Here is a 144,179-nt window from a genome sequence, read left to right as displayed (position 1 = left end):
AAAATAATTGTTTCTTTTCTTAATAGAAACAGCAGAGAAAAACCCTCCTCACAAGGAACAAGGAACACAGCTCTTGTTCAAAAGCCAGGTTTGAAGATAAACACAGTTAAGAGTTGGTCTTGTTAATGCTTCCTCCCCCACAAGACAGTCTATGTTCTTTTTTCAGTACTTGTCCCAACTCTAGTTGCTTTATCTTTCTGCAGGTACCTAATGGTGCTTTAGGGCTATTAGCATACATGCACGCAATGCTTCTTTAATGATAAGGAGCTATTTTACATGCTTAGGCCATATCTTCCTCATACTACACGACTACACCTCTCAAAATGTTTTGAGTTTTCTTTGTCTAGTCAAAAATAAACAATCCAAGCTACCTGCTCAAGACATAGTGTTGACGAATGACGTACCCCTGTGGTTCATCTTAGACATGAGCAACACAATGGAAGGACTTCTGCATGCCTGTGCTTTATGGTCTGTGGTGGATGTAGGGAAATTATTGTGACACAGTAAGTGATACAATATGAAGGTGCCATTGAAACATTCTGTTACAAAGTATCTCTGTCTTGCCCGATCATGAATTCTTGAAACTCAAATATTAGTAATTTATTCCTTTTCTGTTGATATTATCCTGAATTTTTTAGATATAATTAGCATAAAATGGAGGTTTTAAGATGTGAATTACTTGATCTCTTGACTCTTTAAAATAGATGATGCAAGAAGGAAAACTGAGATGCTTACAAATGGAGAAGGGATGAGGAATGATATAGAAACTAAAGGAAAATCAGCTATGAGTTTGGAGAGCAAAGACCAATTATTCATTGCTAAAATATACCCTTTGGTGACCCTAAGTAAAAGTATCTCCATGTGCCTTGTCCCATTAGTCTGTTTATTAATACTGACAGTAAATACTACCAAAATGCCTTCTTTCTATGACAGAGGAATGGAAATAAAAAATTAGTTTTGAGATTCCCAGTACAACTCATTTCCCATGGCCTAACAACAAATTAAAAAGTTCAACTTTATTCACTTGTGATTCACTTAAGAATTGTGTTTATTTAAGCTTAAAGCTTGGAGAAGGCAATGGCACCCCACTCCAGTACTCTTGCCTGGAAAATCCCACGGACAGAGGAGCCTGGTAGGCTGCAGTCCATGCTAAGGGTCGGACACGACTGAGCGACTTCACTTTCACTTTTCACTTTTCACTTTCATGCATTGGAGAAGGAAATGGCAGCCCACTCCAGTGTTCTTGCCTGGAGAATCCCACGGATGGGGAAGCCTGGTGGGCTGCCATCTCTGGGGTCGCACAGAGTTGGACACGACTGAAGTGACTTAGCAGCAAGCTTAAAGCTATTTGATCTTCAGTGTTGGCATTCTTGACAACCTTGGCTGGGACAAGTAAGAATCCTGAATACAAAAACACATTAAGGTAGCTCTCATAACCTGCAGATGTGTTTCTTTCATGTTGATCAAAATGACTCAGCGCCCATATCTCTATAAAGCTGAAGATTCCATGGATGCTTTCATAGACACTGTCCATACTTTCATTTAGAGAAATTTTCTCTGACTCATGACTGAAGAGTTGCTTGATGTAGACAGCAAGCATATCATACCTGAGAAGGAATATTTGCATCATCTTACTCTGTAGAAACAGAGAACCCATGGTCTTCAGGGTGGCTGATATCTCAAAGATGGGTTTAACACACTGAAAGAACAATTAATTTATTCTCATTCAGGTCCTGTGATCTCCTTCCAACCTGATTTGGTGACCTGACTTCACACAATCTTAGACCAATTATGAGACCCCATTTCTCAAACATGTGCAATCCTGACATTCACCTTTGGTGATATATTTCATTACAGCCTCAGTGGATAAATCCTCACCTTATTTGTATCTCTTGTCTTTCTCCCTGTTGCTAACACCAAGATTTTCTTTGGCAGGGTAATTCCAGCTGTCTCCAAATCTCCACAGTGCAGTCTCTACAGACAATTCTTGAGGAACCAAGCCTGGGATGAGCTGGGAGACCTAGATCCTAAGTCCAGTTCACTGTCTTGAGTTCCTAAGGTCTCTGCATAAGCCATTAATTGTCTTATATCTTAATTTATCTGTTATTAAAAAGGAAAACTATATCTTGGGTACAAAAGCCTTCAGAAAAATTGAAATATGAGGCTTTAAGCAATTGACAGTTATCTTTTCTGGAAATATAATATTCCTACTATCTGCTAGTTAATATCAATACCTAACTAAAAATTTTATACTTTGGGGCTTCCCTGACTTCATCTTTATGTCAGTACTAAACCTTAGAGTTGAAAAGTTTGCAGAAAAAAAATTGTACATAAGCCTAAAACTTAAGCACAGCAGTTATTTTAATACATTTGCAGCAATACTTAGGGTGAACAATTTCACCAGTCATGTTACATATCCTTGACCCAAAGTCTCTAACAAGTCGCATCACTTCTGTTTCTATATCTTCTAAACCCACACTCCCACATGCCGCTGGTGACTCTCAAACATTAATCAGTGTCTGACAAAATATACATTTATGCTACCATCTGTGTCTAAGCTGATGTGAAGAGTTTTCTCTTCTAACAGAGGGAAGGACCATATAGAATAGATACTCCCAAATTCTTTGGGCTCCAGTAAGTCACATGGGACTAATTGTGACTGTGAGGGACACTACTGGGAGGAAGTTGACAAGAGCTCCAAAAACAGCTCCAACACAGACCTAATGAGCTTTGGCAGCCGCTTCACTGGCAACACAGGGCCGACGGATTCCCCTCAGGGGCCCCGTGCATTAGAGTGGTAATTGCTGCCCCCACTCCCAATTCACAAGGGCAGGGCCTCCATGCTGCCCTTCTCCCTGTGGAAGGCTGTTCTCCATCCTTCTCCCACCAACATCTTCATTATAGCCCTGCTGCTGCTGCTGCTAAGTCGCTTCAGTCGTGTCCGACTCTGTGCAACCCCAGAGACGGCAGCCCACCAGGCTCCCTCATCCCTGGGATTCTCCAAGCAAGAACACTGGAGTGGGTTGCCATTTCCTTCTCCAATGCATGAAAGTAAAAAGTGAAAGTAAGTCCCTCAGTCGTGTCCGACTCTTCGAGACCCCATGGACTGTAGCCCACCAGGCTCCTCTGTCCATGGGATTTTCCAGGCAAGAGTAGTGGAGTGGGGTGCCATTGCCTTCTCCACATTATAGCCCTAGGTCATTCTAAAAAGTCAAAGAAACCAGCTTACTGAGGTTTTAGGATGTTCTCCTATAACCCAAAACAAACTTTAGCCTTCAGTGTCCCAATCTAGGAAGAACTGACTGGGGCTGCATCTAGATCTAGTGTAAATACCAATTCTCCCCCTTTGGGCTCCAGATGCCCTTATTTCTTCTTCTAGAAATGGGAGAGATGTGCTTCAGTCCCCTGACGTATGTGCCATCTAATTGGTTCTGTGAGCATGGCCAGGATGATAGACATTCTAGTACATGTCTCATGATGCTACTTAAGCTCCAAAAGTGATAGCATCACATAGGCAGATTTAAAAATCCAAGATACGGAAGCAATCTAAGTGTCCATCCACAGACGAATGGATGAAGAAGATGTGGTGTGTATGTATATATACACAATGGAATACTACTAATACATAAGAAAACAAAATTTTGCCATTGCAGCAACATGGATGGTCTTGAAGAGAATTATGCTAAGTCGTCAGACAGTAAAAGACAATATTGCATCATGTAACTTATAGACATTTCTCCAAAGAAGACATACAGATGGCTAACAAACACATGAAAAGATGCTCAACATCACTCATTATCAGAGAAATGCAAATCAAGACCACTATGAGGTACCATTTCACACCAGTCAGAATGGCTGCGATCCAAAAGTCTACAAATAATAAATGTTGGAGAGGGTGTGGAAAAAAGGGAACCCTCTTACACTGTTGGTGGGAATGCAAACTAGTACAGCCACTATGGAGAACAGTGTGGAGATTCCTTAAAAAACTGGAAATAGAACTGCCTTATGATCCAGCAATCCCACTGCTGGGCATACACACTGAGGAAACCAGAAGGGAAAGAGACATGTGTACCCCAGTGTTCATCGCAGCACTGTTTATAATAGCCAGGACATGGAAGCAACCTAGATGTCCATCAGCAGATGAATGGATAAGAAAGCTATGGTACATATACACAATGGAGTATTACTCAGCCATTAAAAAGAATTCATTTGAATCAGTTCTAATGAGGTGGATGAAACTGGAGCCTATTACACAGAGTGAAGTAAGCCAGAAGGAAAAACACCAATACAGTATACTAATGCATATATATGGAATTTAGAAAGATGATAACAATAACCCTGTGTACGAGACAGCAAAAGAGACACTGATGTATGGAACAGTCTTATGGACTCTGTGAGAGAGGGAGAGGGTGGGAAGATTTGGGAGAATGGCATTGAAACATGTAAAATATCATGTATGAAACGAGATGCCAGTCCAGGTTCGATGCACGATACTGGATGCTTGGGGCTGGTGCACTGGGACGACCGAGAGGGATGGTATGGGGAGGGAGGAGGGAGGAGGGTTCAGGATGGGGAGCACATGTATACCTGTGATGGATTCATTTTGATATTTGGCAAAACTAATACAATTATGTAAAGTTTAAAAATAAAATAAAATTTAAAAAAAATCTAAAAAATACAACAAACTAGTGAATGTATCAAAAAATAAGTAGATTCATGGATATAGAGAATAGCCCAGTGATTACCAATGGGGAGGGGCAATATAAGGGTGGAAGAAAAGGAGGTACAAATTATTGGGTGTAAGATAGGCTTAAGGATATACTGCACAACATGAGGAATAGAGCCAATATTTTGTAACAACTGTAAATAGAAAGTAACCTTTAAATTGTATAAAAATTAAGATAATCACGTATAAACCATTAAATTATATTTATATTAAATAAAATCTAAATCTACAATAAATTGACAAAGGGAGTTTTAGCAATTAATAAAAAAAAAGGAAAAGCAATAAGGTTGTCCAAAATTCTTGACAAAGAAGGATTAAACTTCTACACTTCTTCAAATTTTATTTTAATTAAAGTTTATATTTATAGAGATTGTAGATTAACATTTCATAAGAAATAATACAGAAGTACCTCTTATACTGATTTACCAGTTTCTCGCAATGGAAGCATCTTGCAAAGCTACAGTACAATATCATAAGATAGTATGATAAACAATGTAATTATGTAATTATAGTCATGTGGTTGGAGAAGGCAATGGCACCCCACTCCAGTACTCTTGCCTGGAAAATCCCATGGACAGAGGAGCCTGGTAGGCTGCAGTCCATGGGGTCGCTGAGTCGGACACGACTGAGCGGCTTCACTTTCACTTTTCACTTTCATGCATTGGAGAAGGAAATGGCAACCCACTCCAGTGTTCTTGCCTGGAGAATCCCAGGGGCGGGGGAGCCTGGTGGGCTGCCGTCTATGGGGTCGCACAGAGTCGGACACGACTGAAGCAACTTAGCAGCAGCAGCAGTCATGTGGTATGAATAATATAATATGATAATGTAGTAATACAATATCACAACATACTGGCATTGATACAGTCAAGATACAGAACATTTCCTTTACCACAAGAATCCTTCATGTTGTCCTCTTATAGCCACATCTGTTTCTGTCCAGCCTTTACCCTCTCCTTTTAACCTCTAGTTATTACCATCTGTTCTCTCTAATTTTAGCATTTCAAAAATTATATATAAGTAAAATCATACAGTATATTCCTTGAGGACTGTCTTCTTCATCAGTAACTTGGAATCACACACTGCCACATAGTGATCATAGGCCATCACTGCCAGAGGGAAAATCCCAAACTTACCCAAACCTCTTGCTGCTAAGTCACTTCAGTCGTGTCCGACTCTGTGCGACTCCATAGACGGCAGCCCCTCGTCCCTGGGATTCTCCAGGCAAGAACACTGGAGTGGGTTGCCATTTCCCCCTCCAATGCATGAAAATGAAAAGTGAAAGTGAAGTCTCTCAGTCATGTCTGACTCCTAGCGACCCCATGGACTGGAGCCTACCAGGCTCCTCCATCCATGGGAGTTTCCAGGCAAGAGTACTGGAGTGGGGTGCCATTGCCTTCTCCTTACCCAAACCTAGGGGAAAAAATAACTGGGCTGCAAAGCTCCTATGTAGAATTACTTGATGTTCTGCAAGAAAATGTACCAGCATCTGAGGAACAATGCTTGTGGTATAGAGATATCAGCAACAGAGAGGTTGCTGAGAAAGAAATACATGAGTATATTAAAAAGAGTCATGCACCATGATCATCTCAGGAACGCAAGGATAGTTTGATACCCATAACTCAATCAATAAAAAATTTTAGTAACTACCTGGTTATGATTATGATGATGGATGGTAACTGCACTTTTGTGGTGATCATTTTGCAATATATACAAACACTGAATCACTACATGGTACAATTGAAACTAATATAATGTTGTATGTCCATTATGCCTCAGTTTTAAAGATAATTTAATCACCAAAATTTTTTAAGTAATAAAGTAAATAAAAATATACCATTTGGATGCAAATTGGTTATGCTAGAAAGGTTGTGTGTGTGTTGAGGGGTGGAGGGAGCAGTAGGACATACATGGGAATTTTCCGTACTTTCTGCTTAACTTTGCTGTGAATTTAAAACAGCTCTAAAAAAACCAAGTTAATTAGTTGAGACTGTTCTAGCTTCCACTTAGGTTCCAGAAAGCTAGAAAGAGCATTCAGATCAGATCAGTCACTCAGTCTTGTCCGACTCTTTGCGACCCCATGAATCGAAGCACACCAGGCTTCCCTGTCCATCACCAACTCCTGGAGTTCACTCAGACTCACATCCATAGAGTCAGTGATGCCATCCAGCCATCTCATCCTCTGTCGTCCCCTTCTCCTCTTGCCCCCAATCCCTCCCAGTATCAGACTCTTTTCCAATGAGTCAACTCTTCACATGAGGTGGCCAAAGTACTGGAATTTCAGCTTTAGCATCACTCCTTCCAAAGAAATCCCAAGGCTGATCTTCAGAATGGACTGGTTGGATCTCCTTGCAGTCCAAGGGACTCTCAAGAGTCTTCCCCAACACCACAGTTCAAAAGCATCAATTCTTCAGCACTCAGCCTTCTTCACAGTCCAACTCTCACATCCATACATGACCACAGGAAAAACCATAGCCTTGACTAGACGAACCTTTGTTGGCAAAGTAATGTCTCTGCTTTTGAATATGCTATCTAGGTTGGTCATAACTTTCCTTCCAAGGAGTAAGCATCTTTTAATTTCATGGCTGCAGTCACCATCTGTAGTGATTTTGGAGCCCAGAAAAATAAAGTCTGACACTGTTTCCACTGTTTCCCCATCTATTTCCCATGAAGTGGTGGGACCAGATGCCATGATCTTCGTTTTCTGAATGTTGAGCTTTAAGCCAACTTTTTCACTCTCCACTTTCACTTTCATCAAGAGGCTTTTGAGTTCCTCTTCACTTTCTGCCATAAGGGTGGTGTCATCTGCATATCTGAGGTTATTGATATTTCTCCCGGCAATCTTGATTCCAGTTTGTGTTTCTTCCAGTCCAGAGTTTCTCATGATGTACTCTGCATAAAAGTTAAATAAGCAGGGTGACAATATACAGCCTTGACGAACTCCTTTTCCTATTTGGAACCAGTCTGTTGTTCCATGTCCACTTCTAACTGTTGCTTCCTGACCTGCATACAAATTTCTCAAGAGGCAGATCAGGTGGTCTGGTATTCCCATCTCTTTCAGAATTTTCCACAGTTTATTGTGATCCACACAGTCAAAGGCTTTGGCATAGTCAATAAAGCAGAAATAGATGTTTTTCTGGAACTCTCTTGCTTTTTCCATGATCCAGCGGATGTTGGCAATTTGATCTCTGGTTCCTCTGCCTTTTCTAAAACCAGCTTGAACATCAGGAAGTTCATGGTTCACATATTGCTGAACTGGTTCCATCTTGACAGAATGTGGTCCACTGGAGAAGAGAATGGCAAACCACTTCAGTATTCTTGCCTTGAGAACCCCATGACCAGTATGAAAAGGCAAAATGATAGGATACTTAAAGAGGAACTCCCCAGGTCAGTAGGTGCCCAATATGCTACTGGAGATCAGTGGAGAAATAACTCCAGAAAGAATGAAGGGATGGAGCCAAAGCAAAAACAATACCCAGCTGTGGATGTGACTGGTGATAGAAGCAAGGTCCGATGCTGTAAAGAGCAATATTGCATAGGAACCTGGAATGTCAGGTCCATGAATCAGGGCAAATTGGAAGTGGTCAAACAAGAGATGGCAAGAGTGAATGTCGACATTCTAGGAATCAGCGAACTGAAATGGACTGGAATGGGTGAATTTAACTCAGATGACCATTATATCTACTACTGTGGGCAGGAATCCCTCAGAAGAAATGGAGTGGCCATCATGGTCAACAAAAGAGTCCGAAATGCAGTACTTGGATGCAATCTCAAAAACGACAGAATGATCTCTGTTCGTTTCCAAGGCAAACCATTCAATATCACAGTAATCCAAGTCCATGCCCCAATCAGTAATGCTGAAGAAGCTGAAGTTGAATGGTTCTATGAAGACCTACAAGACCTTTTAGAACTAACACCCAAAAAAGATGTCCTTTTCATTATAGGGGACTGGAATGCAAAAGTAGGAAGTCAAGAAACACCTGGAGTAACAGGCAAATTTGGCCTTGGAATATGGAATGAAGCAGGGCAAAGACTAATAGAGTTTTGCCAAGAAAATGCACTGGTCAAAGCAAACACCCTCTTCCAACAACACTAGAGAAGACTCTATACATGGACATCACCAGATGGTCAACACCAAAATCAGATTGATTATATTCTTTGCAGCCAAAGATAGAGAAGCTCTATACAGTCAGCAAAAACAAGACCGGGAGCTGACTGCGGCTCAGACCATGAACTCCTTATTGCCAAATTCAAACTTAAACTGAAGAAAGTAGGGAAAACCACTAGACCATTCAGGTATGACCTAAATCAAATCCCTTATGATTATACAGTGGAAGTGAGAAATAGATTTAAGGGCCTAGATCTGATACATAAAGTGCCTGATGAACTATGGAATGAGACAGGGATCAAGACCATTTCCATAGAAAAGAAATGCAAAAAAGCAAAATGGCTGTCTGGGGAGGCCTTACAAATAGCTGTGGAAAGAAGAGAAGTGAAAAGCAAAGGAGAAAAGGAAAGATATAAACATCTGAATGCAGAGTTCCAAAGAATAGCAAGAAGAGATAAGAAAGCCTTCTTCAGCGATCAATGCAAAGAAATAGAAGAAAACAACAGAATGGGAAAGACTAGAGATCTCTTCAAGAAAATCAGAGATACCAAAGGAACATTTCATGCAAAGATGAGCTCGATAAAGGACAGAAATGGTATGGACCTAACAGAAGCAGAAGATAGTAAGCAGAGGTGGCAAGAATACACAGAAGAACTGTACAAAAAAGAGCTTCATGACACAGATAATCACGATGGTGTGATCACTGACCTAGAGCCAGACATCCTGGAATGTGAAGTCAAGTGGGCCTTAGAAAGCATCACTACGAACAAAACTAGTGGAGGTGATGGAATTCCAGTTGAGCTATTTCAAATCCTGAAAGATGATGCTGTGAAAGTGCTGCACTCAACATGCCAGCAAATTTGGAAAACTCAGCAGTGGCCACAGGACTGGAAAAGGTCCGTTTTCATTCCAATCCCAAAAAAAGGCAATGCCAAAGAATGCTCAAACTACCGCACAATTGCACTCATCTCACACGCTAGTAAAGTAATGCTCAAAATTCTCCAAGCCAGGCTTCAGCAATATGTGAACCATGAACTTCCTGATGTTCAAGCTGGCTTTAGAAAAGGCAGAGGAACCAGAGATCAAATTGCCAACATCCGCTGGATCATGGAAAAAGCAAGAGAGTTCCAGAAAAACATCTATTTCTGCTTTATTGACTATGCCAAAGCCTTTGACTGTGTGGATCACAATAAACTGTGGAAAATTCTGAAAGAGATGGGAATACCAGACCACCTGATCTGCCTCTTGAGAAATTTGTATGCAGGTCAGGAAGCAACAGTTAGAAGTGGACATGGAACAACAGACTGGTTCCAAATAGGAAAAGGAGTTCGTCAAGGCTGTATATTGTCACCCTGCTTATTTAACTTTTATGCAGAGTACATCATGAGAAACTCTGGACTGGAAGAAACACAAACTGGAATCAAGATTGCCGGGAGAAATATCAATAACCTCAGATATGCAGATGACACCACCCTTATGGCAGAAAGTGAAGAGGAACTCAAAAGCCTCTTGATGAAAGTGAAAGTGGAGAGTGAAAAAGTTGGCTTAAAGCTCAACATTCAGAAAACGAAGATCATGGCATCTGGTCCCACCACTTCATGGGAAATAGATGGGGAAACAGTGGAAACAGTGTCAGACTTTATTTTTCTGGGCTCCAAAATCACTACAGATGGTGACTGCAGCCATGAAATTAAAAGATGCTTACTCCTTGGAAGGAAAGTTATGACCAACCTAGATAGCATATTCAAAAGCAGAGACATTACTTTGCCAACAAAGGTTCATCTAGTCAAGGCTATGGTTTTTCCAGTAGTCATGTATAGACGTGAGAGTTGGACTGTGAAGAAGGCTGAGTGCTGAAGAATTGATGCTTTTGAACTGTGGTGTTGGGGAAGACTCTTGAGAGTCCCTTGGACTGCAAGGAGATCCAACCAGTCCATTCTGAAGATCAGCCTTGGGATTTCTTTGGAAGGAGTGATGCTAAAGCTGAAATTCCAGTACTTTGGCCACCTCTGTGAAGAGTTGACTCATTGGAAAAGACTCTGATGCTCGGAGGGATTGGGGGCAGAAGGAGAAGGGGGCGACAGAAGACGAGATGGCTGGATGGCATCACTGACTCTATGGACGTGAGTCTGAGTGAACTCCAGGAGTTGGTGATGGACAGGGAAGCCTGGTGTGCTTCGATTCATGGGGTCGCAAAGAGTCGGACACGACTGAGCGACTGATATGATCTGATCTAAAACAAGAAACGTTCCAGTGAACTACAAAATCATAACTACCCATGAAATCATTGGTTAACTGAGATTGCAGGGCAGCCAAATAGCATAAATCTCAAGAAGGAGAAATCCATCCAAGAAAAGATAGGATGTGAGCTCTGACTTACATGGGTCACAGTACGGAAGGAAAATAGGCCCCCAAACTAGTGAGTGAAAATTGATTCAACAAATTGCTAAAGTTCAAGCGTGGGGTGTGGTGAGTATAGAACGGCTGAGAGCCATGGCAAAAAGAGGAGTTCCACCAGTTCTCAATGTTTTCTCTACAGATTTAGGACAGTCCTTGCAAGAATGTTTGCAGGAAAGTGAAAAACCAGAGAAAGCAGAAAGCCTTCTACCTGGTGCAGGTCTAAGAGAAGGCAGCCACAGCCATAGCAGTGAGCAGAAGGAACTCTCCAACCACCAATGACCATAGAAACACAAAACTCAAACCCAGCTCATCCGATGACTGTGTTGATTCTCATACTATCTATAAAACACGTGTCAAACTGAAGAAATGTGTCCATTTCAAAGCATTATACTATTTATGTTAGAGTCTATTATACTATGTGAAAAACATAAGCTGTAAATCTAAATTAAAGGTCAGAGGAAAAGGCAAAAAAAATTTGTAAATGTCACTGAATAAAAGGTTAACAAAAGAAAATATTCTGAAATGAAAGAAAATAATTCAAAAAGATATTTTTGGATTACAGGAACTATCACACAGGGGTTTAAAATAAGACTCATAAATAAATTAAAAGGTCTAGAAGAAAGGATAAACATTGTCATAAATTCTTGAGAAATTTCAACATCGAACTGAAAACTACACAGAGAAATTAAGTTGAAATGCTAGGTGTGAAGGACATAGTCAAAGAACTAACGACTGCTTATGAGTAGACTTAATAGAATCAAAAAATGATCAGTAAGAAAAAAGATGAACTGATAGAAATTAGCAAAACTGAAGCACAAAGAGGAAAAAATTATAATGATAAAAAGAGAAAAGACTCTTCCAGGCCTGTGGGACAATAGCAAACAAGCTAACATATGTGAAATTGGAAAATCCCAACAGAAAAACAGAGATAGAAGGAATACAAGAAATATTTGAAGATATAGTGACTGAAAAAAAATAATGAAAGAAATTGAAAGCACAAAACCAAGAAATTCAGCAAAATAGGGAAAAACAAAAACGTGGACATATGATATTCTATCTAAAAGGTAAATGAAGATCGAGAAGGGAGCCTGAAATAAAGTTACATCACATACAGAAGTAAAACTGAAAGTAGAATGCTTCTCAGAAACTATGCAAAACAGAAGACAAGGAGGGATAAAGTTAAAGTCTGAGGTAGTGGTGGTGAGTTGGGGGGGCTGTCATCAGAGAATTCTTTGTGTAGAAAAAGTATCTTTTGAGAATAAAGGAGAAATAAAGACCTTTTCAAATAAACAAACCTGAATGAATATTTTCTAGCAGACCTAGATTTCAAGAAATGATAATGGAATTCTTCAGGGCTTCTTGAAGAAATAATCCCCATTATAAGGCAGGAAATCTAAAAGATAGGATTGTATATTGTATCACATCAAAAAGTAAGAGAGCTATTGAAGATTACTGGGGTCATGGGGAAAAACTAAGTGTCCAAGCTGAATAGGTTCTGTGATAAGCTAAATAATGACCGACCTCCTGAAGACGTCTTTGCCCTGATTATCAGAATGTGTGAATATCCTGCCTTTTATGTTAAAAGTTACTTGCACATGTTTTAAATTAAGGATCTTAACATGGAGGCTATTCTGGATAATCTTAGGGGTCCCACATAGAAGATGGATCTTTAAGTGAGCACAATGATGGGAACAGAGACAATAGAAAGAGATGTGAAATGGAGGCAGAACCTAGAAGGGTGGGATGGGGTGGGAGGGGGGTCCATGGGGAGGGGACATATGTATATCTATAGTTGATTCATGCTGATGTATGGTAGAAACCAAAACAATATTGTAAAGCAATTATCCTCCAATTGAAAATAAATAATTAAAAAATAAAGTTTCTAAAATAAATACATACAAATAAGAATATGGTAAAATGTGCTAAAAAATCAAAATATGGTAAACTGTGTTTGAGCCCTGGGTTGGGAAGATCCCCTGGAAGAGGGCATGGCAACCCACTCCAGTATTCTTGCCTGGAGAATCCCCATGGACAGAGGAGCCTGGCGGGCTATAGCCCTTGTGGTTGCAAAGAGTTGGACACGACTAAGCGACTAAGCATAGCACACAAACTGTGCTTAAGGCGTATGGGGGGGAAAAGAAAGTGGAGGCAGAGGATCAGACTCAGAGAAAGGTTTACTGTGCTGCTGACCTTGAAGCTGGGGGCAGGGGTGACGAGCAAAGTGGAGGCTGGTGCAGGCAAAGGGGTCGTGAGATGAAGACTGCAGAAGAGTCACAGATATCTCAACCAGGCATAGAAATTCCCCTTCTTAAAGCACCGTGTATATAATTGACATGCGTATACTTGTATTTTCCACTAATTTTCTTCTACTAGCTCCCCACTGGTCTCAGATGAAGTCAGAAGATAATCTTGCATCAGTGCCCTCTGTACCCTGACACTTCCTACCTGCCTGCTTCACCCTCACTACTGCCTGCATCTTCTATCTTCTCTGCGCTGCAAGTGAGGCTGTGGGCTGTTTCTGAACTTCCATGCTCTCCCAGCTCTGCACCTTTCCCAGGCTGTCTGCACCTTGGTCTGGACTGTTGTCATCTGGATAACTTTCCCTTACTTTTCTGGTCTCCACTTGAACCCTTTTTAAGGTACAGTTAAATATCAACTCTGTTTGAACACTGAGATTGTGTGTTCACAAGTAGAACTGCACATCAACTGACTCAAAGAAGAGACAATGGAAGAAAGAACTTTGAGAAGTCTTCAAGGGAGTATGAAGATGAGCTGCTATCGTATTCTTTCTCCCCCTTTCCCTTTATTTCTTGTACAATTACTACTTTCCCCTCTTTTATTTAGGCTTTCTCTCAGAGGTGAGGTCTACTCTAAACTAATTCAGCTCGGTAGATTTACAAAGATGAGCTAGGGCCCTGTTGTGTGGAGGAGGAAGGATGGAAGAACGTGTTTCTATGGAGACAGGAAGCTGACATCCTCACAGCTGACTCGACCATCTTGGTTCACCAAATTAAGTCTGTCTTATTTTACATCAGTATTGGATGAGGAATCTTTCTTTTAGATTAAATACACCTTAAAAATTTTATACATTATTTCAAATTTTATGTGCCTATTTTGTGTCCAAAGTCTAGGAAAAGAGCTAAGATATTTTTCAGAGGTTGAAGAGTTTTAACATTTAAATGGTACCCTGTCAAATTCTTCATAAACTGTGAGGTTAAATTACTCTCAGTTTATATTACTATCAGAAAGAGTTTGAAATGTAGCTGTTCCTGGGCCAATCCTAGCCATGTGTATATTCACCTTTAGTCATATTCTATTCAGGTAAAACAAGACCTTTACTTGACTATTCTGAGTCACCTCTGGGACCCAAAGGTTGAGTTTTATCTCCAGATCTCAAAGGTCAAGCTCAAAAACATTTTTAATCAGCCTTGATAGCAACACTCTCCTCAGAACAGTAATTCATATAATTACTGGATAGGGATATATATCCCACACATTATTTTTGGTGAGTCTAAAAGGTAAAAATGCTTTTGTTCCCAATGAAAACACAATAAAGCTGTAAAAAATTTTTGGATTAATAAGGACCAGTGATATTATGAGCAAAAATACTATGAACATTTATACACAAGTCATTTTGTAGACAATTTTCATTTCTCCTGGGAAGATTCCTAAGAGGAAAATTGCTGGGTCATGTGGTAAGCATATGGTTAATTTTATAAAAAATTGCCACTTTATACCCTTGACAGAAACTGCCACTTTATACCCTTAACAACAATGAGTTCATGTTGCTCCATATCTGTACCAGAACTCAGCACTACCAATATTCTTAATTTTAGTCATTTGAGTGGGTCACCTGGTTTTTAAAAAAGAGTTATGCATTTGGAAGTCAAAGTACATATTTCTAAATTTTAAAAAAAGAACAAGTAGTCCAAAGTAAGATCCACCAATAGGCCTATGATTACAAACAAAATTATAAAGCAAAACATGGTATTTTTTTCATTATTCTAGGGTCGTATGAATGGAGACTGATCAGTTCTATTACCGTAGTGCTTTATTTCTCTAAACATGCTGCCATGACATAGAGATATGCCCATGTCCCACACTCTAACCCAGAATCACCAATTGCTGGTTGCCAGGGCAATGAATTTGAAGCTTCATATCAGAGTTAAGTGGGGGAACACACAGGCAAAGCTCTTTTGTCTAAGTGATGCTCATGATTTATCAAGTCGCCACTTTTGACGTTAATCCAGATAATTGTCCTAGAAGCTTCTGCCAGGCCCCCTTCACCTCCTTGTTCCTTAGACTGTAAATCATGGGGTTCAGTACAGGCATCAAAATGGCATAGAAGACAGAGATCAGCTTCTCCTGAAGCACAGAAGGGCTGGAATTGGGCTGGATGTAAGTGAAAATGGTCATGCTATAGCACAGGACAACCACTGTGAGGTGAGAGGCACAAGTGTGGAAGGCTTTCTTTCTCCCCTCTGTGGACTGGATCTTCAGGATGGTGGAGATGATCCTGATGTAGGACAGGAGGACCAGGCAGAAAGGCGTCATCAGCAACACAATACTAGAAACCATGATGGCCACCTCATTGGAGGAGGTGTCCACACAGGCCAGCCTGACCACAGCTAAGAGTTCACAGGATATGTGATCAATATACTTGTTCGTGCACATAGGCAACTGAAAGGTGATGGTGGTCTGCACGAGAGAGTTGACAGAGCCACTGACCCAGGATGTGATGGCCAGCCTAGCACAGAGCCCTCCATGCATGATGACCGAGTATCTCAGGGGGTCGCACACAGCCGCATAGCGGTCATAGGCCATCACGGCCAGGAGAACAAACTCAATCCCACCCAGGCCCAGGGAGAAGAATAACTGGGCTGCACAGCTCACATAGGGGATCCCTTTATGTTCCGCAAGAAAATGCACCAGCATCTGAGGAACGATGCTTGTGGCATAGGAGACATCAACAAGGGAGAGGTTGGTGAGAAAGAAATACATGGGAGTGTGGAGTCGGCTGTCCAGTCTGATCAGAAGAACAATGAGGACGTTCCCCAGCAGGGTCAGCAGGTAAGTGACTGAGAACAGGACGAAGAGAGCGACCTGAGTGGCCCAGTCACTGGACAGGCCAAGGAGAATGAATTCTCTCACCCAAGTCTGGTTATCTGCTCCCATATAAAAAACAGGATTATTAATCTGCAGAGAGAGTCAGAAATAACAGATGCTATTGAATTAAAGAATCATAAGAATAACTTCTTAGAAGAATGCTTAACATAATGATTGGCCAACCTTGACCAGATATTCTAGACCATTTATGGACCAAGAAGACAGGCCTGATTGTACTATGTATTATATCTACTCTACATAAGAGAGAGGCTAGCACTTTCCTCTGGACATGATGTGATCTCATAGAGTCAGTCAAAGCCTTGGAAATAATGCTGAGCAATTTTTGGAAGCTCTAAGTTACTGCAATTTCCAGAGAGGGGAGAAGTGCAGATGACAATGGGAAGTAAAATGATTAACAAGGAAGATAAACATGGTCTGAAGTTCGCAGACTTCCTTCTATGTACCTACTACATAAAATATGGTAAAATGTAGAAATAAAATATTGTTAAAGGATTTGTAAGAGGCAGATATATAACAAGTAAGACTGGCAAATGCTAGAAAAATCTGGAATTTGGGAACCTGAATGTAAATCTTTATTTATGACTTACTAGATGCTTGATTGGGTTAGAAATTTAAACTTTTGCATACCAAATTTGATAATGCTGCATAATTTAAAAGTGCATGTATGCTCGAGTGTAGATAACATGGGGAAAGTATTTTATAAACTTACTTGTCATCATACTTCAGTAGTAGCATACTACCAGGTATAGCATGAGCTGTGCCCTGTGAAAGACAGAGTAACAAATGTTGTGCTTTCCTCATAGTCCCTCCACAGTTAAAATAAACGAAGCAAAACCTTGAATAGATCTGAAATCTAAGATGTTGGTTTGAATGCTTTGAAACTCCAGGAAATTATGAGTCTCTGAGATTTCGTGTCTTCCATCTTTGGAAGGGGAAGAGGGCTATTTTATCTTGTTCTTTTTATTTTTCTACCCTATTTTTTTACTCATTCTGACTTGCTCTTTTTATTTTCCTATACATATGTATAGGAATATACATAGACTCTATATATGATCTAGCGTGTATATACAATCTCAGTAAAACTGATAGTATGAAAATAATCTCTTAAGCTTCCTAGTATTAAAAGAGGAAAACAAATCTTAACTTTTGTTGAGTATTTAGCAGATATGCATAATAAGTAGACACTTTGTTTTTGAATGATTTTGCAAACATGGATGAAGTGCCATCTTCCCTGGATGTTGGAATTTCAGTTGTGAATATTACCCTTCCCCTCTGCTCAAACTGTAGTGCTGGAGAAGACTCTTGAACAAGGAAATCAAACCAGTCAATTCTAAAGGAAATCAACCCTGAATATTCATTGGAAGAACTGATGTCGAAGCTGAAGCTCCAACACTTTGGTCACCTGATGTGAAGCGCTGATTCACTGAAAAAGACCCTGATGCTGGGAAGGATTTAAGGAAATAGGGGAAGGGGCTGGCAGAGGATGAGACAGTTAGATAGCATCACCGACTCAATGACATGAGTTTGGACAAACTCTGGAGGTAGCAGACAACAGAGGAGTACGTTATCTGTTCCCCTTTGTGCTGTACAAGCTGCCTGGAGAGCATGCAGCCCAAGTCTCCCTGTGCTCCTCTTTCTCACCCGCACATCTCTCTACTACAGCCCTCACATGACTACAAATGAAGGTCAGCATCACATCTGAGGGAAAGGGTGACTTCTAAAAGCAGTACTGCTTTTGAAGCAGGACTTCTAAAAACAGTTCCTGCTTTGAAGCTACAATTGACCCTTGAAGAATGAGGAGGTTAGGGGTGACCGGCCTCGGTGCAGTTGAATATCCAAGTGTAATTTACAGACAGCCCTCTGCACTCCCATTTCCTCCACTTCAGCAGACTCAACCATACTTTCATGATGCAATGCTGTACCTTTTCTGAACTGTAATATTTACAGTGAAAAAATCTGCATAAAAGGAGACCCACACAATGCAAAGCTGTGTTGCTCAAGGGTCAACAAATTCCTTTTCAACCTCTCTGATTCAGCCTGTGCCTACTGGAAAGCAGCCGATACTCTTTTACCAGACTGATCATTCCAAATTGCAAATTTAATTATAGCCTTAAATAGCTAACAGATCTTCGGATATATAATTGCTTACAGAATTAAAACATCCTGAGTAGGAGAATCATTATATTTTACATTAATTGTAGCATTCAATGTCCTGTGCATGTTTCAGAGCAAAGCATTCTATTATTAAAACTCTACTAATACTTAAACACTCATCATGGATAAATTGGCGAATTACATTTAACCCATCAAAGAGTGTGTTTATTTTTAAAATAAAGAGTGCGTTTATTTTTTAAATTGTTTTGGTTTTAAGATTACTTAAATTTTAATACATTGGTATTCAAATATTCCTGGTTCCTATAGTCATAAAGTCCTACCTTAGACACCTAGTAGATTAAGAAAATAGATACCGCATCTGTATTTATTCCTTTTATATTGAATTTCTTCTTTGTGAACTGTTTAGACATAATTATTCTAAATAGGATTTTAAAATATGAATTAATTGAATTTATTGTGCTCCTTTAAAATATGTCATGAAAGAGTAGAAAACTGAGACCCTTAGACATGGGCGGGGAGGGGGGGTTGTTGATGAGGAACACAGAAATTATAGGAAAAATCACATATGACCTTTGGAAAGCAAAGACCAATTATTCATTGTTACAATATAACCTTTGGTGACCCTAATTAAAAGTATCTCTGTGTGCCTTCTCCCATTAGTCCAGTTATTAATATAACAAATAGAACCAAAATGCCTTCGCTCTATGACAAAAAAATGGAAACAGAAAATGAGTTTTAAGATTCCTAATACAACATATTTTATGTACCTTAATACAACTAACTAGTTCAATTTAGCCAGTTACGATTTTTTGTTTAAATTTTTAAAAAGTGTCCATTTAAGCTTAAACCTATTTGATTCGAAACAGAATCTAAGGGATTCTAAACGGTCTTGGACAGGACAAGTGAAAGTCCTGAGGACAGAAGCAGAATTCTCAACTGTGGATCCCACATGCTTATATACCTGAAGATATGTTCCTTTCATGCTGATCAAAAGAAATGAGTCATACCTTTATAAAGCTGAGCTGTCCAGAGAAATGGCACTTTCATTTAAAGAAAGAGTTTTCCGACTTGTGATTCAAGAAGTGATTGATGTAGACATTGAGTGTACCCATCTTGAGAAGTAATATCTGTGTCATCTCCATGCAGGGAAACAGAGAGCCCAGGGCCCTTTGGGTGGTTGATATCTCAAGAATGGGTTTGACATGCTAAAAGATCACTTAATTGTTTTTTCTCTTTGGGTTAACCTCTTAAGCCTGATATGGTTACCTGAGTTTTCACTTAATCAAGTCCAATGTCTTAAATTCAGCTTCTCAAACATGTGCAACCTAGCATTCACTTTTGGTGAAATATCTTTATGGTTTCATCATGAGAATTCTCACCTTCTTTATATGTCTTGTCCCATTTCTAAGACTAGAGTTCTCTTGAAGTCAAGTTCCCTCTCTCGGGCAAGTCACTACAGTGCAGTCTCTGCAGCTAATTCTAGAGAAATCAACCCCAGGATGACAGTTAGGAGACCGACCTAGACCTAACTCCAATTCAATCCCTACATGCTAAAGGTCTTTGCATAAACCATTAATTGCTTTACATTTTAATTTGCCTGTTATCAAAAGGAAAAGCATAGTATCATGAATATCAAACCCTTCACAAATAATAATAATAGCTTTAAAGCAATTTATGTTTTCTTGTCTAAACATGTAATGTGCTAATATTCCTACCATCTGTTTGTCAATACTAATATCTAACTAAGGGTTTCATAATTCTAGGTTTCCTCATTAAGTGTCTTCATCTCTTTATATGAGTTCCAACCTTGGAGAAGTCTGTTGAAAAATATCATATCCCAGCCTCTTGCCTTTGCAAAACAGGATTATTTTACTATATACTTTTGTTATGATACTTAGAATAAGAAGCGTTCGCTGGCCATGTTTCATATCCCTCGCATCCCTAATCCAAAATCTTTAACAAATCACATCAATTCTGTTTCTATATCTTCTAAACCCACACTTCCACATGACATTGACGTCTATCAAACATTAATCAGTGTCTGACAAAACAAACATCTCTGCTACTGTTTATGTCTACATTGATCTAAAGAGTTTTCTTTTCCAATAAAAGCATGGACCATATAGAATAGATACTCCCAAATTCCTTGGGCTCCAGTAAGTCACCTGAGACTAACTGTGACTGTGAGGGACACTACTGGGAGGAAATTGACAAGAGCTCCAAAAACAGCTCCAACACAGACCTAATGAGCTTTGGCAGCCGCTTCACTGGCAATGCAGGACCAATGGATTCCCCTCAGGGGCCCCGTGCATCAGAATGGTAATTGCTATTCCTGCTCCCAATTTAAAAGGGCGGGGCCTCCACGCTGCCATTCTCCCTGTGGAAGGCTGTTCTCCATCCTTCTCCCACCAACATCTACGTTGTAGCCCTAGGTCATTCTAAAAAGTCAAAGAAGCCAGCTCACCGAGATTTTAGGATGTTCTCCTGTTACCCAAACCCAACTTTAACCTTCAGTGTCCCAATCTAGGAAGAACTGACAGGGCCTGCCTCTAAATCTAGGGTAAATACCAATTCTCCCCCGTTGAGCTCCAGATGCCCTTATTTCTTCCCCTAGAGACAGGAGAGATGTGCTTCAGTCCCCAGTATGCACACATGGTCTCATGGGTTCCGTGAGCATGGCCAGTATGACAGACATTCTAGTACATGTCTCATGACACTACTTAAGCTCCAAAAGCAATAGCATCACATAGATTTAAAAATCCAAGATACGGAACCAATCTAAGTGTCCATCCACAGACAAACGGATAAAGAAGATGTGGTATATATGTATATGTATATATACACAATAGAATACTACTCAGCACAAATAAAACCAAAATTTTGCCATTTGCAGCAACATGGATGGTCTAGAAGAGCATTATACTTAGTCAAGTCAGACAGCAAAGGACAAATATTGCATCATGTTACTTACACGTGAAATCTAAAAAAAAATACAACAAACTAGTTAATATACCAAAAAGTAAGCAGACCCACAGATATACAGAACAAACCAGTTGTTACCAGTGGGGAGAAGTGGAGAGGGGCAGTATATGGGTGTAGGAAAAGGAGGTACAAATTATTGGGTGTAAGATAGGCTTTTCCAATGAGTCAGTTCTTCGCATCAGGTGGCGAAAGTTTTGGAGCTTTAGCTTCAGCATCAGTCCTTCCAATGAAGATTCAGGACTGATTTCCTTTAGGATTGACTGGTTGGATCTCCTTGCAGTCCAAGGGACTCTCAAGAGTCTTCTCCAACACCACAGTTCAAAAGCATCAATTCTCCAGTGCTCAGCTTTCTTTATAGTCCAGCTCTGACATCCATACATGACTACTGGAAAAACATAGCTTTGACTACATGGATCTTTGTTGGTAAAGTAATGTCTCTGCTTTTTAATATGCTGTCTAGGTTGTTTATAGCTTTTCTTCCCAGGAGCAAGTGTCTTTTAATTTCACGGCTGCACTCACCATCTGCATTGATTTTGGAGCCCCAAAAAATAAAGCCGGTCACTGTTTCCATTGTTTCCCCATCTATTTGCCATGAAGTGATGGGACGGATGCCATGATCTTAGTTTTCTGAATGTTGAGTTTTAAGCCGGGTTTTTCACTCTCCTCTTTCACTTTCATCAAGAGGCTCTTTAGTACTTCTTTGCTTTCTGCCGTAAGGGTGGTGTCATTTACATATCTGAGGTTATTGATATTTCTCCTGGCAATCTTGATTCCAGCTTATGCTTCATCCAGCCCAGCATTTCGCATGATTTACTCTATATATAAGTTTAATAAGCAGAGTGACAATATACAGCCTTGACATACTCCTTTCCCGATTTGGAACCAGTCTATTGTTCCATGTCTAGTTCTAACTGTTGCTTCTTGACCTGCATACAGCAGGCAGGTCAGGTGGTCTGGTATTCCCATCTCTTGAAGAATTTTCCATAGTTTGTGATCCACACAGTCAAAGGCTTTGGTGTAGTCAATTAAGCAATCAGTTCAGTTCAGTTCAGTCACTCAGTCGTGTCCGACTCTTTGCGACCCCATGAATCACAGCACACCAGGCCTCCCTGTCCATCAACAACTACCAGAGTTCACTCAGACTCATGTCCATCGAGCCAGTGATGCCATCCAGCCATCTCATCCTCTGTCGTCCCCTTCTCCTCCTGCCCCCAATCCCTCCCAGCATCAGAGTCCTTTCCAATGAGTCAACTCTTCCCATGAGGTGGCCAAAGTACTGGAGTTTCAGCTTTGGCATCACTCCTTCCAAAGAAATCCCAGGGCTGATCTCCTTCAGAATGGACTGGTTGGATCTCCTTGCAGTCCAAGGGACTCTCAAGAGTCTTCTCCAACACCACAGTCCAAAAGCATCAATTCTTCGGTGCTCAGCCTTCTTCACAATCCAACTCTCACATCCATACATGACCACAGGAAAAACCATAGCCTTGACTAGACGGACCTTCGTTGGCAAAGTAATGTCTCTGCTTTTCAATATGCTATCTAGTTGGTCATAACTTTCCTTCCAAGGAGTAAGCGTCTTTTAATTTCATGGCTGCAGTCACCATCTGCAGTGATTTTGGAGCCCAAAAATATAAAGTCTGACACTGTTTCCACTGTTTCTCCATCTATTTCCCATGAAGTGATGGGACCGGATGCCATGATCTTCGTTTTCTGAATGTTGAGCTTTAAGCCAACTTTTTCACTCTCCACTTTTACTTTCATAAAGAGGCTTTTTAGTTCCTCTTCACTTTCTTCCAAGGAGTAAGTATCTTTTAATTTCATGGCTGCAGTCACCATCTGCAGTGAATTTGGAGCCCAAAAAAATACAGTCTGACACTGTTTCCACTGTTTCCCCATCAATTTAGTAGATGTTTTTTTGGAACTTTCTTGCTTTTTCAATGATCCAACGGATGTTGACAATTTTATCTCTGGTTCCTCTACCTTTTCTAAATTCAGCTTGAACATCTAGAAGTTCATGGTTCATGTACTGTTTAAGCCTGGCTTGGAGAATTTTGAGCATTGTTTTGCTAACGTGTGAGATGAGTGCAATTGTGTGGTTATTTGAACCTTCTTTGGCATTGCCTTTCTTTGGGATTGGAATGAAAACTGACCTTTTCCAGTCCTGTGGCCACTGCTGAGTTTTCCAGATTTGCTGGCATTTCACTGATGCTGAAGCCAAAACTCCAATACTTTGGCCACCTGATGCAAAGAACTGACTCATTGGAAAAGACCCTAATGCTGGAAAAGGTTGAAGGCGGGAGGAGAAGGGGACAACAGAGGATGAGATGGTTGGATGGCATCACTGATGCTATGGCCATGAGTTTGAGTAGGCTCCAGGAGTTGGTGATGGACAGGAAAGCCTGGCATGCTGCAGTCCATGAGATCACAAAGAATTGGACACAACTGAGTGACTGAATTGAACTGAAGATAGGCTTAATGACGCAGCAGCAGCAGCAGCAGCACAACATGAGGGATATAGCCAATATTTTATAACAACTGTAAATGGAAAGTAACCTTTAAATTGTATAAAAATTAAGATAATCACCTATTTAAGCCACTAAATTATATTTATATTAAATAAAATCTAAATCTACAAAAAGTTGACAAAGAGAATATCAGGAATTAATAAAAAAATGGAAAAACAATAAGGTCATCCAACATTATCGACGGAGAAGGATGAAACTTCTATGCCTCTTCAAACTTTATTTTAATTAAAGTTTGTACTTAGATTGTAAATCAATGTGTCATATGAAATAATACAGAAGTATCTCTTATACCCTTTGACCAGTTTACCCCAATGGTAACATCTTGGAAAGCTACAGTACAATATCATAAAATAGTATGATACATAATGTAATTATGTAGTTATAGTCATGTGGCATGATTAATATGATAATGTAATAATACAGTATCACAACATGTTGGCATTTATATAGTCAAGATACAGAACATTTCCATCACCACAGAATCCTTCATGTTTTCCTTTTATAGCCACATCTATTTCTGTCCAGCCTCTACCCTCTCCTTCAGTTCAGTTCAGTTCAGTCGCTCAGTCTTGTCCAACTCTTTGCAACCACATGGACTGCAGCATGCCAGGCCTCCCTCTCCATCAAGAACTCCTGGAGTTTACCCAAACTCATGTCCACTGAGTCAGTGATGCCATCCAGCCATCTCATCCTCTGTCATCCCCTTCTCCTCCCACCTTGAATCTTTCTCAGCATCAGGGTCTTTTCAAATGAGTCAGCTCTTTGATTCAGGTGGCCAAAGTATTGGAGCTTCAGCTTCAACATCAATCCTTCCAATGAACATTAAAGACTTATCTCCTTTAAGATGGACTGGTTGGATCTCCTTGCAGTCCAAGGGACTCTCAAGAGGCTTCTCTAACACCACAGTTCAAAAGCATCAATTCTTCGGCGCTCAGCTTTCTTTTTAGTCCAACACTCACATCCATACATGACTACTGGAAAAACCATAGCCTATACTAGACAAACCTTTGTTGGCAAAGTAATGTCTTTGCTTTTTAATATGCTGTCTAGATTGGTCATAACTTTCCTTCCTTAACCGCTGGTTATTACCATCTGTTCTATCTATAGTTTTAGCATTTTAAGAATTATATACAAATAAAATCTTACAGTACATTCAATGAACAAAGCTAGTGGAGGTGATGGAATTCCAGCTGAGCTATTTCAAATCCTAAAAGATGATGTAAAAGTGTTGCACTCAATATGTCAGCAAATTTGGAAAACTCAGCAATGGCCACAGGACTGGAAAAAGTCCGTTTTCGTTCCAATCCCAAGGAAAATCAGTGCTAAAGAATATTCAAACTACCATACAATTGCACTCATTTCAAATGTTAGCAAGATAATGTTCAAAATCCTTCAGGCTAAGCTTCAACAATACGTGAACCATGAACTTCCAGATGTGCAAACTGGATTTAGAAAAGTCAGAGGAACTAGAGATCCAATTGGCAACATCCATTGGACAATAGAAAAAGCAAGAGAATTCCAGAAAAATACCTACTTCTGCTTCATTGACTAGGTTAAAGCCTTTGATTGTGGTGGATCATCACAAACTGTGGAAAATTCTTAAAGAGATTGGAATACCAGACCACCTTAGCTGCCTCCTGAGAAATATGTATGCAGGTCAAGAAGCAACAGAACCAGATATGGAACAATGGACTGGTTTCAAATTGGAAAAGGACTATATCAAGGCTGTATGTTGCCACCCTGCTTGTTTAAATTATATACAAGATACATCATGCAAAATGTCAGGCTGGATGAATCACAAGCTGGAATCAAGATTGCCAGGAGAAATATCAACAACCTTAGATACGCAGATGGTACCACCCTAATGACAGAAAGCAAAGAGGAACTAAAGAGCCTCTTGATGAAGGTGTAAGAGGAGCGTGAAAAACCTGGCTTAAAACTCACCTTTCAAAAAACTAAGATCATAGCATCTGGTCCCATCACTTCATGGCAAATAGATGGGGGAAAAAATGGAAACGACAGACATTATTTTCTCAGGCTTCAAAATCACTGCAGATGGTGACTGCAGCCATGGAATTAAAAGATCCTCACTCTTTGGAAGAAAAGCTACGACAAACCTAGACAGCATGTTAAAAAAGAAGAGACATCATTTGCTGGTAAAGATCCATCTAGTCAAGGCTATGGTCCAAATCTTCTTTATGGACCATAAAGAAGGTGGAGTGCTGAAGAATTGATGCTTTTGCACTGTGATGCTGGAAAAGACTCTTGAGAGTTCCTTGGACAGCAAGGAGATCAAACCAATTGATCTTAAAGGACATCAACCCTCAATACTCATCGGAAGGACAAATGCTGAAGCTGAAGCTCCAATACTTTTGGCCACCTGGTAGGAAGAGTTGACTTATTGGAAAAGACTCTGATGCTGAAATATTGAGGGCAGGAGGAGCAGGGGGTGACAGAGAATGAGATGGTCGGATGGCATCACTGACTCAGTGGAAATGAATTTGAGCAAGCTCCAAGAGACAGTGAAGGACAAGGAAACCTGGAGTGCTGCAGTCCACGGGGGTCACAAAGAGTTGGACACACCTTAGGGACTGAACAACAACAACAAAGGCTGGCACTAGAAGCAGTAGCAAGTCCAGTTTCTAGAATCAGTAGTGATGACACTGCCCTAGGGGTATCTGCAACACACAATACACCGTCCAGGCTCAGGGAAGACTTTGGCGTGTTGTCCTCACCAGACCAGTTCTGCAGAATGAGTTTTGACCCTTCTGCATGACACGGGTCAACTCCAAGACTGATTCTCAGAGACTCTATGAGTTATTTTGTACCCCTTAATAGATGCATTTTCAGCTTTAATTAGCTGAAGTTTCCATCTGTTGCTTGGCCTCCCCTATGGCTCAGCAGAAAACCATCTGCCTGCAATGCAGGAGGCATGGGAGACACAGATCAGATCCCTGGGTCAAGAAGATTTCCCTGGAGGAGGAAATGGCACTCCACTCCAGTATTCTTGCCTGAAAAATCTCATGAACAGAAGAGCCTGGTGGGCTACAGTCCATGGGGTTGCAAAGAGCCAGACACGATTGAGTGACTAATCACGCACGCACGCAATTTCAGCTATCAACACTGGATGAGTATGACACGTGGAAACTTGGTAAACAACAGGAGTGCGATAATGACTGGTTTTTTTCTTCTTTCCAGTTTTCTGTTAACATGCTATAAGAGAAGAAAGAAAAAAATAAACAATGTATTTCCTTTTTTGTCTATTTGATTTTTCTTTAAAAACCTTGTGCCCAGGCTATAACCACAGGGAGGAGACCCTCAAAGAACGTCAAAAAGATTAACCCATGGAACTTCAAGGCTTCAGTCTCAGGTCACTGTCCTGCCCTGACCTGAATGCACCAACATGAGCATAACTTTGACCTATAAAAGGATGACTCACACAGATAATCAGGAAAAGTACTTCAAACTATCTGTCAGCAGTTGCCTCTCTGATATTTTTCAACACCTGCCTTCTGTCCCTGCCAGAGTCAATATCCTAGCTTAAGCACCAAGAGCTAAGTGGAATTGGTTTTGGTTTGTTATTTGGTTTGCTTTTCTATCTGCCTTCATTATCTGAAAAAATCTTTAGTATTTCCCATTCTCAATCTCCTCAGTCTTTTTGTCCCATCTGCCTGAAACCCAGAAGATAGCTTCTTAGATTTGTAGAGACGTGCCTTTCCTAAACGGAGAAGGCAATGGCACCCCACTCCAGTACTCTTGCCTGGAAAATCTCATGGATGGAGGAGCCTGGTGGGCTGCAGTCCATGGGGTCTCGAAGAGTCAGACACGACTGAGCGACTTCACTTTCACTTTTCACTTTCATGCATTGAAGAAGGAAATGGCAACCCACTCCACTATTCTTGCCTGGAGAATCCCAGGGACGGCAGAGCCTGGGCTGCCGTCTATGGGGTCGCACAGAGTTGGACGCGACTGAAGTAACTTAGCAGCAGCCTTTCCTAAAATCATGAAAACATCCATGAGTAGTTCTTTCCAGTTGTTGTTCAGTCACTCAGTCATGTCTGACTCTTTGCAACTCCCATGAACTGCAGCACACCAGGCTTCCCTGTCCTTTTAATTTTTTTTCTACAGGCATATTTCATTTTACTGAGCTTCCCAGATACGCGTTTTTTTAATAAATTTAAGTTTTGTGGCAACCTTGCATCAAGCAAATCTATTGGCACCATTTTTCCAACACCAATTGCTCATGTTGTGTCTCTGTGTCACATTTCACTAATCTTTGTAATATTTTAAATTTTTCATTATTATTATATTTATTATGGGAATCTGTGATCAGTGATCTTTGATGTTATTACTGCAAAAAGATTATGATTCCCTGAAGACTCAGATGGTGGTTAACATCTTTTAAGCAATAAAATTTTTGAATCAAGGGCGGGAAAGCCTTTCTTCTTTGGCTTCCCAAGTGATTCAGTGGTAAAGAATCCTCCTGCCAGTACAGGAGACACAGGTTCAGTCCTGGAGTTGGGAAGATCCCCTGAAGTAGGAAATGAAAACCCACTCTAGTATTCCTGCCTGAAAAATTCCATGGACAGAGGAGCTTGGTGGGCTACAGTCTATGATGTCTCAAAGAGTTGGACAAAACTGAGCACGTGTGCACACACACACACTTTTTTAAGACATAATGCTATTGCATACTTAATAGACCACAGTATAAGGTAAACATAACTTTTGTGTGTACTGGGAAACCAAAAAATTCATGTTTTGTTTATTTTTTATTTGAATATTCACGTCATTGTGATGGTCTGAAACTGAACATGCAATATCCCCAAGATACACCTGTATTCATTTTGAAAATTTTTGTATTTTCTGTATTTTCTCAATAGAGCAGGGATTTTTGCTTGTTCAGTAATATTTCCCTAGGGCCATAACAGTGAAAGAGTGCAAAAATTAAAACTGTATGTTGTTAGGGTGTATGTGACTGTAAAGGGTTGGAATGTGGAAGCTTTGTACTGATGGAGCAGTTCTGTATCTTGACTGTGGTGATTACACGAATATACACATGTGATAAAAAACAGCACAGAATTATATATACACACACACACAAATGAGTGAATACAGAACTGATGAAGTTGGAACAAGCTCTGTGGATTGTACCAGTGTCTGTTTCCTGGCTGTGATACTGTACTATAACTACTTAAGATATTACCAGTAGGGAAAACTAGGTGAAGAATACACAGAAACTCTCTGTAAATTTTTTTACAACTTCCTGTGAATGTACAGTTACTTCCAAAAACTTACTTTTAATAACTGATTAACTAAGTGCAATTTGCAAATATGTTTTTAAAAAGAGGAGAAGGCAGAAAAATTTTAATGTTAAGAGTAGCTTTCTTTGGATCTCATAATGAGGGAAGATTTCTTTTTATCTTTCTACCCTTAAATTTTTAATGGAAATATTTCACTTTGGGCTTTAATTTGGGGTTCATACCATATTTTTCCTTTAGACATTCTTTGAGTTTCCTTCCACAGAAGGAAGCCTTTAATAATCTTTGAAATTTAAAAATATAAACCCTCTCTCACCCCCAGCCCTAAGCTGAGCCCCAAATTGCACTAACCTGAGAGCCCATGCATAGAACATGGTGAACCATGTGGATAATTAGGGAAACTGCTAATTATAGTCTCTTTAGACAGCCTTTTTCCAACTGCTTTCCTGCCTTCTGCCACTGCAGTCATCACATTCTCTTACTGGCATTTGAAGCTCATTGCAAGAACAGGTTTGATTTTGTGTTAGTATGCCTAAAGGAAATATTTTCTTCTTGCCCCACCCACTGAAACAGTTCTGTGAGCAGGTAGGTGTATGGTGTTCCGAATGCCATTGGGGAGCCCAAGCCCATGACTAAGTCTTTCCATTCCTAGAAGGCAGCTCAATTTTTAAATTGTACTTATTTATGTATTTTAGTGCAAAACCACCTCTTCCTTCTCCTGTGTGCTCCTTTACCTGAAAGCCTGTTGTGATAATTTTCAAAAGCCTGTTGAAACTCACCACCTCCAACTGTGCCGATGACTCTCGTGGTACTTCAATGAGAAAGCCATGTTGGCCTTGATCCTTTAAAAGAAAAAAAAAAAAAAAAAACACACATTTTAACAACACTAAAATATTTTTTCATAGTTCTGTAATTTCTTTTCACTCAGCTCTATGAGTTTTTAAAGCATAAGGGCCTCATGAGGTGCATCTATAAATCTTCTTGAACCAGAAGTGTCTCCACAGCAAAGCGCCAGCTCCTCAGGCCTCAATGAAGCCCGGCAGGAATGAAAGAGGTTTCTATGGGCAATAATTCTCCTTTTAACTCTCTTTTCCAGACACTGACGTATAGAACAGTCTTTTGGACTCTGTGGGAGAGGGAGAGGGTGGGATGATTTGGGAGAATGGCATTGAAACATGTATAATATCATATATGAAATGAGTCACCAGTCCAGGATCGATGCATGATACTGGATGCTTGGGGCTGGTGCACTGGGACGACCGGAGGGATGGTACGGGGAGGGAGGAGGGAGGAGGGTTCAGGATGGGGAACACATGTATACCTGTGGCGGATTCATGTTGATATATGGCAAAACCAATACAATATTGTAAAGTTAAAAAATAAAAATAAATAACTCTCTTTTCCTACTTTTTAAACCCTGCACTCTTGATCTGTCTCCTCATTGCTTCTCTGACAATGAATCTCCTTCTAAGTACATTCTGAACAGGAACAGAAGCACAGACTGAAACATTTACCTCTAAGAGTTTCAGGAACACAGCAAGTTGTCTAACAGGTGTCAGGAATGAGAGGACAGATGGACAGTTCCTTGGGTGGGGGTGGGGAGGAAGGCAGACAGAACACTTCTGTGGTTGGAATCTCAGATTTTTCTGAATGTGTGGGACGCAGGAAGGTGTGTCCATGGGTTAAAGACTCTGTGAGCCCAAAGCAGGCAAAAGTTTCTTGATCATCTGTTTCTGTTTTACTCTCTTTGTGTTACTCTTGTGCCTTATTTCTCATCTCAGCATCTTGCAGTCCTGAAATATTCCCTTTTTGCTCCACAGCATGAAAACTGAAGTCCAGAGAAGAAAAAGGACAGCATCACATAGGTATTAAGGACAGGGCACGGGCAGAGTTTCCAAGTTCACTCCCTTCCACCTGCTCTCTCTACTTCACAACCTCTGGAGCTGAGTACTCTCACCCACTGGTTATACCTGTTGGAGGACTGGAGATGGTGATCACCACCCAGCACTCATGCATGTGGCATCCAGACCCAGGCACAGTCTCCACTCATGGTGGCAGATGTTGGCACAGCTTTCCCCTCTTGTCTATTCTGGCCATCCCACTTTCTTCCTACTCTCCCATCAACTTTTTCATCTCTTTTGAGAATTAAAATTGCATTTCATATATGATTTCCCAACAACCTATTTTAGACAAATAGTTCTAATACATAAATTCTATTTTGTTTTTATAACAACTAAAAGGATTTTTCTAATTAGTCTTCCTTATAATGGGTTGTGTAAACTTGAAGAAATATACTTTCTGTACATTAATGTGTATGTTCAAAGTGAGATATTGGAAACCAACGTACAGTGTTCCTAGATAGAAGTTAGAGAGAAGTGATACTGTGTATCAAGAAAAAAAGGAAAGGGAAGTGTTCTGAGTAATCAAATAAAGAAAGCTAACAGGACCTCAAAACTGTGTAAATACAAATAGAACTAGCTCAGAGACCTTAGATATGTCATTGCCACCATATTTGGAAACAATGTTTGTGGGGTTATAAGGTGGAATGAACTAAATTAAAACAGCATTGGAGGATGGTATTGTAAGAGAACCAAATGGATTTCTGCTAAAGAAACAACTTCTCAACTGCTTAGCAGACATCACCTTAATCAAGTAATGAACATAAACATTAGTAAAAGGAAAAATCAAAATCATGGAACATCCAGTAGAATGAAGAGCAGTATCACTTCTGTGATCAGATCAGATCAGATTATATCAGTCGCTCAGTCGTGTCCGACTCTTTGTGACCCCATGAATCACAGCACACCAGGCCTCCCTGTCCATCACCAACTCCCGGAGTTCACTGAGACTTACGTCCATCGAGTCATTGATGCCATCCAGCCATCTCATCCTCTGTCATCCCCTTCTCCTCCTGCCCCCAATCCCTCCCAGAATCAGAGTCTTTTCCAATGAGTCAACTCTTTGCATGAGGTGGCCAAAGTACTGGAGTTTCAGCTTTAGCATCATTCCTTCCAAAGAAATCCCAGGCTGATCTCCTTCAGAATGGACTGGGTGGATCTCCTTGCAGTCCAAGGGACTCTCAAGAGTCTTCTCCAACACCACAGTTCAAAGGCATCAATTCTTCGGCACTCAGCCTTCTTCACAGTCCAACTCTCACATCCATACATGACCACAGGAAAAACCATAGCCTTGACTAGATGAACCTTTGTTGGCAAAGTAATGTCTCTGCTTTTGAATATGCTATTTAGTTGGTCATAACTTTTCTTCCAAGGAGTAAGCGTCTTTTAATTTCATGGCTGCAGTCTGTGATACTCTTGCCAAAATGCAGCACCTGAAACTATCACAAAGAAATAGCAGAGAAAAGCAAATTGAAAATATATAAAATTCCTGGTATAGTCTTCAAAGGTTTCAAGGTCATAATGGGAGAGACTGAAGAACTCTTCTAGACTGAAGAAGACTAAAGGGATAATGACAATTAAAAGCAATGCCTTGTACCATTTTACATATTCCTTTATATTTCTAATAAAATGATAATTGGTGTTTTTTCCCATTTTAAAGGATCCAATATCAAAAGAAACTACCATCTTCTAAGCAGAGGTGTGTAAACTTACCCATCTGAAATATGGGCCTTAATCACCTTGCCATCTTTGTTGAATTTTTCACATATATAGTAACATGAGAAGTTGAATTTTAAATTTAATTTAGAAGTCTAATTGTAGTTACATTTTTCTTCAGATATTGCCCCGAAATTTAACTTTCAATAGAAATTTTAATTGAAATGAAGTTTCTGTTTATATAGAATAAAATTTAAGTCAAGGTATGGAGAATAAATTGATCATAAATGAAGCAAGTGTTCATAACAAGAAAAACTCAGAAACTCCCAAATTTGCTTGTAAAGCAACAACCAAGTACTTTATAGGACCTAATTCAGGTAGATTTACACAGAGAGACAGAGATGCATTTCATTTTATCATCAAGATGCATGCAAAACCATTTCTAGCCCTATATTCCAGGTAATGATCTCACTTTAAAAAGCAGGTACTGCCAAATCCTTCAGAGGAGATAATGGAATCCCCAAGGGTCAAGGAAGGTTGGCTGATCAATAATGAATTGGGCAGGACTTTCATTCAAATGCCCAACCTCTATTTGGGCTTCCCTGGTGGCTCAGACAGTAAAGAATCTGCCTGCAATGCAGGAGACCCAGGTTCAATCCCTGAGTTGGGAAGATCCCCTGGAGAAGAGAATGGCTCTTGAGAGTCCCTTGAACTGCAAGGAGATCAAACTAGTCAATCCTAAAGGAAATTAACCCTGAATATTCATTGGAAGGACTGATGCTGAAGCTGAAGCTCCAACACTCTGGTTAACTGAGGTGAAGAGCCAACTCATTGGAAAAGAGCCCGATGCTGGAAAGACTAAGGGCAGGAGGAAAAGGGAGCAACAGAGGATGAGGTGGTTGGATGGCATCACTGACTCAAAAGACATGAGTTTGAGCAAACTCTGGGACATAGTGAAGGACAGGTACACCTGGTGTGCTACAGTCCAAGCGGTCGTAAAGAGCCGGACACAACTTAGCAACTGAACAACGACAAACTTTATTTAGCAAAATCATCCAATGGACTATTAAGATTTTGCTTATCTTCCTGTGAATTCTGCCCAGGAGAGTAAAGTCAGTGATCTCATGCCCATCAGTCTTCATGAAGAATAAATGTTGAGATGGCCTCTCTACCTGCATCCTCTCCTGGCCCAAATGGTGTGTCTTGCCGTCTCAGTCCTCTCTGCCTTTAGAAGCAAAGAGCCACCATCAGTTTAATCTGTCAGTCTGTCAGCTTCAGACAGACTGACATCAAACTCTGGAACTGCACCTTGGGTCCAAGATGCGGCCTCAGCCATTCTATCCTGAGTCTCATATTTCTCCCTGGCTTTGGCTTCCTTCTCTTCCACTTCAATTATACATTAGCAAAAAGAACCCCAAATGGCTTCCAGGCTGGTTATGCCAGCAAGTCATTCAGTTGTGTTTGACTCTAAATGCCTCCTGTCTGTGCCTTGGCTGAATCAGGCCACATTTTTAGGGCGTTTATGATTGGCTACAGAAAATTCGGTATAATTTCATTTCATAATTAGAATTTTTTGCCCATTCACTGATAGTCAGAAATCTGCATATACATTTTCTCAGTCCTTCCTATTTTAGAGATCTGTATTCTGATTTAAGGAGAAGGCAATGGCACCCCACTCCAGTACTCTTGCCTGGCAAATCCCATGGATGGAGGAGCCTGGTAGGCTGCAGTCCATGGAGTCGCTAAGCGTCGGACATGACTGGGCGACTTCCCTTTCACTTTTCACTTTCATGCATTGGAGAAGGAGATGGCAACCCACTCCAGTGTTCTTGCCTGGAGAATCCCAGGGACGGGGGAGCCTGGTGGGCTGCCGTCTATGGGGTCGCACAGAGTCGGACACGACTGAAGCGACTTAGCAGCAGCAGCAGCATTCTGATTTATATACCATCTCATTTCTTTAGCATTTCTTATCTCAGAACACTTCGGTAGAGAGTGGGAATACTGAAATTCTGTTGGATTGTGACTTTGTTTCTGGGAATTTAGAGAGTATTCATAGAATTGTAGATCTTAGTACTGAGGGGCCTTCAGAGACCATGGTCCTGCCCCTGACTTCAGGTAAGATCTCATTATCCCCACTAGAAGCCAAGAGAGCTCAAGAGACCTGCCTAGAGTCTCAGAATAAAGTTTCGGGGCAGTTAGAATTAATCCAATAAAATTAGGCCATTTGATCACTTCCATTGCATGCAAGTATCCATGGTTCTTGTTAAACCCTCAGCTTCCTGAGAACCAAGGGCATTTCTGTACAGGTTAATGCCATTTTCTGATTCTCCTAATGGTTTTCTTTCTAGTTCTGAGAATTGCAAAATGACGGTGAGGGAGGGGATATATCCTAATTAGAAAGGTGACAATGGAAGAGGGAGCCAAAAAAACTCTCACCAGGAAGGAAAAGATAAGTAAAGGACTGAGTGTGCTCCCCAGGTGGTGCTAGCGGTCGAGAATCGCCCCCCCGCCCCGAAATACAGGAGACATGGTGGGTTCTATCCCTGGGTAGGGAAGATCCCCTGGAGGAGGAAATGACACCCTACTCCAGTATTATTGCCTGAAAAATCCCATGGACTGAGGAGCCTAGAGGGCTACAGTCCATGGTGTGGCAAAGAGTCTGACAGGACTGAGTGACTAAATACACACACACACACACACACACACACACACACACACACACAAAGGACTGAGTAAACTTTGATGCCTCTCTGGACAAATCCCTTCTTTAGTTAGACCAGGCCCATGGGGAGACTGTGGAGAACCTGTCCCAAGGGTGCAAGCTGGAAGGCAGGGGAACGGGGAAGAGTGACCATCATTTTCAACCCAGCTGGAGGGCTGGGGGACACAAAGCCAAGATCTCATGGCAGAACAGAGCAGAAGCAGGAACAGGACACATTAGACACAGAAAATATTAATACCAGTGTGTGGCTGCAATCTCCACTCACTTCATTCTCCTACCAGGATCCTGGCAGCAGAGCAAACAAAAGGCAGCTCTGCTCCTGGGCACCTGCCCTCAGCACCCTCTTCTCTGAGAAAACCGAGTCTGAATCCAAAGCCCCATAAGCCAACTTTGCTTCCACAGAGCCTCTCTGGGGAGACAGAGGCCATAGCTGCAGGCCCCACCACAGCCTCACAAACGCCCCCTTGAAGTATCTGGGCCATTTTTAACCAGTGTTCTGCCCCAGAAGGGTCACTGGTGCAGCCCATTAACAATTTTCAGGCAAAAAATAGAATCTGGTTAATAAGATAAAGCCTAACCTTTTTTCCCCTTTGCGCTGAGTCCAGTTTCACATGCTCACAGGGGGCCACATGTAGAGGTCTTATACTTGGTTCTTCAGACCAGAGTTCCTAGTGTGGAACAGCTACCACCATCAGCTCAGCTCTGTGGCAGTGTGCAGAAGCACTTCACACGACACTGCAATCCAAGATGGCAGCTGGGGACCGTGTGCAAAGAGGCTGTTCACAACACTGCAGTCCAAGATGGCGCCAGGGGCTGTGTGCAGAGACTGCCTTGCCTGGCACTGCCATCTGGAGCCTTGTGTAGCAAGTATGGGGTTGGCCAAAAAGTTCGTTCAGTGAAGGAATACGTTGTTCAACAATGGTCTTGGTTAAAATGAAAAATGTGTCTTTTATTTTTACTTAAAACCCAGCGAACTTTTTGGCTAACCCAATATATGAACTGCAAATCTGATTTTAAGCTAGTAAATCTTCATAACCTCCCCATGCTGCTGCTGCTGCTGCTAAAGTCGCTTCAGTCGTGTCTGACTCTTAGCGACCCCATGGACTTCAGCCTACCAGGCTCCTCCGTCCATGGGATTCTCCAGGCAAGAGTACTGGAGTGGGGTGCCATTGCCTTCTCTGAACCTCTCCATACCCTGGTTTATATTAGAAAATATACCTTTCTCTCATTTTAGGCTCTATATGTGTTGGACTCAGAAGAAAAGAAAGGAAAGGAAAGCCTATTAGGCCACACCTGTTTCTATCTGTACCAAAAGGGATCTCAGGTAATATGTAGAAAGCTTATATAAGGTTTAGAAAAGAAGACAGTCCACTGGAAGTCCAGAAGAATACATTTATATTGGGTTGTTGAGAGTATAAATATATAAAATATTTCTAGAGGATAAATTGGTACTAGGTATCAAAAATCTTCTAAATGCCATGTCTTTTGGTTCCTTACTTCTACTGCAAGGAATCCATCCTATAATCAGAAATGCAGATCAAGATGTAAGTAAAACAGATGCTTTTAACAAGATTATTTTGACTAGCAAATTTCTGGAATCACCTAATTTCAAAATGGAAAATAACTAAGTGTAATTTCAATAAGCGGAACTGTTATACAGTTATCGAAAATATATTTAAAGAACATTTAATGTCATGGGGAAATGTCATGGGGAAATTGTGGTGAAAAGAATACAACATAGAACTTCATGCCACACACACAATAATTTGTTTCATAAGTATCTGAACATATATAAATTCAAGAAAGATACCTATATAGATATAGATAAATTAAAAGTGATTAGAATGTTAACCACAGTTATCTTTAGTACTGGGAATATATTTAGGTGACTTAAATATTTTTGTTCCCTGATTTTTTTATATTTTCCCAATTTTCTGTAATGAACAGGATAGTTTTATAATCATGAAACATGTTATTTCAATATGATAAACCAAAATATCAACAAAGTTTTATTCGTGTCCAGATTCTAGAAAGTTAACACAGCTCTAGTACTAAGCCTGGCAGACTTAAAACAAGAAAAGCAATCCATAGACCAGTTTGTCCTCGATTGCTATTCCACAGAACTCTGTCCCACACATTTTAATAGGTACACCAGAAATAAAAGTTCCATTTTTAAATAAATATAAACAGCTTATTGAAAATAGAACTTAATACAACAAAGGACATACATTCCACAAACGTAAGAAATTAAAATATGGAAATCTACTGGATCAATTAGAAAAAACAGAACAAATTGAATAAGATGCCTCACTCATTCCGGATTTTATATATTTTAGTATTTGTTGTTTCTGTTCAGTCACTAAGTCATATCTGACTCTTTGCAACCCCATGAGCTGCAGCACACTAGGCTCCTCTGTCCTTCACTATCTCCCGGAGTTTGCTCAAACTCATGTCCCTTGAATCAGTGACGGTATCTAACCATCTCATCCTCTGTTGTCCCCTTCTCCTCCTGCCTTCAATCCTTCCCAGCAGCAGGGTCTTTTCCAATAAGTCGGCCCTTCGCATCTGTGGCCAAAGTACTGGAGTTTCAGCATTAGCATTAGTCCTTGCCCAGGGTTACATGCCTGAAATCTAGGCCTTGAATCTGAGGGAATGAGTACCTGGCTGAAAACTAGTTAGAAGAAACTGAGTGGATCTGGAGTTTCCCACACTCCCAGCCCCTGGTAGTACCATCATCAATAACTTCTATAAGCCAGGACATGTCCAAGAGTGGCTCCCAGGAGAACCCTAGCCTGAACACTGACCAAGAGTGTCAACCTTTTTTTTGGATCCTTCTTTAAAATAGGTAGCTTTTCTTCCCTTAGAAGGATGCTAGGTCATTTTCTCTTTCTCCAAACCACTTTACTTGAATTTCCAAATGGGATTTAGAGAGAGAGAGAGAAGCAAGAGAAAAGAGACTGCAGACTATATATTTGAGTGACTAGGAGAAAAATGACTCATAAGACTTTTTACAGTTAAAGTAAAAAGTGTGATCACTTGAGAATTTTATAAAAGAAAACAGATGTTTTCCAGAAATGTGCTGGTTCACATAAATGCTCACTTCTGTTAGATGGTAACTGGAGGAATTTCCAAGTAAAAATGGTAGAAGCAGGCCAGATCCCAAAATTCCCTTCCATCAATATTTAATGAAATTAACCTAAAGAAAGGTGTAACAGCACAAAAGAAATATTTCTTAACATACAGCAAAGAAGGAATGGGACACAACCTCATTTCACAAACTTCTGAAAGTGAACATAATTTAATAACAAATGCATTGCCCTTGCTGTATACCAGGCTCTCTTCAAGTCACGTCTTACATAAAAATGGGTATTTAAAGCCAGGTTCTAGATCCTGCCTCTACAAAAAATTAGATTCTGATTCATCCTGGAATGATGCTTAAATGCTACTCTCACTCACGTTTCCAACAACCCCATCACTGAGAAATTGTACTAAGGAAAGAAGGTGAGTGTACCAAATGCTAAGTATTCTCACTGATATTACCTAGTTCTGAGTCTGTGGAATGACATGGGAGTAGCCTGGGAAAAAGTCAGAGTACAATCTGAGAGGTAGAAACTTCTCTCTACCTCCACCATGGTCTTGGCAAAGAACAAGGAAACTTGTAGCACTCAAGGCCTTCCAAGGTTCAAACATAACATGCTCTGAAGAGAGGACATGCTGAGCCCAGGGAAGGAAATCCTGGTGCAGAACACTTAGCAATATTCAGATGTTCTTGTTGTGGTGAAACATTTACCTGAGTAGTTCTTCAGCTTCTTTGTTGAATTCAGTTTAGGCTAAAAATAATACTGTTAGAGAATGAATGTTTGTGTCCCCCAGAATTCATATGTTGAAATCTTAAACACTAATGTGAAGGTATTAGGAGGTAGGGGCTTTGGGAGGTCATTAGGTCATGAGGCTGGAGCCCTCAAGAATGGGATTACTGCCCTAGGAAGGGGATGAAGAAATCTGAGCTTTCTTTGCCATGTGAGGACATCAAGAAGACACTATGAACCAGGATGAGGATTATCACCAGACACCAAATCTACTGGCAACTTGATCTCAGATTGCCCAGCCTCCAGGACTATGAGAAATTTTTGTCATTCAGTAGGTAAATCGCGTCCGACTCTTTGCAACCTGGTGGACTGCAGCGCTTCAGGCTTCCCTGTCCTTCACTGTCTCCCTGAGTTTTCTCAGATTCATGTCCATTGAGTTGGTGATGCTATCTAACCATCTCATCCTCTGCCACCCTTTTCTCCTTTTGCCTTCAGTCTTTCCCAGAAATAAATATCTTGCTTAATTCACCCAGTTGATCTTTGTAATAGCAGCCTAAACTACCTAAGACCGATACCTTTTATATTAAAAATACTATGTACAATATGATCCTCTTTATTATTTTTCCTTTATGCCCATCTCTTTATGCAATGCATTGCTTTCATAAAAATAAGGAAGTCATTATCCTAAAAAAGAGATGGCACTTAATATTTCTTAAAAAAAAAAATTCTACAGTTTAATCAGTCTTCCTCCAGTTTTCTCCCATCCTCCCACTGTTCCTAATTTAATTATATTTATTTCTCAGTGAAGTTCTTACTTAAGACTGAGAAAACTTGATTTCAACCCACAAAATATCCCAAGCATAAGCTTTAAATTTTTTCTTCAGTGGTGTTTGTAATAATTCAATTTTAAACATCTATTTCAGTTCCTATAAGATTTCATATGGAAGATCATATGAGGAGATGAGGAAGACAATGGGGAGAGAAGGAAGCAACCATAAAGACTCTCCAGGAGTAGATTTATTTATGAGTTTTATCCCAGACTAGAGTGAAGAGTTACAATCAGTGTACTGAAATCTCCCTTTCTGCTGTACAACATAGATCTCTAAGGGGTGGTGAAGGGGAAAACAGCACAAGGAAACACAGGGAGTAAGACCTGTCTTGAGTTCATTCTTTACTTCCATAAAGAAAAGCCCCTGAGAGGGGCTTGTATTCAGGAGTTCCAGCAACAGAGCCATGTGGAGGCTGGAAGCAGTTGAGGCGGGTACATAGTACTGGACAGCAAGTTCCAGATGAGTAACTCAGGGGAGGGTGGGGCTGTATTAGAGCTCTCCAGAGAAACAGAACCAATAGGACAGACAGGTGAATGGATGGATAGATAGACACATAGATGGATACATAGCTGAAGATTTATTTAATGTTAGGAATTGCTCCCAAAATTATGGAGGCTGGCAAGCCTAAAACTCTGTAGGGTGAGTCTGGAAGCTGGAGGCCAAGAGAGTTAATGGTTAATTCCAGTTTGAAAGTCAACAGGCACAACACTCAGGAAGAGCCCACATTTCAGCTGGAGTTTACAGGCAGGGCAAAAAGCCACACGTCCCAGTTTGAAGGCAGGAAGAATTCCCCTGACTCAGGGCAGGGTCAACCTTTGTGTTTGCATTCACAACCTCTGCTCCCTTCTCCTTTGCCTCCTTTACTGAAAACAGGCAAGACTTTGGCACTTCCCTGCCAAAGTCTGCTCTGGCGTTGAAGGGCAGACAAGGGGGCATGACTTCTCAGAGGTTTCCAGATGTGAGCAACCTCCCTCCCAGGCCCAAAGAGGTAGTTTCTGACTACAGAGTCCTTTGAGGGTAGAAGGAAAAGCCAATGTCTGGGCAGGTATGTGCAGTTGAGAGGTGGGGCTGCTGGGGGACCTGGTGGACGCAGATAGGTGTTGAGAGATTGCAGACTTACCCTTGAGCTTTCTCTCTCATTCTCTCCGCCAAGACAGCTGCATTTCTCTCTTGCCATATCCCTGCTCCTCTCAAAAATGGACAGCACACAGGCAACATGTCTGCTCACCCATACTCTCCCCAGACACACCTGCAGAGTCCACCATTTCCGGTTGGGGTTGTTTTTTCTGTGCAATTGGTCACAGAGTTTCAGAGTTAAAATATATCATCCAATTTCTACCTGTATTAAAAAAAAAAAAAAAGGAATACTGAGACACAGGCAACAGAAAGGGTGAGCACGGGTTGGGATAGAGTATGATCACAGGGTTTCAGTACAAAATTCCTGAGGCCAAGATCACTGGCCCTCCAGGCTTTAGGGGGTGTGCGCGCGGGCGCATGTGTGTGTGTGTGTGTGTGTGTGTGTTGGGGGCTGGCAGGAAACAGCCAGGGAAGCCTGTGAACCTCCTCCAGCTTGCAAAAACACAAGCAGACTACACAGACTTCAGCCAGCAAATTCCTGGCCAACGGGGACCCGGCTGTTCTGCTCAGCTCCTCTCCTCCCCCTGCTGCTGCCCCTCACCCCTCTTCCTCTGACATCACCAGCATACCCTTTGCTGACTGGCTCTGGGCCTGGGGAGGAAAGGAGGGCGAGGGGAGCTCTGGCGGACTGAGATCTTGTACTGACCGCCCCTAGGAGTTTAGGAAGTCCTTTCTCACATATGTCACGTGTATGTCAACAACTCTGAGCTCCGAGTAGCAGCAGACTTTTGAGTGGAAGAGAACAAGGCAAGTGTTTTGATAACATGTTCTACCTACATAAAAAAAAATTATCTGGGGGACAAAGATGAACAATGCAAAAAGGAGGAGATGAACAGAAAGACCGATGGGAAATGAGCATAAAAAAGGCAGTAGAATTTAGAATTGAGGGAGACCTTTTGGATCCAGGGCGCAAAGGAACTAACAGGTCAAACTTGCTCAGAAATAAATAGAAGAGGAGAAGCAGAGAACAGGATGTGACGACAGAAACAGAGGTCCAAGGGATAAGATTGTTGCCTGATGGAGCAAGGGCCCCAAGCCAAAGAATTTGGGCAGCCTCTCAAAACTGGAAAAGGCAAGGAAATGCATAGTCCGCTAGAGGCTACGGAAGGAACAATGAGCCCTGCCTACACCTTGATGTACCTCGCGAGACGCTCGCTCTCTCTCTGGACTTCTGACCTACAGAGCTACAAGATAACAAACGTGTTGTTTCAAGGCACTGAGTTTGTGGTCACTTGTTAGGGCAGCCATAGGAATGGAATGCACACCAGGCTAGTAAGTAGAAGATGAGGCAGGCACTTCAGAGTCCAAGTTTTCAACAGCCATGTCTTTCTTTCTCTGCCTCATGCCCAGTATCTGTCACCTATCCGTTGGTTAGCAAAAATTTTTCATACCTTCCCTTTTATTTGCTTTATAAGACAACTCGTGACATTTTAAAACTATTCAGTGGTTATGAAGATAAGTATCAATAGTCAACTTCCTCATTCTTATCCCTTCTCTCCAAAAAAGCAAAGTGAGATTGATTTCTTCTTATGGAAGAATGTAACTATACCCTCCATTTTAAGGCAACTTTATTCTTTTAATTAAAAATATGCCTAGGACTCATAGACTTAACTTGCCCTTGGAAATAATTGTGCATTATACTTTATGATAATGCATTATCATTTTCAACCTCTCACTAGTTCATAGTCTGACGGCTTTACAGCAAATTGCCCTGCTGCACTCCCAGGGCGGGGGCGGGGGTCTCTATCCTGGATGTGAGGCTGCATCTTCCTGCAGAAACTGACACAAAGCGGGACCTCTGCGATTCGGGGCGGTGGGCCAGGCTCCGCCCCCACGGCCGCGGCCGCCAATCAGCTCCCGGGACAGCCTCCTTTGCGTCCCGCCCTGTCCTTTCCACGTCCCTGGACTCGGTCAGCCGCCCAGTCCCTTTTCGCCTGAGGCGCTCTTGCCCCCTGGGAACTGCGGCCGCCCCCTCCTAGCCGGTGCCCTCTGCCCCCAACCCGCGCTGCAGGGAATAACGGGGCTAAGGGTGAGTGTGGGCCCACGATGGGTTCTGGACAAGAGAGGCCTGGCGGTGACACAGGCCACAGCGCGGGTGGCCGCGCGGGGAGACGGGCGTCGTTGGGGGGATGCCCGGGACGTGCGTTTGTGTGGGGTCCGGGAGGCGTGGGGACTGCCACGGGGCTTCTGCAGTCTTCGAGGGGAGGGCAGCGGACGAGTCCACCGGGAGTTGCTTGCTGTTTACCTCTCGGCCCCTTCCATGGTGAATCCCAACGGCTCCATCTCAGTCCCCTTCTTGGTGCATTGTTATTCACCTTTGCTTGTCTGGGGATAAGGGACCCCCTGATTTTCTTGTGCTTTTTTTGCGCTCCCGCAAGGAGCCATGGAGATCTGAACCGAAAGGAACCTTGGAGGCGATGCATTTCGCCTCCTGGGGACTTGCTCTTGAATTCTTTGGGGGTAGCTGGCTTCTGCAGAAACCCAAGGTGAAAGTCCTCTCCTCCCTCAAGTGCTCCAGGCGCCATCCGGAGCTGAGTGTGTCTGCGGCAAAGGAGGAAAGGGCGAGGGGCGAGAGAGTGGGTGCGGGGAACCGGGTGGACAGCTTCGCCTGCAATGCGTTGGGCCTGAGGCAGTCAGTGCTGAATTCAGCAGTTCCCAGGTAAACATCCCCCAGCTGGCCACTGAGTTGGCTCATCCTGCAATGGCGAGGCCTTTTGTATAGGAAAAAAAGATTTACGAATCAGATAATCTTGGAAACTTCTTGGAAGAAGTGCCAGTCCCAACTAGACTTAAAAGGGCAGAATGAATCTGTCTAGCTGACCAACCACCCATCCATCCTTCCATTCCTCAAAATATTTATTTGTGAATTATGACTTCACTTCAATACTTTGCTTTCTTTTTTTCTTTGGTTTGATTTTTGTAAACATTAATAAAAGATGTGCTTACATGCTAAGTCGCTTCAGTCATGCCCAGCTCTTTGCGACCCCATGGACTATAGCCCTTCAAGTTCTTCTTTCCATGGGATTCTCCAGGCAAGAATACTGGAGTGGGTTGCCATTTCCTTCTCCAAATAAAAGATATATAAAACATACAAAGTGAATGCCTGACCTTCTCCTAGGTCAAGAAATAGAACATAGCTTAGAAGCTCCTCTGTATCCTCAGTCATGCCCATCCTTCTCTCTTCTCTGAGATATAATATCTATCCTGACTTTTGTATTAATCATGTCCTTGCTTTCCTTGATTGTTTTTTAGTCGCTTAAGTTGTATCCGACTCTTTTTTGCATGGCCTGTACCCCACCAGGCTCTTCTGTTCATGGGATTTCCCAGGCAAGAAGACTGGAGTGGGTTGCCATTTCCTTCTCCATGGGATCTTCCCAACTCAAGGATCAAACCCACTTCTCCTGCATTGACAGGCAGATCTTTACTGCTGAGCCACAAGGGAAGTGTCTAATATATTCCAAAATCATATATATGTGTTGGCTTTCCCTATTTTTTACTTTCATATTAATGGCATTATACTATGTGTATTCTTGGGTTTTTGAGGTTCACCCCTGGTGATGATTTCTTCATTTTCACTGCTTATAGTTTGAGTAGCATCACCAGCTCAATGGACATGAATTTGAGCAAAGTCTGGGAGATAGCAAAGGACAGGGAAGCCTGGCATGCTACAGTCCATGGGGTTGCAAAGAGTTGGACACAACTTGGCATTGAACAGCAACATACTTTATCCATTCTACATTTATTGGCTATTGCTCATTTGGGATTTGTATTATTAATAACTATCTATTGCTATATAACAAATTACACCAACACTTAGCAGCTTAAAACAGCAAAACAAACAGAAATGCTATATCTCACAGTTTCAATGGGTCAAGAATTCAGGAGGAGCTATGCTGGGAGTATGACTCACTGTCTCACTGGCTATAAGCAAGATGTTGGCTGGGGCTATAGTCATCTCAAAGCTGGCTGAAGGAAATCCCCTTCAAGCTCACCTAATATGAGTGTTGGCAGACCTCTTGGCCTCACTGGCTTTGGTTGGACACATCAGTCCTTTGCCACATGGGCCTCTGCATAAGACCTGGTCATACCATGGCAGTTTGCTTCCACCAGTGTGAAGCTTCCAGACACAAAGACAAGACAGAGTCTATTTGTAATCTAAATTCAAAAGTGACATACCATCATTTTTGCCATCTTCTTTTTATTGGAAGTGAGTCACTAGTTCCAGCCCAAACTCAAAGTGAGAAGGTTACACAAGACCTCATGAATATCTGGAGGCAGGGATTGTTAGGTCTCATTTTCCATAGTGGCTCAGAGAGTAAAGCATCTACCTTCAATGCAGGAGATTGGGGCTCAATCCCTGGGTCGAGAAGATCCCTAGAGAAAGAAATGGCAACCCACTCTAGTATTCTTACCTGGGAAACCCTATGGACAGAAGAGCCTGGTGGGCTACTGTCCATGGGGTCACAAAGAGTGGGACACAATTGAGAGACTAACATATACACACACACATACACTACAAGGGATATTAATAAATAATGCCCTCTAACTATCTTGTACGTGCCTTCTGGTTCACTCTTGTTCCCTAGAGTGTACACTTAGGTTATACTACTAGGTTATAAGATTTCTTTATATTCAACTTTATTAGGTGATTGATAAACTGTTTCCAAAGTGTTAGGCCAGCTTGCACTCTCCAGCAACAGATGAGAGTTCCTCTATTTACACATATTTGTCACAATTTGGCATTATCAAATTTCATTTTTAGCCAGTTTAATAGGCATGAAATAGCATTCTATTTTTATTTTAATTAGCATTTCTCTGATAACTAATGAAACTGACCATATTTTTATATAATGATGAGCTATTGTGCTTTCTCTCTGGGAAATTCTGCTTCCTGCCTTTTATTCATTTTCATATAGGGTTGTTTTTCTTATTGTCTTATTGGAATGCTTTCTTTATACAATCTGGATGTTAATCAATACCTAGTTAACTGTACATGCTGCAAATATCTGCTTTTAGTTGGTGCTTAGCTTTTCTTTCTTTGTATGTCTTTCTATCTCTGCCAGTGAATTAAGTTTGAATTTTAATTTCAATTTTACTTTACTTTTCTCCAAAAACTTTTAAAGTTTTGAATTTGGTAATGTCGTAATCCACCTGAAAGTTTCTTGTTATACTATTTACTCCATATGAACAATCAACTGTCCCAGCACCAGTGATCTATATGAATCACGTTTTTCATATATGCATGAGTTTCTTTTAAACTGCCTACTCTCGTTCTTTATCTATTTGTCTAACTACCAATACAAAATTGCTTTTAACTACAGTAGTCTTATAATAAATCTTTAAATCTGGTAGGAAATATTTTCCTACATCCTTCTTCTGGTTCAAGGGATTTTTTAAAAATCAATTATTGGAGCTTTGACCTTCCATATAAATATTTAAACAAACTTGTCATGTTCTTCAAAACAGGAAACAAGCAAGGAGTTTGAATTTTTATTGATATTGCATTAATTCTATGTATCAATTTGGGGAGAAATGGCCTCTTCAAGGTGAAGTTTTCCATCTATGAACTTGGTATATAATACCATTTATTTAGCTTATCACTATTTTTTTTTAGTGTTTTGTATGTTTTTTAATATTTTTCATTGTTCCCTTTTGCTCACTTCTGTTAACTTTATTTCTAAGTACATTATATTCTCACTGCTATTATAAATATTTTGCTTTATAAAGATTATATTTTGTAGCCCATTGTTTGTTTCTGGTGTATAGAAATCCAATTGCCTTTTATATGTTGTTTATGTATCAAACATGATAACCTGCATTAATAATTCTGAATTTACCTATAGCATCACATTTGCTACAGAAGCAGTCATATGTTCTGAAAATAATAACAGTTTTGTTTTTTCTTTTCTAATCCTTACACTTTCAGTTCCTTTTTCCTGTCCTATTACATTGGCTAAGACTTCCAGTGTAATGTTAAATAAAAGTAGGGAGGGGCATCTTGTTTTATCCTTAAGATAATAAAGTAAAAGATGTCACTGTATCAGCCTTAAATATTGCATTCAGGATGGTTATTTTGTAAATGCTTTGTCCAATGATAAGAAAGTTCAGTTCTTCTTTTGGTAAGCATTTTTATTGTGAGTAAAATGTTTTGTTGAATGCTTCTACTATGGGTATTGATTTTCTCATATTAATTTTTTCTCTAAGTATGTTATTTTGGTGAGGTTCAGTATTCAATTTTTAATATTAAATCAACTTTACATTCCTGGAATAAACTATGCTAAATATGTGATAACTTTTATATGTAGATATAATGATAAACATTAGATATTTGCATCTATATGTGGAAACTGAGATTAGCCTGTAAATATTCTTTATGGTACTAACCTTACCTGTTGTCAATATCTTTTCATAAAATAAGATGAGTAGTATTCTCACTGTTGCTGTTTTCTGGGAGAATTTGTGCAAGATTGGAATTATCTGGTCAAATATTGCTTCAAATCACCAGCAAAACACTCAAGGTTTGGAATTTAGTTTGTCAGAGGTCATTAAACTTGTTCATCCAATTACTTGAAGGATTATAGGACTATTTAGGTTTTCTTATGGAGTCAGTTTTCATGAATTGTATTTTCCAAAATATTTAACCAAAATTAATGCAACAGATTTTATATATTTCCTTTCTCTTTTTGGTTTGATTAATTTTGCCAGAACTTGGAATACTTTGTTCACATACACATACATCTGTTCACATACACATACAAAAAAAAACCCTGTCTGTTCTCTTAATTATTATCTATTTTATTACTTCTTCCTGCTTTCTTTGAATTTCTCTGTTATGTCTTTTCTGAGCTTTTAAGGTGTATGCTTAGCTCGTTAATTTTGAGCTGTTGTTCTTACATAAGCTCTTCAGGCTATAAATTTGTGTCACTGCTGTTTAGCTATATCTCACAAGATTTGATATGAATATTTTGCTATCATGCTTTAAATATTTATCATTTCCATTATGGCTTCTTGTTTGAGCCATGAATTTTTTAAAATGTGTATTTTAGTTTACAATCTCTTCAGAAAGAATATTTTATCATCTTCTAGTAAATGTTGTCTAGCTAATTTATAATTAATTCAGAGAATTATGATACCAATTCCTTTGGACTATTGAAGTTAGCTTTATAACCTAGCAAATTGTCAGTTTTATTTGCTTGAAAATAATGTGTGGCTTCTAATTATATAATGTCTTATATATTCCTTTAAAACAAGTGTTTTAATTATGCAATCCATATGTGCCATACCTTCACCAATTTTTTATCTGCCTGAATTATCAATTACAAAAACAGATACATTAAAATCTTTCACTGCTATGGTGAATTTTAAAATTTCTCATTGTAGATCTGTTTATCAAAAGTTCTTGCACAACATAGGAAACCATAAATAGAATGAAAAACAAACCCACAGAATGGGAGAAAATATTTGCAAAACATGCTACCGACAAGGGATTACTTTCCAAAACACAAACAGCTCATTCAGCTTAATATAAAAAAAACAATCTATTCAAAAAATGGACAGAATATCTAAATAGATGTTTCTCCAAAGAAGACATACAGATGACCAACAGGCACATGAAAAGAAGCTCAACATCACTAATTATTAGAGAAATGCAAATCAAAGATACTATGAGATAGCACCTAACACCATTCAGAATGGCCATAATCAAAAAGTCCACAAACAATAAATGGTGGAGAAAGTGTGGAGAAAATGGAACCCTTGATTGTAAAAAGCACTGCAATGAACACAGGGGTGCCTGTATCCTGTCAAACCATGGTTTTCTCTGGATATATGCCCAGGAGTGTGATTGCTGGATCATATGTTAGCTCTATTTTAGCTTTTTTAAGGAACCACCATACTGCTCTCAGTAGTGGCTATACCAATTTACATTCCCAGCAACAGTGCTAATATAGTTTACCATTTTCTTTTGGTGAGAACAATTAAGATCTACTGTCTTAGCAAATTTCAACTATGTTATACAATATTGTTAATTAATAGTCATTGTGCTATACATTTGATCTCCAGAACTTACTCAACCGGAATATCTGAAATTTTGCAATCTTTAATCAATATTTCCTCATTTCCAACCTCTCCCCAGCTCCTAGTAATCACCATGCTACTCTCTGCTTTTCTGTAAGTTCAACTGTTTTATATTCCACATGTAAATGAAGTTGGTACAGTATTTGTCATTCTGTGCCTGCATTATTTCAAAATTTAACAAAATGCCTTCAAGGTTCATCCATTTGTCACAGATAGCAAGATTTCCTTTTTTAAAATAGCTAAATTAATTCCATTGTGTATATATACCACAGTTTCTCTATCCATTAATCCATGTGATAGACACTTATCAGATGGATTAATGAATAAAGTTGTTTCCATATCTTGGCTACTGTGAATAAAGCTGCAATGAATGTGGCAGTGTGGATATTATTTCCAGATACTGGTTTTATTTTCCTTTGAATATACACCCAGAACTAGGCTTGTTAATAAGATGGTAGTTCTATTTTTAATTTTTTGACAAGTCTCTATGCTGTTTTCCACAATTACTGAACCAATTACACTCACACCAGCAGTGCACAAGCTGTCCCCTTCCTCCTTACCCACACCAACCCTTGTCATCTCTTGTCTTTCTGATAGTAACGCTTCTTACAGGTGTGAAGTGGTATCTTGTGGTTTAGCGTTATACCTCCACGATGATTAGTGGATTTGAGTACTTTTCCATATATCTGTTGGCCATTTGTATATCTTCTTTTGAGAAATGTCTATTCAGGTCCTTCGTTTATTTTTCATTGAACTACTTATCTTCCTGGCACTGAACTGTTTGAATTGCGTATGTATTCTGGATATCATTAACTCCTTATTGGATATATGGTTTGCAAATATTGTCTCCTGTTCTGTTGGTTGTCCCTCTACTCTGTTGCTTCCCACCCTGTACAGACACTTTTTAGTTTGACATAGTCCCACTTGTTTACTTTTGCTTTTATTTCCTGTGCTTTTGGGGTCATATCCAAAAATTTATTGTGCAGCCCAGTGTTAAGCTTTTTCCTATGTTTTCTTCTAGTAACTTTACAGTTTGGGATCTCATGTTTGAGTTTGTAATGCATTTCGAGTTGCTTTTTGTATTTGGTATGAGGGAAGCATTCAACTTTGTTTTTCTGCATGTGAATATCCAATTATTCCAACACCGTTTATTGAAGAGACTATCTTTTCTACACCGTGTGTGCTTTGCACATTTGTTGAAGGTCAGTTGACTATATGGTTACAGGATACAAAATCAACTTAGAAAAATCGGTTGTGTTTCTCTGCATTAACAGCAATTTAGCAATTTCCTGAAAGGGAAATTTTAAAAAGAATCCCATTTATAATAGCATCAAATCAGTAAATATTTGGGAACCACTTTAACCAAAGGCAAGTAGGTGGCCCCGTGGTAAAGAATCTGCCTGCCAATGCAGGAGATGCAGGAGATACAAGTTCGATCCCTGGGTAGGGAAGATCCCTTGGAGTAGGAAATGACAACCCAGTTCAATATTCTTGCTTGGAAAATTCCATGGATAGAGGAGCTTGGTGGGCTACAGTCCATGGGGTCTCACAGAGTCAGACATGATTGAGCACACACCCAACAACAACAGTTTAACCAAGAAGGTAAAAGATCTCTACAATGAAAACTATAAAATGCTGATGAAAGTAATTGAAGACACAGATAAAAAGATATTCTGTTTATGGATTGGAAGAATTAATAATGCTGGATTGTCTCTGATTGCAAATTTATATATAGAAAAGCTTAATAAATGAATTTAGTCATCTGCAAACAGACATATCTATAGATAAAAATAATTTAGCTTCTTTCCATTTTGGATGGCATATGTTTTTCTTACCTTGTTTCTCTGGCTAGAACTTCGAGTACTATATTGGGAAAAAAAATGAGGGACCCCTTATCTTGTCCCTGATCCTGGAGGAGAAACTTTCAATCTTTTACTCTTGAGTATGATAACTATAGGCTTGTTATATATGGCTTTTATTATGTCGATGTATATTCCTTCTATATCCAGTTGGTTCACAATTTTTGTCAAGGAGGGTTGTCACCCTCCGCCTGGGTGACAAAGTCAAATGCTCTTTCTGCATCTGCTGAGATGATTTTATATTTCATTTTGTTAGTTGAAATGATTTCCAGATATTGAAAAATCCTTGCATACCTCTAGTAAATCCTGACTGATGATGGTGTATGATTTTTTTAATGTACTGTTGGATTCACTATGGTAATGTTTTATCGAGGATTTTTACATCTATATTCATCAAGGATGTTGGCCTGTAATATTCCTTTCTTGTAGTCTTGTCTGACTTTGGTATCAGGGTATGTATAAGGCTCAATGCACAAATTCCAGTGTATCTTGCAGCTGTGCTACTGTTATTGTATATTTTTATGCTTTTATATCCCATAAAATGCTTTTGTTTATTTAAATAGTCAATATTGACTTACATTTGCCTATGTATTTACTCTTTCCAGGATTCTTGATTCCTTTCTATTGTTATGTACTTCCATCTGGGGTCATTTTTCTTAATCTTGAAGAACTGCTTTTTATATTGTATTGCTAGCAAATTCTCTCAGCTTTTGTTTATCTAAAATTGTCTTTATTTTGCCTTCACTTTTTGAGGGATATCTTTGCTATGCATGGAGTTTTAGGTTGGCAGATTACCTTTTTTCGTTTTTTAAAGCAATACCACTGTGTTCTGGGTTTCTATCATTTCATTTGAAAAGCCATATGCATTATTGTTCCTCTAAATGGAAATCATCCTTTATTTCTCACTAACTTACAGATTTCCTCTCTAAGATTGGTTTTTAGCATTTGATTATAATCTGCCTAGGTGTCGTTTTCTCTTTATTTATTCTGCTTATGGAATGAGGAGAGTTTTCTCAATCTGAGTTTTGATGTTTTTCAGCCCTTTGGGGAACTTTCCGTCATTAATCATCAGTATATTGCTTCTGTTTCATTCTTTCTCCTTTTCTTCGGGGAGCCTAATTACACGTCATCACCTTTTACTTTGTCTCATAATTCTTATTATATTCTTTCTATATCTTTTCATCTCCTTATGCATCATCCTTTCTTTCCTCTGTGTGTTATTTTTGAATAGTTTCTACTGATTCCTGTTGCAGTTCACCAATTCTTTGGTCATGTGTATTTGAATTCCTGATTTCAATGATTATTTTTATTTCTAAAATTTCTATTTTAACATTTTATCAGTTTTAATTCTATACTGGAATTCTCCAGCCTGTTTCTCTTATTTTTGAACACATTCCATTAATCACAGTTATTTTAAATTCAGTTCCTGTCTAAGAACTCAAATGCCTAAACCACTTGTAAGTCTGTTTCTATGTTTTGTTGTTTCTCTTGAGTTCTTTACAATTCATCCTTATTTTTAGCCTCCTTCTAAATTTTTGATTAGACACAGACATCACGAATGAAAAATCAGGAAGTTCTAGTTGATGTTATTTTTTTCCAAAGAGGATTTTATTTTATTTTTTTGAGGTGGGAGACAGATAAAGTAACAGAAGATTACTTTGATAGTATCAAAGGTTAGTTTATGCTTTCTTAGAACTGATCCATTTCAGATTTTTCTTCTACCCAAGAGCATAGACCTTACGTCTTATGCATTGTTCTTAATCATATGCCTTGCTTTTTCTCACCTCTTAACTGAAAGCAGAGTGTTGGTAAGAATCACTTTGATGGGGCTTGATCTCCATATTTCCATAAGACTAGAACTACTGAAATGACTGCTCAGTTGATTGGCATTTTAGCCACTATTTTCTGCAAATTTTTTGGGTCTCTCCCTGTGCATGCATAGCTTAGAAATCAGTCAGTGACTTAGGGAAATTTGTACATAGATTTTTAGATTTACATCTCTGAGATTTCTTCTTGTCTGAAATTTTACCTTTTGAGTTCCAGTTCATTTGGTAATCTTGAACCAGTAAGACTGACACTTCCTGCTTGGCCTCAATTATCCTGCATTGTGAACTGGAAAATGCTCTAAAAAAAAAAAGCCATAGCAAGTATACAGTTCATATCCTGTGTTTTCCTTGCTTCAGGATTGTAGCGTCTCAAGTTCTATTTATATTGTTTGCTCTTCAAAGTCTTCCCTTGTTTCCTATATTTTACCCAACTTTTATTGCTGTTTTTAATGGAAGAGTTGTTCCAAAACAAGGAATTTTCTCAATGATAGAACAGAAAGTCTCTCATCATTTTGTCTTAACATCTCAGATTATTTAGCTAAGATTATTTTATCACTTCTTGAGATATATCCTTTAGGATTTCTTTTAAAGCAGACGTTTTGATGATAAATTCTCATTATTTGTTGGTCTGAAAACATATTTAAGACTCTTATAATAGAAGATAGTGACAGGCTGGTGGTAGGCGTGAGAAAGCAGGGAAGGGTAGGTTTGGGGTAGCTTCCAGGATGGTATGGTGCTACTTTGAACATTCTAGTACATGTCTTTTGGTGGCATATGTATGCATTTCTGCTGGATATATACGTTGAGTGGTTTTACTAAACAGTCTTATTTTTTTACTTCAAAGTATTTTTTTAACGTTTAAAAAATACAAAATTTCTAGAGGAAAAAATGGCACCCCACTCCAGTACTCTTGCCTGGAAAATCCCATGGATGGAGGAGCCTGGTGGGCTGCAGTCCATGGGGTCGCTGAGGGTTGGACACGACTGAGCGACTTCACTTTCACTTTTCACTTTCATTCATTGGAGAAGGAAATGGCAACCCACTCCGGTGTTCTTGCCTGAAGAATCCCACGGACGGGGTAGCCTGGTGGGCTGCCGTCTCTGGGGTCGCACAGAGTCGGACACGACTGAAGAGACTTAGCAGCAGCAGCAGAGGAAAAAAAACTACCTGTCAACCCTTCCCACTTTCTAAGGTAGCCAAATATATCCTTATTTTTCCTGTTAGAAAAACAGAAACATACTAAAGTAGGATCATTAATGTTTCACTGAAACAGCTTTATTATTTTATATAAAGATCTATCATTATTTATTAACCAACTCGCTGGCTGGTAAACAGTCTCATGGATTTCTTTTTTGACAAATTGCCCTGCCTCCCTGCCAGGACTGGGGCAAGGGTCTCCATCCTGGATCAGCGGCGGCATCTTCGCGCAGAAACACACAAAGCGGGGCCTCTGCGGTTTGAGGGGCGGGGGGATGTCGGCCAGGCTCCGCCCCAACCGTTGCGTCCGCCAATCAGCTACCGGGACGGCCTCCTTCTCCCTCCCCCATTCCCACTGCGGCCCACCTTCACCCGCAGGTTCCACCGCTGTCTCCCCCAGTTATCAAATCCTGGACTGTGTGCCCTCTCTTCGTGTCACACCTCTGCAGAGGAGCCCCTTCCCCCTCTGAAGTAGCGGGTGTGGATATTGCTGGACAACGGGTGAGTCTTGTACAGATAAAGTTTCTGGCCACGGAGCACAGACGGAGGTCCCTGCGGCTGGGCTGGGCTGGGAAAGGGAAGCGGCCGGGGGCGTGGGGACAGGGAGTCCAGCGGGGCTAAGAAAGCGATCGGGTGTTCGGCCTGAGACCACTTGGGCCTAATAAGCCAGACATCTTTCAAAGAGGATTCCCTGAGGTTTCTCCATGTCTGTTTCTGGCTTTTGTTTTTTTCCTCCTACTATTCTGGCCCTTATTTCTTTAGTGCTGTATTTCTCGTCCAGGAAGGTAACCATCGAGAGTCTAATGCATCCTTGCCCTTTCCAAACATTTTTCATAATAGACTCTCAAAACAACAGATAAGCACAGAAAACAACACAGCAGATTTATCAGATCACCTTTCCTTCAGCTCCCTCTTTCCCTCTCAACGTCAATCCCTCGTTCCCTCTGTGTATCTCTTTTTAAGAAACAATATGAGGTTTAAAGCCTTTTCCCCACCAACTCTCACACCGCCATCCTCAGAGGTAAGTTAGGTTGTATCCCTCCCATGTATAGTTTTGTCCTTCTATTATTTATTTGTATGTAAGTAATATATGCATTCTTGTTTTGAATTTTACATTTTTTATGAAACTCGGTGTTTTGGGGTTTTATATTGGTGCTACTAATCTTGGTATTTCAGACCCAAAACGGTCTTAGCAAACAAGTCAGCCACCCTCCCTGTTTAGCTGAGAACCCTGGCCCCTGGAGAAGGTAAAAGACTTCCTTGCCATCACCCCTCCACTGAGCAGGATCCTGAATTTGGGATCCCTTGATTTCTGGTGTTACCTCTATGTAAATCCTGCCAGTGAGCTCACCTAACATACATGATCCTATTGAATATTGTTCATACAATTCAATTTAGGAAAAGGGGGTTGAAGGGAGATGGGGAGAGAAAAAATGACTTGGATTTGGACCAAAATCTTACTCAAGGTTAAAAGGTATGCATTTTCCTGAAACATTGTATGCTATCAAATGTTAGGATGACCAGAGTATTTATTTTATTTAACAAGCATTCATAGTCTTACTGTTTGCCAGACATTGATCTAAGAACTTTCTGGTATTCACTCACAGATTTAAGCCTTGGACTGTAACATAGGTACCAATTTTATCATCCCCATTTTATAGGTCATGACACTGAGGCACAGAGAATTAAGTAACTTGTGCAAAGTCACCTAGCCCGTAAACTATAGCACTAAGATGGATTCCGGATCATCTGGTGACAGTCTGAATTCCTAACCATTGTATAGTACCACCTGAGCTCGGCGAAGTCACCACACAAAGTAGGAACTTGCAGTTCTGAGAAGGGACAAGCAACTGTCAGCTGGTCATCAGAAAGGACTTCAAGAAAGAGAGAGGATTTGAAAGGTACACAGAATAAATTTCAGCCAATTTTGGTAGCTTGACATATAATATATTCTTATTTTTAATTAACAAAAGTAACACATAACCGTGCATATGATGCAGAAGTATGTAAAAATTGCCCTTCGATATTCCTCAGATTAAACAATATTAGCAGGGAGAGATGAATCTGTCCTTTCACGCACCATAATACAAATATACGCAAGACTGCTTTTTATTATAAAGACGAGAGCCTATTGAACAATTTCTACCACTTTTATTTTTCCCTAGGCAATACGTCCAGTACTTTCCTCCTACGAATTGGAGATCTAAGCTTTTCATAAGCATTGAATAATATTCTGTAGGCTGTATCCTATGGTTTGTTCAGCCTTTTCCTCTACTAATGAATAGTCAGAGAAGTATATGTCTTTATTAAAACGGCCACCCCCACTGTCCGGATGGGAGCCACCGCAATGCCAAGCCCACTGGGCCGGCGACACAAAGAAGTGCTGTCCCCTGCCAAGCGTCGCCCCTAGGGCTCGCGGCCCCGCCCAGGAGGAAGCGGGTTGGGGGGGTGGGCGGCGGGGAGGAGACTGGTCGGGAGCCCCTCCCCTCCTCCCCCTCGGGCTCCGCCCAGCTCGCTCGCCCAGAGCTGTTTGCGAGGACGTGCCTTCCCCGCAGAACCAAGGGCCCCTCTGTGCACGCATCCTTGCTTGCTCCAGCTGCCTCCGTGGAAGCTGCAGGGGCGACCTGGTGAGTGGCCCTCTCCTAACACCCCGCAGGCCGGACCAGGGGCGGGTGGCCGTGCGCTGAGATCGGTAGGGGGAGGCAGGCGCCGGAGGCCGAGAGGCGCGGGCCCGGCGGGGGACAAGGTTGCGGGTACCTAAAAAGAGGGGCGGACCCCCTCGCTGTTGCGTCCCCCTTCCTGTGATTGTTTTCGGCTCTCGGGCTCTGCGTCCCTCCTGCCGCATTGCTTCTCTCCGGGTTCTGACATCTGATGTTTGTTTAATTGCTTTGTGTGGTCGAGTTACGCGCAGGCCTGGCCTAAGAGAAACAAACAGCCTCTCATCCGCAGCTTTATCGGCTGAGCCTGCCGTAGCCCCTGGGTGGTGGCAGGGCTTGCTCGGGAACACACCGGGAGCTGGGGATGGAACATCACTTCTGTCCTCCTGCCCTTTGATCTTTGCAAACACCGTCTCTGGGTCTGAGATCCCTCGCCCACTCTCATTGCCCCTTCCCCTCCCTCCCCCGAGACTGGTTGGGGTGTGTGTGTGTGTGTGTGTGTGTGTGTGTCTAACAGGGGCGGATGATCTGTGTCCCTCCAGCCCACCCTAAGCTCCCTGCCCTCAGGCCTGAGAATTCCATGCCAATGCACGCGAGCTTTCCGTGGTCTCCCCTCCCCTCACCCCTCCGCCCCCTGCTTCCCCCATCTCAACCCCCTCTCCACTCCTCTGACGTCACCGACATGCTCTTTGCTGACTGGCTCCGGGCCTAGGGAAGAAAATCTGGCCGACCTAGAGCCTGGAAGGGGAAAGTGGGAGAGGGATCCCACACCAGAACTTTAGTGCTGACAGCCGCCGCAGAGCTGACTGACCTCTCCCACACTGTCCATGTGATAGACACCTTGGAAAGCAGGCTGATCAATAGTAAGAAGCGGCAGGTAGATTTAAAAACAAAAAACTCAGGTCTCATTCCTGGGCCCATACTCTTTCATTACTCGATTTTCCTGGGAATTAGCGAGTGAGAAAAGTGGGCAAATATGAGTGAGAGAAAGACAGAGAGCCCCCGGAGGGAACTTGGGGATTAAGAAAAGATTGCATTAAGGTTGAACTGGAAGAATAGAAAAAGCAAAGTCTTGAATGCCTACATTTATGGAGATGGGGAAGGAATTGATTCTGGAAGGCCACAAGAGTGCCTTGAAAGATATTAATAATGGTCTGTCTTTTAGGCTAGGTGATTGGTATATGGAAGTTTAATTTTGTGTATTGTTCTATGATTATTTTAACATCGTATTCTAACATGTGCATTAGTGTGTGTGTGTTCAGTGGTGTCAGACTCTTTGTGACCCTTCTAACGATAGCTCGCCAGGCTTCTCTGTCCATGGGGCTTTCAGGCAAGAATACTGGAGTGGATTGCCATTCCCTTCTCCAGGGGATCTTCTTGACCCGAGGATCAAACCCAAGTCTCCTGCATCTCCTACACTGGCAGGCAGATTCTTTACTACTAATACCATCTGGGAAGCCCTCTATGTGCATTACATATTCTTTTAAATGTATGGATTAAACCATTTTAAGTGAAAATCAAATCAATAGATTGAACTGGTAATATCTAAAAGAGAATGTGAAAGGTGTTGAACCCACCCTGATTATGGCTACTATTAGCAGAAGATGGTGGACACTGGAAAAGATATTAGACATGTAAAGAAAAAGAAACAAGAGGTTGCTGGTAAAAATGGACCAGGACCTGTAGAGTTGGTGTCTGTGATATGAATCATTTTTCAAGGCCAGAGTAGCTATATGCTGTAGAAGTGATCCCAAGTTTGCCCTTCATACTCACATCCATCATTCAGTCATTCATCTATGGAGTACCTGTTCATTCCTGGGGGTGGAATCCAACTATATAAAACATGTCCCCTGACCTCAGATACTTATTCTACTTTGGGGACTTAAAATCAAGCTATAATGTAGGTGTGATACAGTATCCAAAGCTAGCCCTCTACCTTCTCTCTCTTACAGATACAGCTCTTAAAAGGAGACCCTGTGCATGTACCATGGGGCCTCTTTGTAGTAGAGGCAAGGGACTTATAAAGCTCTATCCCCTAAGTTACAAATTGTGCCCGAGATACCTTCTGCTTTAGAAGTACCTTGGGTTTCATTAGCTAGTGGGCCTGGAGAAAGCAGGGAAAGCAGGATCCATAAGGAGAACCAAAGATGAACTTAACAGGAGAAATAAGGATTCCCCCAGGCTGTGTCCGTCTGTGCTCATAAAGCTAGGAGGGCAGACAGGAATTCAAACACAAGAAGGAAGTGTTTGGCTTAAAAATCAAGTGTTGGGGTCACTGTTATCTGGTTAAAGCGGGGATAGAATTAGCTGCAAAGTTCAAGGAACCTCCACAGAGGAGGAAATTAGATTTATTGGTGGACAAATGCATAACTTATCGGGAGATGAAGAAAGATGTTTTAGGATGAGTGAAATAGAATCAGTTGATGAATCTAATCATTTATATATTCAATTGTTTAATGGGTTTACTTGACTGAATTTGTATTATCTGTGCTATTCTGGGGCTTTGCAGGTGGCACTCGTGGTAAAGAACCCGCCTGCCAATGCAGGAAACATAATGAGACTTGGGTTTGATCCCTGGGTTTGAAGATCCCCTGGAGGAGGACACGGAAACCCACTCCAGTATTCTTGCCTGAGAATCCCATGGACAGAGGAGCCTGGTGGGCTGTGGTCCATAGGGTTGCAAAGAGTTGGACACAACTGAAGTGACTTAGTGTGTATGCAAATGCTATTTTTAATTATTATAGTAATACATACAACAATTCAAAGGAAGTAGATGCTTACTCCTCAGAAGAAAAGCTATGACAAACCTAGAAAGCATATTAAAAAGGCAGAGACATCACTTTGTTGACAAAGATCCATATAGTCAAAGCTATTGTTTTGCCAGTAATCACGTATGGATGTGAGAGTTGGACCATAAAAAAGGCTGAGTGGTAAAGAACTGATGCTTTCAAATTGAGGTGCTGGAGAAGACTCTTGAGAATCCCTTGGACAACAGGGAGATTAAACCACTCAGTTCTAAAGGAAATCAATATTCATTGGAAGGACTGATGCTGAAGCTCCAATACTTTGGCCACCTGATGCAAAGAACTGACTCACTGGAAAAGACCCTGAAGCTGGGAAAGACTGAAGGCAAAAGAAGGGGGCAGCAGAGGAAGAAATGGTTGGATGGCATCACTGATTCAATGGACAAGAGTCTGACCAAATTCCAGGAGATACAAAGCCAGTGCTCTAGGACAACCCAGAGGGATGGGGCAGGGAGTGGGGTTCAGGATGGGGAGACACCTGTGCACCCATGGGTGATTCATTTTGATGTATAGCAAAACCCACCACAGTATTATAAAGTAATTATCCTCCAATTAAAATAGATAAATTAATTTTTTAAAAAAACCTCCAGGAAATAGTGGAGGACAGACGAGCCTGGTGTGCTACAGTCCATGGGGTCGCAAAGAGTCAGGCATGACTTAGTGACTGAACAACAACAGACTTACATAAGGAGAACAAATACTGTTCACCTCTTCCTTTCCTATGCAGTCAGTGTTAGCTTGTTGAAATGTGGCCTCCATAGATTTTCAGGATGAGAAACCCAAGTAAGACTGTAGGTGTTGCAAGAGGGCATCAGAGGGCAGACACACTGAAACCATAATCACAGAAAACTAGCCAATCTGATCACACAGAACACAGCCTTGTCTAACTCAGTGAAACTAAGCCATGCGTGTGGGGCCACCCAAGACAGATGGGCCATGGTGGAGAGCTCTGACAGAATGTGGTCCACTGGAGAAGAGAATGGCAAACCACTTCAGTATTCTTGCCTTGAGAACCCCATGAACAGTATGAAAAGGCAAAATGATAGGATACTTAAAGAGGAACTCCCCAGGTCGGTAGGTGCCCAATATGCTACTGGAGATCAGTGGAGATATAACTCCACAAAGATGAAGGGATGGAGCCAAAGCAAAAACAATACCCAGTTGTGGATGTGACTGGTGATAGAAGCAAGGTCCAATGCTATAAAGAGCGATATTGCATAGGAACCTGGAATGTCAGGTCCATGAATCAGGGCAAATTGGAAGTGGTCAAACAGGAGATGGCAAGAGTGAACGTCGACATTCTAGGAATCAGCGAACTAAAATGGACTGGAATGGGTGAGTTTAATTCAGATGACCATTATATCTACTACTGAGGGCAGGAATCCCTTAGAAGAAATGGAGTAGCCATCATGGTCAACAAAAGAGTCTGAAATGCAGTACTTGAATGCAATTTCAAAAACAACAAAATGATCTCTGTTCATTTCCAAGGCAAACCATTCAATATCACAGTAATCCAAACCTATGTCCCAACCAGTAACGTTGAAGAAGCTGAAGTTGAACGGTTCTATGAAGACCTACAAGACCTTTTAGAACTAACACCCAAAAAAGATGTCCTTTTCATTATAGGGGACTGGAATGCAAAAGTAGGAAGTCAAAAAACACCTGGAGTAACAGGCAAATTTGGCCTTGGAGTACGGAATAAAGCAGGGCAAAGACTAATAGAGTTTTGCCAAGAGAACACACTGGTCATAGCAAACACCCTCTTCCAACAACACAAGAGAAGTTTCTACACATGGACATCACCAGATGGTCAACACTGAAATCAGATTGATTATATTCTTTGCAGCCAAAGATGGAGAAGTTCTATACAGTCAACAAAAACAAGACCGGGAGCTGACTGTGGCTCAGATCATGAACTCCTTATTGTCAAATTCAGACTTAAATTGATGAAAGTAGAGAAAACCACTAGACCATTCAGGTATGACCTAAATCAAATCCCTTATGATTATACAGTGGAAGTGAGAAATAGATTTAAAGGACTAGATCTGATAGACAGGGTGCCTGATGAACTATGGAATAAGTTTCGTGACATTGTACAGGAGGCAGGGATCAAGACCATCCCCGAGAAAAAGAAATGAAAAAAAGCAAAATGGCTGTCTGGGGAGGCCTTACAAATAGCTGTGAAAAGAAGAGAAGTGAAAAGCACAGGAGAAAAGGAAAGATATAAGCATCTGAATGCAGAATTCCAAAGAATAGCAAGGAGAGATAAAAAAAGCTTTCCTCAGTGATCAGTGCAAAGAATTAGAGGAAAACAACAGAATGGAAAAGACTAGAGATCTCTTCAAGAAAATTAGAGCTACCAAGGGAATATTTCATGCAAAGATGAGCTCGATAAAGGACAGAAATGGTATGGACCTAACAGAAGCAGAAGATAGTAAGCAGAGGTGGCAAGAATACACAGAAGAACTGTACAAAAAAGAGCTTCATGACACAGATAATCACGATGGTGTGATCACTGACCTAGAGCCAGACATCCTGGAATGTGAAGTCAAGTGGGCCTTAGAAAGCATCACTACGAACAAAGCTAGTGGAGGTGATGGAATTCCAGTTGAGCTCTTTCAAATCCTGAAAGATGATGCTGTGAAAGTGCTGCACTCAATATGCCAGCAAATTTGGAAAACTCAGCAGTGGCCACAGGACTGGAAAAGGTCAGTTTTCATTCCAATCCCAAGGAAAGGCAATGCCAAAGAATGCTCAAACTACCGCAAAATTGCACTCATCTCACATGGTAGTAAAGTAATGCTCAAAATTCTCCAAGCCAGGCTTCAGCAATACGTGAACCGTGAACTTCCAGATGTTCAAGCTGGTTTTAGAAAAGGCAGAGGAACCAGAGATCAAATTGCCAGCATCCACTGGATCATCGAAAAAGCAAGAGATTTCCAGAAAAACATCTATTTCTGCTTTATTGATTATGCCAAAGCCTTTGACTGTGTAGCTCACAACAAACTGGAAAATTCTGAAAGAGATGGGAATACCAGACCACCTAACCTGCCTCTTGAAAAACCTATATGCAGGTCAGGAAGCAACAGTTAGAACTGGACATGGTACAACAGACTGGTTCCAAACAGGAAAAGGAGTACGTCAAGGCTGTATATTGTCACCCTGCTTGTTTAACTTATATGCAGAGTACATCATGAGAAATGTGGGGTGGAAAGAAGCACAAGCTGGAATCAAGATTGCCGGGAGAAATATCAATAACCTCAGATATGCAGATGACACCACCCTTATGGCAGAAAATGAAGAGGAACTAAAGAGCTTCTTGATGAAAGTGAAAGAGGAGAGTGAAAAAGTTGGCTTAAAGCTCAAGATTCAGAAAATGAAGATCATGGCATCTGGTCCCATCACTTCATGGGAAATAGATGGGGAAACAGTGGAAACAGTGTCAGACTTTGTTTTGGCGGGCTCCAAAATCACTGCAGATGGTGATTGCAGCCATGAAATTAAAAGACGCTTACTCCTTGGAAGGAAAGTTATGACCAACCTAGATAGCATATTCAAAAGCAGAGACATTACTTTGCCAACAAATGTACATCTAGTCAAAGCTATGGTTTTTCCAGTGGTCATGTATGGATGTGAGAGTTGGACAGTGAAGAAAGCTGAGCACTGAAGAATTGATGTTTTTGAACTGTGGTGTTGGAGAAGACTCTTGAGAGTCCCTTGGACTGCAAGGAGATCCAACCAGTCCATTCTAAAGTAGATCAGTCCTGGGTGTTCATTGGAAGGACTGATGCTAAAGCTGAAACTCCAATACTTTGGCCACCTCATGCGAAGAGTTGACTCATTGGAAAAGACTCTGATGCTGGGAGGGATTGGGGCCAGGAGGAGAAGGGGACGACAGAGGATGAGGTGGCTGGATGGCATGACCGACTCGATGGACATGAGTCTGAGTGAACTCCGGGAGTTGGTGATGGACAGTGAGGCCTGGCGTGCTGCGATTCATGGGTCGCAAAGAGTCAGACACGACTGAGCGACTGAACTGAACTGATAGTCAAAGCTATGGTTTTTCCAGTTGTCATGTATGGCTGTGAGAGTTGGACCATAAAGTACGCTGAGCACCGAAGAATTGATGCTTTCGAACTACGGTGCTGGAGAAGACTCTTGACAGTCCCTTGGTCAGCAAAGAGATCAAACCAGTCAATCCCAAAGAAAATCAATCCTGAATATTCACTGGAAGGACTGATGCTGAGGCTTAAGCTCCAATACTTTGGCCAGCTGATGTAAAGATCCAAGTCATTGGAAAAGACACCAATGCTGGGAGAGATTGAGGGCAGGAGAAGAAGGGGACAACAGAGGGTGAGATGATTGGATGGCATCACCGACTTGATGGACATGAGTTTGAGCAACTTAGAATACAGTGAAGGACAGGGAGGCCTGGTGGGCTGCAGTCTGTGGGGTCTCAAAGAGTCGGACATGACTGAGCAACTGTGCAACAACAGTAAAATTCCGAGTAACAGACTTATGTGTTTCTGGTACTTAAGAACATGGACTGCAATACTAGACTTCCTGGGTTTGAATGGTTAATCGATCTCTTACCACTTATGTGACTTAACCAAGTAGCAAATCCTCTGGCCATCAAGTTTTCTGTTTTTTTTTTTTGTTGTTTGGTTTCGGCTATTTTTAAAATTGGAATAGTGACAGCACATACCTCAGTGGTTTATTGTCAGAATTAAATAATGTATATAAAGCATTTATAATGATGCTTGGAGCCTGGTCAGCACTATATCGTTACTACTCCTAAAATTACTATTATTAGTTTCTCTATCCATATAAAAGTGGGTTTGTGTCCTACATATTGCAGTGATTTGAAATTTTTACTTCAGATGTATCTGGGACATTCTTCTAGGTATGAAAACTGGATTTAACTCTATTCTTTGTAATAGCTTTGTAATACCAATTATCATACTTTACTCGAACATTTCTCCCTCTCAAAACTTGTCTTGCCACATTCACAGCATTGCTATCAGATCAGGGCTGACACAGTAGCCTCACTCACAGTGCAGGAAAGGGGAAAACTGACGTAGAGGGCGTGCTCCGGTGTTTCTTCCCAAACCCCACTGCCCTCAGGCCACCACCCCTCTAGCCCAGGAACCAACTCAGCAGGAAATCACCCCTCTTCTCCCTTGTTCCCTACTTTTCAAACCTCCAGGCCACCTGTCCATGCCTTTGGTCACTTCTCCACAGATATTTCTTCTCCCATGAGCCAGCTTAGAGTACAGCTAGAAGAGAAAATTACGAGTCCCCTGCTCTAGGCGACTTCAGAGTATCAACACTACCGACAGTATGGCAGCTGTTGCAGAGTGTGTATGGGTGGTGGGTAGGGGCTGCACCCCAGGGTCTCACGGTGGACACCATGGCCTGTCTGGGGGGTATGGGGAAGTTGGATCAGCGATCCTGCACCCTCGGGAGTCAAAAACTGGTTCTGGGGAGCCTTCCTTGTCATCTGTCCATCTCCACGTCTCGGTTTGTCGTGTATCTATCTATATTTGTAGTTTTGTGTAGTGGTGAGCAACGTTGTATGTGTGTCTTTCATACTGCTGCTCTGATTTTTGTAAGAAAGGTTATTAGGTTTGCTGGTCTGAGGATGGGCACACCTTTGAAACTGAGTTGCCCCTGTCAGATTGCTTTCAGATTCTCAGGCCTTTCACAGACCATGCTAGTGTTTCCAAAGCCTCTGGGACATTGGGATGTCAATTATCTTCATCTTCTCCTCCTCCTCTTCCTCTTTCTTCTTTGCCCCCTTCCCCACTTCTTTTCATATAAGCTTATGGAAAAACATATATGTTATTTCAATTTCCTGTGAGATTGAGCATATTTCCATTGATTAATTGGCTATTTAAGTTTCCTCTTCTGGACGGCAAAGCGTTTGTCTACAATGCAGGAGACCCGGGTTCCATCCCTGGGTCGGGAAGATCCCCTGGAGAAGGAAATGGCAATCCACTCCAGTACTATTGCCTGGAAAGTCCCATGGACAGAGGAGCCTGGTAGGCTACAGTCCATGGGGTCGCAAAGAGCCGGACACGACTGAGCGACTTCACTTCTGACTTCACTTTCTGTGACCAGCTTCTCTTAGAAGGGGAGGATTTCGGTGGCTTGAAAGATGTGGGAGTGGGAACCGGAAGAAAGAGAATGGAAAGAGAATCTCAAGTTAAAGCAGAGCAGGCCCAGGAAGGCCAAGTATCCTGGAAGCTGCTGGAGACACGCTGGAAAGTGAGGAGCAACCAGACCTGGAGGCCTTAAACCCCAGAAGGAAGCTCAGATTTTCCCCTGTGGGCAAAGATGAAGCTCTGGGTCTTCTTTTCTGGGAAATAATACAATCTGTGACTGTAGAAGAATAAAGGTGAGAACAGATACTGATGACGTAGAAGCCAGATGCTTTTGTCCAGGCATGAATTACTGAGGACCTAAACTAGGTTAGCGGAAGCGTGTGTTGGAAACCATGATGGACAACGCTATGGCCAGCTGGATGTGGAGCAGGAGGGAGAGGAGACACAACTGTGACTCCTTGTGCTTGCTGTCCCGGCTGTTTGTGGACCCCAGGAGGAGCAGGGGCAGGACAAGCCCTCATTAACCAACTGTCTGCTGATTGTATCTTCTCTGTGGGGTGCAGATTACTCTTTAACAACTAGGGACCTCGAGCTTATGGAATTTACCCAAGAGGAGCTAATTTGGAGGGGGAAAAGTTAAGACTTTGTAGTTTTGAGACAGTTACAAATGGCAGAATGTACTTTCAGTAGGGCTCTTGCGTTTATTAGTTATGTCAGGACCAGGGCCTTTGCATCCGTGGCTTGGGGAAGGCACAGACAAGGGCTATGCCAAGGATTTTTTCAAGAACCCATCAAAATATTTAACTAAAGATAATCAGTAGTGTTAGTATTGGCTCTAAAATATGAACTCTATAAAAATCAAAGTCAATAAATACTTAATCCAGTGTTGGTAAAAATCTAACATTAGATTTTTTTCACTTTATAAGAGTTTCCTATTATCAGATCAGATCAGATCAGATCAGTCACTCAGTCGTGTCCGACTCTTTGAGACCCCATGAATCGCAGCACGCCAGGCCTCCCTGTCCATCACCAACTCCCAGAGTTCACTCAGACTCACGTCCATCGAGTCAGTGATGCCATCCAGCCATCTCATCCTCTGTTGTCCCTTTCTCCTCTTGCCCCCAATCCCTCCCAGCATCAGAGTCTTTTCCAATGAGTCAACTCTTTGCATGAGGTGGCCCAAGTACTGGAGTTTCAATACACATACTTAAATAGTTACTCTTAATCAAGTAATTTTAAGCGAAGATTTATATACACACACACACACATACACACATATATATATATGTATAATAAGTAATTGATACTCATATACATATAAATATATATATATTTATATATATATGGGCTTCCCTGGTGGCTCAGACTGTAAAGAATCCACCTGCAATGCACGAGAAGAGGGTTCTATCCCTGGGCCGGGAAGATCCCCTGGAGAAGGGAATGGCAACCCATTCCAGTATTTTTGCCTGGAGAATCTCATGGACAGAGAAGCCAAGGGAGCTACAGTCCATGGGGTCGCAAAGAGTCTGGGTGACTAAGCACACACGCATGCATTTATATGCATTTTATATATATAGTAGTTTGTTGTTTAGTCGCTAAGTTACATCTGACTGTTTTGCAACCCCATGGACTATAGCCCACACAGTGTGTGTGTGTGTGTGTGTGTGTGTGTGTGTGTATAAAATTACTCTTAATCTAGTAATTTTAAGCAAAGATATATATACACATATATCTGTGTGTGTGTGTGTATATATATATATATATAAAATATACTTTAGATCAAGTAATTTTAGGCAATAAAATAAATAATGGAAGGGCACTTAACCAATGCTATTCCTTTCATCTTCAAAACAGTCCTGTGTGGTAGATGCCATTTTTCCTACTTAATGAATGAGGAAACCAAGTCTGAGAAGTGTTGCCTGATCTCAGTTAGTAAACAGCAGAGCTGAGATTCAAACCCAGACAGCCTAACTCCAGAGCCTAAGCGTGTATTAATAATTGCTTTGCCATCATACCTTGAGTGAGACAAGGAAAAAGAGGTAAGGGCCAAAGATAAACACCTAAGGAATCTCTGCATTTTCAGAAGAGGGAAGGAGAGGCCAGGAAGGAAGCGGTTCAAGAGGTTGCAGACCATGAGCCTGGCCATAAGTTTAGAGGTAGTAAGAGCCTCGGGGACCAGGGAGCAGCATTGTCCAGAGCCACTGAGTTGTCAGGGAGGATGGTGAGGACTGGTTGTCCTGACTGTTAAACAGTCTGTCCATGAGGGAAGTGCTTCAGTAAAGGGCACATAGAGGAGGTCAGAGTGCAGAGTGACCTTAAGCAGGGAGCTCAAGGTGAAGAAGCAGAGGGTTTTTGTGACTGCACATCCATCGACATATACACCTTTTGCTGCTATGTCTGGGTGCAAGTAATAATCTGCTATCAATTCATAATGTATTACTTTCTGCTTTTGGTTTTCTGGGCCTACGCTGAGATTAATATGATCAGTGTGAGCGCCGAGTGGGATGGAGCGGGGGTGGGGAGACAGCGCGCTGCACCTCTGTGTTGCTTTCCTGTGGTTGCTGCAGTAAAGTGCCACAAACTGAGTAGCTTAAAACAACAGAAATGTATTCTGTAGCAGTTCTAGAGGCTTAGATGTTTGAAATCCAAGTGTTGACAGGTTTGGTTCTTTCTGGAAGTTCTGAAGGAGAGTCTGTTTCATGTGTCTCGCCTACCTCTGGTGTTCACCGGCAGTCTTTGGCATTCCTTGGCTCATTGAGACATCACAGAGACCCTGATACCTGCCTACATGTTCTCATAGCCTGTGTATCTCTCCCTGGGTACCTGTGTCCCAATTTCCTCTTCTTTTAAAGGCTCCAGTCATTAAATTGTGTGCTTAGCCACTCAGGCATGTCTGACACTTTGCGACCCTTTGGACTGTAGCCCACCAGGCTTCTCGGTCCATGGGATTTTTCAGGCAAGAATCTGCAAAGACTCTATTTCCAAATAAGGTCATACAGGTACTGGGAGTTAGTACTTGAACGTATGTCTTTGGAGACACAGTTCTGCCTTTGTTCTTAACTCCTGTTTGTTTCCTTCTGTGACGGAAATGCGTGGAGCTCACTTAGTTTGACAGTAAGAGTGTTAATGGACAGGGCACAACAGGGTCTCCTGGGTTGGAGACACCGACAGCCTTGAGTGCTTGAGTGCTTGAGTGCTTGAGTCTGTTCACAGCATCGGTCTCATCTGCTCAGTGGGAAGAGCTGCCCCAGCTAGGGAAGAGTGAACTGCTTGGCTCGTTTGTTTGTTTACCGATTCTTCACCAGGCTGAGTCTTTGCTTTCCTCTCTGCAGAAGCCGGTCCAGCCATGGCGACTCCATCTGCTGCCTTCGAGGCCCTTATGAATGGAGTGACAAGCTGGAACGTCCCCGAAGACGCCGTCCCGTGTGAACTGCTTCTTATCGGAGAAGCCTCCTTCCCGGTGATGGTGAATGACATGGGCCAGGTCCTCATCGCGGCCTCCTCCTATGGCCGAGGCCGCCTGGTGGTGGTGTCCCACGAGGACTACTTGGTGGAGGCCCAGCTCACTCCCTTTCTCCTCAACGCAGTGGGTTGGCTTTGCTCTTCCCCCGGGGCTCCCGTGGGTGTGCACCCCTCCCTGGCACCTCTGGCCAAAATCCTGGAGGGCTCTGGAGTGGAGGCAAAGGTTGAGCCCGAAGTGAAAGACTCCCTGGGCGTTTACTGCATTGATGCCTACAATGAAACCATGACTGAGAAGTTAGTCAAGTTCATGAAACGTGGAGGAGGCTTGCTTATTGGAGGCCAAGCCTGGGACTGGGCCAACCAGGGCGATGATGAAAGGGTTCTGTTCACGTTCCCAGGGAACCTCGTGACCAGCGTGGCCGGTGTGTACTTCACCGACAACAAAGGCGACACGAGCTTCTTTAAAGTGTCTAAGAAGATGCCCAAGATCCCAGTCTTGGTGAGGTGAGTGCATTAGCCCACGGGACGTTGGTCCCAGATTAAAAAGCAGACGCATGGCTTCTGTCTTCAGGCTACTCCAAGGCTAACAGAAGAGAATTTGGCATTCAAACATAGATTCATCATAAGTCAACCAGAGTGTTAAAATACCCTGAGACACAGGAAGGGCAGGGTCCCTTGTTGCTGCTACATTTTCAGACCAGATTACTTAGCTCTTGGATGGGAGAAACTCCTTAGTAACCATTGTGTCCCGCAGCATCTAGCTTATAAAATGTATAGTGTAGTGTAGTAGTGTTACTTGCTCAGTCATGTCCCACGCTCTGCAATCCCACAGACTGTAGCCCGCCAGGCTCCTCTGTCCATTGGATTCTCCAGGCAAGAGTACTGGAGTGGATTGCCATTCCCTTCTCCACAGGATCTTCCTGACCCAGGGATCGAACCCGGGCCTTCTGTGTTGCAGGCAGATTCTTTACCATTTAGCTACAGGGAAGACCTAGTAAAATGTATATATTGCTGAATCTCAGGGTTGGCATGACTGATCCAGGAAGGTCATAGGTCAAGGTTGCTTGCAAATGAAATATAAGGAAAAGGAAAACAAATAAAGTCTAGAGAGCTTTCAGAAAAGTTTTGAAATATCCAACCAGATGGGATTAGGATGGAAGTAAGAGCTAGAGAGTGTTGGAGAAGACTCTTGAGAGTCCCTTGGACTGCAAGGAGATCCAACCAGTCCATTCTGAAGGAGATCAGCCCTGGGATTTCTTTGGAGGGAATGATGCTGAAGCTGAAACTCCAGTACTTTGGCCATCTCATGCGAAGGGTTGACTCATTGGAAAAGACTCTGATTCTGGGAGGGACTGGGGGCAGGAAGAGAAGGGGAAGACAGAGAATGAGATGGCTGGATGGCATCACTGACTCGATGGACGTGAGTCTGAGTGAATTCCGGGAGTTGGTGATGGACAGGGAGGCCTGGCATGCTGCGATTCATGGGGTCACAAAGAGTCGGGCACGACTGAGCGACTGAACTGACTGAACTGAAGAGCTAGAGAATTCAAAAGCTGAGATACAGAAAGGTGGCACATCTTTAACCTTAGAGATGACTTTATCTCTGGGAGCAAAAGACATGATGATGGAGAATGAAGGAGGCAGGTGATAGATTCAGGGACAGGCTTCATGGAAAGTTCTTTGAGGACATCACCCAACCTGTTCCATTCACATTGTCCTCCAGCACCTCATACACTATTGAACATGGTTAGTAGGTGCTCAGTAAACACGTATTAGATGGATGATTGGATGGATGAAGAAAGAGATGAGAAGCTGGAGTAGTCCTAGCAGTAGAAAAATCACACCAGGCCATGCCTTATATTGTACATGAAAACTCTCAGCATCCTTGGAGCAAAAAGCATAGGTATTTCTGATGGGTGCAGAGTGAGGTGAGGGTGGACTGGGTGAGGAGGGCACACCAGGTTTAGTATAGAGACTTTGGGGAAGATCTGTGGCCTCTCCTTGGCATGGCACTCCTGGAACACCCCACAGCTCCATACTCACATGTGCAGTGAGAAAAGAGTTATTCAGAGACACAGAGATTGATCAGGTTGATCAAACTTCTGCTTACAAAGATCTCCATTCTAAGGAACAGCAAGGTAAAACCTGAGCCTCATTCCATTAACAGCATAATCCCCTTTAGTTAAGTTAGTTTCCTTAAAAGATGTTTTTCTCTATCAAAATCATACCTGTTTTTTCTTTGGTTATGCCTGTATCTCTCTGAATCTGAAATTTTTTCCTTTGTGGTTAAATCATGTGTGTGTGTGCAAAGAAGTGGACCCACACATTTCAAACCTGTGTTGTTCAAAGGCCAGCTGTATTTTTGAATTATGATTATTCTTCATGGCATACTATTTTAAACTACTTTTTCAATATTGCTGGATCCCTTACTTTCTAATTTTTATTTTAAAATTATTAAATCACAAACCCACAATGTAACTGTTTTCATCTCTTTCCTATTCATTCATAATTTTATACCCTTGTCATCTTAATATACATGCTGTTTTGAATTCTGCTCATACACATTTTTCATTCTGTGTAATTATTAAAATTATAAAATAGATTACATTTTATGTAATCTTTAAAAATATAAAAACAATTATATATAATTACATTCTGTGTAATCTTTAAAATTGGCATTTATGTGAATGCCAATATATACCTCATTTATTTAATCATTTGGTTTCTATTGAAGCTTTGGATCTTTCATCAGTCATCTTGTAACTATGTAATACTGTATTACATATCGTCAGTTCATTTTAGAAGTATCAGACAACACTAGACACCAACATGCTTCTATTAGAATTCAGTAACAGAGGTTCTTTCCATCACTGGCCATCAAGTTCACATTGAAAGTCCCTGTGGATTTAGTTACTCTGCCCAAATGTCTTGCTATTTATTTTTAAACCCACATTTGAACATGCAAGTGTGAATTAAGATAGCTTTGACTTTGTTACTTGTACATTTCTTATTAAAATACATTCTAAATAAGATCTTAGGGTAAACTTTCTAAGAGTAAACTGTCCACAGGCCTTATCAAAATGAATCAAATTTTCAACAGAAGAAATTACTACTTTTATGATCATAAAAATAAAACCCTAAGTGATAAAGCCTTATGATCCACTTTTAGCCTGGTAAGAACACCCACAGATGTCAGGACACAAGCCTCAGAGTCACTGCCCTTACTTCCTGCCTAGAAAGCACCATGGTCTCCTTGTAGGGTACTAGCCACCACGTGGCAGGAGGAGAAAGGGACAACAGAAGATGAGATGGTTGGATTGCATCACCATCTCAATGGACATGAGTTTGAGTAAGTTCTAGGAGCTGGTGATAGACAGGGAAGCCTGGTGTGCTGCAGTCCATGGGGTTGCAAAGAGTCGGATACGACTGAGCAACTGAACTGGACTGAAGCCACCGTGTTGCTGGTATGACCACACCCCCAGACTCTGTTCGATGAGCAATGTCTACTCTTCCTTCTACTTATCCTCACTGGCCTCCACTCTGCCTCCAGCTCTGAAGGCAGTGGCTGTTGTACTTTGTGTGCAGAGCCACCTTTCTATTACGCATTCATTCAAACAAATACTGGGTCCACTGTCATAAACACAGCCTCATTTCAAGACTCAGGATTCTAGTAAGAGATTTCATATCTACTTGGAAAAGCACCGTTTTAGTGGAGGCCAGCTTTTGGTTCAGTTCAATTTAGTCACTCAGTCATGTGTGACTCTTTGCGACCCCATGAATTGCAGCACGCCAGGCCTCCCTGTCCATCACCAACTCCCGGAGTTCACCCAAACCCACGTCCATTGAGTCGGTGATGCCATCCACCATCTCATCCTCTGTCGTCCCCTTCTCCTCCTGCCCCCCATCCCTCCCAGCATCAGGGTTTTTTCCAGTGAGTCAGCTCTTCACATCAGGTGGCCAAAGGATTGGAGTTTCAGCTTCAACATCAGTCCTTCCAATGAACACCCAGGACTGATCTCCTTTAGGATGGACTGGTTGGATCTCCTTGCAGTCCAAGGGACTCTCAAGAGTCTTCTCCAACACCACAGTTCAAAAGCATCAATTCATTGGTGCCCAGCTTTCTTTATAGTCCAACTCTCACATTTGGTGGCTCAGATGGTAAAGTGTCTGCCTACAATGTGGGAGACCCAGGTTCGATCCCTGGGTCGGGAAGATCCCCTGGAGAAGGAAATGGCAATCCACTCCAGTACTCTTGCCTGGAAAATTCCATGGACAGAGGAGCCTGGTAAGCTACAGTCCATGGGGTTGCAAAGAGTCGGACATGACTGAGTGACTTCAATTTCTTTCTTTCTTTCACTTTCACTCACATCCATACACGACTACTGGAAAAACCATAGCCTTGACTAGACGGACCTTTGTTGGCAAAGTAATATCTCTGCTTTTTAATATGCTACCTAGGTTGGTCATAACTTTCCTTCCAAGGAGTAAGCATCTTTTAATTTCATGGCTACAATCACCATCTGCAGTGATTTTGGAGCCCCCCAAAATAAAGTCAGCCACTGTTTCCCCATCTATTTGCCATGAAGTAATGGGACGGGATGCCAGGATCTTACTTTTCTGAATGTTGAGCTTTAAGCCAACTTTTTCAATCTCCTCTTTCAGTTTCATCAAGAGGCTCTTTAGTTCTTCTTCACTTTCTGCCATAAGGGTGGTGTCATCTGCATATCTGAGGTTAATAAGTTCCTAGATAATGTCTGTTGCTTGCTCTAAAACCTTGAGCAACAGGTAAGTCTCATCTTTAAAGCAGGATTAATAATGACTACCTTTAAGAGTGGTTGTAAGAATTCAGTGAATTAAGAAACATGTTCAAAGTACCTGCTGCTGCTACTGCTAAGTCACTTCAGTCGTGTCCGACTCTGTGCGACCCCAGAGATGGCAGCCCACCAGGCTCCCCCGTCCCTGGGATTCTCCAAGCAAGAACACTGGAGTGGGTTGCCATTTCCTTCTCCAATGCATGAAAGTGAAAAAGCGAAAGTGAAGTTGCTCAGTCGTGTCCGACTCTTAGCAACCCCATGGACTGCAGCCTACCAGGCTCGTCCACCCCTGGGATTTTCCAGGCAAGAGTACTGGAGTGGGTTGCCATTGCCTTCTCCTCAAAGTATCTAAAATGCTTTGTTTTGACATTAGCCTTCATGTTATGGTATATAAGCATATGAGGTCATGAATATCGTTTCCAACCATTGAGATATACCTGGCATCCATCGTTATGCTGCTTTGCCCCAAGTCATGTGTTCTACTCCAGTTGTATAAGCTATTGATATTTTAACTGATACTTTTCCTATTTCCTCCATCAAACTGAGGCAGCAGCAGCAGGACCAGCTGCCATGTTTTATCCTCTTTATGCATTTAACCAAGCAAGGGCTAGACATGGAATTGGCATTACCAATAAAGAGACTTATGCTGATTAAACATATCATTAGATAATCAGTCTAAGGGAGGTTCTGGGAGACTCAACCACAATAGTTTGCTCTATTTTTGGATAAGAAGGCCCTTGTCCCATTTTAACACAAATCTCAGGCTTCTGTTAAGAGTTCTTGTTCTGTATTTGTTCATTCATCCATTCATTTAGGCCAGCATTTTTGTTGAGTATATGCTGTAATCTCAGGCATTATTTCTTATTTCAAGAAAATTATTTCCAGAGATCTGAGAATCAGAAGTGCAGAAACATCTCCAATAACCAGCTTGGAGGAAATACAAAAAACAAGTACCTGTTGTAGGAAGAAGTCTGTGATATCTAGGTTCAGTAGAACTCAGAAACCTGAGGTTGCAGCTAGCAATTTACGCACCGTGACTTAGCGTGTGCTTTCCACTCTCTTTCTCTCTTTAAATGGAAAGTACTTGAGTATAATAGAAGGTCCTTGACCTCATTTCAGCTATTACTCCATTGAGAATGGTTTTCAGTCTTCAGTGATCTGTGTATATTCACAATCATTAGAGATACAGAGAAAAGAATGTAGAACAACAGTCATGCTTTGAAATGTCCACATGCTCCAAATTCCTTGGCTTGAAAACACTCCTATGAAACCTGAACTGGCAGACATTAGAAACTGATGCCCAGAGAAGGCAATGGCACCCCACTCCAGTACTGTTGCCTGAAAAATCCCATGGACGGAGGAGCCTGGTGGGCTGCAGTCCATGGGGTCGATAAGAGTCGGACACGACTGAGCGACTTCACTTTCACTTTTCACTTTCATGCACTGGAGAAGGAAATGGGAACCCACTCCAGTGTTCTTGCCTGGAGAATCCCGGGGACGGGGGAGCCTGGTGGGCTGCCGTCTATAGGGTCACACAGAGTTGGACACAACTGAGGCGATTCAGCAGCAGCAGCAGCAGAAGTTGATACCATATATAGATAGATAGATAATCTCCACTTCATTTTGAAAGATAGTCAAGGGATATTGTATATAAAACAGTCTTTTGAATTCCAGATTAAGAAGATTTCAGAATTTTGAAACTTGACTATCTACGTGAAATAAGTAACCTGCCAAATTACTGAAGATAATCAACATGAATATGAGTCCCCAGGTAGTTCTGAAAATAATTGAACTCAGGTCTCCTGCATTGCAGGCAGATAAAATATCTGAACAGATATTAATAAACTTATTTGTAACAAGGATCCACAAGTCCTTGGAAGTCATTGCTAGGATAGATAGAATGCTAACTGCCAACGTTAAGTCAGGTCATGACCCAGCAAGGTGGGGTGAACATACATACCTACCAAACCTTGTGCTTCTTACTACATTCCTAGCCATTTATAATAAAATTGTATTAACTGGTTCTCACAAAACTAGAAGTTTTTAGAGAGTGAATTCAAGTGGGAAGATGTGCCACTTTAGAAAAGAAATTGCTAAATCACAATTGAGTTTTCTTTTCCTTTTTGTAAACATTTTCCCTTCTGCAATTTCAAAATAAATGCTTACTGGGAAAAAAAGAAATAGTCCCAAAGGATGAAAAGTAAAAAGTGAAAGACCTTCGTCCCCCACCTCTGCCTCCTACTAATTCTTCTGTCCAGAGGTAATCACTGCTTATAGTTTGCACTGTGTCTTTTTTGATACTAACTCTATATGAACTCTTTCAGAAATAAGAGGAGAGGAAAGTTTTTGTAGTTTGATTTATTAAACCAGTATTTCTCTGATATTAAAGCCAAAGAAAGACATTGTAAGACAAGAAAACTCAGAGCAATGTCCCTCATGAACATAGATGCAAAAATTCTTAATAAAATATTGTAAATAGATGATGATATGTAAAAAGGATAATCAGTTCAGTTCAGTTCAGTTGCTCAGTCATGTCCGACTCTTTGCGACCCCATGAATTGCAGCACGCCAGGCCTCCCTGTCCATCACCATCTCCCGGAGTTCACTCAGACTCACGTCCATCGAGTCAGTGATGCCATCCAGCCATCTCATCCTCTGTCGTCCCCTTCTCCTGCCCCCAATCCCTCCCAGCATCAGAGTCTTTTCCAATGAGTCAACTCTTCACATGAGGTGGCCAAAGTACTGGAGTTTCAGCTTCAGCATCAGTCCTTCCAAAGAACACCCAGGGCTGATCTCCTTCAGAATGCACTGGTTGGATCTCCTTCCAGTCCAAGGGACTCTCAAGAGTCTTCTCCAACACCACAGTTCAAAAGCATCAATTCTTCGGCGCTCAGCCTTCTTCACAGTCCAACTCTCACATCCATACATGACCACAGGAAAAACCAAAGCCTTGACTAGATGGACCTTTGTTGGCAAAGTAATGTCTCTGCTTTTGAATATGCTCTCTAGGTTGCTCATAACTTTCCTTCCAAAAAGGATAAGACATCATGACAAATAAGGCTTGTTCTAGGACTGCTTGGCTGGTTTAACATTCAGATATCAAATTAATTCACAGTTTATTTTCTTAATGCAAAATAAATGAGAAACATCATATAATTCAATAGTTGCACACAGACAGAAAAAAAGAACTGACAAAATTCAATATCAAATCATGATAAAATTTCCACAAAGCAGAAATAAAAGGAAACTGCTCAGTGTGATGAGTCCTCTTTGAAAAGCGGATAGCCAAGAGCATACTTTCTGGTGAAATACCCTCAGATTGAGAACAAAGCCAGGAAGGATATTTTTATATAACATTGTACTTAAGTTTCTAGCCAGTGCAGTAAGGCAAGTAAAAAAGCATAGAGATTAAATTTAAGAAGCACACCTATGTTTGTTTGCAGAAAACATGATTTTCTATGTAAAATATTCTTAAAACTGCAAAAAAAAAAAAAAGCCACTGTAATAATTGAGTTTAGCAAGGTTTCAGGATACAAAGTCAATATACAAAAATAAATTGTATTTTTATATAGTAGTAATTGATCATTGAAATTAAAAATACAATATCTGTTAAGACAGGGTCCCACATCATGAAATACTAGCAAATAAATTTAACAAAATGTGTCACACAACATGTATGCTGAAAATCACAAAACATCACTGGGAGAAATTAAATAAAACCTAAAGAAATAGTGAAATACACCATGTTGATGGATCAGGACACTCAGTATTTTTAAGATGTCAATTTTTCCCCAAATTAGCTATAGATTCAGTCCAATCCCAACCAAAGTTCAAACTGGTTCTAAAATTAAATGCAAGTGAAAATAACTAACATAATTTCCAAATTTACTGGGAAGCTAAAGTGATCAAAACACTGTATAATAATTGTCAATCTTCTGTTATCACCTCTGATTGGAGGTCATAATTAGAATGCTTTCGTCACCCCTAGAGAGTAAAAGAACAGGGAAACCCGGCATGCTGCAGTCCACGGGGTCGCTAAGAGCTGGGCACGACTGAACAATGGACAACAGAGATAATGAAAGATTCCACTCTTGGTTTCTTTCAGTGCATGTGTGGTTTCATTTGTAAAATTTATATCTCTGATACATTTGAAAATTTTACTATGTATTTGGGTGACGTATAGGTCCAGTTCCTCTTTTCCCAGTAATATAAAATGCCACCTTTTATTATACATTAATACCCATGTTTACCATGTTGCCTTTAATTTTTTAACAAATGTACATTTTTCTGTCTGAGTTGACAATTAACTTGTTTTTATAATCTACCTTTTCACTCAAAACAAGAATTCCATTTCTCCCATCCTTACACTTTTCTGTGCTCACTCCTTACTACCCAAGTTTTGAAATCATCTGGTTTTCTGGTTGTAATTTGGTTTTGCCTTAGCTTTGTTTCTTTGTTCGCTTTGTTTTTAATATTGTGTCTCCTATTAATTCAGAGTGATTTCTTGCCAATCACATAAAATATCACAAGAACTTTATCAGCAGTTTTTCAGCATTAGTTATACAGTACATGGGCACTTTTGCCCATCACTGCTTCGTGTAGACAATCTGTTCCTATATTGTATTCATTTTTGTTTTTCTAGACCTACAGCGTAACCTCAAGTCACTTCTCTGAAAACCTTTAGTGAGTGGTGAGTTTCAGTAATCCTTTTGACACTTTCAGTATTCCCTATGCAGTGAAGAGTCTTGCTGCAGAATATTTTCATTGCACTGAAATACTATTTTTAGGGCACTGATTTCACTTTTTTCTTTGTAGGTAGTTTGGTTTTTGCTTTCCCTTGTCCTTTGAAGCTCATAAACTTGCTATGAATTGACCAGACCTTCTCTATTTCATTTATACGGATTTGCATTCATATAATCAGTTCAATTCAGTTGCTCAGTCGTGTCCAACTCTTGGTGACCCTATGGACTGCAGCACACCAGGCTTCCCTGTCCATCACCAACTCCCAAAGCCTTCTCAAACTCATGTCCATAGAGTCGGTAATGTCATTTCATTCTAAAAACTCAGATCTTTTTTTCAGCACAAAGAAATTTTCATCAAATTAAATGTTTATTTCTTCTTTGTTCTTTGCTTTTAGAACTTCTTGCTAGCCATTAGTCTTCTTATCTATCCTTCATTTTCTCTTAATGAATCACTTCACTCAACCTGCCTATTGGTTTATTCATAGTCTTCAGTTATATCAATACTTATTTTTCTGCCCTTGTATTAAATAGGATTGTCTGTTTGGCAGTTATATTTTTATTCTGATTATTAACTTTTTATAGCAGCCTGTCTCCTTTTTTTTCCTGCAGAGAGATAAGGTATCTCAAAACTTTCCAATGATATACAATATTTATTTAGGACCTTCTCCAGTTATCACTTATTTTGGAGGGAGTTGGTTTTCCCTTTGTTTAGATTGGTGCTTATATTTCATGCTATTAATTTTCATCAAATATTTTTGATTTCTGTTTAAGTGTTAAATGGCATTGAATTTCTAGATTGGTCATTATTGGTTACTGAAGTACATTTTCTCAGGACAAATGATAACCCCTGTTGTTTTTGTTTTCTTGATCTTCTCTTTCACTTATGTGCAGTTCCAGATTCTTCTTTTCTCTTAGGTTTCTGATCAATCTGATTTTGTTTGGTTTATCTTTCCTATTAATACCTCCTGTCCCAGTTTGCTGACTGCACCCTTCTTGAAATCTAGTACTATCATGGTTTTATTCTTTTTTATGTAACTTTTGTTTCATTTCAAAACAGAGAGGAACAGGAAAAGTCAAAATCCACTTCAGGTTTTTTAATGAAACAATCATTTGTCTTCCCCTGCACATAAGTCGTGGCTGTTGGAAATAACAGACGAAATGACAATGTCCCAGCCTCATCGGTGAGCAGGACCTCACCTAGGGTCCTGCTGATGAAGCCTACTATTGACACAGTGTCTGGGTCTCAACTTGGCACATTCAGTGTTTCTCATTTTGCTGTAACAAGCTAGTGTATAAACCTTAATGCCAGTGTAGATCACCTTTTCACTGACTACACTTGTAAGACAGTTAATTGCTTGAAATTTATGAGCAGAACTCATTATAAGAACTAAAACACTTTGTACTTAATTTTGTATGTATAATCTTTGTATATATTTAATTTGCTGATTTTATTATATATGTATTATTAATATATATTAATATTAATTGGGTTTCCCTGGTATCTTAGATGGTAAAGAATCCTCCTGCAATGTGGAAGACCTGGGCTCAATCCCTGGGTTGGGAAGATCCCCTGGAGGAAGGCATGACAACCCACTCCAGTATTCTTGCATGGAGAATCCCCATGGACAGAAGAGCCTGGTGGGCTACAGTCCATGGAGTCACAAAGAGTCAGACACAACTGAGTGACTAAGCACAAATTATTATTAATTATATACAATAATAATTTTATTTATTAATAGACAATATTATATACAATATAATACAATTATACATTGTATTATATATTGTATTGTATTTTATATATTGTAGATTATATATGCAAATATATTCTATACAATGCAAGTATCTATATACAATAATTATATTATTATTAATATATATAATAAAATCAGCAAATTAAAGATATACTAAGATGTTGCTGGAGAAATATAAATGCCACAAAAAATAGACCACCCTGGCTGCTCTATAAAGAAAGAATGACTTCTTTCTTTAGGCAAATGATCACTAGAAGCAATATTGTAATCACAAGGTTGTCTGGTGATTTTGGAATCAGAGCAAAAACAGCTGGATGAGTGGTTTTAATGTTAGTGCTTCAAGGAGCTGGAGAGCCATCTTGTAGGGTGATGCCTTTATCTTCAGGAAAGGTTTGGGCCTGCTAAGAGGACTGTAGTTTCCCCATCAGTTAATTACAGCTCTGCCAACCACAGAGAGTACAACACAAATACTACAGACATGCCACTACCTGACTCCCCTTTTTCAGTGTTTCCTTACAGCTGCCTCTGACCATACAGTCACACAATCAGTGAGAGGGGCTTAACCAGCTCTGGGATCTCAAGCTTATAGAGAGAGATCACTCTACCTCGTCACCTTCATAATCCCACTATCTGGGGCTGAATCCCCATTTTGAGGTTATAGGCGTCCTGAAGCCTTATAGGAGTTTGTTACCCTTAGATTAGAAACAGTTGAGGTTTCCCCAGTGGCTCAGCAGGTAAAGAATCTGCCTGCAATGCAGGAGATGCAGGTTCAATCCCTGGGTCAGAAACATCCCCTGGAGGAGGAAACGGCAACCCACTCCAATATTCGTGCCTGGAGAATCCCATGGACAGAGGAGCCTAGTGGGCTCCATCCAAAGGGTTGCAAAGAGTCAAACACAGCTGAGCATGCACACACACAGAGACAGAAGCAGTTGGTGATGAGAAGAGCCTTATAGCATGGATATGTGTCACTCCTGTTGGGCCAGAATGAATGTATGGAATTCTGGGTGTAGACAGTCAGTCCTCTTGTGTTCAAGTAACAAGAGGGTCCTACAAGAGTTGAGGCCAGTCAGCTCCTTGCCCAGCCTTTTGGGATACTAGTGGTTCTTCACTCGAGCCACTAACGAGAACTCAGCTGTTTGCTTTATTTGCAGAAAGCTGGTGGCATGAAATTATAAATAAGCCCCCTTAGCAGAATGAAACCATGATTTCTCCTTCAGTTCTTCATATAGTGCTTAAAAGACTGAACAGACACTTAAATCCAGACTATTTAAGATACAATATTGAGTAAACCCAGCAGGACTTCTTTCAAGATTTTCTTTGGCAGGTTAATACACAGAGAAGGATAGAGCAGGATCAATCTGTGGAGGCCCTCTGTCTTCCCTCCAACAAGTCTCCGCACCCAGGGAGCTCAGGTCTGTCCTAGCTCTCTCGCAAGAGCTAAAGATGATATTAGTAAGTCTGCCGCTTGCTACATGCTGGGTGCTGTGCTGAGCCCTTTGTAACAGAGAACACGTGTGTCTTTTGCAGTTGTGAGGATGATCTCTCCGAGGACAGAGATGAGCTCCTGCACGGGATTTCTGAGCTGGACATCACCAATTCGGACTGTTTCCCATCCCAGCTGCTAGTGCACGGGGCCTTAGCCTTTCCCCTGGGGCTAGATTCCTACCACGGCTGTGTCATAGCGGCTGCCCGCTACGGCCGGGGCAGGGTGGTCGTGACCGGCCACAAGGTCCTATTCACCGTGGGTAAACTGGGCCCCTTCTTGCTCAACGCCGTCCGCTGGCTGGACGCGGGCCGCAGAGGCAAGATCGTGGTGCAGACGGAGCTGAGGACTCTGAGTGGGCTGCTCGCCGTGGGGGGCATAGACACCAGCATTGAGCCCAATCTGACCAGCGATGCCAGTGTCTACTGCTTTGAGCCCGTGAGTGATGTAGGAGTCAAGGAGCTGCAGGAGTTTGTAGCCGAAGGCGGGGGCCTGTTTGTCGGAGCCCAGGCCTGGTGGTGGGCCTTCAAGAACCCAGGCGTATCCCCTTTGGCGCGGTTCCCAGGAAACCTCCTCCTCAACCCCTTTGGCATTAGCATCACCAGCCAAAGCCTCAACCCGGGGCCCTTTCGTACTCCCAAGGCGGGGATAAGGACCTACCATTTCCGCTCCACCCTGGCTGAGTTCCAGGTTATCATGGGCAGGAAGAGAGGGAACGTGGAGAAGGGCTGGTTGGCCAAGCTGGGTCCGGACGGCGCGGCTTTTCTGCAAATCCCCGCGGAGGAGATCCCCGCCTACATGTCGGTGCACCGGCTTCTAAGGAAGCTGCTGAGTCGCTATCGGCTCCCGGTGGCGACCCGTGAGAATCCCGTCATCAACGACTGCTGCCGGGGTGCCATGCTCTCCCTGGCCACTGGGCTGGCTCACTCGGGAAGCGACCTGTCTCTATTAGTCCCCGAAATTGAAGACATGTACAGCAGCCCCTATCTGCGCCCCTCGGAATCTCCCATCACCGTGGAGGTCAACTGCAACAACCCTGGTGAGGAAGGAGGGGTAGATGGGAGCGGGGCAGGTGGGAACGTGGGGGGATGACTTCCGCAGCTCAGCTGAGGTCTCGTCACCTCCGGGGCCATCTCCAGCCTCTGCCGTGCAAATCTCAATGAGGACGAGGTTGGGGTTTTAGGGAATGCTTGGAAAATGAGAGCCAGGGAGGCAGAGCTGCTGGAGGGACTCTGGGAGCAGGCTTCAGATGGAATTGTGTCGGGTAGGATAACGCCTGCTCTTCCCTGACTCTTGGCAGGCACCAGGTACTGCTGGATGAGCACCGGGCTCTACATACCCGGAAGGCAAATTATTGAGGTCTCCCTGCCTGAAGCTGCCGCCTCTGCTGACCTGAAGGTAAGGCATGCCCCATCCCTCCACATAACACAGAAGCCAGATGCTCCTGCTTTCATAGTCGGCATCTTATTCAATCCTCCTACACACCCTACTGGCAATGTTGTCGTTTAGTCTCTCAGTCGTGTCCGACTCTTTGCGACCCCATGGACTGTAGCCCACCAGGCGCCTCTGTCTATGGAATTTTCCAGGAAAGATGACTGGAGTGGGTTGCATTTTCCTCCCCAGTTGGCAATAGAGGGCATGTACTTCTGCCCCTTTAGTTGCTTAGGATGAAACAGCTAAGGGGCAGAACATCTAACTGATTGGTTTAAATGTATGGATTTGATACATTTCAGAGCCCCAGGGCTCAGCCCTGACCAACTTCTGGCTCAAGTCTTGTGCTTTTAGCTTAAATGTCACAGGTGGGAAGAAGAAAGATACCAGATGGATGGTGCCCTAAAATACAGTGGCATCTAGTAAATCTCAGTTCACATTTCATCCCGTGTACATCTCACACGGAAGCATGAGGTGCTACACACTCAGGCTTCTTCCCTGGGACGTCACACACTTGCCCCGTCCGCTCCGGCTCTGTCACTTTCACACACACACACACACACACATCCTATTTGCAAAATTCAGATACCGTCCTGCTCTGTCCCCCTTGAGGGTCATTGTGATGGTTAGCATCTATTTTGTGCCTGTATGTATCCTGGAACTTGTTTAGCATAAACCCTGGAAAACAGTCCCAGGAAACCTCTGAGGACAGGGGTCACTCCACTGGCCCAGGAACAGGGGCCTTGGAGAATAGGAAGAATGGAATCAATCCTTCACTGCATCAGCCCGTCACACTGCTTCCTCCTGGGCCTTCTCTCTGGTCAGAAGGCAGGATGCCCTCTTCCCATTCCCAAAGCCAGATTCACTCCCAGGGAACAGCCAGCCTAGGATTCTCTGTTACAGAGACACCAAGGGACTCTGTATGGGAGTGGCTCTCCCCACAATTAGCATCTGCGTCATACCTGGTGCCCCTCTGGTCTGCGTCTCAGCAGGACCCTTAATAGAGCTGTTTGACCCCTTGCAGTAGATTAACAGAGTCTGTTCCATACAACCTTGAGGGTGGTACAATTTCATGGGTTTCGAACACAGGGCTTACAAATGGTGGGATGCTTGGACTTAGCTGGGGTTCCTGGACCCATGACCCTTCCTGTCCCCCTGTCCTGGGCACTTTCCCCTTCCGCCCACACGTGCCCCAGGGTCACACTCCTCGGGGATCTCTCTGCTCCAGATACAGATTGGCTGCCACACCGATGACCTGACCAGGGCCAGCAAGCTGTTCCGAGGCCCCCTGGTGATTAACCGCTGCTGCCTGGACAAACCCACCAAGTCCATCACCTGCCTCTGGGGGGGCCTCCTGTACATCATCGTGCCTCAGAGCAGCAAGCTGGGCACCGTGCCTGTCACCATTAAGGGAGCTGTGCGTGCTCCCTACTACAAGCTAGGTGAGTGGATGCCTTGGAGCGAACCCCAAAGCACAGGGAGAGCTGGGGGTGAGGAGGCCCTCTGGGGCTGCCTGGTGTAGGAAGAGAGAGAGGTTTGGACTGGCAGAGGGAAGGGAGGTCTGCTTCCTTAGATTTGAGGCCAAGGAGATAAAGACCAAACCACATCACATCCCTGGGGCCTTTGTAGAAGAAGGTTAGAGGGGTATGTGGTTATTGATGGCCTTGGTGTTCTCCTCCTGGAGGGGTTCAGGCGGTATGCATTCATGGGAGGGACTTGGGAAAGTGAGTTTCAAGCCCTGTGGCCTGTCTTCCAGGGGAGACAACCCAGGAGGAGTGGAAGCGGCAGATCCAGGAGAACCCAGGTCCCTGGGGAGAGCTGGCCACAGACAACATCATCCTGACGGTGCCGACCGCGAACCTCCGCACCCTGGAGAACCCCGAGCCGCTGCTTCGCCTCTGGGATGAGGTGATGCAGGCCGTGGCCCGATTGGGGGCCGAGCCCTTCCCACTGCGTCTGCCTCAGAGGATCGTTGCAGATGTGCAGATCTCAGTTGGTGAGTGCCTGGGGCAAACCTCTGTGCATGCTGCCCCTCGGGGCCTTGCTTTATCAGGTGGCGCTGGTGGGACAGAACCAGCCTGCCAGTGCAGGAGACGCAAGAGACACGGGTTTGATCCCTGGGTTGGGAAGATTCCCCTAGAGGAGGAAAAGGCAATCTGCTCCAATATTCTTGCCTGGAAAATTTCATGGACAGAAGAGCCTGGTGGGCTACAGTCCATGGGGTCGCAAAGAGTTGGACATGACGGAGGTGACTTAGCACATGCGATGTAATCCTTGCTATTTAAATAGAAAGGGAAAAAATACATTAAAAAGGAGACTTGGCTGTCTCCCCCAGCAAAACATCAGAAACCCCCTAAGTGTCCAACAGTTACAGGATGGTTAAGTAATGTACTTTCGATGGACGCTAGGAAGACATTTAAAGAGATATTTTGATGGCATAGGAAAATATGATGAGATTAGTTAGTGAAAGTCGCTCAGTTGTATTCAACTCTTTGTGACCCCATGGACTGTAGTCTAGCAGGCTCCTCTGTCCGTGGGATTCTCCAGGCAAGAATACTGGAGTGGGTAACCTATCCCTTCTCCAGGGGATCTTCTCAACCCAGGGATCGAACCCAGGTGTCTAGCATTGCAGGCGGATTCTTTACTGTCTGAGCCACCAGGGAAGCGTTATGTGGCACATAAAAAGCAGGCCCTAGAACCATATGTACATGAGTCTGAGCAAACTCCGGGAGATGGTGAAGGACAGGGAAGCCTGGCATGCTGCAGCCCATGGGGTCACAAAGAGTCGGACACGACTGAGTGACTGAACAACACACAACTGTATGTACACAGTATGTTAAAATGTGTAACAGTTTTAGTCAGCATGTCAAGAGATCTTATCCAACAGTGGAAATGGTGCAGACCATAAGGGCTGGGCTTTCACAGGCATTCGTCAGGGGACTTTAGGGAGTGGAGAAAGATAGCAGAGGGCCTCTTCCTGGGTCACAGGGGTTGGGAGAAAGCATTGAATAAAGGGCTATTTGCCAGTGGGTCAGGAGGCCTGAAAAATGAAGAGCGTGTGAAAATTAAAGAACCACGGAAATCGCCTCTGGACTCTAGTGCCCTTGGCGTACTCAGATGATCACTGTAAAGAGGTTCCAGCCTGGACAGCTCCACATGTAAATATTGAAAAGGGGAACCACTAGTTCTTAATTTTGAGGAGAAGAGTATAATGACGGGTCCACGTGGACAGGGCACTCTCAGAGAAGCAGAAAAAAATTGAATAGTAACGTGAACAGTGATCCCAAACCTGCCTCCATATCTATAGCCAGTCAGAGTGAGGACGAAAGCACTCTTACAGAATGAGGAGATAAGGAGAAAAGCCTGGAAGGGTCTGGGTTTGCCTTTCTGAGCATTCTGGGTATTTGGGGAGACACAGTACAGAGGAGAATTAGGTGGGTGGGGAGCGCCCTGACCCTCTCCTCCCCCTCCTGCCTTTCCCAGGTTGGATGCACGCAGGCTACCCCATCATGTGCCACCTGGAGTCGGTGCAGGAGCTCATCAATGAGAAACTCATCAGAACCAAGGGGCTCTGGGGCCCCGTGCACGAGCTGGGCCGCAACCAGCAGCGGCAGGAGTGGGAGTTCCCCCCGCACACCACCGAGGCCACCTGCAACCTGTGGTGTGTCTACGTGCACGAGACGGTCCTGGGCATCCCTCGAGGACGAGCCAACATTGCTCTGTGGCCCCCGGTTCGGGAGAAAAGAGTCCGAATTTACCTGGGCAAGGGTCCCAATGTGAAAAACTGGAATGCGTGGACGGCCCTGGAGACGTACTTACAGGTACTGGGCCAGCATCGGGGGAGTGCGGTGGGAGCCCCACTGGTGGGGGGACCCTGGGCAGACAGTATCATGGTGCCCGGGGGTCACCTCTCACTAATCTGCCCCTCACCCGCAGGCTGCGGGAGGCTCTGACAAAGTCCAGGGTTGAAGGTCCTGGTGGGTGATACCCCCAGAGCATCCCTTTGCACCACCCGAAAGCGGACGTAATTGGATCAGTCGCACCATTCACCCTGGGATTGTGAAGAGATTTATGAGAGTAGGTAGCAAGCTCTGGGAGATAGTGAAGGACAGGGAAGCCTGGCATGCTGCACTCCATGGGGTCGCAAAGAGTCGGACACAAGTGAGCGACTGAACAGTAACAGAAAGTGGTAAGAAAAGTTAAAAACGGTAGAGGCAAAGGTAATACTACAAATATAGCTACTGTCACGGCTCTAAACCCAGGCATACCTGAGACTGCAACCAAACTGCTGTCTGAATAGCTCCGTGAAGCCAGCCACACTTCCGTGGGCATACATACGCATGCACAATGTGTGGGATAGGAGCTGTTTTTTTTTTTCCCTAGGTGGGTAAACTGTCTTCTCATTATGACTCGTCTGTGCCTCAGTTTCCATGTTATAAGCAAGCCATGATTCCTCACTGGACTGGACATGGGGGTGGCCCCTGCCTTTCAGTTATCACCCAGCACCCAGTTCCAGCCCCTCAGTCCCTGGATCCGGTCCCAGCTCACTAAGGAGGGTTTTATCACCTTGGATCCTGGAACTCAGCCTCAGGCCAACGCACCCTCTTCTGGTCCCTGCACCTGCTCGAGTTCTCACTGTTGACCCCCTCCACCACGAAAATGACAGGGAGGCTGCCAAGAGACTGCTGTAACCCTGTGTTTGGAGAGAACTTCCTCCTCGGTGAAGTTGAATTGAGGCTGGAACTGCTAATGTCCCTCTGAACTCTAATGGCGGTTCCAATGGCACCGAGATGGCAGTCTTTACCTAAAATTCTGCCTTACTCTTAACTCTAGAGACCCAGACTATAGATGGTTCAGCAGGTTAAGAATCCGCCTGCAGTGCAGGAGACACAGGAGATGTGGGTTTACTCCTTGAATTGGGAAGATCCCCTGCAGAAGGAAATGGAAACTCCCTCCAAGTATTCTTGCCTGGGAAATCCCATGGACAGAGGAGCCTGGCAGGCTACAGTCCACGGGGTCACAAAGAGTCGGACACAACTGAACACAGGACACACACAGACTATATATTGTCCTCTGCTTCTCCTGGACTCACTGTTTTTCCTAAAGACCATTTGGTCACCTTGCAAATTGAAAGAGACCTCCTGTTAGTGCAGATTATGTCAGGGTTGCGGTGGCAGTCCCCAGGTTGTGGGGGTTTAACTTTACAACTGTGAGAGACAATGGATTTTTGCACTTCAGCCAATTTCAAATCTTCATGTAATAGCCTATTACTACTTTCATAGTCTAGTGAGACAGATGAATAATGATGTTGGTGGTAAATCCTGATATTAGTCAGTGCAGTTTTGACCACTGGACTGTCATTCATTGAGGATCTGCTTTGTGTTGAGCCCTGTGCTGGCTCAGACACCCTTCTCATCATCAGAATACGAAAGTAGCCCACGAGGCGAGCAGGTGAAAGAGGAGAGGGTCAGTGATGGGTGTGAAGCTGAGGTTTAAGGGGTTAAAGGCATTCATTCACTCAGAGTGTTCGGTGGGTCTTTTGCCGATCAGATGTCTCAACCTGCTTGCTCCTTGTCTTTCCAGCTCCAGGAGGCCTTTGGGTGGGAGCCGTTCATCCGTCTCTTCACCGAGTACAGGAACCAGACCAACTTGCCCACAGACAACGTCGACAAGATGAATCTGTGGGTGAAAATGTTCTCCCACCAAGTGCAGAAGAATCTGGCTCCGTTCTTTGAGGCCTGGGCCTGGCCGATCCAGAAGGAAGTGGCAACCAGCCTGGCCTATCTGCCTGAATGGAAGGAAAATATAATGAAATTGTACCTCCTCACACAGATGTAAGGAGTGCCCAGCGAGGTGGCAGGTAGAGAGGTTTGGGGAGGTAGGCAGAGATGGGGATTCACTCCTCGACCTCTGTCTCTTAGTTCTAGCCTTGCCCTCTCAGCTCATTGCCCCTGGATCCTAGTAGCATCTCCGGGGTTGGGTTAAGGACATAAAGTGGAATCAGAAATCCTCAGGAGCGTGGCCTTCCGTTTATGAGCTCGTTCCTCTGCTCTCGGCTATCAGAGTCCCTCCTGACCCTGTGCTGGGCCAGTGCTGAGAGCTTTGGCCTCTGTTTCTGTGGGTCACTATCACCCTGAGGACTCCCTGGGACTTGATTTGTTTTTATCGTTTTCCCCCACACCTGACCATAGAACTCAATGGAAACACTAATTGACCATGATATTCAGACAGCTCCCTGAGAACTCATATATTTTGTATCTTGAGTAGTGTTCCAAAAGCTGTGAAAAGCCATCTAGTGCCATTTGAAGAGCCCATATAACCAGGGTTAGCTCTTGGGAAAGTCGTTTTATCTCTGAACTCCCATTTCGTTGCGTGTGGGGTGAGGGTAAAGATCCCTGCCTCACGGGGTTGCAAGGAAGACCTAGGCGGGTGACTCTGAGGAGTGTGGACACTGGGCATGCACTCGAAGGGGTGGTTTTCTTTCGTGCTGGTCCACATTCGCTGCCCGCAGCCCAGGAGTTAGGATTGTCTCTCACAGCTGGCCCCCTGCACCCAAGTCCTGGGTCTTTCACCAGTTAGTTATAAGACTTTGGGCAAGCTCCTCAACTTCTCTGTGACTCAATTTCCCCTTCTACAAAGTGGGATCTATTTCATAGGACTATTGTGAGGATTAAATTTTAGTACCTCTAAAAGTGACTGTACCTGGCAGTTAGTAGGCGCTGAGAAAATGCCAGCAGCCACTGTTCGTATCAGTTAACTCCCATCAGTTTAGACCAGGGCTTCACTTTGCGATGGCATTTTTACAAATGCAATGAATTAATCCTGCTCCACCCTACCCTCTATGCAGACTCAGAGGATTCTGGTACACTGCCCTATGCTCTAAAGGCAGGTCTCTGTATTCACGATGGGGTTTTTCAAAGCTGCCTGGGGTTCGGTCTCCTTCAATTCCATCTCTCCAGTACAATCCCTTCTTTGATTAAGCATGGAAATCACTTGAAAAGCCAGAACGAGACCGTGAGGATGTTTGTGCTTAGCAAACAAGGAGCAGTGATGGTGTTTGTGTTTCCGTAGTGACACAGGTTCTTCCTGTTGCTGTTTGGCAGACAAAGTCTGTGTGCAAATAGAAATCTTTACTCTGGAATAAGATAACTGGATGTGGCTGACCCAGATTTTATTTAATTATAATGCATTCAGAGATTTTCTTAACTTTTCTTCCAATCTTTCTGAGAACCTCAAAATTCTTTGTAGTTTCAGCTAGAGCTGGGGCTTCAGGATAAAAGCTGTGTGCATCCAGCCAGTTTTCCTTCCTTCGTCTTTTGATTTAGTTGCTTTAAGACACTGTTTTATTTGCTTTATTAGGAATTGGGTGGAAGCACAGACAACAGGATTTGACATAGATGGTATTTTTCTTTGGATTCTTTTATTGTGTCATTTCTCAATACTAGAATTATTTTCCCTTCTCAAATATCTATCATATGGATTCTTTAAACATAGATGCTGAATATTCATTCAGCACTTAAAGTAACTGCTGTCAATTAGTGGGCTGTTGTGTATGTGCCAAGGATAGGTTGTTTCATTTAATCCTCACAATAATCTTATGGAATGGAAATTTACAGCCCCCATTTTACAAATGCATGAACTAGACTTTATGGAGATTGAGTACATTGCCTAAGTCTTTATTGCGAGTCAGTGATAGATTTGGGATTTGAACCCAGGCATTCTGATTACAGAATGAGTGTTAGTAACTACAGTGCTTTGAACAAGCAAATAGATGAGTAAATGAAGAAATGAAGCAGCAAATAGAAGGACCTTTATGTCCTTACTTGCCAGCACTTTGGCTGCATGTACTTGCTTCCCAATGGACAGTGCTGGGACGATCCTTTTAATATCAGCCCAGTCATCTGGGTTCTGGGATCGTCAGGTTTCAGTCCTCCCTAGGGCACCATGAAAGTGCTCTACTAGCTTATTGGATTTTCAGTGACTGGCTATTGTTGGGTAAAGCATCTTGACTCCCAAGTGTCCCAGACCTGCTGTGTTCTCAGAAAGAAAATTAGATCCTCAGTCATTCAGAATTATTTTTATATTGATTCTTACCCTCTTTAATCCATTCTCAGCAGTGTAGCCCCGGGGACCTTTTTACAAATGGCAAGTTGTCCATGTCACTGCCCAGTCTAAAAGCTTCCGGCGGGACTTTGAATTTAAGATGATGAACTGAACATGTAAGTTTACTTCCCTCCCTCCCCAGGCCCCACTGAAACTGAAGTCAAGAAACATAAAAGAGAATTGACTCATCTCAGCAAAGAAAACTGAAGGAATTTGGTTGTAAGTGAAGAAGATCTCAGCACATTCCTGGAAGAGAGAAAGTGGAAGGCACAATAATGAAAGAGCACAGCTCCTTGCAGGCAGAATACAAGCTGATCTGGACACATAACCCCAAAGAGACTTGGGTACCTGAAAAGTCTATTTACTAAAGAATTATGTCAGTTGTGAAATTGACTCCCCTCCCATTCTACCCCAACCTGTGTGCACAGAACACAGGCAACCCACCATTGGTTTCAAGTCTGTTGTTATTGTGGTTGTTCTGTTGGTGTTGTTTGTGTAAAGGAATCAAAGAAACTGCTTGAGGAGAGGTAGGAGTTGGTGCTCCAAAGTAAATTTCTCTTTTATGGAAATAAATGAGCCCCTACCCTATTAGCTAATTCTCTGCTGACAGCCAAGATCCCTACTCAAGTAACCAAGTGCTTTCAGTCACAGAAAGACATCCTGCAGAAGCAGACAGACCACACAACTGCAGAGGGAGCCCAAGCAACTCTATAAAAAACTGTCATATTGATTCTTCAGTGAAAATAGTCGGCTAGGAATTCCCAGACATTGAGCCTTAGAGGGAGTGGTTGGGGAAGGGACCAGGAAAGCAGCATGGATTCAAGAGATTTGAAAAATATAACAAATTCTGGGGGAAACAGAGTTAACTTGGGAAAAACGATTTAAAATATCTGTATCTTTGGAGAGATGTGAGGTGCATCTGTAAGGTTAAAAACAGGATGCTACAAAGGGAAAACCTTGAAAAGAAGAAGAAACCCTTAAACTGAAATAAGGCTGCCAAAAATATTTAGTAGACAGACTCTAAGATAAAATTGAGGGAATCTTCCCAGATGTGGAGCAAAAGGAAATAGGAAATATAAAGAGAGGGGGGAAAAAAGACATAGACAATCAGTATCTAACTGTTAGGAGTGTCTAGAAGAGAGAACATAGAAAATGTTGTGAAGATAAAAACAATTGAACAGAAATAACTAAGTCTCCAAATTGAGAAGACTCCCATACAACCTACATCTAGACACAATCTTGTGAAATTTTGGAATGTTAAGGATGGAGCAAAGATATTGGAAGTGCCAAGAGAAAAGATAAAGTTAGGTCATCATGATTAGCTCAACTAAAAAGGGATGAGAAATACATTGGGAGATTTTTCACCAGCAACACAATGATATAGGCCAATAGAGGAACGTCTTCACATACAGAAGATCTCTGTACCCAAAATTCCATAGCAAGCCAAATGAAGGAAATTTTCTGACATGCAAGTTTTCAGAACATCTGCCTTCTTTGCACTTGGAAAGGAAGTTCTCTCTCACCTGCTAAGGAAGATCTGCAGCAAAATGAAGATGAAAATCAGGAAAGAGGAAGAAATGGAAACCAGAAGACAGTGAATCTCACCCATGTCTCACTCCAGAGTGACCATTATTCAACAGGAAGACTCACTGTAGAGTGACCATTAGCCAACAGGAAGACTCACTCTAGAGTGACCATTAGCCAACGGGAAGACTCACTCTAGAGTGACCATTAGCCAAGAGACCCATTTCAGATGAGAGTACATGGTCTCAGACTCTCTGATTCTGTGCCATAGACATTATCCTTGAGAAGTTGGAATGTTTAAGAAATGGAGGAGATGCATTCTTTAATAAACACAAAGGAAAACAAAACAAAAACATGTTAAATTCAAGTCCAATTATGAGATAATGATAACAAAAATTACTCATGAAATGTAAGAAGAGACTGGATTTGTCATTGGCGGTAGGTATATTTCATTTCAAGTGACATAGGAATCATGACATTGGATATGTTTGGAAGAAAATATCCTAGCTTCTACTTTGTTGTTGTTTAGTCGGTAAGTCGAATACAACTCTTTGTGACCCCGTGGACTGTAGCCCGCCAGGCCCCTCTGTCCATGGGATTTCCCAGGCAAGAATATTGGGGTGGGTTTCCATTTCCTTCTCCAGGGGATCTTCCCAATCCTGGGATCAAACCCAGGTCTCCTGCAGTGGCAGGCAGATTCTTTACTGCTGAGCCACCAACTCTCAGTAAACAGTATTTACAAAGCCAAAATAATGTAGATACTATTTATTGGTATTCAGTGCTCTGATCAGCCTATAAACAAAACATGAGAGGCCTAATCTTTTATCCAGAAATGAAACTGAAAGTAACCTATCTTATAAAGGGAAAAAGAAAGCAGAAAGAGGTTGAGAATTCATTGAGGGAAGAGTGGTGGAGAGAAGTGTAGAATTACTTGTCCATTCAAAATGGGGGTGAAAAGTCTACAGTTAATGGGACAAGGACTAAAGGATTAGTTACTGTTCAAAATTATAAATTAAACCAATAGAAGCATTAAAAGTGCATCTATCAAAAAATTGGGAAAGGATAGGCAGATGAAAGGTGGGAATAGCATAAGTTAAATCCTTATCTTTTGTAATGGGGAATTATTAAAGATGGTCTAAAGTTAATAAGTCAAGAAATTATTGTTCAAACATATTATTTAATGTTAGGAAGTTAGTTAACAGAATATCTAAAAATAGAAATTGTTAAATGCATCACCTCTAGGGTATGGGACTAGTATTAAAAGGGTGGAGTGGGAAACTGTGTTTTTCATTTTAAGTCCTTCTGTACTATTTAATTTTTTACCTTGTGCATGTATTACTCTGAGAAATTTTTAATAAACTCAAATAAAAATCCTTCCATGGCTACATATTGACTAAGATACAATCCAATCAAAACCCTTAAAATGGCTTATAAGGCCCTCAAGTAACTGGATCCATCCAAGGTGTCCAAGCTCATCACGTCTGCCCATCACTCTCTAGTTCTAACCACACTAAGTAACCTCCAACTATTCAGACACACTTCCTCTTGCCTTGCTTCTACAGGTGTTCTACAGAAAACAAAGCCTGTCCCTGACTCACCGTGTGTCTGCTGATTAAGTACCTGTTAAGTGAATGAATGTTCAACAGGGTGCTCATGAAAATCGCCAACATGTGTTCTTTCTCAAGAAGGTACATGATGTTTGTCTCTTAATCTAGGAGCATTTCAAGACCCTGATGTAAGCTTTCCTGAACTATCGTTTGATGGTTTTGATAAGTTTTAGTTGTATATGAGACCAGATGATATCAGAGGATTTCTATTCATCTGTCAGTCTCCTTGGCATGTTCTTTGCCTTGTTGCCTCAACATTACAATTGATTTTCAGCTGTTTTTTCTCTGTTCAGTTCAGTCGCTCAGTCATGTCTGACTCTTTGCAACCCCATGGACTGCAGCATGCCAGGCTTCCCTGTCCATCACCAACTCCTGGAGCTTACTCAAACTCAGTTCCATTGAGTTGGTGATGCCATCCAACCATCTCATCCTCTTTCGTCCCCTTCCTGCCCTCAATCTCTCCCAGCATCAGGATCTTTTCAAATGAGTCAGCTCTTCGCATCAGGTGGCCAAAGTATTGGAGCTTTTAGCATCAGCATTAGTCCTTCCAATGAATATTCAGGACTGATTTCCTTTAGGATGGACTGGTTGGATCTCCTTGCTGTTCAAGGGACTCTCAAGAGTCTTCTCCAACACCACAGTTCAAAAGCATCAATTCTTTGGCATTCAGCTTTCTTTATGGTCCAACTCTTACATCCATACGTGACTACTGGATCCCTGCAGTTGAGAGAAACAGTCAACCATCCAGTGGACACCTTTGGGCTCCCAAGTTTCATGTCTACTGCCATGCCTAGTCTCTTGGTGGCTCTTCCTTCTTCATCGTTAACTTTCTTCTACCATCTACCTTTCAAGGCCAACTGGAGCACTCTAATGAGTACTGACCTTACTGCCAGTCTTCAGCAGCTGCATGTATTGGAAATCCTTCTTATTCATATTTCCTCTTCATAATATCACTCTCTGATTTACCTACTCGCTAAACCAATGTCCTCACTCAAGGTCACAGCCTCCCTAATGTACATACTTAACAGGCCAGTAAGTAATCAAATACTGCCCTGAGTGCGTGCTATCCCTTCAGTCGTGTCCGACTCTGCGACCCTGTGGACTGTAGTCCACCAGGCTCCTCTGTCCACGGGATTCTCCAGGAAAGAATACTGGAGTGGGTTGCCATGGCCTCCTTCAGGAAATCTCCTAGACCCAGGGATTGAACTTGCATCTCCTGCCTTGGCAGATGGGTTCTTTACCAGTAGCACCACCTTGCTGACAAAAGTAACACTTTCAGGACTCGTTCATGCCTGTGTTCTTTACTCCTCCAAAGATTTTGGACCCCTGTTTGGCTTCCATTTTGAAACAGATTTCTTTCACTGACGCACATGATTGGAGTCAGTCTTCCAAGTGCTGTCGAGAAGGGGTGGGGTGATCCTAAACTTCTCAGACATCTAGCTACACAAACACAATTCCACTTCTAATTCCAGAGAGTTATAGAAATGTCACTTATTTGGATTCTTGTGATTTCAATGCTATGAAGAGAAGCATTTCTTTGAAAGGAAATCTTGGGCAATATAAGTTATTTCCAATGTTCAAGTGTCACGTTAGGTGGTTGGCTTCATAGGTCTCATTATATCAGAAATAAATAAGTAAAATACAAATAAGGTATGCATTGACCAGTGATGACAGTGTCAGGAGCTAAGGATTGTGTTAATACAAGTATGTATACCTGGCGGCCATCAGAAAGTTAACTCCATTCATCTGCACTATATAGGAACTCATATATAATTATTTAAGAAATATGTGCATGAAGGCATTAAACATTTCTTTGTATGAACTGCCTAAATTTGGACATGAAATGCACTTTCACAGATTGCCAAAGCATTTAGAATAATTTGAGAACTGAGACAGTGCTGACAGGGTGGAAAGGAAGGCAAAATGATCAAGGTGGCAGTATAAAAACATTCAAATTAAGAAGAGGACCCAGAGAAATAGAAGATCCTCCCCTCCTCATCAACAATATAGCAGCCTGTACCTATGCCCACTCCTACTATCTGTGAAGTCTCTGTGATTTAAACAGGAGCCAATATAAGCCCATATGAATTTCACAAATAGACCAAAGAGAATATGAAAACCTTTATAGCTCTGAGTTCAGGCTGGCCACCTGTCAAGATGGCCAGCAAACTCTAGCTTCATTGCTTTAAATAAATTGTTGAGTACAGCTAGACAAAAGTGCGGTGTGGCAAAAAAATGAGAAACACTCAAGAAAGTTACAGCAGGGATCAGGGGACCAACGCCACGACAGGGTGAAGACGCCCAAACTGATCTCAAGTCTGCTTTATTATGCTTTCTGAGACTTGCTTGTATGTGTTTACGTGAGCATAGCAGGACAGGTGGCCTTCAATGATAAGCCCGTGCAGTTAACATTTAACATTTTCATATCCCTGTTTTTCTGCCTCAAGGACAAAGACCCAGTAAATCTCTATGTGCCTCCAGCCGCCACAGCTAGGAACCGTCTGTTGATAGCTTTCCATCCCCAGGCCCACGTCCTGCTTTCAAGATGTTGTTTGTTCCTTCTTGGATTCCTTCAGGAGTTGCATACTGAGCCATGTCCTCTCAGCAAGATTGTTTAATTCTTTTGTCATGCCTTTTAGTAGGCCGGTCTCCTACAATAAATATGCAGGAAGAAACTTGCCCTTGGAAATAGACCATGCTGTAATTTGAATGTGTGCATACTCAAGTCGCTCAGTCTGAGCAACCCTATGGATTGTAGCCATAGGGTCCTATGGACTATAACCCACCAGGCTCCTCTGTCCATGGGATTTTCCAAGCAAGACTACTGGAATGGGTAGCCATTTCCTCCTCCAGGAGATTTTCTCAATCCAGGGATCGAACGTGAGTCTCCTGCATAGCAGGCAGATTCTTTACCTTTGAGCCACCAGGGAAGCCCCATAATTTGAATAGAAGTTATCATACATTTACTACAGAAAGAAAAATGTAGTGGATGAGTCTTTCTTAAATACTCTCAAGCTGATGACTTTGCCCTTTACTCAGAATACAACACAATTTTAATAAATAAACGAGCATTTTAATGTTAGGAGATACAACCACTTCTATTAGCCTGGGTCCTCCAAGAGGCAGAAGCCAGATAAGGTCAGGTATACAGGAGGTTTATTAAGGTTGATTCATGGAAACACTTGTGAGAGAAAATAGAGAGGGAGCCAGAGGAGACTGGAAGGGCCATCAGACTGTGATGTCCTTGTAACCTCAGTGAAGGAGAGAGTGAAAGAAGAAAGGACTTACATTGCAGTGCAGGTCTCAGAAAGTTTTGTCAAGGCCTCTGGAGAGTCCTTGAGCAAAAGTCACCTGCCAAATAACGCCCCATGTCTCCTTAGTGTGCATACTCAGTTGCTAAGTTGTATCAGGCAGATCTTTTACCCCTGAGCTACCTGGGAAACCCCTCTCCTTAGTATCCCCACCATAATTAATCACTGGCCAGCAGAAGCTCCTGGGCAGTGTGGCCTTGGCGCCGAGGATTCTAGAACACATCAGCTGGGGCCGTCTGTCAACTGCATACCCGCTCCCTGCAGTTGGAGAGCTGAGCCGTGCATTTTCACCGCCATCAAAGCACTTGTTCTTAAAACAGCCTTGGACACCTGTTCTGGATCATTTCATTGACTTAATTAACCTCCCCAGTGACTCATACCAGTAAATGCACATAGGTGGATTCATCCATCTTTCTTCCTAAATTAGAGTGTGCCTAATCCTTCCCAAATCCTTGAGGCCCTTCAGGGAAAGAATACATGGGACCATGTTAAATTTAACTCATAACCAAAAATAATCGAAGCAGGAGGCCAGCGACTATTAATGCTAGCCCGTAGTTGGAAAGCACGTGCGGGAAACTGGAATTACTGCGAAGATTTTTTTCCTCTCTTTGACAGAAATGGACTGACGTGCCACTAGTAACAATGACAATGCTGATTTGTGTACAGTTACTGTATATGCTAGACAATGTGTACAATTTCTGTATATGCTAGGCAATGAAGTATTATATTACTTATAAGCCACAAACAGCCAGTCGCTGCAGTGCAAAGGGTATGTACTAGCATGCTTGGCTTGAGTTAATTCATATCTAACCTTGGAACTGGAACTAGCTTCATATCCCCCTGAATCTCATAGGGAAGAGGTGGATTATCTGAATAAATTTGGAATTGGGTTAGAAAGGACAAGAGAGGTGAAGTAGGAGATAGATGTTGAGGAGGAAACCTCAGTGTTTCCTACATGACATTTCTTAAAAACCTTTTCCTAGAAACTGGAAACTACAATCCAAACCCATTATCATACCAGCCCAAATCGCTTAAAACCTGGCCCAGCTCTGTAGAGCTACCACTTTGGATATGTCTTGTTAACAAGCTTCCCTCACCATGAACATTTTCTCTTTTTCAAACTAAGCTTTCCACACTCATACCTTCATGCTGTGGATTATGACAGCTTCACATTGTAATGCACATTTTTCCAAAGCTAAGTTTTAGTGTTACCTCTGTAAGTTCTTTTCTGATACCCTGATTAGAAATAATTGCTTCTTCCTTTCTGTTCCCTTGCACTTAATTTGCAGCCAATTCAGCACCTAGATAAATCCATCTGATACCGTAGTTTCCTGTCTTCTCCCCTCCCTAGATTTACTGACCACAGCATCCTCTCCATCTCCTAGAGTGTGCCACAGAATATGTGCCCAGTGAGAATATGCTGACTTTCATGGACCAGTTTCTGTGTTCTCCTGGGTGGGAGGAAGGGCCTGAGGGTCCTCACCTTCACATGACCTAGTTGGACCCACGCTGGTCACGATCTTTCATTTCCCAGTTTTTTAAACGGACCCTTATGTTCTTCCCGTGTCACTTCGTTTCCATTCTTCAGGCAGCCTTGCTCCCAAATGGTAGATGGTGGGCCTGCTTCTTCTGCTCTCTGACCCTGGAAAACCACCTTTGTTTGAAACCCTTTAATCTTCTCATTTGTCCTTAAGAACAATATGGCAAAAAATATTAATAAATATTACTTCACCATAAAGACTGAGGCTGCTGTAAGTAGAAACTAGTTAAAACTTAAGAGAACAAACTCACAAAAGAGACCTTGAACTCAGCACTGACATGAAACTTGCCTGACCACCCTCAGTGTCCAATTCCCACTTTGCTTCCCAAAGCCCAGTTGTTTCCCGGTATGAGATCAAGAGCTCAACTAACCCCGCTTTACATCTGGTTTCCACTCTGAAATATTCAGAAATTCCCATCTGTCTTATCTGATCATCTTCCTTGTATAGGCTTCTGCATGTTCTTTCTTTCTGAAACCTGATTGCATTTGGTTCTCTGCCAAATAGGTTTCTCCTAGTGACAAAAGACTTATTTACTCACTAATTCATCAGACATTTCTTGAACATTCACTATATACATGTTTACTCAACATACACTTATGTATTCATTAAGATACTACATACCAGAAATGAAACAGACTCAATAGTGGGCAAAAAAAGACAGACTTTACACTCAGCATACAAGCCTATGAGAAAGATCAAATGATTATACAAATGAATGTAAAATCACAGCCTGGATAAGATCTAAGAAGCACACGTATTTAGTGTAGGCATATCAGGAGTAGGATTTAGTATAGTCTGGAGATTAGGAAAGTCTTTTTCTAAGGAAGTGATGACCAAACTAAGATAAGAAAAAAGGAGTCATTTTCTACGAAAAGGAGATTGCACTTCGGTAGGAGGAAGTTTTGCAACTCAGTCAATTCAATCACTCAGTAGTGCCCAACTCTTTGTGACCCCTGGACTGTAGCTCGCAAGGCTCTTCTGTCCATGAAAATTCTCCAGGCAAGAATATTGGAGTGGGTTGCCATTCCCTTATTCAGCCATAAAATAGAATGAAGTCTTGTCACTTTCAACAACATGGATGGACCTAGAGGGTATTAAACTAACTAAAATAAATTAGACAAGAAAGACAAATATTGTATGATTTCACTTATATGAGGAACTGAAAAAGCAAAACAAATAAACGTAACTAAACCAAGAAAGAGTCATAGATACAAACAGGTGGTTGCCAGAGGGGAGAGGGGGTATGTGGGGGAATAGGTGAGGGAGATTGAGAGATACAAACTTTTAGTTACAAAATAAATGAGTCACAGGTATGAAATGTACAGCATGAGGAATATGGTCAATAATTATGTAATATCTTTCTACAGTAACAGATGACAACTAGATTTATCAAGGTGATTATTTTAAATGTAGGCGTGTGTGCGTGATAAGTGGCTTCAGTCGTGTCCAACTCTTTGCAACCCTGTGGACTGTATCCCACCCAGCTCCTCTGTCCATGGAATTCTCCACGCAAGAGTACTGGAGTGGGTTGCCATGCCCTCCTCCAGATGATCTTCCTGACCCAGGGATCAAACCCACGCCTCTTTCATCTCCCGCATTAGCAGGCGGGCTCTTTACTGCTAGCACTGCCTGGGAAGTCAGGTGGCAGGTACCAAATACTGTAACTTTCCTTAAATCACTATGTTATATACAAACTACCGTGATGTTGTGAATCACTTGCAACTTCAAAAACAAACAAAGTCATAGAGAAAGAGATCAGATTCATGGTTACCAGAGGCCAGGTATGGGAAGAGGGCAAATTGGATGAAGGCAGTCACAAGGCACAAACTCCCAGTTATAACACAAATAAGATATAACGTACAATATGATAAAGATAATAAACATGCTATACCTTATGTACGAAGGTTGTTCAGAGAGTAAATCCTAACTGTTCTCATCATACAGGAAAAAAAAAATTCTATTTCTTTAATTTTCCATCTATATGAGATAACGGATGTTCACTAAATTTATTGTGATAATCATTTCATGACATATATAAATCAAATCATTATGTTGCACACGCTAAACTTACATAGCACTGTACATCAGTTATATATCAATAAAACCGAAAGAAAAATAAAAACTATATTTAAAAAAGAACTACAGTAGATAAAAAGTATTCTCCATTCCCAAATATCCTAGAGATAATCATGGTTATCAAGTTCTTCACACACTAACACACACCCCCCGCAGCAGCAACAGCTGCGTATCTATATAAAAGCTTTTTCTAATAACATTAACAAGATAATACTACACACACTAACCAACACATTTTATTTTTTAAGATTCTTTTATGAGGACCATTTTTAAAGTCTTTTATTGAATCTGTTACTTCTGTCATATGTTTTGGGTTTTTACACTGTGAGTCATGAGAGGTCTTAGTTCCCCATCCAGGGATGGAACTCCCACCCCCTACATTGGAAAGTGGAGTCTGAACCACTGGATTGCCGGGCAAGTCCCATAACCAAAACATTTTAAACATTAAGCTTTTCAACATTTGCATACAAGTACTTGCAGATTTACTCTATTTCTTTTAACAGTAGGAAAGGGTTCCACTTGTCAGTTACAGATTGGCACTTGCCATCAGCTCTTGCCATCCACCTCTTCAAGGATTAAATCATGTGCTGCTACAGCTGCTGATTTTCATCACCCCCTGAAGGAGTTCAGGGTGGCGAGCAGAAATAAGGCATTCTGTGCTCCTGGAAAACTGGCAGGACAAGTCTTCAGATAGTGAGATATTTTCAGGAGCCGATTTTATGAGCCCAATTCTTGTATCTCCTCATCTCTAGAAAAGCACTAAAAGCCTTTGTGATGATGCTTGTTTCTCGTGACTAGCAGAAGCTTCACAAGACCACCAAAGCTTTCTACAAAAAATATGTGCTGGACTGCATGTACTTGCTTGCCCTTTACCAGAATCACATACATTCTGTCCTTCCCCTCTACCTCTTTGGAACAGTTTCTCAGAGCTATCTGAGGTGCTGCCTCCCAGGCTGCAGTGCTCATACTGCTCCAAATAAACACTTAAGTGAAAACTCTCACCGTGTGCATCTTTTTTTAGTCAACACATTGTATGATGTAGACTAATTAAACCACTAACTTACTGACAGAACTTACTGATTAGGTAATTCTGAGTTGCCTTTTGCTTAAAGAACAGGAATTTACTTCTCGTGGTTCTGGAGAGTAGAAGTCCAAGATCAAGGTCCTGGCAGGGTTCGGTTTCCCTGAGGACTCTCTCTACAGCTTAAGGCCCTCACTTTCTCGCCATGAGCTCACACGGTTTGTCCTCCCTGTGAGAGCATTCCCAATGTCTCATCCTCTTCTCATGGGGACGCCTGTCATACTGGATTAGGGATCCACCTCAATGGCCTCATTTTAATTCAGTCACCTCTTTAAAGACCTTCCCTCCAAATATGGTTACATTCTGAGGTACAGAGAATTGAGACTTCAACATGGAATTTTGGGGAAACACAATCCCACCCAAAATGAGAAGTGTTTCACAACATACTAAAATATGTACCAGCACTTCATTCCTGCTTCCCCCACTCTCAAAGAATTAAAAAAAAAAAAAAAAAACTGCTTTAAAATGCTGAAAGTATATTTTGGTAGAGATCCAAAGGGAAAGAGACAAATAATACAGCATTATGTTGTTGTAACCACTCATTCTGGGAAACAAACTCACTCAGAAGGACGATGCAGAAAGTGGAGTGCAGTTTATTACACCGGCAGGCCCAAGGCAGAGTCTCCTCTTAGCCAAGGACCCCGACCAGTTTTTCTGAAAACCTTATATACCCTAAGTGTACGTGCCCAAACCCACCTCCCCAAATTCCGTGAAACTAGTCTGAACAAAGGAAAAGAAAGATATAATCAAAGTTAACCCGTGATTCTTATGCCTTAAGCCTAGGTAGTTAACAGTGGACACTTATCAATAGGCCTGTGGTCATACCCCAATAAGCATAATAGAATTTATGATTCTCTTAAGTTACACAGATAATTAGGGTATTCTTTTAGGCAACAGAGAGTCTAGGTACGAGCCCTGGGGCTCTTCCATCTGGGGGGTCTGGTTTTCCAGTTGGTATGTCGTTTCCATAGATACTAGGCATATAGCTCAAAGTCCACAGTCCAGCCCAAGATGGAGTCCTCCTTTCAAGATGGAGCCTGTTCTGTTTCCTCCTTCATTCCCCACCTCTTGATGCTCTTAACTCATAGTATGAGCATCATTCATAGGGATATATTGCACCCTGACTCTCCGACCGCCATTTGGGAGAACGACATCAACCTTTGAGTTACAAAGTTCATAATACATTGTAAAATAAAGGGTCCAGAAAGCAGAACTATCAAGGCAACTATAATAATGGTAAATATAGTTTTCCACCAATCACCCTTCACCCAAGATAGGACTGAAGTCCAAAAAGGAAGATTATCATCAGACATAACTTTTACCTGACCTTTCACGTCATCTAGGGTGGCTGATATATAGCCAGATAAATCAGGAATATATACACAACATTCAACTTTAATTATACCACAGGTCCCTCTTTGTGCTGAAACTATGGTTAGTCTCAAGATGATAACAGCAAGTCCTTGGAGCAGCAGTTAATTGTAGAGCTTCATCTCTTTTTCTTCTTTAAGATGATCTTGGTTTCACGGGGATCAGTGGGGTCCTGTTGTGTAGTCCACTCAGCGTCCTCTGGGTCTACGTGGTATGCTCTCTTCACCCTCATGTGGTGGACCCAGGGAGTGACACCTACAACTTCAACTGCAGTAAGGCTGGTTAGAACAACAGTATATGGACCCTTCCAATGTGGGGCCAAGGAGAAGTGTTTCCAGTTCTTCATCACACCTGATCCCCGGGCACAAATTCGTGAATCTGTTCCCCAAGGGGGAATAGCACCCTTTCTTGTATAAACTTAGTTACCTGATTTATTACCTTACCCAGTTGTTCCATCTGCTGTGAAATCTCATCTCCCCTTACCTGAGGCAAATTTGTTTTACAATGGGAGGGGGCTTCCCATACACAGTTTCATACGGAGAATAGCCATGCGACCCATGCGACCGTGGGGTCATCTTGAGTCTGGGCAGAGCCTTTGGAAGCAAGTCCACCCGGGAGCAGTCAGTCTCTAAGATCCACTTGGAGAGTGTCTCTTTTAAGTGTCTGGTTGGTTCATTCCACCATCCCAGAACTCTGGGGCCTATATGCCGTGTGTAATTTCCACTTGATATTTAGAGCTTTACATACCTGTTGAATTAAGTCGGGTACAAAGACAGGGCCGTTGTCTGATCCTATACTGGTTGGGAACACAATCCGGGGATTATTTCTCAAAGCAGACAGTGAGCCACTTCATTTGCTTTTTCAGTTGGGGTGGGGAAGGCCTTCACCCATCCTGAGAAGGTACATACCATGAGTGTCAGCAGGGTTTAAAGTCCACTTAGAGTGCCTTTTATCTGTATTCCTGGAGGTTTTTGTTCATGTCCCAGGGCAGCATTGCCCTTTTTCATTTTTGGTGGCCCTTTCTGCTTCAGCCAGCTGGTCTTGGGCCAGGGTATACTGTGGGAGAGTTAAAGTTAACTCAGGCATTTTTCAGAGTACAAAGGTTCTGATAGATCCCCCACCAGCAGGCCCAGATTTCTCAGCCACGTGTTTTGCGGCTTTATCTCCTAGTCGGTTTCCCCTCGTTTGTGCGGTGTCTTCCTTTTGGTGACCCCAACAATGCATCATTGCTACCTTTTCAAGTTCCCATACAGCATCTAATAGAGTCGAGATTTCTTCTTTGTTTTTAATATCCTTTCTGTTGGCTGTCAGAGGACCTTGCTCTTTATATAAAGCCCCGTGTACATGTAAAGTAGCAAAAGCATACCTGGAGTCTGTGTAAATATTTGTCTTCTTGCCTTCTGAGAGCTGGAGGGCCCAGATTAGACACATAGTTCGTGATGGCAGAGAGCTGGCCTCAACGATGGCTTCTTCGTGACTACTGCATATCCCGACAGTCGTCGTCCTTGTTTCGCCAGGCTGGTGCCTTTGTGTACAGGACCCACTCTGGGTCCGGGCTTGGCTGGTCTCTCAAGTCAGGTCTGCTGGCATAAACTTCTAGGATTTCCTTGCAATCATGTGAGGGCCCACCTTCTCCCACAGGAAGGAGAGTGGCTGGATTCAGGGCCTGACAAGGCTCAATAGTAACATGGGGCTTCTCACATAACAGTCCCTGGTATTGAGTAATCCGGGATGTCGACAGCCATTTATGGGGGTCCCCTCACAGGAGAGTGTTGACCTTGTGTGGGACTTTTACGATCAAATCTTGGTCTGAAGTCAGCTTGGTTGCCTCCTGGACCAGTAAGGCAACCATAGCAACTGTCCGTAAGCATCCCGGCCACCCAGTGGCAACACTGTCCAGTGGTTTTGAGAGATAAGCCACAGGTCTATCCCGTGTCCCCATAGTCTGGGACAACACTCCCATAGCCACCTTGTCCTTTTCAGTCACGTGAAGAGTAAACGGCTTAGCAAGGTCTGGCAGGCCCAAGGCGGGTTCGGACATCATTGTACCGGGATTGAGTTCTATTACCAGTGGGACTTGTTTTGCAAGCCTAGGGGGGTTGTCTTCCACCCAGACCTCGGGGAATTGTTGAGTTAACTCTCTCTCTCAACTGCTCAGCTTGTCCAGTTTCCCTTCCAGGAGATTGTGCAACCTCCATTCATCTTGAGGGGTTCCCAAGAGGAAGAGTAAATAGGTGGTTGAGCCCACTTGAAGAGTGGGTCTTTCGTGGGGGGAAAGGTCACTTGTGGCCCCAATTTAGATGGCAAGTCTCTTCCCAACAAAGGCACTGGGCATTCAGGGATGTATAAAAATTCATGAGTCCCTTGGTGTCCCCCCATCTGACATTTTTGGGGTAGGCTAGAAACACAAAGGCTGCATTTATCACCATCTGAGACCCAGCAGCCTCTGGACCTATAAAGTCTATAGGTCTCGGACGGTCTTTTGTAGAACTCAGAGGGTGATTCGCTTTCCCTTTGAATCACTTCAGAGGGTTTTACCATATTCATAGGTTTTCGGGCCCCCCTCTTGACGTCTTGTAAAATGGCCGCCCGATATCTCTCCAGGTGGCCCCTCCCTTCCTCTGTGTTACAGTCCCAGCTGGGCCTCTCATCGCGGGTGGCTGGTTCTGCCCACCGCTGCGGGTTTGCAGTACCCTCAGGTGCCATTTCTCTTAACCATTTTCTGGCCTCTGTTAGGAGCTTGTATCTTTCCTCAGTAAAAAAAGGGAGACTAGTAGTTGGATTATGTCATCCCATGTAGAGCGGTGGGCTCGGAAAATAGTCTCCATTAGCCTAATCATGGCTTGTGGCTCCCCCGAGTATGGTGGAGCGTGTCTCTGCCAGTTTAATATATCCGCAGAGGAAAATGGCTGGTAATACTAGGCTATAGAGGGCTGATGGTAGTGCCCCATGCGACCTGAACTGGAGGCTGTTGTAGCCTCTGAGGGGCATCTGTAGTGGGGTTCTTTCCCCCTGTTCCTTGGTGGAGCGCAGCCTCTAATTGCTGTGTTTTCTTCCCCCTTCCCATCAGTACTCACTGGGAGAGCTGGATACAATCTAGGAGATCTGGCTGGGGTGGAATCCTGGGGGCATTTACCAGAAGTCTCCATCTCTGGGATCAGAGCCTGCTGAAACTGTGGCTCTACGATCTCCGGGAGAGCTGGCGGACGAGCAGCGTCTGCTGCAGGAACTTCACCTGGCTGTGGATCGGGCATTAAGGCGGCCTCTGGTCCTGGTGGTGCACTCACTGGGAGGCGGGCGTGTCGTCATCCAGTATGGGGGAGGGGGCAGGTCATCCCCGTCCAAATCCTGTAGAATTTCTTTTTTATCATCAGTCAATTTTTGTGCCATTAATATTTTTCCCTTTCCCTTCTGGATATAGAACCTTGTCCCAGAGGAGGGTCTTGAGTTAACCCTAGCCGCAAGTCAATATATGGATATTGATCTGGGTGTCCTGACTCTCCTGTGACTACTGTATAGACTGTTTCCACTATTTTTAAGTCCATGGTGTCCTCTGGTGGCCATCCTACTCCCACAGGGGGCCATTCGACCTCACAGAGTATGTGGAGGCAGTTAGGCATCATGTTCACCCTATAGTCTCCTCTAAATCCCTTCTTTAAATTTTTAATCATGCACTCCAATACAGTTGCCTTAGATTCATTTCCCCCCATCTTGCTTACCTTCTTGGACTGTCTTCTAGTTTTCCTTTTCGTTCTGTCTATGAAGTTCTCAGTACTCTATGTACTTCTGATATTCCCACTCAATGAAACACTTATATTGCCATTCCATTTCCTTCCTAAATGGGGTGAGAAGAGCCTTACCTGCCAGATCCCAGAGGGAGAAGGGGGATCAGCATGTCTTCACCTGCCGGTTGGCATGGCCGAACCAGAACACCACGTGGTCCAAGACTGTTTCTCCCTTAACTTTTAAAGTCCGTTCTGGCTTGGTGGGCTTGATCAGGTGTGGACGAAAAGACAGATGGGTTAAATATCCCACGTCCCAGGCCGTCCCAAGAAAAGCCAATTGGTATTCACTGATGTATTCCCCTCCTTCTAGCCTGATAATTCCGAGGGGGTCAAGAATTTCACAGCAAATGGGACACCTCCTCAGGGAGGGCAGAATACAAGCACACAAAGACCAAGTTTCTTCTAACAACTCCCTGGCGATTGCTTGGTAATAATTCTCCCCAAGACAGCGTGGACACCACCCCCTAAATGACATTCACAAATTTCCTTCCTAAGCTCTAACACACTCGTCAACCTGTGTACCAAGCAATCGCTGCCACCTGCCTATTCCAGGCTCCTGTGGGTCCATGCCCCTTCTCGTCCCTCCCAGGGTGGTGGTCAGGCCCCTTCTTCCACCCTGATGGGTGGGTTCCTCCTCACCTGAGCGCTCAGTTCCCCTGCTGCCGTCCACTACCTGCTAACACGAAAGGTCCGGGCATTGAGAAGCAAAATCCTTCCAGAAGGGTGAAGCACCTTCCCCACTCTAGATGATTCGAGTCGCAAGGCCTTGGAGTAGTCCCAAATGGGATTTGTCTCCCCAAAGTGAGGAGTTTCCTGGCCAATGCACCAAATGTTGTAGCCACGCATTCTGGGAAACAAACTCACTCAGAAGGAAAATGCAGATAGTGGAGTGCAGTTTATTACACTGGCAGGCCCAAGGTAGAGTCTCCTCTTAGCCAAGGACCCCAACCAGTTTTTCTGAAAACCTTATATATCCTAAGTGTATGTGTCCAAACCCACCTCCTGAAATTCCCTGAAACTAGTCTGAACAAAGGAAAAGAAAGATATAATCAAAGTTAACCCGTGATTCTTATGCCTTAAGCCTAGGTAGTTAACAGTGGACACTTATCAATAGGCCTGTGGTCATACCCCATAAGCATAATAGAATTTATGATTCTATTTGGTTACACAGATAATTAGGGTATTCTTTCAGGCAACAGAGAGTATAGGTACGAGCCCTGGGGCTCTTCCATCCGGGGGGTCTGGTTTTCCAGCTGGTACGTCGTTTCCATAGATACTGGGCATACAGCTCAAAGTCCACAGTCCAGCCCAAGATGGAGTCCTGCTTTTAAGACAGAGCCTGTTCTGTCTGTTTCCTCCCTCGATGTTAAAGAGCAAAGAGTGAAAATGAACTCAGTCAGCACTTACTTACCCAATGTGTACGGAAGGCCAGGAGGCAGGGTGGAGATGAGATTTGGAAAGGGGTCCACCAGTGACCTTGGGGAAGAAACGAAATGGTAGAATCAGAAGCTGGATTTCGAAGTTTGAACCTCATTTTTGGCGAAGGAGAGGGTGACCTGTAGTGAAGAAATGACATGTTCTATACAGAGAGGCAAGAAATGGAGTTTAAGAGATGTGGTACACATACACCATGGAATATTACTCAGCCATTAAAAAGAATGAAATAATGCCACTTGTGACAACATGAATGGACCTAGAGAGTGTCATGAGTGAAGTAAGACAGAGAAGGAGCAAGATCTTATGACATCTCTGCAACCATGAAATTAAAAGATGCTTACTCCTTGGAAGGAAAGTTATGACCAACCTAGATAGCATATTGAAGAGCAGAGACATTACTTTGCCAACAAAGGTCCATCTAGTCAAGGCTTTGGTTTTTCCAGTGGTCATGTATGGATGTGACAGTTGGACTGTGAAGAATGCTGAGCACTGAAGAATTGATGCTTTTGAACTGTGGTGTTGGAGAAGACTCTTGAGAATCCCTTGGACTGCAAGGAGATCCAACCAGCCCATTCGAAAGGAGATCAGCCCTGGGATTTCTTTGGAAGGAATGATGCTGAAGCTGAAACTCCAGTACTTTGGCCACCTCATGCGAAGAGCTGACTCATTGGAAAAGACTCTGATGCTGGGAGGGATTGGGGGCAAGAGGAGAAGGGGATGACAGAGGATGAAATGGCTGGATGGCATCACTGACTCGATGGACATGAGTCTGAGTGAACTCCAGGAGTTGGTGATAGACAGGGAGGTCTGGCGTGCTGCGATTTATGAGGTCGCAAAGAGTCAGAGACGACTGAGCGACTGAACTGAACTGAACTGATGACATCTCTTATATGTTGAATCTAAAAAGAAAGATACAAATGAACTTGCTTATAAGGCAGAAAGAGACTCACAGACTTAGAGAACAAACTTATGGTTGCAGGGGAGGGGAAGGATGGGGGAAGGATGGTGGGGGGATAGTTAGGGAGTTTGGGATGGACACGTACACACTGCTATATTTAAAATGGATAATAAACAAGGACCTACTGTATAGCACATGGAACACTGCTCAGTGTTATGTGGCAGCCTGGATGGGAGGGGAGTTTGGGGGAGAACGGATACATGCATACGTATGGCCAAGTCCCTTTCCTGTGCACCTTAAGCTATCACAACATTGTCTGTTAATAGGCTATACCCTAAAAGAAAACAACAACAACAACAAAATTTTTTTAAGAAATGGAGTTTACCCAAGTGTATCTTTATCAAAGAAGAAGTTAGAAATAAACTTAAAAAATGAAAATAGAAAAAATGGAACTGGATAGGAAGATACTGGAGGATGTACCACCTGTTTTACAAAGATTCGAGATCTGAGACAGAAGGGAATATGAGTGAAGTGTCGAGTACATGTGAAAATTCAATGAGGATGTGACATTAATGGATGCTTTTAAGTAATTTTGTAAACAGACAGTCACGATCCTTTAAGAAAAACAGACACATCCAGTAACTCCATAAACAGAGCAATGATTTACATGTATAACCAGTGTTAGCCCAGAAGGAGAGACAGGTTATAAAATAGGGATCTCAAGTCCACATCTTTACAATCACCCTCAACTACACCCTTTGCCCCATCCCTACCGTCACTCTCTCCTTCTACAAACAAGATAAAACTAACTGCTACTGCTGCTGCTAAGTCGCTTCAGTCGTGTCCGACTCTGTGCGATCCCATAGACGGAAGCCCACTAGGCTCCCCCGTCCCTGGGATTCTCCAGGCAAGAACACTGGAGTGGGTTGCCATTTCCTTCTCCAATGCATGAAAGCGAAAAGTGAAAGTGAAGTCGCTCAGTCGTGTCCGACTCTTAGCTACCCCATGGACTGCAGCTTACCAGGCTCCTCCGTCCATGGGAGTTTCCAGGCAAGAGTACTGGAGTGGGGTGCCATTGCCTTCTCCGGACAAAACAAACAAACAACAAAAAATCCTTCAAAGTAAAAATAGTGTATCGACTGCGCAAAACTGCAAAATCAGATTCCCAGCAAATCTGGGCCTCTTTAACCTTGATTTAGACCTTCCCACTCCTCTTGGGTAGAAACTCAAGCCGCAGCCCCTCTATCACTTCAGCTGGAGTGGACGTGTCTGATGTTGTTAACAGGCACGTTTCCTTGCCAGCAAGCACATCCCTGGGCAACATTCCTGTCTACAGTCCCAGACGGTTTTGATGGAACTCCATGGATCCCCGCGAATCCCTCCCGGCACACGGTGCACGGCGGGAGACTGACCACCAGGGGACAGGCCCTCAACGCAGGAGCAACCCGGTGGGGACGACGCGGAAGCCTCGGTTCTCGGGCGCCGCATCCGGGACTGGAGGGGAAGGGGCCCCGATCCACGCGGGGCCAAAGCCGACCCGGGTCGAGGGTCACGGTGTTGTTGGCTTGTCCGCCCCGAGTCTCTTATGGGAGACTCGGCGTGTGCTTTCCTCATCAAACGTGACAGCAACTTTGCCCAGCTCCCTCGCACACAACAGGATCCCTCGTAGGGTCTGGGGAAGCAGGAGTTCTGACCCCCAGGGGTGTCCATGATCAGGGCTGCCCATCCCCCAGGGCATCTCCCCGGGTGCGGCGGGAGGGGCGGGGCCGCGGGGCGGAGGCTCCGGGAGGGACGCGCCCCCCCGGGACCCGCCCCCTCCCCGGCCCGCCCCGCTCCCCCGGCCTACAAGTCTTTGCGCACAGGAAGCGCCTCCGCATCTGTACCTGCGCCCTGGTCCGCTCCCCGCACCCCGCCCCACCGAAGCGTGAGTTCGCGGGTCAAGCGCGTCAGTTGGAGGGTAGGTGGCTTCGGGCGGGGGCCGAGGACCTGCGGAGACCGGTGCGCCCCCAGGTGCCAGATGCAGGCCGGAGATCATTCCAGGCGGTGGGCAGTCGCGGTGTCTCTGGTCTCCTTAGGTTCACGTTCTGGTTTCCTCTCGCCCTTCCTTTCCCTATTTTCGTTTGTCTCGAAACGCTTTCCTTTCGCCTCTTTGCATTTCTGGGTCAAGAATTTGACAGAAGATGTGTGGTTGTATGGGGGTGTGTTTGTGGGTGCGTGTGCATGCATGCGAACGTAGTAACAGTTGCAGTCAGAGTTCTGAGAATGTCTTTTTTCTCATTTCCTGTGGTTTTGGGGGTTTGTTTGTTTGTTTGTTTTGTTTTGTTTTTGGTGCTTTTCCTGTAAAGCTAGGGAGGCTCAGATTCATGAAAGAGCTCACTTGTCTTGTCAGAGGCTTGACCTCAGACTTCCTGATCTCTCGCTGCGCTTTTCCATCCAAACCCACATACTGAAACCATTCACCCTCTGGCTTTCATACTCCAGCTGGGACTGGTACTTTTTTGTGAATTCACTTTCCTGCGGGCAATATTCAGAATAAGGCAATAGATGGGTTGTTGTTGTGGTTTGGTCACTCAGTCGTGTCCGACGTTTTGCAACCCCATGGACTGTAGCCCACCAGGCTTCTCTGTCCATGGGACTTCCCAGGCAAGAATACTGGAGTGAGTTGCCATTCCCTTCTCCAGGGGATCCCTGGATCAGGGCTCCAACCCAGGTCTCCCAGATTGCAGGCAGGCTCTTTACAATCTGAGCCACCAGGGAAGCCCCTCAGATGGGAAGGATAGTTAAAGAAAGAAAAGGAGCTGGAGTTTTATGAGGAATACTGGGCATGCTTAAGGAGCCAAGCCTTCTAGAGAATTGGTAGTGAAAGTGAAAGGAAAAAAAGTTTAGAAAACTGTGGAAAGCCCAGACTCTGCAGGCTTAAAATCCAGGGGGAGGCACTCAGCTTTACCTGGGGGAGTGGATGAAACTAATGAGGACAAGATGCTTGAGGAAGATTATAGATGAGACTACAGAATGCATCTTAGGGACAGAAACCAGCTTGCTCTCCTCTGGATAAGAATGTAAGTTGAAGGGAGTGGTATTTGATAAGTGGGAAAAACAAGGGCAAGGCTGACAGTGTATGGAAACAGGAGGGAGGCGATTCCTTGGAAGGGAAGGGTTTGGTGTGTGTCAGTTTCGATGGTTCCCCAAAGCCAAGCCTTATAGAAGGACCTGAGCACAGGTAGTTTACTTGGGAAGTGAGCCCAGAACTGCACAGTGAGGACGTGGAGAGGAGGAAACCGGGAAGGACCCTGGTCCAGTAAGGAAGGACCTCTCACTAAGCTGTTTATCGCTGTGGGCAGCTCGAGCCCAATTCCTGGGGTAACCCATGAGGGGCTCCAGAATGCACCTAGGATGGCTCTACCCCAGGGGAAGCTTCCCCCATATCAGCTCACCGCCACTTCAGGGCTGCCCCTGGACCCTTGCCCAGGTGAGAAGGTCTCCCAGTGCCCAGGAGAGTCCTCCAGGGCTTTGCTGGATGAGGTCTGGGGCACACAGCGCACCTGCTACCTGGCTCTTGTCACTTGGAGAGGCCAGAAAGCACAGCAGAGGGACAGACACTCGTGATTTCTGTTCTCCTTGCATACCTGACACTGGACGTTTTTATCTGCATTCTCTTTATCTTCCAAAACAACCCTCCAAAGGATGTACTATTCTCTTTATACAAATGGGAAGACTGGTGTATAGTTTATCCAAGAGGAGCTGCTCTGAAGGGAAAAATGAACTCAGTTTTAGGCGCACCAAATTTTCAAAGTCCTGGGGAACCTCAGAATGTTCCCCAAAGTAGAGGTAGGGAACTCCCTAGTGAGGGCAGACCTAAGAAACTGGGAGGTGTTTCCCAATCATTTAGTCAGAGCTACCAGAACGAATTTTGTTTCTGAAAAGTCAACTGACCTTTTTGTCCAGAGAAATAATGTCCTGAGTCATCTCAGCTTAACTCTTACTTTGATCTTCTTGCTCCTGTGGAATCCAGCCCCACCCTCACACCACTCAGGTTCTGCTCCTCCAGCCCCCATGGGGCTTCTCTCTGTTAAAAAGCTCCCAGAGAGAAGGCTGCGGGGAAGGGATAGTTTGAAGTTTTTAATGGATATATCCACACTGCATTTTTAAAATGGATAAACAACTACTGTATGACTCAGAGAACTCTGCTCAATGTTATGTGGCAGCCTGGAGGGGTGGGGAGTTTGGGAGAGAATGGATACATGTATGTGTCTGCTTGAGTTACATTACCATCACTCTTTGGCTTCCCTGGTGGCTCAGACGGTAAAGCGTCTGCCTGCAATGACGGTAAAGTGTCTGCCTGCAATGAGAGAGACTCGGGTTCAATCCCTGGGTTGGGAAGATCCCCTGGAGAAGGAAATGGCAACCCACTCCAGTACTCTTGCCTGGAAAATTCCACGGACTGAGGAGCCTGGCAGGCTACAGTCCCTAGGGTCACAAAGAGTCGGGCACGACTTCACCTTCACTTTCTTTCACTTTCTCCATCACTGTTTACCTGAAACTTATCATGACACTGTTAATCGACTATACCACAATACAATGTAAAATAAAAAGTTAAAAAAAAAGTGCTCGCTTGCAGCATTTCAGGTCTCAACTTAAATCTCAGGTCTTAGCTTCAATGTCGCTCTCTCATGTGGGCCTTTACTGTAACCCCATCTAAAGTAATTTTCTGGTTGCTGGATATCACATAACTTTTATTTTCATCTAACAATTATTAATGGCTGCATTTTATCTGCTTGTCTACCTAATTATTGTCCTTCCCCTTCTCAAATATTAGATTCGTGAAGGCAGGGACCTTGTCTGTTGTGTTCCTTGCTGAACCCCCGGGCCTTCCACCACTTGGGGTACCTAACAAGTGGTTTTCATCTGAATGCATTATGTATGTATTTATTTATGGCTGCATAAAGTCTTAGCTGTGGCTTGTGGGATCCTCTCTACCAGCTCACTGTTGGGGCTCAAGGGTGGCTTATGGCCCTGCTGCATGTGGGATCTTAGTTCCCGGACCAGGGATCAAACCTGTGTTCCTTGGATTGCAAGCAGATTCTTAACCACTGGAATACCAAGGCAGTCCCTGAATGCATTTAGTTTTCTTTCTTTCTTTTTTTTTTTTTTTTGCCCCACACATTTCTTCCTTTGTTCTGACCAAGCTGAGTCTTTGCTTTCTCCTCCTGCAGCTCACTGAACCATGGCGACAACTCCTGCGGCTGCCTTTGAGGCCCTCATGGATGGAGTGACGAGCTGGGAGCTACCCGAAGGCCCTGTTCCCAGTGAACTCCTTCTTACTGGAGAGGCTGCCTTCCCAGTGATGGTGAACGATAAAGGCCAGGTCCTCATTGCGGCCTCCTTCTATGGCCGAGGCCGCTTGGTGGTGGTGTCCCACGAGGGCTATCTGCTGGATGCCGGCCTGGCCCGGTTTCTTCTCAATGCAGTGCGCTGGCTCTCTCCCTCTCCTGGGGCGCCTGTTGGTGTGCACCCATCCCTGGCATCACTAGCACACATCCTGGAGGGCTCCGGGGTGGAGGCACAGGTTCACCCAGAACCAGCAGAACCCCTGGGGGTTTACTGCATCAGTGCCTACAATGACACCATGACTGCGGAACTGATCCAGTTTGTGAAACGTGGTGGGGGCTTGCTCATCGGGGGCCAGGCCTGGCACTGGGCCAGTCAGCACGGTAGTGACCAGGTGCTGTCCGAGTTCCCAGGGAACCAGGTGACCAGTGTGGCCGGAGTGTACTTCACTGACACCTACGGGGTCAAAGGCCGCTTCAAGGTCTCCAAGAAGGTGCCCAAGATCCCTCTCCAGGTCAGGTAAGTAGTGTTTCCCTCCCGGGAGTCTGATGCATGTCCACAATAAATCTGATCCTCATCAGTGAGCTTCCGCTTTAATACACATGGTGTCCTACTGCTTTTCAGAACCACCAGAAAGAAAGGTAAAGACAACTATAATGCACTAAGGCCCAGGAAGGGCTGAGTTCTCACTTTTCCTGCTGGCTGTGGCCAGAGCAACAATCGATGTGTTAGAAGTGCTTGTCTTATTCATCAGTCTGTCTGAGCCTGGGTTAGGCAGGGTGGGGGCTTCCCAGGTGGCTCAGTGGTAAAGGCTGGAGCTATGCTAGGCCTGTTCAGCAGAAGAGCTGGGAGTCCTGATGGAGGGATGTCTGATGGGAACTGGAGCCCAAGAGAAGACACAGTGACAGCCAGAGACACAGCTTGAGGGAGACAAGTACCTTGGCTCCTTTCTGCCTCCAGGCTTGGCTGGTGAACTGAACTGGAGTGAGGAGAGAGGACAGGAATCGAGATTTCCATGATCAAATACTTTTAAGGACAGTTGTTGCCACTTAGGGAGCTGTACAGGACTAGGAAAGGAAAGATTAGAGGAGGTCAGAGTTTTGGATATTTGTGGTTTTGTGTAGCTCGTTAAATCAGTGACTCGCTGTGCGTGGCCACGGGTAACAGAAGCCATGCTGTAGTGGACTGATCTTGTAGTCTATTTCTCTTCTGTAACAAAGTCCAGGCAGATAATCAGGGCTGTGGCATTAACTCCTTGCTTTATGATAACCCAGGTTCATTCATGCATATTCATTCATTCCCTCTCTTGCTCTCTCTTTCTCTCTCCCTCCCAATCTCCCTCTATCTTTGTCTCTCTTCCCCTTTACCACTTCCATGACCCACACCCCTCCCTATGATGATGCTTCACATTTATCCTTATGATTTCAAGATTGCTACTACTATTTTTGGCAATATAATTACACCCCAGCAAGAATAAGCTATAATGAATATACCTGCTGCATATGTCTCTTTTAATGCAGATAGTAATATGTTTTCTGGGAGCCCTGACTATCAGACTTCTGTAATGTTTCAGTGGCCAAAATTAGCTCACCTGAACAACTCTAGCTGCCAGAGGGCCTGAAGAGCTGAATATTTTTAAATGGGCACTGGCACCTCTGAAGAAATCAAGATTCTGCTGTGAGGAAGGGCATGTTGTTCAGTTGCCAAGTTGTGTCTGGCTCTGCAACCCCATGGACCGCAGCACACATGGCTCCTCTGTCCTCCACTATCTCCTGGAGTTTGCTCAAATTCACGTCTATTGAGTCGATGATGCTATCTAACCATCTCATTTTCTGCCATCCCCTTCTCCTTTTGCCGTCAATGTTTCCCAGCATCAGGGTCTTTTCCAATGAGTTGACTCTTTGCATCAGGTGGCCAAAGTATTGAAGCTCAGCATCAGTCCTTCCAATAAATATTCAGGGTTGCCTTGTTTAGGAATGACTTGTTTGATCTTGACTGGAGATCAGACCAGTCAAGGAAGGGCAGACACACATTTAGAAAGTAGTTAGCAGTGTCCTCAGCCCCAAGGCCTGGCACGCTTAGACTTGGTTCCCTCTGAAAAGGTTGGGAGGTGATGAGTTATTCAGAGAACCAGGGTGGATCTGATTCATTCCAACTTCTCTTTAAGTCTGAGGGACAAACAGGTAAATCTCACCAACTAATTCCTCTTAATAGTTCCCAAGGACTCCTATCCAGCAAACTAAACCTGTTTTCTTGTTTTTCTTCATCTACGCCTACATTTTTCATCTCTGCCACAGAATCTGAAGTACCTTTTGTTTTGTTTATGTTTTGAAAACATAACCAGAAGGTATCACATCTAAAAGAAGTAATAATTTCTTAATGTCATTATCCATTTCCATAATGGTCTTATTTTTTCACAGTTTTTTGATCTTTTATTAAAACCCAAATATTTTGATAGCTTGATATGACTTCTATGTCTCATATAATACTGAGTTTTCTTTCCAATCTTTTTATCTCTTGCTGTTTTTTTCTTAAGGAAACTAGGTACTTTGTCCTGAACAGTTTACCCATAGTATAGAATGTGTTTCCTTGAAAAAAGTCTGTGTTTTGCTGACTGAATCCCTATCGTGAAGTTGAATAAAGTCCTTTGTTCCCTATATTTCTTGTAAATTAGAAGTTTGATCTAGATTCTACATCAGAGTTTGGCAAACTATGGCACGTGAGTCAGCCCCCTCTGTGTGTTCAGTTCAGTCACTCAGTTGTGTCCAAATCTTTGCAACCCCATGGACTGCAGCATGCCAGGCTTCCCTGCCCATCACCAACTCCCGGAGTCCACTCAAACTCATGTCCATCAAGTCGGTGATACCATCCAACCATCTCATCCTCTGTCATCCCCTTCTCCTCCTGCCCTCAATCTTTCCCAGCATCAGGGTCTTTTCCAATGAGTCAGTTCTTCACATCAGGTGGCCAAAGGATTGGAGTTTCAGCTTCAGCATCAATCCTTCCAATGAATATTCAGGACTGGTTTCCTTTAGGATGGACTGGTTGGATCTCCTTGCAGTCCAAGGGACTTTCAAGAGTCTTCTCCAACACCACAGTTCAAAAGCAGTAATCCTTCGGCAGTCAGCTTTCTTTTTCTCAGTAACAAGTAGTAAATGCAGTCATCATATTTAAGTGGCACTTTTTAAAAAGAGTGCACGCTAAGTCACATCAGTCGTGTCTGGCTCTTTGTGATCCTGTGGACTGTAGCCCACCAGGCTCCTCTGTCCATGGGATTCTTCAGGCAAGAATACTGGAGCGGGTCGCTGTGCCCTCCTGCAGGCATGGCAGGATCTCGACCCAAGGATTGAACCCCTGTCTCCTATGTCTCCTGCATTGGCAGGTGGGTTCTTTACCACTAGCACCACCTGGGAAGCCCTTTAAAAAGAGTGTATAAATCTTCAAGTGTAGTATGAAGAGTTTACTTGTAACACATTCCTAGATCAGAGCTAGCATGTGGAGAATGGGATTTGATGTTCTATACTGCCTTCTTTACAAAAATGTTACTCTGAAGAATAGAGGTACTTTTTAACTTCATTCATTTCTATGTTCAATAGTAAGCTTACCTCAGAGATACTGTGAGTTCAGTTCCAGACCACTGCAATAAAGTGCGTCACACGAGTGACTCAAATCTCCAGTGTTATTAATGAGAGTGAGAAAATTGCTGTGAACTGTGTAACCTCCTGCCCTTCCAGATTTCTGTATTCAGTGAGCCGGTCTCAGTGGTTCCGCATCCGAGAGCAGCCCCTTTGTTCCTTTTCCAGGTGTGGGGAGGACCTCAGGCAGGATCAGCAGCAGCTCCTGGAAGGGATCTCGGAGCTCGACATCGGGACGAAGGGACTCCCCTCGCAGCTGCTGGTGCACGGGGCCCTGGCCTTCCCCCTGGGCTTAGATGCCTCTCTCCGCTGCTTCCTGGCAGCTGCCCGCTATGGCCGGGGCCGGGTGGTCCTGGCTGCCCATGAGGGCATGCTCTCTGCTCCCAGTTTGGGACCCTTTTTACTCAATGCTGTGCGCTGGCTGGCCAAAGGCCAGACAGGCAAAGTTGGGGTGAACACCAGTCTAGAAAAACTGCACACCCTGCTGTTGGAGCATGGTCTTGAGTGCAGTCTTGAGCCCCATCTGACAAGTGGCGTGTGCGTCTACTGCTGTACAGCTTACAGCGACAAGGAGGCTAAGCAGCTGCAGGAGTTCGTGGCCGAGGGGGGTGGCTTGCTGATCGGGGGCCACGCCTGGTGGTGGGCCTCCCAGAACCCCGGCCGCTCCGCGTTGGCTGATTTCCCCGGTAACGTCATACTGAACAGCTTTGGCCTCAGCATCCTACCTTGGACCCTGGACCCGGGCTGTTTCCCGGTCCCTTCCGCCGACAGCCTGAACTACCACTTCCGCAAGGCGCTGTCTGAATTCCAGGCTACCTTGAACCTCGAGGGTGGCAACTTGGAGAAGAACTGGCTGGCGAAACTGAGAGTGGATGGAGCCGCCTTCCTCCAGATTCCCGCAGAGGGGGTCCCTGCCTATGCCTCCCTGCACCGGCTCCTGAGGAAGCAGCTGCGGCTGCGTCTTTCGGGGTTCCCAGCTGTGAGCCGGGAGAACCCGGTGGCCGGTGATTCCTGTGAGGCGGTGGTGCTCTGCCTGGCCACAGAGCTGGCGCGCTCTGGCACTGACTGCTCCGAGCTGGCACAGGGGCTTGGAGCCTGGTCCTGCAGCTCCAATCTGTGCCCATCAGAACACACAGTGGAGATCAATGCACGCAACCCAAGTAGGCCACCAGGGGCCTGGCGGGGGACAGGCGGGGGGGCTCGTGGGCTCCGTGGGATCTTGTAGGGGCTGAAGGTTCGGTGGGCCAGTTCCTTTCTCCATCAGGCACTTTCAAGGAGATGGGAGTGGGGTTCTGCCCTGGGCTTAGGTGGGCTTCAGGCAGGAAGCATGGATGAGCTGAGGTGTGCAGGGCAGGGCTGTACCTCTGGGAGGTGCTGCGAGGTGCGGAGCAGGGGAATAACTCAGCCTTTGCTGTGCCTTTTGTCACCCAGGCGATGATGCCTGGATGAGTACAGGGCTTTACCTCCCAAACGGACAACTTACAGAAGTCTGCTTGTGTGAAGCTGCAGCCTGTGCCGGCCTGAAGGTAAGGCTCGGACCCCGCCACTGCCTCCTTTCATTCTCATCCAGCTCACTGCTCTTCTGCCAGAGTGCAGGAAGGCATCGTCCTATCCACGTTACAGGTGAAGCAGCTAAGCTTCTGGGAGCCTAAGGGAGTGACTCCCTGCAGAAGGAAATGGCTACCCGCTCCCAGTAGTCTGGCCTGGAAAAATCCCATGGACACAGAGGAGCCTGGCAGGCTGCAGTCCATGGGGTCGCAGAGAGGAGGACCCAACTGAGTGCGTGTGTAGAGCTCCTCCCCTCAGACCGAGTCCTCTAAGACAAGCCCTCAGCTCTCTACGTTCCGACGGGAATGTGGGGGAAAGGACACCGGACATATTCTGAACCGCAGGCATTTCCCCGGCCCGGCCTTTCTGGGTTTTACATCTTTACCTTCATCTCTAAAGGGTGTGCATAACCCCATCACTCACAAACATAGACCATGATGCCAAATTAAAATTGCTCCTGCCTCAATTCTGAGGGTCACTTCCTACCACAATTAGGGTCTCTTGGGGGTCAGTCTCCCTTCTCGCGCTCACTTGCAGTAACCCTGAGAAAAGCAGACCCAGGCCTCCAGACGAGATGCACTCTGTCTGAGCAGGAAGGGAGGCTGGGATGAGCCCTCATCCCATGTCCCACTGTGTCTGATGGGCCTCCTGTCTGGCACGAAGGGCGGCCAAGGATTCCCTCTGCCTTATTCCCAGCATCAGAACCGCCTCAGGGGCTTGATCCCTGGTGTAGGAGCCCAGGTTCTGTCTAGTACAGAGGCACCATGAGCTGCTAATCAATATCAGCCTCAGGGTTATGTCTGGTCTGCCTGATGGTGGTCCACTGTGGTGGTGGTGGTGGTTTAGTCGCTAAGTCATGTCCAACTTGCGATCCCATGCACTGTAGCCCGGTAGGCTCCTCTGTCCATGGGATTTCCTTCTCCAGGGGATCTTCCCAACCCAGGGATCGAACCTAGGTCTCCTGTTCTGCAGGCAAATTCTTTACCTACTGAGCTACCAGGGAAGTCAGTCCACTGTGGAGCTGTTTAAATCCCTAGAAATATGATTCTACGTACCGTTCAGTGCATATGACTTTTAGAGTGCTACCATCTCATGGTTTGCATGCACCACTTACAGAAAGGGGAGGCTGGAGTTTTCTCAGAACCTCCCACACACAACCCCGCAACCACAGCCCAGGGAACCAGCATGGTGCAATTCCCTTTCCAGTTACAGATTGGCTGCCACACCGACAACTTGATGAGTGCCAGCAAGCTGTCTCGAGCCCCTGTGGTGACTCACCAGTGCCATATGGACAGGACCGAACAGTTGGTCTCCAACCTCTGGGGCGGCCTTCTCTACGTCATCGTGCCCACGGGCTGTAACCTGGGGCCCATGTCCATCACCATCAAGAGGGCTGTGCCTGCCCCGTATTACAAGCTGGGTGAGTGGACTGAACGTGGAGGGGAGGAGGAGAGCAGGGAATGCTGTGTAGTTGTGGGCTGGTTGCCAAGGAGCGGAGGCGAAAGGATTGGTGGACAGGAGGAGAAGGGACTGCTGGAGATGGCAGTGGAGGCAGCAATGAGAAATCCCTGTGTCCATGGAGACTTCAGGGCAGAACAGAGGGGAGGGTCTGGGGGCCCATCCTTCTCTGCACAGCATGTAGTCGTGCATGGTAATCGTCCCTTATCTCAGTGTCCTCCTCCTGGTCAGTTCAAGGGAGGTGGAGGAAGTGGGGGACGGTTCCGTGATGTTTATGCCTAGGTGAGACATCCCTGGAGGCGTGGAGGAGCTGTATTCAGGAGAGCCCGGCTCCCTGGGGAGAGCTGGCGACAGACAACATCATCTTGACGGTGCCGACTGCAGACCTGCGGGCCCTGGAGGACCCAGAGCCCTTGCTCCGCCTCTGGGATGAGATGATGGAGGCTATAGCCAGGCTGGCGGCCCAGCCCTTCCCTTTCCGCCGTCCAGAGAGGATTGTTGCTGATGTGCAGATCTCAGCCGGTAGGTGCTCCAGAGGGATGCTCCTAGCGGGTAGACACCTTTTCTTTACTATTTTGCATTTCTTTGGGCCTGTTGTTTTCTTTCTTTCATTCTTTCTTCCTTCCTTTCTGTAGTGTCCTTGTCTGGTTTCGGTATCAGAGTGATGACAGCTTCCTAGAATGGTTTTGGGTGGATTCTGTCTGCTTCGGTCTTTTGGGAGTTTGAGAAGGATCGGTATAAATTCTACTGTGTTTGTTGGGTAGAGTTCCTCAGTGAAGCCATCCAGTCCTGGACTTTTTGTTTGTACCGAGGTATTTTTCTATATATCGATTCTGTTTCACTTTTAGTGAGTGAGTGATCTGTTCAAATTGTCTGTTTCTTCTTGTCGCAGTTTGCACAGGCTGTGTGTTTCTAGAAACTGGTCCAAGAAATTTGTCCATTTCTTCTTGTCCAGGTTGTTGGCATGTAACTGTTCATAGTATTCTTTTTTTCCCCCTCCTTTTTTAAAATTTATTTATTTTAATTGGAGGCTAATTACTTTACAATATTGTATTGGTTTTGCCATACATCAACATGAATCCACCACGGGTGTATACATGTTCCCAATCCTGAACCCCCCTCCCACCTCCCTCCCCATACCATCCCTCTGGGTCATCCCAGTGCACCAGCCCCAAGCATCCTGTATCCTGCATCAAACCTGGACTGGTGATTCTCTTAGGATTTTTTGTATCTCTGTGGGAGAAATACCATTTGTTACTTTGTTTACTTGGGTCCACTTGCTCTTCTCCTGAGCCTGGCCAGAGTTTGTTGACTGTCCTTTCAAAAAACCAGCTCTTGGATTTATTGATCTTTTCCATTGTTTTTGACTCTATTTTAGTTATTTTCTGTCTGATCTTTGTTATTGCTTCCTTTCTGCTGACTTTTATTTTGCCTTTTAAAATATCTAATATGTGTAAGGCATAATTTTAACAGTAAAGTAAGGGGAGAAAACTACATTGAAGACATGGAGATGAAAAGATGTTTACATGCAAAAAGGTAAATCATGTTCACCTACAGGGTAAGAATTCACAGAAGGGTGGAACAGTCTCAGAAAAACTGGTACTAGGACTTCAAGATGCTGGTGAGGATTCTTTCAAGGAGAGATTATAACCTCTGAGATATCTCCTTCAACCATAATTCAGATTTGCAATGAAAAGAGGGGGTAAAAAGACTTAATACTAAGTAATTAGTGGTTTAGAGAAAAGGCAATGGCACCCCACTCCAGTACTCTTGCCTGGAAAAATCCCATGGATGGAGGAGCCTGGTGGGCTGCAGTCCATGGGGTCACTAAGAGTCGGACACGACTGAGTGACTTCACTTTCACTTTTCACTTTCATGCTTTGGAGAAGGAAATGGCAACCCACTCCAGTGTTCTTGCCTGGAGAATCCCAGGGACAGGGGAGCCTGGTGGGCTGCTGTCTATGGGGTCCCACAGAGTCGGACACGACTGAAGTGACTTAGCAGCAGCAGCAGAGAAAAGAAGGACATCTTTTGCTTAAAAAAAGGGGGAAAAATTCAAAAAAATTCCTTTGGCCATATTTGTAATCTTTTAACAAAGGGCAAGATTTTCATTGTTAAAAAGCATTGTTGAATTTGGACAACAGTGGTTTCTACAAGAGAAGGAATAACACTGCCTAGCCTCAAGGATCTCAGATTTGGATACAAGACCTAATGTTGCAGACTAGCATGCAAAGGAAACTCACACGAAAGGAAGCACTGAATTATAGTGGGAATGGCTATGTAAAGAATTAATATTCTTTGGGGCAAGAGAAAGCGGGAGGCGTAACTCCAGAGTGGAAGTATGGGAAGGAGGCTGGGCACTCTTTGGACCAAGTCAAGGGGGGCATCAGCTTTCTAAGTCAGCAGGGAGATTCTGGAATTATCGGGTGCAGGCAGGATGGTGAGGAAAAGTTACCCAGTGGAGAGGAACGAAGGGAGATGGGTTTGGGTGGACCCTCCCCCCGTGCCTCATTCTGCCTTTGTGTTCCCAGGCTGGATGCACTCGGGCTACCCCATCATGTGCCACCTGGAGTCAGTGTCGGAGCTCATCGATGAGACGGGCATGAGAAGCCGCGGGCTCTGGGGCCCCGTGCACGAGCTGGGCCACAACCAGCAGCGGGAGCAGTGGGAGTTCCCCCCGCACACCACCGAGGCCACCTGCAACCTGTGGTCGGTGTATGTGCACGAGACGGTCCTGGGCATCCCCAGGGCTCAGGCCCACCCCGCTCTGAGCCCTCCAGAACGGGAGAATAGGATCAAAACACACCTGGAGAAGGGAGCCCCCCTGTGCGACTGGAAAGTGTGGACAGCTCTGGAAACATATCTGCAGGTACTGAGCAGAAATTCAGGGAGATGGGTGCCCCCAGACCCTCCATCATGGGGCATCCCAGATCTCAGGAACTCTCCAAGTCCTTTCCACCCCCACCAGCCTGCCCACCACCTTCCCTGGCTGTGGGGTGGTGCCTCTCAGGTCAAATATCTCTAAAATGCAGATAATGACACCTGCCCCACTCACATCCTGTGCTTTTGTGTATGTAAGAGAAAATGACAACTATTATGAGAAAAAAATAACTAGAGAGACATACAGTCTCTGGGTATATCAGGCAAGAGCAGATACTCTGAGTAAAACACCCTTGAGACTGAGTCATGTCTCTCCCACTCACTGGCTTGTCCTTTGACCCCTAACGAGTGCCTTGGAAATGGTGATTGTCTTGCTTTGCTTTCTCTCACCTTAGTTTTATGGGGTCAAGTGAGTGTTGCATCCCTTCATAGTGTGAGGGGCAACTGCATCACAAGAAGACCTCTTAGGAGGTAACTGTCAACGAAATTGTCAGGTTTCCACCACCCACTTGAAGCCAAAGTGTCTTCAGAATGAATAAGTAAATAACCAACCCAACAGAAGAACACCAAAGTCTCAAAGTGAGTTGATTTCCTGTGACATAAGCAGAAATCCCTTTCCCCTCTCCCATCCTGCTTTGAAGTTTAATATTTTCAAGCTGTGAAAGCCACGCCCTAGTCAGATCTCCTGCCCTGTCTGCTATGACCCTCTAAATAATGGTCATGGCTCACATTTCACAGCCACACTGAGTCAGAGAGTCTAAGCATCCTGACAAACATCACACATTTAAATGATGGGCCCAGAACCTATGGTCAGGAGTGACAAGCCCAGGCTTTTGCACATCCAAACCCTCACTTTGATTTTTCTTTTTTCATTCATTTTCTGAAGATCTGAGTGAGAGACAGCCCCAGTCAATGAGATAACTGCATTGTATCAGATCTGGATTCTTCTAGAGCCAATCTGAGGATTGCAGGGAAACAGACCCCACATGGTAGTTGCGACTGAAGTGTAAGGCAAAGCCCTCATTCCTCTCTACCTGCTGACCCACTCACCATGAGTATCATTCTGCAAAAGCTCTGGGGAGACCTCTCATCCTGGAGTCCAAGACTTGGTCTCAGGACAGATGGGCACCTTCTGTTTTCTCCACCTGCGGTAGGTCTTCTTCCCTTCTTTCCTCCTGCCGTTGCCTTAGCCCAGATCCTTTGCATCCTCCTGTCCGCTCCAAAAGCCTCTTAAGTTTTTCCCCCATCTTGCTTCAACCACCTTCGATCCACCTTCCACACCAACTCCAAAATAATCTGAATATTCCATGGTTAAGTCCCTCGAGTGTGCTCCTTCACATTCAGAAGAAAGGGGAAATGCTTAGATAGGTGTCGAAGGCCGTTCATCATCAGACCTTCACCAACACTCCAGCTCCCAGTTTCCCACCTCCTTAATTATCCTGCAGTTTACGGAGCCGCTTCCCACTAGGAACTCATTTGCCGATTCGGCTTCTGGTCTCCCCATGCTTCTCTCCTGCAGCTGAAATGTGCTGAACGTCTTGTCTGTTTCCTGTCACATCACCTGTCCGAACTCAGCTCTCTTGTCCTCTTCTCCCGACATCATCTCCTGGACAAGCCAGCCTCTTTTGTAATGTGTTTACTTACACATCCGTCTCTCGGGTTGACCAGGGACCTCCAGAAGGACGAGAGCCCTAATCATTTTGGCCTAGCGCAGTACCTGACACACTGCAGATGTTTCATAATGTTATATGTGTAATAATATGTTCGGTGTGGTGATGTATTAATAGAGATGAGCAGGAGGACTCACAAGGCCACGTCCGTGAGGACACAGCCGTGAGATCACAGGGAAGCTGATCAAAGCGCACCTGTCCCTGCGGTTTCATACCCCAGACTCAGAGGATTCTCCTCCAGAAAAGGAGGAGATCTTGGAAACCCCAAGATCACTGCTAGCTCTAAATTTCTGTGGAAAGTGAAAGTGAAGTCGCTCAGTCATGTTTGACCCTTTGCAACCCCATGGACTGTAGCCCACCAGGCTCCCCTGTCCATGGGATTCTCTAGGCAAGAATACTGGAGTGGGTTGTCATTTCCTTCTCCAGAGGATCTTCCCAACCCAGGGATAGAACTCAGGTCTCCCACATTACAGCAGACCCTTTACTGTCAGAGCCACCAAGGAATCAAAACTTTCTATAATCTTAGCAAATAAGAGTTTCCTACCCATGGCTTTCAGGTAGGTTCTTCCCTATGAAGTATGAGTCACTCATATGTTGAACCGCTTGTGACGTGCCTGCTAATTTCTTGTTTTGCTCCAAAAGCAGTGTCCTATAGAGAAAAACGGTAGCCTTGAAAATAGTCACAGGTCTGAGATGGCTTGAAAAACAAGAAAAAAAAAAAAAAAGATTTTATTATGTCTGAAAGATATTTTAAGTTCCCAGATTTGGGGACCAAATTCCCATCTCAATCGAGCTCAAATCTATCTGATGCCTAAGTCAAGAAAACACTTGGGAACTGAGAATACTACTTCTTTTTAATTAAAGAAATTACAGATAACAGAGATAAGTGTCATTTGTTGAGGGTTTACCTCTTTTCACAGTTAGGTTTCTTGTGTAGCCCCCTACTAGATTCAAAGGGTACAGGGTTTGTGACCAAAAAGTGGAATGAGCCAACAGGATCTTGTTTATGATCAGAAGTGAGATGGGGAGATAGGGGCGAGTAAAGAAGCAAAGCTAGCAATGGCTTCCAGGTGGCGCTGATGGTAAAGAACCCATTGCCAGTGCGGGAGATGTAAGAGATGCGAGTTCAATCCCTGGGTCAGGAAGATCCCCTGGAGAAGGAAATGGCAACCCATTCCAGTATTCTTGCCTGGAGAATCCCATGGACGGGGGAGCCTGCACTCCATGGAATGGCAAAGAGTTGGACACAACTGAAGCGACTTAACACATACACAGAAATCACAGGAAATGAGATACACTCGTGAACATGCATGCTGCAGTATTTCACAGACTTACACCTCATTCTGCCCCTTCCTCCTTTTCCAGCTCCAGGAGGCCTTTGGGTGGGAGCCGTTCACCCAGCTCTTTGCTGAGTACCAGACCCTCTCTGACATCCCCAATGACAACCCTGGCAAGATGAACCTGTGGGTGAGGAAGTTCTCTGAAAAGGTGCAGAAGAACCTGGCTCCGTTCTTTGAGGCCTGGGGCTGGCCCGTCGAGAAGGAAGTAGCTTCTAGCCTGGCCTGTCTGCCTGAGTGGGAAGAAAATCCCATGAGGATGTACATCTAGACTGCAATGTCGACAGTGGGCACCCAGCAGTGTGTGTTTGGAACAGGGGTGACCACAGAAGGGCGGGGGTGATCACTCGCCCACTCCACCTCCCTGTGTTTCTTGCTAGTGCGCCCTGAGCCTGAATCCTCCTTTGCCGCCTGTCCTCAGGAAGTCCTTTAAGATGCTAAGACAAAATGAAACCAGCTTTCTCAGGAAAACACCGCTGTGCTTCTTTTCTCGTATCTCTGCCTCTATGCTCTCTGCCACCCAGAGACTTGCTTTACCATCCTCGCTCTCCTGCAGAGGATGTTTCTTTGAGTTTCTGCAAGCTCTTGGCTTCTATTTATGACCAATTATTTTAAAGACTCTGGATTGCATTGTAATCTGATATCACTCCCTCACCCCAGCTGGCCCTGAACAAACCTCTTATCTCCAGCTCTCAGAAGCTTTCTGATTGTAAGAGAGACTTGCTGTTCTAATGGAGATGGCTGTGAACCAGCTTTGGTTCTATGTAAAGTCACTCAACTCTCTGTGCATCTGGATTCTTATTCATGACATGGGGATAAAAAACATGTTTGATCACCACCTGTGTGCACATAAGGGAGCTCTTCAGCCCAGTTTTGTGTGGACAAGCTGCGAACTAAATCTCCCTTCAAAGTCTACCTCTTTGACGTTTGCATTCAGTGCCTGAGTGCCGGAGTCCAGCTCCAGCAACCAGGGTTCCGACCCGAAAAGATGGATGCTGTCGGCAAGAGAAATGAGACAGCCTCTCAGTTTTCTATGGACCGCCTGTTTATTCCAAGTTTAAGATTCTCCTTTATACTTTTACAAAAATATTAGGCCAGAGGTTTGACATTTTCAGTTCCCCCTCTCCCAGATTTATTATCTCCATAAATCATTGTTGCTCTTCAGAGTTCCTGCTTCAGTGATTCTTTCAGAATCAGCCTTGTCATCTATTATCTACCTCTTCTAATGTGTCCTATAGTTAACTTGTGATTACATTGTAAATCATGCTACATTCCTCAGTTTACTACTTATCTTCCTAAATCCTGTTTGCCCCTAACATCCTGAGCTCACTATCTCTCAAAAAGGCTTCTAGCTATAGTGTCTCTAAAAAGTCCTAACTTCTATAAGCTATAGTAAAATATGCTAACTTTACACCATTCCTTAAATCTTTAACCTCTAACTATTTTAATTATTTCTAAGCCCTGAATTCAGTAAACTTTGCCATAAACATTCTCCTCACAAATAGGCTTCAGATATCAATCCCTCCAATGACCTCAAGCTACGGCCTATGTGCTCATCCTGGAACACTCTTTTGTAAAAGTCCTTGAACAAATGTTAATAATTAACTTTATGAATTATTTTCTGAACACAACTGCAGAAGGCTTTGTGCCTTCACATGCTCCTCTTAAGAACAATAAGCACCTTAATATTCCTTTTCAGTCAACTCAGCCAAGGAGAGGAAAAGACAAGTCAGAATTACAAGGCCTAACTCCTTCATCCCGGGATGCGTGCCTGCAGAATGAGGAGAGGGGGCTGGGGGCCGTGCCTCCATTTTGTCAGTAATGCCTAACACGGCTCCCGACATCGCCCCCTTTTTTATTTTTTAGAGCATAGGTATAAAACTCAGTAGGTAGAGCAGAGACACTTCGGCTGAGTATCCTGAAAAGGCACGGGGCTATTACACAAATCAGAACTAACAGGCATAAGCACATGGCCGCATTAATCATTGTTGTAGAAAAGGATCCATGTAGAAAGATGCCCCTCCAGATTTTAGAAGAGGGAATTAGAAAGCCATTGAGAGGAAAAGTCAGACTCCGCCTGTTTCATATTCTGAATATCTTGATGAAACTTAGAAATATCAATACTAAAATCTGAATGATTCTAGATGCCTAAAATATGATTTCTAATGCATTCCCAAGAGTGCATGGACTCATTCACTTGTAGAGGGGTAACGCACATCCATTTAAATTCAGCATGGCACCTTAAAGACAATTTAATTTTTAAATTTGTAATTTCTTGCCCCATAAGCAGAACAGCTTCTTCTAAAGCATTGACCTTATTTTCTATTTTCTTATCTATAATTTCCTGCATAGTAAGAGCTACGGAGACAGTTTTGGACAGTTGATCGACAAACGAGGCCGTATGCAATTCTTTTGACAGCGCAACAGCAGAAACTGTAACTGATGCGATTCTGGCAATCAAGGCAGTTATTCCCACAACCAGAGCTGCAATGAATCTCTTAGGTCGAGAAATTAAGCCATTAAGTTCATATAAAACTTTCAACGCATAATCATCAAACCATTGTCCCTCTAATTTCACAGGAACCATCAAATATGGTGGCTGCTTTACAATCATCGCAGCCTTATAATTATTATAATCATTCCCATCAACACGCTTTGATATAAAACAATCCACACATATAACATTGTAAACAGTTTCTCCTTCAGAAACTTCCAAATCACTCTGATGGCTGGCCAACAAAAAGGCATAGGGAGAATGCAAGCAGGCCCGTACGATATATCTTTGTTCATTTAAAGGTCTATGTAAAGTCACAGGTGCCATGGCAGCCAGTCCTTTCCATAACTCAGGCTGCATGGGACCCGTCCCATCGAAGCTCACTAAAGGAGGAACCCATCCATCAGCATGCCACCTAGTAATTACTAAAGGCATAGGGAGAAATGAATTATTCCATGTGGACCTATAACGTTCTACATAAATCAAGTCCCATCGTTGATTTGAAAGATAGGGGCACCCCCATTCGGTCAGAAAATGTTTGGTGGCAGCAATGGGAATAGATAACTTTATGGCGTACATGCATTCTTTCCAACGAGGAAAGCCAGAAATTCTGCTTATGCTTTCCCAGGCCTGTAGTCCTTGTTCATCAGAGTCCGAAGTGGGGAGTGCACAGCTCGGATAGTCCTTTAAATGAGGGGCTGCCTTTTTTAAGTCATAAAATAGTCTTTCTTGTGCCCCTGGCATCAGCAGCTGTAAAGACCAAAAGTCTCTCTTGCCATCGCATCTCAGAGAATCAGTAAGCATGCTTTCAAGGAAGTGCTAATGTATCCATTCAAAACTGGAGCTGCTCCTTGTAGAGAGGAAGGTATGGCAAAGCAAATAGGTGGATAAACGGACACGCCTGAAAAATTGAAGGGAGTGCTGACCACTGTTTTAACATTATTAGGATAGATGGAAGCCCCGCCCAAAAGAAGAGTATCATTAACAAAAACACGAATGGGCTCATTCATCCAATCAACAGGCTAGAAAGAAGGTGGATTAGGCAAATGAGCCCAATGAACTTTTTCTGAGCTGGAGGGCCTCGGCTGACAAGCCAACACAGCAAGCAGAGTACCATAGGAGTGGCCTCATATCTCCCCCTTTCTATTAATTCTTCAGCTCGCTGAGCAAGATGTTTTAGCTGGCCCCAAGTTGGTACCGTGCTGGAGGTGGTTGTTTAAGTACGATGACGGCGACATCATACTTAAGCTCTGATACTTAAGGTAAGGTACTTGAGGTGAGGCAGAATACGGTTGAACTCGATCAGCATGTCTCTCCTGAAGCGCCAGGTGCCTGAAGCGATGTACTAGCGGTGAAGCCTCAGGTGAAGGGTCACTGGCCCTTTGGCGTTTCCTTGGCTCCCTCAGGTCTGGACTCGATGAGCTTCTGGTCTCCCCATCTTTCCTCGGTCCCGGACTCCAGGACTCCAGGACCCCAGGGATCTTAGTAACCTCAGGGGTCCAAACAGGAGAAGTGGAATCCTGTGGAAACACACAGGCATACCCTCTCCCACAAGTTAGCGGTATGTCTGGCCCTTTCCACTCTCCTGGAAGGAGGTCTTTCCACCTAACCAGAGGCCGAGTCGTAGCCCCTTTAGGAGTCCAGTGTCTCGTCATTGCAGTCTGCCCCTGTGTGTCCACGTTAAAATGATTAATTGCAAACATAGCATGGTGTAAAACATGATGTGGAGAGGAATATTTAAATTCTCCCTGTCTTTATTTAGCTATCTCACTTTTTAAAGTCTGGTGCGCCCTTTCCACTACGGCTTGGCCTTGGGGATTATAAGGTATTCCTGTTGAACGCACTATAGAAAATTGTTGACAAAATCTCTTAAAAGCAGCAGAAGTATAAGCTGGGGCATTATCTGTTTTTATCTGTTCGGGGAGTCCTATTTGGGAAAAGCACTGAAACAAGTGCTGAATTACATCTCTTGCTGCTTCACCTGATCTAGCAGAGGCTGTAATAACATGAGAAGAGGTATCCACGGTAACATACACAAAGGACAGTTTTCCAGAGGCCGGGATGTGGGTTACATCCATGTGCCAGAGAGCATTCGGCCTAAGGCCTCAGAATGTTGGGCAATTTGGACATAACTATTTGTCTAGCTGCTTCCCTAGGGATATGAAATTCATACCTTAAACCAGCTGCATTTTGATGATGAATTTTGTGAGAATTTTTGGCCTTGTCAATCTTTTCGTGTAAGTTTAAAGCAATTACTTTATGCATCTGCCAAGGCATTTCCTTCATGCAAAGGGCCGGGCAAGCCGGAATGGGCTCTAATATGTCCCACAAAATATTTCTTATCTCTATGCTTAATTTCCTTCTGTAAATCAAATAACAAGGAGAAGATGGTAGTCTTATTTTCCGGAATATTAGCAGTTTCAATATGAGGAAATAACCTGACAATATATCGGGAGTCAGTCAAAAGATTGAAGGTGTGGTCTCTTAAACGTTGAAAAGCCCAAATAACCGCCCTCAACTCAGCTCTCTGGGCCGACGTCTCTTCAGTTACCTGAACATGGGATTTTCCATCAATAATTGTGACTGCTTTACCATTAGAGGAACCATCTGTGAAAACCAAAATTGCCTCTTCCAGAGGTTGAATAGAAAATTTCTTTGGAAAAATCACTGGATGTGTTTTCAAAAAATGCAATAGGGGGCTTGAGGGCAAATGAAACAAAATTTGACCCCTGAAATCCATCAGGGCAACTTGCCAATCATCACTGTTTTGTAAAAGAAATTGCAGTTGGTCCTTATTAAATGGAATCACTATATTTGCTGCTTCTTTTCCAAAAAGTTCCACACATCTTTTTCTACCTTTTATAATTAATTGTGCCACCAAGCTGGGATAAGATAAAACTATTTTTCTTGGGGTCACTGGTAGATGGAGCCATTCCAATGGGCCTTCTTGCCACAAGCATCCTGTAGGTGTATGCTCTGCGGCGAGAATAATTAAACCCCATCCTCTGGTAATATTAATCCTAATCAATTGATCATTTAAAGCCTGATCCACTTTAACAAGAGCCCACTCTGCCTCACTAGTCAACTTTCTCTTAGAACTGGGATTAGGATCACTTTTTAAGCAATCAAACAGAGGCTTTAAATCTGCAGTAGTCGGTTTTAAACGTGGGCATATCCAATTAATATCCCCTAATAATTTCTGGAAATCATTTAAAGTTAGTAAACGATCTCTCCACAGCTGCAAAGGGGAATGATTCTTGGTATGGGTATTTAATACCCTCCCTAAATAAGAAAAAGGAGGATTTACTTGTATCTTATCTGGAGCTTTCTTTAAACCTCAGCTTTCCAAGGCCTCAATCAATTCAGATAAAGTTTGTTGCAACAAGGCTCTGTCCTTATGAGCTGCCAAAATATCATCCATATAATGTATAAATATAGATCTTTATCTTTTCCTCTAACATTTTGTACAGCTTGGTCTACAAATTTCTGACACAATGTAGGGCTATTTTTCATTCTCTGAGGCAAAACCTTCCACTGAAACCTTCTATAGGGCTGTTTAAAATTAGCTGAAGGGAGACTGAAACCAAACCATTTATAATCTTGATCAGCCAGGGGAATGACAAAGAAACAATCCTGTAGATCTATAACTATGACATTATACTGAAAAGGCGCAGCCACTGGGGAAGGGAGACCTGGCTGGAGGGCCCCCATGTCTTCCATAGTTGCATTTATAGCTCTCAAATCTTGTAACAATCTCCATTTTCCTGATTTTTTCTTAATAACAAAAATGGGAGTATTCCAGGGGCTATTAGAAGGCTCTATATGGCCGGCTGCCAATTGTTCCATAACTAAATCCTCAGCTGCCTGTAACTTTTCAGCTGTTAATGGCCATTGCTCCACCCATACCGGGTCATCAGATTTCCAGGTAATAGGGTCGGCAGCAAGAGCAACAGCCTCTAGGATAAATTTGAATATCCCAGGCCTTCTCTATTCTTGTTGGGAACCGCCTCTAATGGCGAAACAATTCCCTGCTGATCTTTACCAAGCCCCTTATCAGGATTATACCTCATTTGCAGCATTTGATTAGCAATCTTTTCATCTGGGCTATATAAAAGCATTCCCATCTGAGATAGTGTATCTCTCCCCCATAAAGAAAAAGGTAGTGAAGGAACTACATATGGACAAAAAGTGCCTTGTGCCCCCTTCTCATCTGACCATGTCAAACTTTGTGAGCTCTAGAAGGAAATGGCAACCCACTCCAGTATTCTTGCCTAGAGAATCCCAGGGACAGGGGAGCCTGGTGGGCTGCCGTCTATGGGGTCGCAAAGAGTCGGACACGACTGAAGCGACTTAGCAGCAGCAGCAGCAACCAAAGGCACTGACCCTATTCTTACCAGGCCGGCACTGGTCAAGCGTGTCGGCCAGGACTAGGGCCAAGCTTCTCCAGCAATGCAAGAGACGTCTGCTCCAGTATCTAACAGCCCTGACATTTTATTTCCTTGAATTAAAAGATCTCTTAAAGATCTAGAAGCTGTAATTTCCTGCACCCAAAAAGCAGATCACTGGATCCAAATCCTCTGGGGCCCCTAGCTTGAGAAGTCAAGGTTTTTCTTGTCTGATAATAAGGTAAAAGCAAAAGCTGTGCTATTCTTTGACCTTTATTAATTTGCACGGTTTTAGTAGGCAGCGAGATCAAAACTTTAATTTCCCTAGTGTAATCAGAATCTACCACACCAGGCACCACAGAAATTCCTTGAAAAGAAAGCGAGCTACGCCCCAGCACACGTCCTACAATGCCCTCAGGTAGGGGGCCAGCCACTCCCTTAGGAATCGGAGGAACCGGCACACCACGGGTTAATATTGTTGCGGTGGTGGAACTGAGGTCCAGTCCTGCGCTACCTGGGGTTGATTGGCAAGGCTTGTTGCCCATGCTTGGCAGGACATTGCCAGCAAAAATGCCCCATTTGGCCACAAGAGAAACATTTTTTATTTGTAGAATCGTTTCCATTACGATTAATCTCTCTCTTTTTTTTTTTTTAGCCTGGGTGAGGCCCCCCGAGGGGGTTTTCTCCAAGGAGCAGGCTCTGTATATTGTGCACGCGTCTGCTTTAAAAGCGCCTTTGTTTCAAAAAGAACTCTTTATCTTTCTTAGCCTTAGGCAGTGCTCTGGGAGGCTTTGGAGGCAAAGTGGGGAACTCCTGGGTCCTGCGAGGCGCAAGCGGAGGTGGCGGCGGTCGCCTTAAATCAGAAAGTGGTGGATAAATTTTTAAAGGTTTGCTTAAAGGGGGAGGGGGGCTCGCCAGGGCGCCCAGCAGCAGCGTCCTGTAAGCCCTCTCTTTCCTCAGGAGGTAGAGCAGTCTCCCTCCTTTTCTTCATCAATGGCAGAAAACATGATCTGCGCAGAAGGTGGAGACCCACCACCCACCGCTATAGCCTCCCCCATAGGCTATCTAACGGCCTCATGACAGGGGTCCAGGACTTTTCTAATCATATTCCACAGAGCAAAAGCATCTATAGGAACCTTTTCTGGCTCATGCAAAGTATAAAACAAACGTAGAAATGTAGACAGCCTTCCTGTGCTTACTTTAACGCCTCTATGGGCTAACATATGAAGTAATATTTCAATAAACATTTGTCTATTCTTAGATGCAGAAAGACCCATTCTTCTAGAGAATGTTCTTACTGATTCTGTACCCTCCTCACCCTGCCTAAACTGCAGAGGGGTGCCGGCCACCCACAGGTACAATCCTAACCATCCCGCGTTACATTCCCAGATTACTTCCTCTTCAGTGTCCCCTGTTCTGGGCGCCACTGGCCGGAGTCCAACTCCAGCAGCCAGGGATTCAGCCTGAAAAGATGGACGGTGTCGGCGAGAGACATGAGACAGCCTCTCAGTGTTCTACGGACCGCCTATTTATTCCAAGTTTAACATTTTCTTTTATACTTTTACAAAAACATTAGGCCAGAGGTTTGATATTTTCAGTTCCCCCTCTCCCAGATTTATTATCTCCATAAATCATTGTTGCTCTTCAAACAGAGTTCCTGCTTCAGTGATTCTCTGGGGATCAGCCTTATCATCTATTATCTACCTCCTCTAATGTGTCCTATAGTTGACTTGTGATTACATTGTAATTCAAGCTACATTCCTCAGTTTACTACTAATTTTCCTAAATCCTGTTTGCCCCTAACATCCTGAGCTCACTATCTCTCAAAAAGGCTTCTAGCTATAGTGTCTCTAAAAACTCCTAACTTCCATAAGCTATAGTAAAATATGCTAACTTTACAACATTCCTTAAATCTTTAACTTCTAACTATTTTAATTATTTCTAAGCCCTAAATTCAGTAAACTCCTTTGCCATAGACATTCTCCTCACAAATAGGCTTCAGATATCAATCCCTCCCATGGCCTCAAGCTACAGCCTATGTGCTCATCCTGGAACACTCTTGTAAAAGTCCTTGAACAAATGTCAATAATTAACTTTATGAATTATTTTCTGAACACAACTGCAGAAGGCTTTGTGCCTTCTCATGCTCCTCTCAAGAACAATAAGCACCTTAATATTCCTTTTCAGTCAACTCAGCCGAGGAGAGGAAAAGACAAGTCAGATTTACAAGGCCTAACTCCTTCATCCCGGGATCCGGGATCCGTGCCTGCGGAATGAGGAGAGGGGGCTGGGGGCGGTGCCTCCATTTTGTCAGTAATGCCTAACGCAGCTCCCGACACTTGAGTGAGAGTATTTAGTGAATATGAATGTTGTGCCCAGATGTGGTGTCAATGATAGTCTTCAAGATCCTAGCCCATCCTGTGCGTCCTTTCTCCTGTCTCTGGAAGGATGTTGGGATATAACTTCACCCCAGGAATGGTGTAAACTCAAATGAGATGGTGTGAACTCAAGCTGGAGGTTACAACACTATTGGGGTTTGGTCTTCTTGGTTAGTTTCATCTTTGAGTCCTTTTGCTCCAGCCAAAGGTGAAAATCACTCTAGCAGCCCTACCAAGTCCATCAGCCTGTTGGTTCTTGGCACAAAACAAGCAGCTGGCTCCTCTGGTCACCGTGGACTCAAGGCACTGTGAGTCCTCAACAGCAGCAGTGCTGAGACGGCTCCGATGGAACAGCATTCTGCGTTGTAGCAGACCGAGTTAATCACACTCTGACTGCCCCACAACCCAGCATCCCCTGAACTTTCTTATCATCTCATTCCAGTCCATCCTGGCTCTTTGGCTGGGTGGAGTTCCAGTTAGAGATTCATCTCCAGGAGTAGCAGAGTGTACACTGAGCCATTTTCCTCGAGCTTGGTTTTTAAACCATAGTTTTGTTGTTCTCAGTATCATTCCCTGGGCTTTGTCGAAGACACAGTGGCCCCTCAGGCAAACAGACCTGGGGAATGTCTTTCTCTGAAGCCCATCAGCACATCCTTCTCCCAATTCGAGGATAATTTCCTTTTATTTCACTCATGTCCTTCGTCAGGTGCATTTATAACAGAAAAAAAGGTCAATAAACACTTGTTCTGTTATACAGAGTGAAGTCAAAAAGAGAAAAAAGCAAATATTGTATGTTAACACATATATATGGAATCTAGACAATGGTATTAGTGAGCTTACTGCAGGGAAACAGCGTAGACACAGACTAGAGAACGGATTTGTGGACATGGTAGGGGAAGGAAAGAGGCGAACGGATGGGGAAAGTAGCATCGACTTACATACACGATCAAGCGTGAAAGAGACAGCTGGTGAGAAGTCGCTCTAGAACTCGAGGAACTGAGTTCAGCGCTCTGTGATGACCTAGAGGGGCGGGATGGAGGGATTCGGGGGAGCTGATACATGCATAATTATGGCTGATTTGCATTGCTGTATAGCAGAAACCAGCACAACCCTGTAAATCAATCTTCCTCCAATTAAAAAATAAAATGGGAGAATAAATCAATAAATATTTGTTCACTGAAGGAACAGTCAGTTCAGTCACTCAGTCGTGTCCAACTCTTTGCAACCCCATGAATCTCAGCACGCCAGGCCTCCCTGTCCATCACCTCTTGAGGTTGGTAGTATCATTACCCCACTTCATAGATGAGAAAGGGAACACTTAGGGATGTTAAACAACTTCTGAAGTCACAAAGCCAGTAAGAGGAAGAGTCACAGCTTGACTGAAGCCCATAGCAATGACAAACTCGTGGAGCTTTCTCCCATGGATAATATGGGATAACAACTCCCAGAGTTCGCTCAGACTCACGTCTATCGAGTCAGTGATGCCATACAGCCATCTCATCCTCTGTCGTCCCCTTCTCCTCCTGCCCCCAATCCCTCCCAGCATCAGAGTCTTTTCCAATGAGTCAACTCTTCGCATGAGGTGGCCAAAGTATTGGAGTTTCAGCTTTAGCATCATTCCTTCCAAAGAAATCCCAGGGCTGATCTCCTTCAGAAGGGACTGGTTGGATCTCCTTGCAGTCCAAGGGACTCTCAAGAATCTTCTCCAACACCGCAGTTCAAAAGCATCAATTCGTCAGCACTCAGCCTTCTTCACAGTCCAACTCTCACATCCATACATGACCACAGGAAAAACCATAGCCTTGACTAGACGGACCTTTGTTGGCAAAGTAATGTCTCTGCTTTTCAATATGCTATCTAGATTGGTCATAACTTTCCTTCCAAGGAGTAAGCATCTTTTAATTTCATGGCTGCAATCACATCTGCAGTGATTTTGGAGCACAAAAAAATAAAGTCTGACACTGTTTCCACTGTTTCCCCATCTATTTGCCATGAAGTGATGGGACCAGATACCATGATCTTTGTTTTCTGAATGTTGAGCTTTAAGCCAACTTTTTCACTCTTCTCTTTCACTTTCATCAAGAGGCTTTTGAGTTCCTCTTCACTTTCTGCCATAAGGGTGGTGTCATCTGCATATCTGAGGTTATTGATATTTCTCCTGGTAATCTTGATTCCAGCTTGTGTTTCTTCCAGTCCAGCATTTCTCATGATGTACTCTGCATATAAGTTAAATAAGCAGGGTGACAATATACAGCCTTGACGTACTCCTTTTCCTATTTGGAACCAGTCTGTTGTTCCATGTCCAACAGTAACACCATCTAATACATAATGAACAGTCTTTATGCCGCAGGCTTGGTGAGAGGCATTTCCTATGAGTTATCTTGTATAATCTTCACCACAGACCTCTTGAGGTTGGTAGTATCATTATCCCACTTCATAGATGATAAAGGGAACACTTAGGGACATTAAATAACTTCTGAAGTCACAAAGCCAGTAAGAGGAAGAGTCGGATCTTGACTGAAGCCCATAGCAATGACAAACTCATGGAGCTTTCTTCCATGGATAATTTTCCATTTAGAAAAAAATTCACCTGGAAAGGTTTGGGCTTATCCATGCTCATTATTGAATTTTTATTAAATATCAAGTTTAGCCTCCAAAAATGTATCGGTACCTGATCTTCCAGTTGCCCTGGCATGTGATTAGCCTCGCTATATAGAGAGAAAGGATTTGAACTCAGGCAATTCAACTCCAGAACTGGTGTTCTTAGCCATGACATTAAGGATGAGTAATGGAATGGATAAAGCTGGGTTGAAGAGGCTGCCACAGAGACAAAGACAAAACCTGATTTTCCCCCAGGTGCCCTGGAGTAGAATCTAGCACCATTCTCCTTCCTACAGGAAGACTGTGTCTCTGCTGCTGTTTCTAAGTTCAGAATTCATTGTGTGTAACTGGGACACTCCGAGTATTCTGTATTCCAGAGCACACTTGCTCTCAAGGATGTCAACGCAGTTCTGGTGAATTGCCAATGAATGCCATTTGCTGGGAGCTGTTCTAAGTACTTTTTATTTGTTTATGCTCACATCAGTCCTACAGAATAAGTACTATGGCTGTCTCCATTTTTCAGGGAAGGAAGCACATTTCCCCCCTGGAAGTTGTACTGAGGACCCACAATTTTAGCGAGCATACTGAACGATATTACTGCGTCTGCCACAACCTGCAGCTCTGCTTGCATGGAACTATGTGTATGGCTACTGAATCACCAGATGACCAGATGAAAACTACCAAAATTCCCTATTTGCTGGGCAGGAATTAAACTCGGACATAGAGAACAGACAAATGGACACAGCAGGGGCAGGAGAGGGTGAGACACATTGAGAGGGTAGCACTGAAATAAAACGCATCACCACGTGTAAAATAGATAGCTAGTGTGAAGTTGCTGGACAACACGGGGAGCTCAACCTGGTGCTCTGTGCCAATCCAGAGGGGTGGGTGGTGGGAGGGGGGTTCAAGAGGGAGAGAACCTCTGTATGCCCGTGGATGATTCATGCTGATGAATGGCAGAAACCAACACAAGATTATAAAGCAATTATCTTCCAATGAAAAGAAATATTAAAAAAAAAAAAACACTACCAAAATCCAAACAGGTTATTTCTAGTTACTCAAATAGGAACTATTTACCCATAAGGGTCGTTCAGGGGCTTCCCAAGTGGCACTAGTGGTAAAGAACCTGCCTGCCAAGGCAGGAGATGCAAGAGATGCAGTTTCAATCCCTGGGTCGGGAAGATCCCCTGAAGGTAGGCATGGCAACCCCCTCCAGTGTTCTTGCCTGGAGAATCCCATGGACAGAAGAGCCTGGCGGGCTACATCCCATAGGGTGGACATGACTGAGGCAACTTAGCACACGCACACGCAGGGTCATTCATCCAAGCCACACAGCCCTCAGTATCAAGACCAGCCTGGAGAATTCTAAAGAGCCATGCTTCATGTAACAACTTGGTGGAGTCCTAGAAGGAAGCTTGTCTTAAACTCAGAGGTTTTGTCTAAGTGACCTTTGCTCACTCTTGCTGCTGCTGCTGCTGCTGCTGCTGCTGCTGCTGCTGCCGCCGCTGCTGCTGCTGCCGCTGCTGCTGCTAAGTCGCTTCAGTCGTGTTCGACTCTGTGTGACCCCATAGACGGCAGCCCACCAGGCTCCCCCATCCCTGGGATTCTCCAGGCAAGAACACTGGAGTGGGTTGCCATGTCCTTCTCCAATGCATGAAAGTGAAAGTGAAGTCGCTCACTCGTGTCCGACCCTTAGCGACTCCATGGACTGTAGCCCACCAGGCTCCTCCATCCGTAGGATTTTCCAGGCAAGAGTACTGGAGTGGGGTGCCATTGCCTTCTCTCTTAAGGATACCCAAACTTCCATCCTCATTTCTGAGAGTTATTGGACAAAGGAGCACAAAACCCAAGGTCCTCTAGGTTATTAGATCCAATATCTGAAATATCCAGACTTTTAGCAAATTGGATAATTTACAAAGGAAACAAATCACTATAGGATTATTAAAGAAAGTAGAATAAAAAGGACTATTCCTCTATCTTACCCCACAAGCATAATATTGCCAACTGATTAGAAGGATGGATGGTTAATTTCCAAAAAAATTTAAAGAATTAGTGATCGGTCACAGTAAATGGGACCAAAAAACCTCATCCTTGAGGTGAATATTGTTGAAATGAAACAATAAGCAATGCTAACAAGAATTAAAGTGATTCCTATCTTAAATAAATCTGATTCTCTGCTCACTCTTTGTCTCCCCCTTGTGGCCACCTAGAAAACCTTGCACCGCCTGTGAAAGTAAAAGTCGCTCAGTCATGTCCGACTACTTGCGAACCCATGGACTATACAGTCCATGGAATTCTTCAGGCCAGAATACTGGAGTGCGTAGCCTTTCCCTTCTCCAGGGGATCTTCCCGACCCAGGAATCAAACCAGGGTCTCCTGCATTGCAGGTGGATTCTTTACCAACTGAGCTACGCACCTCCTGACCATCAACTGTAACAGTGAAATTATTCCAATAGAGGCAAACTCAGTTTCTGTCTTAGTTTTAATTTTAAAAACATATTTATGTGTCTTTTCCCATGTAAGGACAGATTGGTCAATGTGGTCTTCACTTTTTTTTATATGGTCTTCACTTTTAATATCCATTTTAAAAAATCACCCAAATCAATTTGCTTGAACCGGAATGGCAGCAAATTCATTTACTGTTTAGCTCATAATTTTGTTAAAATGGATTTAGATTCTTGGCATACAAAAGACTTACTGCCTTTATCAATTACACATATAAAGTTTTAGTTAACACTTTTAAAATTTGTGACTTTCGTAAAATAAATGATTATCAGAGCAAGCCCAAGGTCCTTCTCAAAGTATACCTTTGGGGCCCTCAGTTCAATTCTGTCGCTCAGTCGTGTCTGACTCTTTGCGACCCCATGGACTACAGCATGCCAGGCCTCTCTGTCCATCACCAACTCCCAGAGTTTACTTAAACTCATGTCCATTGAGTCGGTGATGCCATCCAACCATCTCATCCTCTGTCGTCCCCTTCTCTTCCTGCCCTCAATCTTTCCCAGCATCAGGGTCTTTTCAAATGAGTCAGCTCTTCACATCAGGTTGCCAAAGTATTGGAGTTTCACCTTCAACATCAGTCCTTCCAGTGAACACCCAGGACTGATCTCCTTTAGGATGGACTGGTTGGATCTCCTTGCAGTCCAAGAGACTCTTAAGAGTCTTCTCCAACACAACAGTTGGGACCCTATAGATATCTATATATTCCAGACCACAGAGAAATATCCTCCCAAAGCAAACATTACCTTTCTATCACACTTTCTCTTCTAAGAAAGAAGTATTACTATACATAATACATATACATAATACGTATACATAATACAAAGGTTAGTAGCCTTATAACTAGAGGTAGCCCATTCAAGATTGGGGCAGGCTTCTCCAGCCTCATTCTTGGGGACCTGCCTAAATTAGTGACCTCCCACTGGCTTTCAGGCCAGCAGGGCTTGTGTACAGGAGAGCCAGAGGGCTGCAGGAAACAGGGACTGCTTTAAAAGCTCGTACACCATCTCACGTGTTCAGAGATCCAGCACAGAGGTTTCTAGTGAGGCTGAACAGCTTTGCATGTATTAATTGGACATTTAGATTTTGGGTTTTTTTTTTTTGCTTTTGCTTTGAAGTGCCCATTTATTCTCATGCATTTTTCTGTTGGATAACACTGGTCAGCTATTAATATTTATGTAGCTGATAGCTTCTCCCACTCCAGGTTGCCCTTCTTAGGGTATCTTTTTTTCCTGAAACTTTAAACTTTTAATTTTGTACTGGGGTGTAGCTGATTAACAATGTGTTAGCTTCAGGTGAACATTGAATGGACTCAGCCACATATATACATGTGCCCACTCTCCCCCAGACCACACCTCCTATCCAGGCTGGCACAGAAAATTGGACAGAGTTTCATGTGTTATACAATAGGTTTAGGGTGTCTTTTGGTTTGTTTTTGTTCCGTCACTAAGTCGTGCCCAACTCTTTGTGACCCCGTGGACTGAAGCACATCGTACTTTCCTGTCCTTCACTGTCTCCGAGAGTTTGCTCAAACTCATGTCCACTGAGTCGGTGACGCTATCTAACCACCTCATCCTCTGCCGCCCACTTCTCCTCAGGCTCTCAATCCTTCCCAGCATCATGATGTTTTCCAGTGAGTCAATCATGTGGCCAAAGTATTAGAGCTTCAGCTTCTGCATCAGTCCTTCCGATGAATATTCTGGGTTGATTTCCTTTAAGATGGGCTTCCC

The 144,179-nt window shown here is 43.5% G+C and overlaps 3 protein-coding genes across 11 annotated transcripts; 2 read left to right on the top strand and 1 right to left on the bottom strand.

The window, feature by feature from the left end:
• Positions 1-15,452: 15,452 nt before the first annotated feature.
• OR2F2 (olfactory receptor family 2 subfamily F member 2) lies at positions 15,453-16,406 on the bottom strand. Its single transcript, NM_001390672.1, has one exon. The coding sequence runs from the start codon at positions 16,404-16,406 to the stop codon at positions 15,453-15,455; it is 954 nt and encodes a 317-aa protein (NP_001377601.1).
• A 26,805-nt stretch (positions 16,407-43,211) lies between these two features.
• On the top strand, positions 43,212-94,503 carry TCAF1 (TRPM8 channel associated factor 1). Of its 4 annotated transcripts, XM_059885634.1 has the most exons (11): positions 43,212-43,319; positions 54,627-54,749; positions 55,910-56,875; positions 69,146-69,779; positions 82,116-83,110; positions 83,372-83,469; positions 84,731-84,944; positions 85,259-85,498; positions 86,986-87,323; positions 89,086-89,336; positions 91,748-94,503. In XM_059885634.1, the coding sequence occupies exons 4-11, from the start codon at positions 69,160-69,162 to the stop codon at positions 91,755-91,757; spliced, it is 2,766 nt and encodes a 921-aa protein (XP_059741617.1). In that variant the 5' UTR covers positions 43,212-43,319; positions 54,627-54,749; positions 55,910-56,875; positions 69,146-69,159; the 3' UTR covers positions 91,758-94,503.
• Positions 94,504-94,584: 81 nt separating this feature from the next.
• On the top strand, positions 94,585-129,258 carry TCAF2 (TRPM8 channel associated factor 2). Of its 6 annotated transcripts, none has more exons than XM_005205822.5 (8): positions 94,585-94,817; positions 115,450-116,083; positions 119,368-120,359; positions 120,631-120,725; positions 121,954-122,167; positions 122,488-122,727; positions 124,737-125,074; positions 128,121-129,258. In XM_005205822.5, exons 2-8 carry the CDS (start codon positions 115,461-115,463, stop codon positions 128,361-128,363), a joined length of 2,745 nt encoding a protein of 914 aa, XP_005205879.1. In that variant the 5' UTR covers positions 94,585-94,817; positions 115,450-115,460; the 3' UTR covers positions 128,364-129,258.
• Positions 129,259-144,179: the final 14,921 nt, after the last annotated feature.

This window comes from Bos taurus, chromosome 4, assembly GCF_002263795.3.
Source record: "Bos taurus isolate L1 Dominette 01449 registration number 42190680 breed Hereford chromosome 4, ARS-UCD2.0, whole genome shotgun sequence".
Lineage (NCBI taxonomy): Eukaryota > Metazoa > Chordata > Mammalia > Artiodactyla > Bovidae > Bos > Bos taurus.
The sequence above is the reverse complement of the archived record's forward strand: the minus strand, read 5'-3'. Positions and strand labels throughout refer to the sequence as shown.

What these genes read in the sequence shown, in the direction of transcription:
- OR2F2 (NM_001390672.1), bottom strand. Translation starts at nt 16,406, where the DNA reads ATGGGAGCAGATAACCAGACTTGGGTGAGAGAATTCATTCTCCTTGGC.
- TCAF1 (XM_005205865.5), top strand. Translation starts at nt 69,160, where the DNA reads ATGGCGACTCCATCTGCTGCCTTCGAGGCCCTTATGAATGGAGTGACA. An exon ending in TGCTCCCTACTACAAGCTAG is followed by an intron (nt 84,945 to 85,258) that starts GTGAGTGGATGC and finishes CCTGTCTTCCAG; the next exon opens with GGGAGACAACCCAGGAGGAG. An exon ending in AGATGTGCAGATCTCAGTTG is followed by an intron (nt 85,499 to 86,985) that starts GTGAGTGCCTGG and finishes TGCCTTTCCCAG; the next exon opens with GTTGGATGCACGCAGGCTAC.
- TCAF2 (XM_005205822.5), top strand. Translation starts at nt 115,461, where the DNA reads ATGGCGACAACTCCTGCGGCTGCCTTTGAGGCCCTCATGGATGGAGTG. An exon ending in GATCAATGCACGCAACCCAA is followed by an intron (nt 120,360 to 120,630) that starts GTAGGCCACCAG and finishes TTTGTCACCCAG; the next exon opens with GCGATGATGCCTGGATGAGT. An exon ending in TGATGTGCAGATCTCAGCCG is followed by an intron (nt 122,728 to 124,736) that starts GTAGGTGCTCCA and finishes TTGTGTTCCCAG; the next exon opens with GCTGGATGCACTCGGGCTAC.